The sequence below is a fragment of the Oncorhynchus tshawytscha genome, linkage group LG34, assembly GCF_018296145.1.
Source record: "Oncorhynchus tshawytscha isolate Ot180627B linkage group LG34, Otsh_v2.0, whole genome shotgun sequence".
In the NCBI taxonomy this organism is placed as follows: Eukaryota; Metazoa; Chordata; class Actinopteri; order Salmoniformes; family Salmonidae; genus Oncorhynchus; species Oncorhynchus tshawytscha.
The window spans coordinates 644,815-765,923 of NC_056462.1; the positions used below are offsets into that span (position 1 = coordinate 644,815).

Below are 121,109 nucleotides of genomic sequence, written 5' to 3' on the forward strand. Positions count from 1 at the left end.
AATGTTTTAGTAGACAAAATAGGAATGCAACACTTCCTCCAATGAAAACATTATATGGAAATGATATCGTTAACGTCAACTACTTATTTTACTGTACAGACTAAACATCATACAACTGACTACATTTTTTGTGTTGTTTTTCCCCTTGCATTGAAGTAAGCTGCCTTAATAAAAACACCCTTGTGAATAATTGGCACAAACATTATACAACTGCAGAAGACATGGCAGTATGTATCTAAATGTGCATATTGGGTAGTGTGATGATGATGATTATAATGGGACAAAGAGGAATTCTGCTTTCAGACATTGCAGTGCGGGTCATCATCTACTGCACTTCTACTGTGATGTTTGTTTATTTGTTTGAGGACACACAAGGTACAGGTTTTAATCTCCTCGCCAATGTTTCAGTACAAAGTAATGGACTTGTATCGAGTGACCCTATATAACGACATCAATATCGAACTTTGTAAAATACATTTCAATAAAACCTCCCACTACCGCGTATGGATTATTCATTCTCCGATCCAAAGTTATGCTTGCATTCAGTGCTTTGAATGCATTTTAGGGGCATATTCCCCACTGTTTCAACTGTGCAGCTATTGCTGCTCGAATTACAATAAAGAACAGGTGGGGTCCTGTGTCCAATGATTGGATAATGCTTGAAAAGTGTTTTGGTGCAGCCTGCTCTCATAGACTAGATGTTACATAGTAAACGGTAAATCCGAGACACTCAAATATGAAACAGTATGTTACATTTGGTAGGGTTACATAAGACAGAAGGGTACTTAAGGCAAATGAAAGGAGCGTGGTTGGCTGGGGTGCGAATGTCTAACATCCCAAAGGTTGAGTGATCGAATCTCATGATTGACAATTTTAGCTAATTAGCAATTTTGCAACTACTTTCCAACTACTTAGATTAAACGGTTAAGGTTAGGGAAGGGTTAGCTAAGATGTTAAGTCCTAACCTTAACCCTTTAACCTAACCCCTAGCCTAGCTAACGTTAGCTAGGTAGCTAACGTTAAATAGGTGGCTAACATTAGCCACAATAAATTGGAATTCATAACATATTGTCCGAATTGCAATTCGTAACATATCATACAAATTGTTATTCGTAACATATCATACGGAATGGATGATGGACATCCACAAATATACCATACAAAACATAACATGTCATTCTAAATATGAAATGCTCTGAGACCAGGTTTGTTGGTGGATAAAGCTGACATCTCCAACCTATGCAATTTATATAAAAAAACAACTCATGAAGTGGCAATCCTGATGGTTGACATAGCTTTGTTGGGATGACATGGTATTTGTGTTATGACCAGGGATGGGGTGAGTAATTGATTAATTAATTTTGAACTTGAAGATCTTGTCCCTGTCATTGACTTCCATAGTTTTTTGGTTAGCAGCAGCTAGTTAAAGAGATTGAACAGGATCTTAAAGATGCGTTATAAATGTTTTGTGTAATTTCAGCATGTAGTTTTGAAAGTTGCGTTGACGAGCGTAAGCGGGTCCACGAAAGGAGGGCACAATTATGTACAATGTTATCCACTTTGTATGATATGTTAAATCCTGCAACAACATGTTTGTATTACCAATTTTTAAGTGCTTAAATACATTTTACAGGATCTTAAGCATTTACAAATTCATAACATATTGCATGAATTGGAATTCGTAACATATACAAATTGCAGGATTTTTTTACAGCCCATACACTACTAACCATGAAAAAAAGCACCAGACCATTATTCCTCATCCACCAAACTTTACAGTTGGCACTATACATTGGGGCATGTAGCGTTCTCTTGGCATCCGCCAAACCCAGATTAGTCCGTTGGACAGCCAGATGGGGAGGCGTGATTAATCACTACAGAGACTGCTCTCGAGCTTTACACCACTCCAGCCGATGCTTGGCATTGCACATGGTGATCTTAGGCTTGTATGCGGCTGCCTAGCCATGAAAACCCATTTTATGAAGCTCCTTGACGAACAGTTATTGTGCTGACTTTGCTTCCAGAGGTAGTTTGGAACTCGGTAGTGAGTGTTGCAACTCACTACCGCTTCAGCACTCGCGGTCCCGTTCTGTGAACTTGTGTGGCCTACCACCTCGCGGCTGAGCCGTTGTTGCTCCTTAATCTTTCCACTTCACAATGACAGCACTTACAGTTGACCGGGGCAGCTCTAGCAGGGCAGAAATTTGACAAACTGACTTGTTGGAAAGGTGGCATCCATTGACGGTGCCACATTGAAAGTCGATGAGCTCTTCAGTAAGGCGTTTACTGACAATGTTTGACTATGGAGATTGAATGACTGTGTGCTCGATTTTATACACTTGTTAGCGACAGGTGTGGCTGAAATAGCCGAATCCACTAATTTTAAGGGGTGTCCACATACTTATATCTATATATAGTGTATGTTAAGAATTCCCATTCATAGAATATGTTACAAAAAATAGAGGTAAGTCCTAGAATAGTACAGATATGAAGTGAACATGTTTAACCTATTAATGTTGCATTTAGGTCCAACGATGTACGAGACCTATTGATGTTTCTTGTAATCTACACCTCGATTAGGCTTATAGAAATCATTATTTTGATAAATGATTTTCAATTTGAGCTTCATTATTTCTATATTGCCTACACTTTCTCGTTCTGAACTTCTAATGCAGGTGGGGCGAGTGTGGCTTTGTTATAATGATCACAAGAGCAGTTGCTCAACGATTTGACAGCTCCAACGCTTCTGACACCGCCAAAACATCAGCTGTGCGGGTGTCGGCTATCGTCGGTTAACGCTTGCACTTGATCTGTTTGAAGCTTGGCCTAATTAAAATGTTTACATTTGGAAACAGTGGCCAGGTAAATAAAACCAAAGCATGGGTTGCTGTCATACCTTGTCCATAGACTGCTGACAGCGTAAGGAAACTAATATGTAATTTGGGTGCACTATGCTTTAACAAGTCACAGAACATATTCTGACTGTGTCAGTTTCACGGGCAACTAGCCACAGTAAGTTTAGTGATTGTACTGAATATCAACTGGCACCATATTTGCTTAAAGGTGTTCACTTCCTAGCCGGAGCAAGTTGTAGGATTCTTTGGTCATCATTTTGAAGGGAAAGGTCACTGAAAAAAAAATGAAAAAAAAGTGTACTTTTTTTCCACACAAAGAAAATGATTTAAATGAATTTAGGAGTTGCCGCATTTCACATATCCAAGTGCTATATGGTTTCTTGTGCATTTTATTAGACGAGTGGCTCTTGAACACAATCATGAGCGTAGACTGTAAGGATGTTCACAATCTTTTTGTATTTTTCTCTTTATTTTCATCGCTTTTGTTAACTCCCAATGCACCAGACTCATACACACACATGCACTTACCTAGCTACCTCCACCACCTCTCTGACAGCAGAGCAAGACAGTGTGTCAACATCTAGGTGCTGTGTCTGGTATACAGTCATATATAAATATCTATTAAAATATCAGCCCCTACAAAGTTGACTAGTCAAATTCAAAATCAGTTCCCCTCAATTGCAGAAATTACCAGCACTTGATTTTAAGGAGTTTGCAACAATATACCATTTTTAAGACCTCTGCATGGCTATTCATCTAAGATGTTACTTGGCAACTTGGGGCAGAATCAAACCAAGGACTGTGGGAGACTTTCACTGCACAAAAAATGTTAATGTTTCGTAAAATATACTTTCATGTGATGCAGTAATGGCATCACTTTCTTGCAGCGCAGGTTTGTTGTAATTCCAGCCCTGGGGTAGTTTGCTGTAAAATTAAATGGTCACACAGCATTTGGACGGAATGCTGAAATATACAGATTGGTTAAGTAACCTTAATTTCCAGGCTTCCTCGCGTAATGAACGAGATTTGGGATGTATGGTAATGTGAGACTAGCCCGCAGTCTGCTAGGTAAAAAATATGTTGAGTAAGTTTTCCATCAAACTGACATTGAACATCAACAGATTTTTTGGTTGAATTCACAGAAAGTGGGCAACATACACAGTTTGTCTAATTTCAACCAGATTTCAACCACAAATCAACTATTTGGATTTCAAGGGTTGGTTAATTTCAAATTCGTTGACAACTCAATTAAATATCCACAAAAATATGATGTTGATTTGAGATTTTGTCAGGTTTTTCCCCCGAGGGGGAACATTTGGGATTTTAGCGCCGCATTAAACATTCCTAAATTATAACAGTACTGAACCATACTGTAAATGAGTGAAATTAGGGATTTTTTTTTGTAATGTCTACAATACTAGAAAAAAGTTCCTATTTGTGTAAAAATGTTGTTTATGTGTTGGTTATAGGTTTTGGTTATAGGTTTTAAATGGTGCTGTTGTTTTTAAAACACTATAAACATGGCCATCAGATTTGCACATTTTCTTGATATCTGCCTATACACAAAATGAATGTTAAGATCTGCCAACTTTTTGAAGAGTAAAGCAAGATATACAGTGGGTGTTGCAAGATCTTTCACATGTAAAACAATTATATTTGACATCTTTCATTTGGCAAATTATTACACTTAAATGACCACCTTTTAAATCACTTGTTTAGTGAGGTTTGGACTTGACAGGTGTGCTGCACACTCTTAAAAAATACCTAGTAGAAACTTTGGGTGTTTATGTGCTGGCTCTAAATAAATAAAAATACTAAGCATATAACTTTTGATATCCTGTGTGTGCTTTTCTCTGTGGATATATTCTTACATTGACCCTTTTGGAATTAGCACTGCAAACATCTACTTGGAACAATTTTTTTATAATCTTGGCTGCAAGGACCTTTTGTTTGAACTTGACAGGATGTTGACCAGAGGGGAGTATTTATCAAGGGTTTCATGGTGTTTAGGTTTTAGTTTAGTTTTTATTCATCTTACACATTTTCATCTAAAACCTGAATTGCAGGTTTTGGATGAAATAATTACACTAGTGGTGGAGTTTAATGATGGAGTTATGGTTAACCTTTTTTGCTTTGTAATTCATAGAAAGGTTTGTGTCCTATAATTCACCCGGGGTGTGTGAAATCATAAAATTGATTAAATCGTTTTTCCCCCTCATCAATCTACACACAATACCCCATAATGACAAAGCAAAAACAGTTTTGATTTTTTTTTGCACATTTATAAAAAAAAAAGAGAAGAAATTAAATATAATTCCATAAGTATTCAACTTTTACTCAGTACTTTGTTGAAGCACGTTTTGGCAGCGATTACAGCCTTAAGTCTTCTTGGGAATGACACAACAAGCTTGGCACACCTGTGTTTGGGGAGTTTCTTCCATTCCTTGCAGATCCTCTCATGTCTGTCAGGTTGGATGAGGATCGTCGCTGCACAGCTATTTTCAGGTCTCTCCAGAGATGTTCAATCTGGTTCAAGTCTGGGCTCTGGCTGGGCCACTCAAGGACATTCAGAGACTTGTCCTAAACCCACTCATGTGTTGTTTTGACTGTGTGCTTAGGGTCGTTGTCCTGTTGGAAGGTGAACCTTCGCCCCAGTCTGAGGTCCTGAGCGTTCTGTGCAGGTTTTCATCAAGGAGCTTTCTGTATTTTTCTCCGTTCATCTTTCCCTCGATCCTGGCTAGTCTCCCAGCCCTTGCCTCTGAAAAACATATCCACAGCATGATGCTGCCACCATGCTTCACTGTAGGGTTGGTGCAAGGTTTCCTCCAGACCTGACGCTTGGCATTCAGGCCGAAGAGTTCAATCTTGGTTTCATCAGACCAGATAATCTTGTTTCTCATGGTCTGAGAGTCTTTAGGTGCCTTTTGGCAAACTTCAAGCAGGCTGGCATGTGCCTTTTACTGGGGAGTGGCTTCTGTCTGGCCACTCTACCATAAAGGCCTGATTAGTGGAGTGCAGCAGAAATGATTGTCCTTCTGGAAGGTTCTCCCATGTCCACAGAGGAACTCTGGAGCACTGTCTGAGTGACCAATGGAGTGAGCACTGTCAGAGTGACCAGAAGGCCCTTCTCCCTCGATTGCTCAGTTTGGCCGGGCAGCCAGCTCTAGGAAGAGTCTTAGTGGTTCCAAACTTCTTCCATTTAAGAATTATGGAGGCCACTGTGTTCTTGGGGACCTTCAATGCTGCAGAAATGTTTTGGTACCCATCCACAGATCTGTGCCTCGACACAATCCTGTCTCGGAGCTCTACGGACAATTCCTTCGACCGCATGGCTTGGTTTTTGCTCTGACATGCAGTGTCAACTCTGTGACCTTATGTAGACAGGTGTGTGCCTTTCCAAATCATGTCCAATCAATTGAATTTACCACAGGTGGACTCCAAGTTGTAGAATCATCTCAAGGATGATCAATGGAAACAGGATGCACCTGAGCTCAATTTCGAGTCTCATAGCAAAGGGTCTGAATACTTATGTAAATAAGGTATTTCTGTTTTTTTCTTTTGTACATTTGCAAACATTTCATAAAAACCTGTTTTCAGTTTGTCATTATAGAGTATTCTGTGTAGATTAATGAGGGGAAAAAGTAATTTAATACATTTTAGAACAAGGCCGTAACGTAACAAAATGTGGAAAAAGTCAACAGGTCTGAATACTTTCCGAATGCACTGTATATTAATATATCGGTTCAATTCAATCAAGCTTACATGCAGTACATTATTTTACCCAAATACATAAACTGTACCTTTTTTATTACCCAAATAAAACAGCAGAATGATTTTGTGGTAATGTAATCAAATAGCAGACAGACTCCCTTCTCAAGTAAACCTTATGAAGGGCACGTTCCTCTGCCCATGTGTTGCTGATGCATTCCATATCTTGCAACACCTGGATAGGTCTTTTCGGTATCAGCTAACCACATCCATTATGTTATAGCAATTTGTCATTCGATGACCCTGTCAACGACGTGGCAAGCAACCATTGAGTGATGCCTGCAAGTTCTGAGCAGGGGAACGCGAATCATATGTTATAGCATGCCGCTTTTCAAACCAACTGGGAACTCAGAAAAATACAAGGTCAAATCATGACGTCAGTGATCTTCAGGTCGGAAAGTCAGAGCTCTAGAAAGAGGCCTGAGTTCCCGAGTTGGAATTCTGAGTTGCATGACCATTCAAATTTCCCAGCCGGAGCTGTTTTTTCCTGAGTTCCCAGTTGTTTTGAACACAGCAACTATCTGATGCCCGACTGCACAGTCAGTGACGTGGCACGCCTTTTGCACACATTGTATATAGACTCCCCCTTTGTTTTCTACTGTGTTATTGACTTGTTAATTGTTTATTCCATGTGTAACTCTGTGTTGTCTGCTCACACTGCTATGCTTTATCTTGGCCAGGTCGCAGTTGTAAATGAGAACTTGTTCTCAACTAGCCTACCTGGTTAAATAAAGGTGAAATAAAAAATTTTTTAAAACGCAGACATTGGTTGATATATGCAGCGTCTGAGCCGGGGAATGTGACCAATATCGGCCTCAGTCTCAAATCCAATCACCTTCCAGTACTACTATCTGGTGACTGAAGGAGCACGCTGCTTATCCCGCATTCAAAACAACTGGGAACTCAGAACTGGAAAATCTCAGACTTCCAAATTCAGTATGTTCAAGACAACTGGGAAAAACCTAGCTCCGACTGGTATTTTTTTATTTGAATGGTCATCCAACTCAGGCATCTTTCCAAAGCTCCGACCTGAAGATGACCGATGTCATGATTAGACCTTGTTTCCAGTTGTCTTGAAATCACCCTTACTGCATTAAGAGGTTAGTGATGTACCCGTACCATATTTTTTTATTTTAATTTTACCTTTATTTAACCAGGCAAGTCAGTTAAGAACACATTCTTATTTTCAATGACGGCCTGGGAACAGTGGGTTAAGGGGCAGAACGAGCTTGTCAGCTCAGGGGTTTGAACTCACAACCTTCCGGTTACTAGTCCAATGCTCTAACCACTAGGCTACCCTGCCGCCCCATATGACTAAACTAATATGAGGGCCTAGTCCCATTTCAGTCCCTTGCCCCTACCTGTTTTTTTTAAATACAGATGACAATTTTGATACTCATCACTGCATCTTGTAGGCTTATCAAAAGGTTGGCTGGACTTCACTAAAGACCCATAGATCACTTCATTACTCCATTTTTGTATACAAGGCCCTACTTCATAGACTTCCGTCTTATCTAATTTTGCTCTTGAAGTATAGATACCTGAGTTGCCGAACCCCTTCATAGGATTGGTTAACTCTTGATGTTCCTAGGGTCTCCACCGAGCTAGGTAAATATGCTTTTAGTTTTAATGCACCGTATTGCTGGAACAAAATTCTAAATACATTTCATCTTAATATTCTTGCGCTGTTCGGTATTGATTGGGTAATTATTAGTTTTTCGGAGTGATATGTGATGTTTTACTTGTGCGTCCCATGACTGTATTTTAATTCATGTATATGTTGTGTATCATGTAGGTATTTGTGTTGTATTGTGCAGGACACATTTGAAAAAGAGGCCTAGGTCTCAATATGTCTTATGATAAAATAAAGGTAAAATAAAAACAATATTTACATGGTCATTTACCAGATGAAGGGTGAAATAATTTTACAAACTCCAAAAAACTACTTTTATTTTCTGTAGACAGCAGGTGGTACTGACTAGACAAAATGTGAGGACATTAAATTATTAAGGATGGTACAGTTTCTATGACAATGGAGCAGAGTATTTTTTCATTGCACTCAATAGAACTAACAGTGTAAAATAGACATGACCAATGTTGCCTCTAAGCATGCCAGGCCTATATTATGACCAAATAGCCACAGTAGCCTACTTGACCACTGTTAAAACTAATTTAAAGCAGGTACAGTGTTCACAGTAAACGCACGCCGGACGTTGCACAGAATTTTCGCAACATTAAAGTTTGCGCTCAGCAGACCTGAAATTTGCTCAGTGATTTTAAAAAATGCAGGAACATTGGACATGATGTAATCATGTTGTACAGAGACAGCTTATGGACAAAGGTAATACATACATGTTTCTCTATGGACAACCATATCACCAAAGGACAGTATTAAAAAGTGATTAGCAAAAATCCATAACTCCATGCATTGAATTTGACAATGTAAATATGAGAAACGGTCCTACTTTAAAATTACAATATAATAATTGATTTACATGGTAGGCCTAATTACTTTGTAGGTACTGTCGGGTTCACCTAAGGGTCATGAAAAGGGTTGTACCAAGATGTTTGATGTATTGGAATAATTGATTATTCTCATGTTGTATTAATAGAAGGGGAGGGGCTATAAGACCTCTTTGCCTCATTAAAAAGAGGCTCCTCTGAGTAATGTGTGACTGTGAAGAAGAAGCTCTGCAGGGGAGTGGAGGAGATAAGACTAGTCAAACATTCCACAATAAATAAACTTTGGGGAGTGGACGTTTACTGCTAAGTTTTAGATAACACTAAAAGCCATTGTTTATGTAGCTTGGGAGGCAGGGTTTTGGTCTCAGGAGTAAAAAGCTAATGACGTAGGTAGTGACATCACCAGGCTAGACTGAGGATGTAACAAAACAACTTGAGACTTTTTGTTTGATGCAGAACTTACTCTGAAACATGCGTGCTATGTTCCTGATTGTCAACTTCTGTCTGCAATTGCATTAAAAGGTTTTGAATTATTTAATTAAATATATGGTCATAATGCATGCACCTACGTGTCATCTCCTCATTGGTTTTTAGGAGCATATACCCACGTGGGTGATTGAAAGATGAAGTGAGGTCCACACTCCAGTCCAGTTTGTAGTGGTAAAGCACCTTAAAGTTGGTTGCCAACCACTATTTAAAGTCCAAAGAAGAAGCCTGAAGTAGGAGAGAGTACTAGAAAAATAATGTTTTATCTGTGGAATAATTGTCAAGGTAGAGGACCTTGTGCATTTTAGGTAAAATAACAACCCAATGTTTATATCACAGGACAAATTAGCTAGCAACAGCAAGCTAGATAAATTGTCATAAATGTTTGCTTATCAACCTGTCCCGAAATTAATGTAATTGGTTCAGAATTTGTTTTGATATTTCAACCTGTGTGTCCTGATCGCATCTGGTGTGGATGGACAAAATCAACATACGTGTGATGGCGCACATCTGGTCAGCATGTAACTGTACGCGCAGCAAATACATGCCAATTTCCATATGCTTTTGGAAACTTGGGCAGAAAAGTTAACTTCGACCCACTGAGAAAAAAGAGACAATGTTGAAGTGTAATTCAAAATGGAGAGTTGAAAATTAAAAGAAGTGAGGACCAGAACAGTGGCCTAATGTTTGGGAAAGATGTTATGTGTGATGATTTTGAGACACTATACAAATTTGACAGTCACAAGATGGGGAACTGTACTGTTCAGATGGTTAATAAACTGTAAACTGCTATCACAATAAACTGGTCTCTGTAACAATGTGCCTAATCAGTGTAAAAAAAAAAAGAAGGGGGGGTTCAATGCAAATAGTCCGGGTAGCCATTTGATTAGCTGTTCAGCAGTCTTGGGGGTAGAAGCTGATCAGAAGCCTTTTGGAACTAGACTTGGCGCTCCGGGACCGCTTGCCGTGTGGCAGAAGAGAGAACAGTCTATGACTAGGGTGGCAATATTTAGGGCCTTCCTCTGACACCCACCGTCTGGTATATGGCAGGAAGCTTGGCCCCGTACCCACTACCCTCTGTAGCGTCTTGCTGTCAAAAGCCAAGCAGTTGCCATACCACGCAACCAGCTCTCGATGGTGCAGCTGTTGAACTTTTTGAGGATCTGATTACCCATGCCAAACATTTTCAGTCTCCTGAGGGGGACTGAAAAGATCATCGTCGTGCCCTCATCACAACTGTCTTGGTGTGTTTGGATCATGATATTTTGTTGGTGATGTGGACACCAAGGAACTTGAAGCTCTCACATTGAGGGAGACACTTCCAGGTCTCTGACGTCCTTCTTGTGGGCGGTCTCATCGTTGTTGGTGATCAGGCCTACCACCGTTGTGTCATTTGCAAATTTAATGGTGTTGGAGTCGTGCCTGGCCGTGCAGTCGTGAGTGAACAGGGAGTACTAAGCACATAACACTGGGGCCCCTCAGGGGTTGAGGATCAGTGTGGCAAATGTGTTGTCCAGTTTGAGGTGAATTATCACTGTTCTGATATCTAGAAGCTCGTTTCGGTCATAATAGATGGTGGCAGAAACATTAAGTACTAAGTTACAAATAACGCAAAAAAACACATACAAAATAGCACAATTGGTTAAGAGCCATCTCCTCTGGCACCATTATGATTATTTATAATATAATTAACTCCTACAGAATTAAGCAGTTCTTGCAGCCAAACTGAAATCTTATCAGAAACATGTTAGGTCATTTTCACAGCTTTAATTCTTGTCAAACTGATGTCACGTGTACATTTTGCACAGAAAATCTTATTGCATTTTCACTTTATCACATATAGTTGGGTGGTTGCAGATGGGTTATTAGCAATTGCGGGCGGGTGAATAAAACAGCTGACCCGCATCTCACTACCGGAGTGCACCTTTAAGCTTCTACAACTGGGCCTTTAATATATAGACAAAATGTCTCTGCCAAGTTAGAGAGGACACATCCTGTCTATCAGCATACACATCCTATCAACATACCACACATTTGTTACGCCAGGACAGGAGAAAATGTTTTTAACCTATAAACAGAGTAAGCATTTGGTCATGTTCAGGTCAGGAAGAGCTTTCAATTGACCCCCTTTGGAGCGGACTGAAAGAGACACTGATTTCATTAAAGAAGGCGGAAGGGCAAGCAAGCCTTATTTCTGCAGAATTAATTTAACAGGTTTCTTTTCACAGAATAACTATAATGAACCTACACAATATCCGCCAATTAAAAAAACATCAATTTAAACCCACACAAAAGACAAATGTAACATAATCCCTTCAGAAATGCACTTCGACTACTCATTCAAGTATCCAACAAAATGTGTGGTTCTAGACATTGTAAAAATAATAAAATAAAAAGTTTAAAGAAAAATGAGGGAGAAATGCTGGTGCTTGTAGATGAGTTGCACATCCACGATTTGATTACTACACACTACCCCTGCAATCTACTCCCAAAACATTACACACATCCTCCGTTAAACTTTACACACAAGGGATCATTCAGTAAGAAACAGGGTTGGGGTCAATTCAACTTTCAAATCAATCAGTGCATTTAGGAAGTTATTTAAATTTAACATTTACAATTAGGATTTCACACTTCCTCAGTTGATGGAATTAAAATGTGAACTGACCCCTACCCTGAAGAAGAGTCAACTTCTTGACATCAGGCTGAAAGCATGACAGAGGTTTCAACCTCCAACATAAAATGTGATACTTAAGCCTACAAGTTTAAACCAAGTCCAACTTGAGCTAGAGTGATTGAGCAGTGGTGTTAAAAATTCAGCTAATACAATCCACAACCAAAACAAACACACATCTATTGCCCTCACTCAGATAGAAGCTGGTACCAGGAGTGTGACCATAGGAGTGGCGAGACAGACCATAGCAGTTGGCGAGACAGCTAAAACAAATCTGGGACCAGGCAAATGAGGAGCTTCTTCAAACCTTTCTCCGTTCAGGATGTAAAGTACATCTCTTTGGTCAGCATTGATACAATGCAGGGGATCTGCTTCTTGGCATCGAAGCCGGGAGAGTTTGACGCAGACTCAAACTCTGTCGCCACCTTGTGGTTGACCCGGGTCAGGATGTGTTGGACCTCCAGCTCTTTGCTGTACTTGCCAATCATCTCACACAGAGATTGGATAAACCAGGAGCCAGTCTGAGTGTTTCTCCATGAGTAGTAGCCTGTGGGAAGACATGTGAGAGCACATAAGAGTCAAGGGCCTGGTTTGAATAATTCAGAAAATGCATCCATGCTCAGATAATAACAGATCTAAATTGGATGGATTGGTAAAGTAAGAGGGTGGTAGCCTTGCATTCACAGATCCAATTACTTATAGATCTGTGCACACCTCAAGGAAACCTGACTGGAGACTGCTTCTATGTGTGTGTGTGTGTGTGTGTGTGTGTGTGTGGCTTTGGAACATGTCTTGGACCTGGAGCTGTGGAGTAGGCATAGAGGAAGTCTGCTTCCACAGGAATCTTGGTTGAACTCCCATCTGAACTGCTGTCTGCCTCGATGCCCCCGTCCAGATCAGTACCTCTGCAAGCCTGCTTGTCACACACACGGGGGAACAGGAGACATGGATCAGTCACAGTCACACACGAACGCAAAGGCTACCTTTTGAACAATCCCTCCCTCACCTCTTCCTCTCATCCAGGACCTCTATACCAGGCAGTGTCAGAGGAAGGCCCTAAAAATTGTCAGACTCCAGCCACCCTAGCCATAGACTGTTCTCTCTGCTACTGCACGGCAAGCGGTATAAGAGTGCCAATTCTACGTCCAAGAGGCTTCTAAACAGCTTCTAGCCCCAAGCCATAAGACTCCTGAACATCAAATAAAATGGTTACCCAGACTATTTGCATTGCCCCCCCCCCAACCCCTATTTTACACTGCTGATACTCTCTATTATCGATGCAGTCACTTTAATAACTACCTACATGTACATATTACCTAAAATACCTTAACTAACCAGTGCCCCCGCACATCGACTGTGTACCGGTACCCCCTGTATATAGCCTCGCTATTCTTATTTTACTGCTACTTTTTAATTATTTGTTACTTTTATTTCTTAGTATTTTTTTCTTAACTGCTTTGTTGGTTAAGGGCTTATAAGTAAGCATTTCACTGTAAGGTTGTAATTCAGCGCATGTGTTGTATTCGGCGCATGTGGCAAATACATTTTTTATTTGATTTGACTGTGGACGAGACAAACCTGTTTTGTCAGTAGGGGATTCAATTAGCCTCTATCGTATACCTTCTTTTAACCTTAACTTCATATTGTTGTTCTAGTGCTTTGGAACTACAAAAATCTCTGAAACTGGAAACACTTATCTCCCTCACTAGCTTGTTTTACTAACTTGTTTTACTCCATGTGTAAACTCTGTGTTGTTGTATGTGTCGAACTGCTTTGGCCAGGTCGCAATTGTAAATGAGAACTTGTTCTCAACTTGCCTACCTGGTTAAATAAAGGTGAAATAAAAATAAATAAATAATAATGGCCACAGTACCTGGATGAAGAAGAGTTTGGGCTTGCCCACCAGCGAGTTGCAGCGGTCGCCCCGGAACAGGCTGGTGAGGCTCTTGAGCTCGATGGAGGCATCCGTCCCGAAGAACACGCCACAATCCCCGTGACTCAGCAGGACACACACGAACGAAGCGGAGCAGCTGTGGTCCTCCTTGGAGGCTGGAAACAGCATCACATTTTTGATTGGTCCTTCACAGAATTTAAAAGGCTCTATCTGCTGTTGCTACATATATTTTTTACTTATAAATGATTGATTATTGATGTACCCATTGATTCTTGAAGAACATAACATAAATTCCTCATGAGCTTAGTTAAACTGTCATACTCCATCAGAACCCAAAATATAAGCTTGCATTACTTCAATGTTTGTAAACAAAGTAAATGTAAACAGACACTGTACAGCATTTTAAAACATGGTTAAAACTATAATGTTGATATCATGGATGATTAGTCCTGGCATCCATAGCTCTGTCTATGAGTTGGGAATGGTTACATTTCTTCAGCCCCATCTCTCAACTTTTTACTGAAACATTTGTGGGGAAGGCGTTTTGTTATAGTTTCAACTGCGGATTGCCCCTTTAAAAAGGTAGACAAGAGCAGTATTGGGACAATTTCCAGAACAACAAGTGAGAAACGAGACGCTCATTTTCTTCACCAATGTTTTCACACAGCTATCACGTTGCAGGTGAGTGAATGAAGCGCAACAGACACAGAGCACATGTGCAGACACTGAGAGCGGATCGTTTTGCATCGTGCTCACCTGCAATGTTTTTGCTTAACCCTGTTGCTCGTGGAAACGTAATATTGTTGATTCTCAGTTTAAGTACAGGAGACCATGTACTTTCACTTGTTTTTATTGTGAATGGGCTGCTTTTAAAACTTAATTTACTGAATGTCTTCTGTGTATGATCTTTATACGAAGACAAACCCATCTTCGTGGTGGTTGTCAGTGGTGGTGCCGACTTTCAAACATGCTTACCTGTGGTTAAAACATGCTTGATCTGGTCCACTTTCTGGTCATTGTAAACCTTCACCTTATAACCCAGTTTCCCAAACACCTTCATCACGTTGCCTGCATCCACATCTGTGCCATTGCGTACATTCATACCTTTAAAAACAAAGTAAAGTTATTAGACTAATTCAATTTGCTTTCTGGATATGTAATGTGTGTCATCATTGTGTACATACAGCCTTTACACAGTAGTGGTAAATGTACCTCATTGTCATACTTGAGTAAAAGTACCTTAAAATGACAAGTAAAAGTGAGTCACCCAGTAAAATACTACTTGAGTAAGTCTAAAAGTTTTGGGTTTTAAATATAATTAAGTATCTAAAGTAAATGTAATTCCAAAAATATAGGGGCCTCCCGAGTGGCGAAGTGGTCTAAGGCACTGATTCGCAGTGCTAGCTGTGCCACTAGAGGCTCTGTTGCAGCCAGCCGCAACCGGGAGACCCATGGGGCGGCGCACAATTGGCCCAGCGTAGTCCGAGTAAGGGGAGGGCTTGGCCGGCGGGGATGTTCTTGTCCCATTGCTCACAAGCTCCTGTGGCAGGCCTGACACAGTCGCCAGGTGTATGGTGTTTCCTCCAACACATTGGTGTGGCTGGCTTCCGGGTTAAGCGGGCATTGTGTCAAGAAGCAGTGCGGCTTGGCTGAGTTGTGTTTCGGAGGATGCACGGCTCTTGACCTTCACCTCTCCTGAGTCTGTATGAGAGTTGCAGCAATGGGACAATACTGTAAACTATCAATTGTATACCATGAAAAAGGGGTAATATATATATATATATTTAAGTATTAAAAGGTAAAAACATAAATAATTGCAAATTCCTTATATAAAGCAAACCAGACAGAACCATTTTTATTTTATTTGGCTAGCCAGAGGCACACTCCAACACTCACATATAATTTACAAAACAAGCATGTGTGTTTAGTGAGTCCTCTAGGTCAGAGGCAGTAGGGATGACCAGGGATGTTCTCTTGATAAGTGTGAGAATTGGACCATTTTCCTGTTCTGCTAAGCATTCAAAATGTAACATACTTTTGGGTATCGGGGAAAATGTATGGAGTAAAAAGTACATTATTTTCTTTAGGAATGTAGTGAAGTAAAAGTTGTATAAAATCTGAATAGTAAAGTACAGATACTGAAAAAAAACTACTTAAATAGTACTTTAAAGTATTTTTACTTAAGTACTTTACATCACTGCCTTTACAAATATTCTTACAGTAGTAACCCAGCAGACAAAGCTGGGTGAGGTAATGTCATTACAACCATTTTACATAATCAGGTTATAATGATGTATTTTCAACTAGTTTCCCCCACTGAGAAGAAGCTGAACAACAAGCTTTATGCAAATACAAAACATAAGTATTATAGACATAGCCTAGACCCGGAGTCTACAAATGAACGAACACAATACCTGTTCTTCTGTCAAAGTTCTTGTTGTTAATGATGATACACTGGCCAATGCTGGGGTAGCTGAGGCTGTACCTAAAGCTATGGGACTGAGGCTTGGCATCCACCTGCATAGACCCAGAGCCACCACAGGGGCCCTCTGACCTAGGAAACAAATAGATGCCACTTAGCAGACGCTTTCATCCAAAGTCACTTACATTTTCGTGTGTCATGCACACTGAGAATCCCTCTGAGAATTGAACGTACGACTTTGTCATTGGTAGCTCTTACCAACTGAGAAACACAGGACCACTAGTTAGATTACCGCAATACGCCAAGCTGATACTCTGTGTAAGTCAGATCTCAGACTGGGTTGAGTAAGTATACACTTGAACCGTTGAAATACTTTTGAGCATCCTTCCCTCAAAGTAATAACTGATCAGACATGTGGATTGTGTGGAAGCTGTGAGGTGGTACCCTTACTTTTCATCTGTAGAATCAGTGATTACTTTAAGAAAGGGTGGAAGGATGCATTTCAAAAGCATTTCCCAGGCAGACCCTTAACCCAAAATTCTCCCAGGGGTGTTGCCATTGTGGCTGACCCTGTGCCTTCTCTCAGACTGTTAAGCAATATCTATGAATAAAAATATAATACTTTTTCAAAAGAGATACAATAGATCTATTGTAAAACGTCTCTTTTTAGTCGTATATATGGCTGTGTGTTCGTGTGTCAACTATAGGCGTGACACAATAACAATTTTGGCAATTTCCTGTATGTTGTCTAGCATGGACCAAATATAGGCATCAAACTCCATGGCCGCAACACGATCATCAAGTAACAATGTCGCCTAATGTCCTGATTTCATTACAAAAATGTATAATAACATGTGGTCGTCCGAATGACTGGTGAATATCGCAACTCAAAACAACTTTACCACGGTTTGCTAGGCTACTTCGTAAAATACATGCATTGAGATAACAAAGAATCTCACTCTTGTCCATCGCCCCGCCTAGCGTCAACGCAGTCCCCAGCACTCAAATCGTTTGCTGCTGACATGGTATTCTGCGAATCGATTTCAAACAAATGTCAGTGACTATATAAAAATGTTGGTAGTAAAAGTTTTGGTCAGACCGTGCAAATGGCCACCCTTATATCAAGCCAATATATTGTATGCACATGTCTTCCTATAGTTCTTTGTTACAAACAACAGTCCGCAACCATCCAATAGTAGCGTCCGGAGTAAACAATATTAGAATACGTCACAATCGAAACCAATGCAAGGGGGCGTTCGGTTTCCACACTTCCACACAACTCATATGATCCCATCTAAAAATAATATTGATAATAATAAACGTGTACATATAAATGGTGGCTCCATATTGGTGGGCTATATGCATTTGCAATATTTCATATCCATATTGCACGAATTCAGCATGTGCTCAATTAATTGGATAGTAAGGCACACTTCTAGCGCACTGGAACGCACCATACGTTCTTCCACGAAGTACGTAACATTTCGCTGAAAAACAACGTTTTCAACACGGGTTCCTGTAAGTAGATAGATTCAGTTCCTGCTTTAAGTCGAATTCTGTAACGTTAGCTAGCTAGCCAATTAGCTTAGTTTAGGAAACGTTAAGCAGGTTTGACATATTATTATACATTTTAGTGTTACTAGCATTAACAACATTACATATTAAACTCAACTCCGGCTAAACGTGCAGTGTGTATGGCTAGTCTGATTTAATCAGGCTGTATACACATTTAATTGGTACCAATTCATACACAATCGAATGCTTGCAAACAAATGTATGAATGTAGCTAAAACAATCTTGTCATTCTCACGGGCTGTCAGTCATTGCATCCAATGTGTCTGAATTTGAAAGTTGGCCCTAGCTAGCTACATTAATCCAGCCACATTCCATCCATTCTCTGCTAGGCCTAATAATGATGGGGCTTCACAATCACATTGCTGTGAATGAAAAATCAGAGATGGAGCCATAGGTCTATTGTAAATGCCTTCAGTATTGATCATTGCTATTAATAACACTAATCAAAAACTTGTTTTTATTTTATTTCTTACATGCAGAAATGACTGTGGTGGCAGCCAGCATCACATAGAAGATGAACAAGGGTGATTGGGAAAACAGATTGAAGAAGGTGGAAGAACTAGCTCAGTCCTTCCAGCAGTGTCCTTTGACCTCATGCTACAAACCTAGGCTGTCCCGGCCATGGCAGCCATCCTCCATATGGAAGCTCTTCCCTCGTCAATGTATGGCTATCAACTTTGCACAGAGTTGCAGAGAGGTATGCACCAGCATGTCTGGAGTAACGTGGTGCCAGATCCGTTTGTGCTGTCATGTTTGACATTGACCTTAGGATTTGACAAGACAGCACAAACAGATCTGTGAGCAGACCTTTTGTGTGATGTGTGTTTCATTGCACTTCCATTTTATATTACCTTTATTTAACTAGGCAAGTCAGTTAAGATCATATTCTTATTTTCAATGATGACCTAGGAACAGTGGGTTAACTGCCCTGTTCAGGGGCAGAATGACAGATTTGTACCTTGTTAGCTCGGGGATTCGACCATGCAACCTTTCGGTTACTAGTCCAACGCTCTAACCACTAGGCTACGCTGCCGCCCCAATGAGTCATAATAACAGAAAAAATGACATTGTTTTCAGCTAACTGTAGTTTTGACTGCCCTCTAATTCAAAGGACGTACACGTGTTTGCACTTGAGAAGGAACAGGCAAAGATGGGTCAGAGGATCTTCCTGGTCACCAGTTACAGTGAGCTATGGCATTACTACAGGTATGTTTAAGGTTACACCATTCACTTCAATACAACTTTATTTATACCTTCATTGGCAGTTAAGAAATAAGAAAGTCCTATTTGTCATAACTGAAGACTGTTAACCAATGGTACTACTGCACTTCAACCCTTTCAATTCCAACTGTAATTAGTACCTACAGGCAATCTCTGATGCATTGCTATGAGGTGATCCCAGAGGGGGCTGTTTGCAAGCTATATTTTGACTTGGAGTTCCACAGGCCCTCCAATAAGGGCTTTGATGGGAAGTGCATGGTGGCCTCCCTCATCCAGGTACGCAAACATTGAATGCTTCCTTCCCTCTCAAGTGCAAAATAGACTTGGGTCAAATATGTTGTTTATGGTGTTAGTTATGTCATTGTTATGACAATTTACTTTACACTGACATGCCACACACAATGTTTAGATCAGCCTATTGGCGAGGCAAACTAGCTAGCAAACTGGCTAATCAAATGAATGGTTTGTGGCATGACAGTGTAAAGTCAGTTGCCATAAGGTGAAGCCAGCTGCCAAGACTGTTTAGGACAAATGTTATTTAATTGTTATGACAGTGTTATGTAGCCCTTATGACTGATGGTCCAAATGAAGTGGAATCTGTAGAAAGTTGTTTTTTGTTGTACATTCTGAGGAATTAAATATTAATGTATCCACTCTCAAATTCATAGACAGAGCTATGGATGCAAAGACTCACTTGCATAATTTTAAATAATGTTTTGAGGCTATACAGTGTTTGTTTACAGCTACATTGTTTACAAACAATGGAGAAAAACTAGCTTATATTTTAGGTTCTGATGGTATGACAGTTCAGCATAAGTTATATTCTTCAAGAATCAATACCGTTCAAAAGTTTGGGGTCACTTAGAAATGTCCTTGTTTTCCATGAAAACATATATGAAATTAGTTGCAAAATGGAAATAGGAAATATAGTCAAGACAAGGTTATAAATAATGATTTTTAATTGAAATAATAATGGTGTCCTTCAAAATTTGCTTTCGTCAAAGAATCCTCCATTTGCAGCAATTACAGCCTTGCAGACCTTTGGCATTCTAGTTGTCAATTTGTTGAGGTAATCTGAAGAGATTTCACCCCATGCTTCCTGAAGCACCTCCCACAAGTTGGACTGGCTTGATGGGCACTTCTTACGTACCATACGGTCAAGCTGCTCCCACAACAGCTCAATAGGGCTGAGGTCCGGTGACTGTGCTGGCCACTCCATTATAGACAGAATACCAGCTGACTGCTTCTTCTCTAAATAGTTATTGCATAGTTTGGAGCTGTGCTTTGGGTTCCTGTTGTAGGAAAAAATTGGCTCCAATTATGCACATACAGGGTATGGCATGACGTTGCAAAATGGAGTGATAGCCTTCCTTCTTTAAGATCCCCTTTACCCTGTACAAATCTCCCACTTTGCCACCACCAAAGCACCCCATGACCATCACATTGCCTCCACCATGCTTGACAGATGGTGTCAACACTCCTCCAGCATCTTTTCATTTTTTCTGCATCTCACGAATGTTGTTCTTTGTGATCTGAACACCTCAAACTTAGATTTGTCTGTCCATAACACTTTTTTCCAATCTTCCTCTGTCCAGTGTCTGTGTTCTTTAGCCCATATTAATCTTTTCTTTTTATTGGCCACTGAGATATGGCTTTTTCTTTGCAACTCTGTCTAAATGCCCAGCATCCCGGAGTCGCCTCTTCACTGTTGACATTGCGGGTACTATTTAATGAAGCTACCATTTTAGGACTTGTGAGGCGTCTGTTTCTCAAACTAGTCACTATAATGTACTTGTCCTCTTGCTCAGTTGTGCACCGGGGCCTCCCACTCCTGTTTCTATTCTGGTTAGGGCCAGTTTGTGCTGTTCTGTGAAGGGAGTAGTACACAGCGTTGCACGAGATATTCAGTTTCTTGGCAATTTATCGCATGGAATAGCCTTCATTTCTCAGAACAAGAATAGACTGACGAGTTTCAGAAGAAAGTGCTTTGTTTCTAGCCATTTTGAGCCTGTAATCGAACCCACAGATGCTGATGCTCCACATACTCAACTAGTCTAAAGAAGGTCAGTTGTATTGCTTCTTTAATCAGGACAAAAGTTTTCAGCTGTGCTAACATAATTGCAAAAAAGTTTTCTAATGATCAATTAGCTAAAATGATAAACTTGGATTAGCTAACACAACTTGCCATTGGAACACAGGAGTGATGGTTGATGACAATGGGCCTCTGTACGCCTATTCCATAAAAAATCATACGTTTCCCGCTTCAAAAGTCTTTTACAACATTAACAATGTCCACCATATATTTCTGATCAATTTGATGTTATTTTAATCAACAAAAAATGTGGTTTCTTTCAAAAACAAGGACATTTCTAAGTGACCCCAAACTTTTGAATGGTAGTGTATATACTTAATTTAAAAGTCCAAAAATGGATGTAGCAATCACAGATTGAACCTTTAATGTTGATGGTACATACTTCAACATGTTTATTAATATTTATATTTGGTAACGCTGTTTTCTCCTGTGTGTTTACAGTATGTGTGTGAGAAGCTGGAGGAGGTGTATGGGATTGAGTGCTCTGGGAAAGATGTTCTGAACCTTGACTCCAGCACAGAGGAAAAATTCAGTCGCCATCTCATCTTCATTTTACCAAATGCAGCTTTTAAGGATAACCTACATGTCGGTACGTAATCTCCTACTGTCTCTGATGAAAAAAGTGGAAACGAGACCGTAGATAGAGATATACAGTTGAAGTCGGAAGTTTACATACACCTTAGCCAAATACATTTAATCCTCGTAAAAATTCCCTGTCTTAGGTCAGTTAGGATCACCACTTTATTTTAAGAATGTGAAATGTCAGAATAATAGTAGAGAGAATGATTTATTTCATATTCTATTTATTTCATCACATTCCCAGTGGGTCAGAAGTTTACGTACACTCAATTAGTATTTGGTAGCATTGCCTTTTAACTGTTGAACTTGGGTCAAACATTTCGGGTAGCCTTCCACAAGCTTCCCACAATAAGTTGGGGGAATTTTGGCCCATTCCTCCTGAGAGAGTTGGTGTAACTGAAACAGGTTTGTTGTCCTCCTTGCTCGCACACACTTTTTCAGTTCTGCCCACACATTTCTATAGGATTGTCCATTGTCCATTTGGAAGACCCATTTGCGACCAAGCTTTAACTTCCTGACTGATGTCTTGAGATGTTGCTTCAATATTTACATATAATTGTCCTCCCTCATGAGGCCATCTATTTTGTGAAGTGCACCAGTCCCTCCAGCAGCAAAGCACCCCCACAGCATGATGCTGCCACCCCGTGCTTCACAGTTGGGATGGGTTCTTCGGCTTGCAAGCCTCCCCCTTTTTCCTGCTCACATAATGATGGTCATTATGGCCAAACAGTTGAATTTTTTGTTTCATCAGACCAGAGGACATTTCTCCAAAAAGTACGATCTTTGTCCCCATGTGCAGTTGCAAACCGCAGTCTGGCTTTTTTTTTTATGGCGGTTTTGGAGCAGTGGCTTCTTCCTTGCTGAGCGGCCTTTCAGGTTATATCGTTTCCTCCAGCATCTTCACAAGGTCCTTTGCTTTTTGTTCTGGGATTGATTTGCACTTTTCGCACCAAAGCACGTTCATCTCTAGGAGGCAGAACGCGTCTCCTTGGTGAGCGCTATGACGGCTGCGTAGTCCCATGGTGTTTATTACTTGCGTACTATTGTCTGTACAGATGAGCGTGGCACCTTCAGACATTAGGAAATTGCTCCCAAGGATGAACCAGACTTGTGGAGATCTTGGCTGATTTCTTTTTATTTTCCCATGTTGTCAAGCAAAGAGGGACAGAGTTTGAAGGTAGGAATTTAAATACATTCACAGGTACACCTCCAATTGACTCAAATGATGTCAATTAGCCTATCAGAAACTTCTAAAGCCATGACATCATTTTCTGGAATTTTCCAAGCTGTTTAAAGGCACAGTTGACTTAGTTTATGTCAACTTCTGACCCACTGGAATTGTGATACAGTGAATTATAAGTGAAATGATCTGTCTGTAAACAATTGTTGGAAAAATTACTTTTGTCATGCACAAAGTAGATGTCCTAACCGACTTACCAAAACTATAGTTTCTTAACAATTCATTTCTGGAGAGTTTGAAAAACGAGTTTTAATGACACATGTAAACTTCCGACTTCAACTGTTATACACTGAACAACAATATAAACACAACATGTAAAGTGTTGGTCCCATGTTTCATGAGCTGAAATTAAAGATCCCAGAAATGCTCTGTTGGCATGCTGACTGCAGGAATGTCCACCTGAGCAGTTGCCAGATAATTTCATGTTAATTCCTCTACCATTAGCCGCCTCCAACGTCTTTTTAGAGAATTTGGCAGTATGTCCAACCAGCCTCACATCTGCAGACCACGTGTATGGCGTCGTATGGGCGAGCAGTTTGCTGTTGTGAACAGAGTGCCCCATTGTGGGGGTGGGGTTATGGCATGGGCAGGCATAAGCTATGGACGACAAACACAATTAGATTTTATCGATGGCAATTTGAATGCACAAAAATACAGTGATGATATCCTGAGGCCCATTTCTTTTGTGACCAACATATGCATATCTGTATTCCCAGTCATGTGATATTCATAGATTAGGGCCTAATTTATTTATTTCAATTGACTGATTTCCTCATATGAAATACTGTAACTCTGTAAAATCAATGAAATTGTTGCATGTTGCTTTTATATTCTTGTTCAGTATAGATATTAAACTCAACTTCACAATATTATTGCTTTATATTGGAGGTAGAAAATAAAATGAATTGTTTTCTCATCAATGTAGGCTTGTGCTGATTTAAAAAAATATTTCTCATCAGTAAATCAAGTATGCATTTTGTCTTTTTAAAGGGCAATTTATCCATTTGATTCTGCAACCAGTGCTGAGCGTGAATAGGAGGGGAAGTGAACTTGAGAATGACATGGGTGGAGTCACAGAGGACAGTGGAAAAAGGTCTGTCATTTGATGTTCTAAAACAAATTTTGGTAACACTTTATCTTATTATTCCAAGAGATTTAACACAATTGGTAACTAAGAAACTAATTGATAGATTCATTCAATACTACAACAAAATACTGTATAAAATAAATAATTCAAATACTGAGATATATTGCATGTTCCATATAATGGGGAAAGTATATTTTATACCAATACAATTGCTTAATGAAATATATTTTGTTTAAACAGTAATACAACAATTCTCAAATATAAGGGTCAAAATAATTGGCCCCTCTCTTTTCAGTACTCTAGCACCCTCCCCTTGTGAGGATAGCAAAACTGAGCCTCATTCTAAAATGTTTAATAAGATTGGATTGAAGAGGGCAATCCATAAGAGCAGACAAAGGATATCAAGAATCTTGAAAGACTCTGTAAGGAGTAATGGTCTAAGATCCTTCTCAACGTGTTCTCCAATCTCATTAAACATTTTCGTAAAAGGCTCAGTTTTGTTATACACCATACATTGAAAACGGGGGTGCCAATAATTTTTTTGGACCCCTATCTTTCTTATGAAACAAAATCTCTTTCCCTGTGCAGTTATATTAGTATAAAATAATATAATTTAAAAAAAAAATTTAATTAAATTGAGCATACCATATAGCTCAGTATTTGTATTATTTATCTTGTACAGTCTTTTTATGGTTCTTTATCAAGGGTACCAATAATTATGGACCTGACTGTAAATCCTATGTATTATTATTATTAGTGGGCTGATTGGAAGTCAACAGGCCAAGAGGCCCAGACAGGAAGAGAGGGACCTCAGCTTCCTGTTGGTGAAAAACAAGGACGGACAGGATGGGCTTTTTGTTGACCTCGGTAAGTGTCACCTGAAGCATCTTGAAAAGTCGATTTTACCTTTACTTTCAAATGAGGCTTAAATAGTAGATACACGCATTGACAACATTGTTCTGTTTTAGATGATTATCTCTTTTATTGCTGTTTGTCCATCAATTATTTATTTTTTACAACCAGTCTATAGTTGTATGGAATTTGATTTATCTTGTCAATGCATTGTAAATTGTGTCAGTAATACTAATTTCCACTTGTTTGTGCTAATTTATGTTACAATGGATGAAATGTAGGTGTGTACACCAAGAACAGAAACTTCCGTCTCTACAAGTCATCTAAGGTGGGGAAGAATGTAGCCTTCACTGTCGCAGAGGACAACAAGTTCATCACCAAGCCTAAAAGGAATGTCTCTGCAGAGGAGAGCTTGTTCCAGTCCTCCTTAATCAGCAACGTAAGGTACAGATGAAGTGAAGGGTAGAGTTGCCCCTAGATGCTGATCTTGGTTCAGTTTAGCATTTTCCCCAGTACTGGGCAGGTTGGCATGTATTAGGATGTCTCAGGGGATGGTGATCCTAGATCTGTACCTAGGGGAAACTTTACCCAGGAACTACAGGTGACTTGACTGTACTGACCTGGCAAAGCTGGTTGAAAAATTTAAAAAAAAAAATGCTATCACACATGCCCACTGAATGCTGGTTTCGTCATGCGACATTAAGTGGGAGGAAGGAAGGGCAGGGATGTGTGTTAAAGATTAACATTTAGATTGAGATGGAAGTGCTTGACTATTCAACATGCTTAATATTCTGACATTTCAAATAGAGGTCGACCGATTGTGATTTTTCAACGCTGATACCGATTATTGTTGTAATAATGACAATTACAACAATACTGAATTAACACTTATTTTAACTTAATATAATACATCAATAAAATCTATTTAGCCTCAAGTAAATAATGCAAAAACAATGTGTTGGAGAAGAAAGTAAAAGTGCAATATATGCTATGTAAGAAAACTAACGTTTCAGTTCCTTGCTCAGAACATGAGAACATATGAAAGCTGGTGGTTCCTTTTAACATGAGTCTTCAATATTCCCAGGTAAGAAGTTTTAGGTTGTAGTTATTATAGGAATTATAGGACTATTTCCCTTCCCTCTATACCATTTGTATTTCATTAACCTATGACTATTGGATGTTCTTATAGGCACTTTAGTATTGCTAGTGAAACAGTATAGCTTCCGTCCCTCTAGTTAGCGTGCGCTAACTAGCTAGCCATTTCACTTCGGTTACACCAGCCTCATCTCGGGAGTTGATAGGCTTGAAGTCATAAACAGCGCAATGCTTGACGCACAATGAAGAGCTGCTGGCAAAAAACGCACAAAAGTGCTGTTTGAATGTATGTTTACGCGCCTGCTTCTGCCTACCACCGCTCAGTCAGATACTTGTATGCTCAGTCAGATTATATGCAACGTAGGACACGCTAGATAATATATAGTAATATCATCAACCATGTGTAGTTAACTAGTGATTATGATTGATTGTTTTTTATAAGTTAAGTTTAATGCTAGCTAGCAACTTACCTTGGCTTACTGCATTCGTGTAACAGGCAGTCTCCTTGTGGAGTGCAACGAGAGAGAGGCAGGTCGTTATTGTGTTGGATTAGTTAACTGCAAGGTTGCAAGATTGGATCCCTGAGCTGACAAGGTGAAAATCTGTCGTTCTGCCCCTGAAAAAGGCAGTTAACCCACCGTTCCTAGGCCGTCATTGAAAATAAGAATGAGTTCTTAACTGACTTGCCTAGTTAAATAAAGGTATAAAAAAAAAACATTTTTTAAATCAGCAAATCCGATTGTTATGAAAACTTGAAATCGTCCCTAATTAATCGGTCAACCTCTAATTTCAATATTGGTCTGCAGTTTCACCGGTCAGATGATTCTGACATGGGACCTCCATGACGAGAGGGACGGGATATGCCCCAAGCCTCATGCTCAGCAGGGTTCGACTTCACACTGTGTTTCAGGTACTGACCCCAGAAGACAGAGCTGTGTGTGTGTTGTGTACGTGTGAGCAAAGTTGTTAATGACCTCACCCAAACCAGGTGAATCATTCTATAAAATACGAGATTATTTGTCACTGGTCTACACACAATACCCCATAATGTCATGGAATTATGTTTTTAGAAATGTTTACAATTGAAAAGCTGAAATGTCTTGAATCAATAGGTATTCAACCCCTTTGTTATGGCAAGCCTAAATCAGTTCATAACAATTTGCTTAACAACTCAGATAAAAAGTTACATGGACGCACTGTGTGCAATAATGGTGTTTAACACCATACTACCTCATCTCTGTACCCCACACATAATTGTATGACCCCTCAATCGAGCAATGAATTTCAAACACAGATTCAACCAGGGAGGTTTTCTAAACCCTCGCAAAATAGTGCACCTATTGGTAGAGAGGTCTTAATTCATTCATTTTTTTAATAAAGCAGACATTGAATATCCCTTTGAGCATAGTGAAGTTATTAATAAGGCTTTGGATGGTGTGTCAATACACCAAGTCACTACAAAGATAAAGGCATCCATCCCAACTCAGTGGCCAGATAGGAAGGAAACCACTCATGGATTTCACCATGAGGCCAATGATGACTTTAAAACAGTTAGAGTTTAATGGCTGTGACAGGAGAAGACTGAGGCTGGATCAACAAAACTGTAGTAACTCCACAATACTAACCTAAATGACAAAGTGAAAAGAAGGAAGCATGTACATAATAAAACAATTGGCAAAATCCTAGAGGAAAACCTCCTTCATTCTGCTTTACATCAGACACTGGGAGATTAATTCACCTTTCACCACGACAATAACCTAAAACACAAGGCCACATCTACACTGGAGGTGCTTACCAAGAAGACAGTGAATGTTCCTGAGTGAACAAGTTACATTTTTGACTTAAATCTACTTTAAAATCTTTGGCAAGACCTGAAAATAGTTGTCTAGCAATGATCAACAACCAGTTGAACAGAGCTGAAAGAATTTTGAAAAGAATGTGGAAATGTTACACAATCCAGATGTGGGAGGCTCTTAGACGTACCCAGTAAGACTCAGGGGTGTGAATACTTTTGTAAATTATTTCTGCATTTTATTTGAAATAAATGCGCCAAAAAAATTAAAACACATATTTTCACTTTGTTATTATGAAGTATTGTGTGTAGATGGGTGAGAGAAAAAATCTGTTTAATACATTTTTTTTCAGGCTGTAACACAACAAAATGTGAAATTAGTCAAGGGAATGAATACTCTGTGTGAAGTCAAATCAAATCAAATTTTATTTGTCACATACACATGGTTAGCAGATGTTAATGCGAGTTTAGCGAAATGCTTGTGCTTCTAGTTCCGACAATGCAGTAATAACCAACAAGTAATCTAACTAACAATTCCAAAACTACTGTCTTATACACAGTGTAAGGGGATAAAGAATATGTACATAAGGATATCTGAATGAGTGATGGTACAGAGCAGCATAGGCAAGATACAGTAGATGGTATCGAGTACAGTATATACATATGAGATGAGTATGTAAACAAAGTGGCATAGTTAAAGTGGCTAGTGATACATGTATTACATAAGGATGCAGTCGATGATATAGAGTACAGTATATACGTATGCATATGAGATGAATAATGTAGGGTATGTAAACATTATATAAGGTAGCATTGTTTAAAGTGGCTAGTGATATATTTACATCATTTCCCATCAATTCCCATTATTAAAGTGGCTGGAGTTGAGTCAGTATCAGTGTGTTAGCAGCAGCCACTCAATGTTAGTGGTGGCTGTTTAACAGTCTGATGGCCTTGAGATAGAAGCTGTTTTTCAGTCTCTCGGTCCCAGCTTTGATGCACCTGTACTGACCTCGCCTTCTGGATGATAGCGGGGTGCGGACGACACAACAGTGGTAGGCTTGATTACCAACAACGACGAGACGGCCTACAGGGAGGAGGTGAGGGCCCTCGGAGTGTGGTGTCAGGAAAATAACCTCACACTCAACGTCAACAAAACTAAGGAGATGATTGTGGACTTCAGGAAACAGCAGAGGGAACACCCCCCCATCCACATCGATGGAACAGTAGTGGAGAGGGTAGCAAGTTTTAAGTTCCTCGGCATACACATCACAGACAAACTGAATTGGTCCACTCACACAGACAGCATCGTGAGGAAGGCGCAGCAGCGCCTCTTCAACCTCAGGAGGCTGAAGAAATTCGGCTTGTCACCAAAAGCACTCACAAACTTCTACAGATGCACAATCGAGAGCATCCTGGCGGGCTGTATCACCGCCTGGTATGGCAACTGCACCGCCCTCAACCGTAAGGCTCTCCAGAGGGTAGTGAGGTCTGCACAACGCATCACCGGGGGCAAACTACCTGCCCTCCAGGACACCTACACCACCCGATGCTACAGGAAGGCCATAAAGATCATCAAGGACATCAACCACCCGAGCCACTGCCTGTTCACCCCGCTGTCATCCAGAAGGCGAGGTCAGTACAGGTGCATCAAAGCTGGGACCGAGAGACTGAAAAACAGCTTCTATCTCAAGGCCATCAGACTGTTAAACAGCCACCACTAACATTGAGTGGCTACTGCCAACACACTGTCAATGACACTGACTCTACTCCAGCCACTTTAATCATGGGAATTGATGGGAAATGATGTAAATATATCACTAGCCACTTTAAACAATGCTACCTTATATAATGTTACTTACCCTACATTATTCATCTCATATGCATACGTTGATACTGTACTCTATATCATCGACTGCATCCTTATGTAATACATGTATCACTAGCCACTTTAACTATGCCACTTGGTTTACATACTTATCTCATATGTATATACTGTACTCGATATCATCTACTGTATCTTGCCTATGCTGCTCTGTACCATCACTCATTCATATATCCTTATGTACATATTATTAATCCCCTTACACTGTGTATAAGACAGTAGTTTTTTTGGAATTGTTAGTTAGATTACTTGTTCGTTATTACTGCATTGTCGGAACTAGAAGCACAAGCATTTCGCAACACTCGCATTAACATCTGCTAACCATGTGTATGTGACAAATAAAATTTGATTTGATTTGATTTGAACAGGCAGTGGCTCGGGTGGTTGATGTCCTTGATGATCTTTATGGCCTTCCTGTAACATCGGGTGGTGTAGGTGTCCTGGAGGGCAGGTAGTTTGCCCCCGGTGATGCGTTGTGCAGACCTCACTACCCTCTGGAGAGCCTTACGGTTGAGGGCGGAGCAGTTGCCGTACCAGGCGGTGATACAGCCCGCCAGGATGCTCTCGATTGTGCATCTGTAGAAGTTTGTGAGTGCTTTTGGTGACAAGCCAAATTTCTTCAGCCTCCTGAGGTTGAAGAGGCGCTGCTGCGCCTTCTTCACGATGCTGTCTGTGTGAGTGGACCAATTCAGTTTGTCTGTGATGTGTATGCCGAGGAACTTAAAACTTGCTACCCTCTCCACTACTGTTCCATCGATGTGGATAGGGGGGTGTTCCCTCTGCTGTTTCCTGAAGTCCACAATCATCTCCTTAGTTTTGTTGACGTTGAGTGTGAGGTTATTTTCCTGACACCACACTCCGAGGGCCCTCATCTCCTCCCTGTAGGCCGTCTCGTCGTTGTTGGTAATCAAGCCTACCACTGTTGTGTCGTCCGCAAACTTGATGATTGAGTTGGAGGCGTGCGTGGCCACGCAGTCGTGGGTGAACAGGGAGTACAGGAGAGGGCTCAGAACGCACCCTTGTGGGGCCCCAGTGTTGAGGATCAGCGGGGAGGAGATGTTGTTGCCTACCCTCACCACCTGGGGGCGGCCCGTCAGGAAGTCCAGTACCCAGTTCCACAGGGCGGGGTTGAGACCCAGGGTCTTGAGCTTGATGACGAGCTTGGAGGGTACTATGGTGTTGAATGCCGAGCTGTAGTCGATGAACGGCATTCTCACATAGGTATTCCTCTTGTCCAGATGCGTTAGGGCAGTGTGGTTGAGATTGCATCGCCTGTGGACCTATTTGGGCGGTAAGCAAATTGGAGTGGGTCTAGGGTGTCAGGTAGGGTGGAGGTGATATGGTCCTTGACTAGTCTCTCAAAGCACTTCATGATGAAGGATGTGAGTGCTACGGGCGGTAGTCGTTTAGCTCAGTTACCTTAGCTTTCTTGGGAACAGGAACAATGGTGGCCCTCTTGAAGCATGTGGGAACAGCAGACTGGTATAGGGATTGATTGAATATGTCCGTAAACACACCGGCCAGCTGGTCTGCGCATGCTCTGAGGGCGCGGCTGGGGATGCCGTCTGGGCCTGCAGCCTTGCGAGGGTTAACACGTTTAAATGTCTTACTCACCTCGGCTGCAGTGAAGGAGAGACCGCATGTTTTCATTGCAGGCCGTGTCAGTGGCACTGTATTGTCCTCAAAGCGGGCAAAAAAGTTATTTAGTCTGCCTGGGAGCAAGACATCCTGGTCCGTGACTGGGCTGGATTTCTTCCTGTAGTCCGTGATTGACTGTAGACCCTGCCACATGCCTCTTGTGTCTGAGCCGTTGAATTGAGATTCTACTTTGTCTCTGTACTGACGCTTAGCTTGTTTAATAGCCTTGCGGAGGGAATAGCTGCACTGTTTGTATTCAGTCATGTCACCAGACACCTTGCCCTGATTAAAAGCAGTGGTTCGCGCTTTCAGTTTCACACGAATGCTGCCATCAATCCACGGTTTCTGGTTAGGGAATGTTTTAATCGTTGCTATGGGAACGACATCTTCAACACACGTTCTAATGAACTCGCACACCGAATCAGCGTATTCGTCAATGTTGTTGTCTGACGCAATACGAAACATCTCCCAGTCCACGTGATGGAAGTAGTCTTGGAGTGTGGAGTCAGCTTGGTCGGACCAGCGTTGGACAGACCTCAGCGTGGGAGCTTCTTGTTTTAGTTTCTGTCTGTAGGCAGGGATCAACAAAATGGAGTCGTGGTCAGCTTTTCCGAAAGGGGGCGGGGCAGGGCCTTATATGCGTCGCGGAAGTTAGAGTAACAATGATCCAAGGTCTTTCCACCCCTGGTTGCGCAATCGATATGCTGATAAAATTTAGGGAGTCTTGTTTTCAGATTAGCCTTGTTAAAATCCCCAGCTATAATGAATGCAGCCTCCGGATAAATCGTTTCCAGTTTGCAGAGAGTTAAATAAAGTTCGTTCAGAGCCATCGATGTGTCTGCTTGGGGGATATATACGGCTGTGATTATAATCGAAGAGAATTCTCTTGGTAGGTAATGCGGTCTGCATTTGATTGTGAGGAATTCTAAATCAGGTGAACAGAAGGATTTGAGTTCCTGTATGTTTCTTTCATCACACCATGTCACGTTAGTCATAAGGCATACGCCCCGCCCCTCTTCTTACCAGAAAGATGTTTGTCTCTGTCGGCGCGATGCGTGGAGAAACCCGTTGGCTGCACCACCTCGGATAGCGTCGTTCCAGTGAGCCATGTTTCCGTGAAGCATAGAACGTTACAGTCTCTGATGTCCCTCTGGAATGCTACCCTTGCTCGGATTTCATCAACCTTGTTGTCAAGAGACTGGACATTGGCAAGAAGAATGCTAGGGAGTGGTGCACGGTGTGCCCGTCTCTGGAGTCTGACCAGAAGACCGCCTCGTTTCCCTCTTTTTCGGAGTCGTTTTTTTGGGTCGCTGCATGGAATCCACTCCGTTGTCCTGTTTGTAAGGCAGAACACAGGATCCGCGTCGCGAAAAACATGTTCTTGGTCGTACTGATGGTGAGTTGACGCTGATCTTATATTCAGTAGTTCTTCTCGACTGTATGTAATGAAACCTAAGATGACCTGGGGTACTAATGTAAGAAATAACACGTAAAAAAACAAAAAACTGCATAGTTTCCTAGGAACGCGAAGCGAGGCGGCCATCTCTGTCGGCGCCGGAAGTACGCAAAGGCAAAGGTTGGCTACTTTGAAGAATCTCAAATATAAAATATATTTTGATTTGTTTAACACTTTTTTTGGTTACTACATGATTCCATATGTGTTATTTCATAGTTTTGATGTCTTCACTATTATTCTAGAAAAGAGTAAAAATAAAGACAAACCCGGGAATGAGTAGGTGTGTCCAAACTTTTGACTGGTACTGTGTATATATACAGACACAGATGAATACACTTTTGTATTTTGTATGCACTTTTGGGACTATTCCATTGCGACAGGCAGGCTATGTCAAGCTCACGTCTAGTAATTTAAGGAATATGACATATGTATTTGACCCAGGTCTGAAGATTTCATTGCTAATGTTAAACTTCTGGCTAATACTGGTTTTGACTGAAGAAAACAGGGGTTATTGAATTTAATAGCCTTTCTATGAAAGATATTGTTTTGTTTGTCATCCTTCAATTTAAGACTCTTTGGGAGGCTACCAGTCTTCTCCCCACAAAGAAGTGGACAACTTTGTTCTTTCTGTGGTGAAAAAGGATGGCATCCAAGGAAGTAAGTTTTAAAGCAGCTGTTAGATAAATACTGTATGTATTATTTTAGATGCATTGTATGTAATAGAGGTCGACCTATTATGAATTTTCAAAGCCGATACCGATTTATTGGAGGACCAAAAAAAGCAGATACCGATTAATCGGCCGATATTTTACAATTTATTTGTAATAATGACAATTGCAACAATACTGAACGAACACTTATTTTAACTCAATATAATACATCAATAAAATCGATTTAGCCTCAAATAAATAAGGAAACATGTTCAATTTGGTTTAAATAATGCAAAAACAAAGTGTTGGAGAAGAAAGTAAAAGTGCAATATGTGCCATGTAAGAAAGCTAACGTTTCAGTTCCTTGCTCAGAACAGGAGAGCATATGAAAGCTGGTGGTTCCTTTTAACATGAGTCTTCAATATTCCCAGGTAAGAAGTTTTAGGTTGTAGTTATTATGTGAATTATAGGACTATTTCTCTCTATACGATTTGTATTTCATATACCTTTGACTATAGGATATTCTTATAGGCACTTTAGTATTGCCAGTGTAATAGCTTCCGTCCCTCTCCTCGCTCCTACCTGGGCTCGAACCAGGAACACATCGACAACAGCCACCCTCGAAGCAGTGTTACCCATGCAGAGCAAGGGGAACAACTACTCCAAGTCTCAGAGCGAGTGACGTTTGAAACGCTATTAGCGCGCACCCCATTTTCCTTCAAGCGCGCACCCCGCTAACTAGCTAGCCATTTCACATTGGTTACACCAGTCTAATCTCGGGAGTTGATAGGCTTGAAGCATTGCGAAGAGCTGCTGGCAAAACGCACAAAAGCGCTGTTTGAATGAATGCTTACGAGCCCACCGCTCAGTCAGACTGCTCTATCAAATCATAGACTTAATTATAATATAATAACACACAGAAATACGAGTCTTAGGTAATTAATATGGTCGAATCCGGAAATTATCATCTCGAAAACAAAACATTTATTCTTTCAGTGAAATACGGAACTGGCATCCATAAGTCTAAATATTCCTGTTACATTGCACAACCTTCAATGTTATGTCATAATTATGTAAAATTCTGGCAAATTAGTTCGCAACGAGCCAGGCGGCCCAAACTGTTGCATATACCCTTACTCTGCGTGCAATGAACGCAAGAGAAGTGACACAATGTCACCTAAATATGCAGGTTTAAAAATATATACTTCTGTGTATTGATTTTAAGAAAGGCATTGATGTTTATGGTTAGGTACAGTCGTGCAACGATTGTGCTTTTTTTTTGCAAATGCACTTTTGTTAAATCATCCCCCATTTGGCAAAGTTGGCTGTCGTTGTTAGGAAGAAATAGTCTTCACACAGTTCGCAACGAGCCAGGCGGCCCAAACTGCTGCATATACCCTGACTCTGTTGCAAGAGAAGTGACACAATTTTCCTAGTTAAAAGAAATTCATGTTAGCAGGCAATATTAACTAAATATGCAGGTTTAAAAATCTATACTTGTGTATTGGCATTGATGTTTATGGTTAGGTACACGTTGGAGCAACGACAGTCCTTTTTCGCGAATGCACACCGCATCGATTATATGCAACGCAGGACACGCTAGATAACTAGTGATTATGATTGATTGTTTTTTATAAGATAAGTTTAATGCTAGCTAGCAACTTACCGTGGCTTCTTACTGCATTCACGTAACAGGCAGGCTCCTTGTGGAGTACAATGTAAGGCAGGTGGTTAGAGCGTTGGACTAGTTAACCGTAAGGTTGCAAGACTGAATCACCGAGCTGACAAGGTAAAAATCTGTCGTTCTGCCCCTGAACAAGGTAGTTCACCCACCGTTCCTAGGCCGTCATTGAAAATAAGAATGTTCTTAACTGCTTGATGCACCTGTTAGCAGGATCATTTTCGTCAACAACCGCTGAATTGCAGAGCGCCAAATTCAAATTAAATTACTAAAAATATTTAATTTTCATGAAATCACAAGTGCAATATAGCAAAACACAGCGTAGCTTGTTGTTAATCCACCTGGCATGTCAGATTTCAAAAAAGCTTTTATGTAAGGACATCTCTCTCAGTAGACAAAACATTACAAAAAGCTAGCAGCCAAGTAGATTGGTCACGAAAGTCAGAAAAACAATAAAATGAATCGCTTACCTTTGATGATCTTCGGATGTTTGCACTCACGAAACTCCCGGTTACACAATAAATGTTCCTTTTGTTCCATAAAGATTATTTTTATATCCAAAATACCTCCATTTGGTTGGCGTGTTATGTTCAGAAATCCATAAGCTCGAGCGGTCACGACTGGGCAGACAAAAATTCTGTAAAGTTCATAGAAGCATGTAAAACGTTTTTTTTAATAATCAATCCTCAGGTTGTTTTTACAATATAATCGATAATATTTCAACCGGACTGTACCTTCTTCAATAGGAGAGAAGGAGAAAATGTCTGCATTCCAAACGCTGCTGGCACCCAGCCATACAATGGTGCGATGTGATCTTTCTCGCTCATTTTTCAAAATAAAAGCCCGAAACTATGTCTAAGACTGTTCACAACATGTGGAAGCCATAGGAAAATGAATCTGGTTGATATCCCTTTAAATGGAGCGAAGGCAGGCAATGGAACAGAGAGCTTTCAGGAAAAACAGCACTTCCGGGTTGGATTTTCCTCAGGTTTTCACCTGCAATATCAGTTCTGTTTTACTCACAGACTATATTTTGACAGTTTGAAATTTAAGAGTTTTTTTCCTATCCTAATCTGACAATTATATGCATATTCTAGATACTGGCCTGAGAAATAGGCAGTTTAATTTGGGTATGTTTTTCATCCAAACATCAAAATACTACCCCCTACACTCAACAGGTTAACTGACTTGCCTAGTTAAATAAAGGTGTTTAAAAAAAGTTTTAAATCGGTGTCCAAAAATACAGATTTCGGATTGTTATGAAAACTTGAAATCGGCCCTAATTAATCGTCCATTCCAATTAATCGGTCGACCTCTAGTATATAATAAAACAATCTAACTGCTGCTGCATTAAAGATCTGTAGTGTATCAAATTAACCAAGTTGAAGTGTTGAAATATAAAAGTTTCCAATATTTTCCCTAACAGGCATACGACGGTGGAATTACTTTGTTTCAGAGCAGTTACTTGTCTACGACATCCTAAAGTACCGCTGGTGTCAGAATGTTCACCGGTGCCACAAAAGCAACAACATCATGTGAGTGTCTAGTTTGGAATTGAGGGGATCTGTCTCAGTAGTCCAAAGTGTCATCCTTCCTTCCTCTCCTTTTCTCCTTACTGGATTATGTATTGATCTAAAATAACTGGACGGGTGAAAGCAAATAGCCCTATAGGTGGCCACCATGTTCTTTCCACCTATCCTGTTCTTTTCAGATCAGTGCAGTTGAAGGAGAGGAAGCCATTTTAAATGCATCGTGATAAAAATGTATTGCTAATTTGCTACTTGAGGCTTATTTGATTGAATTGAAGTTTTGTAATGTTTAGGTTGTTACAAATGTACATAAACAGTGGATTCGAAGGTATTCAGATCCCTTCCCCTTTTCCACATTTGTTACGTTCTATTCTAAAATGTATGAAATTACCATTTTCATAAATCTACACACAATACCCCATAATGACAAATCGAAAACAGTTAAAAACATAAATACCTTAGTATTCAGAACCTTTGGTATGAGAGTCAAAATTGAGCTCAGGTGCATCCCATTTCCATTGATCATCCTTGTGATGTTTCTACAAATTGATTGGAGTCCACCTGTGGTCAATTCAATGTGCATGATTTGTAAAGGCACACACCTGTCTATATAAGGTCCCACAGTTAACAGAGCAAAAACCAAGCCATGAGGTCGAAGGAATTGTCCGTGGAGCTCCGTGACAGGATTGTGTCGAGGCACAGATCTGGGGAAGTGTCCGAAAAAATGTCAGCAGCATTGAAGGTCCCCAAGAAGACAGTGGCCTCCATCATTCTTAAATAGAAGAAGTTTGAAACCACCAAGACTCTTCCTAGAGCTGGCCGCCTGGCCAAACTGCGCAGTCGGGAGAAGGGCATTGGTCAGGGAGGTGACCAAGATCCCGATGGTCACTCTGACAGAGCTCCCGAGTTTCTCTGTGGAGATGGGAGAACAATCATCTCTCTAGCACTCCACCAATGATAGAGTGGCCAGATGGAAGCCACTCCTCAGTAAAAGGCACATGACACTCCTATTTGCCACATCTTCAATTTAAGCCTACTGGAGAGTGTGTGCCCTCAGGCCTGGGGGGAAGCTAAAGTCATTCTGTTACCCAAGAATAGTAAAGCCCCTTTAGTGGCTCAAATAGTAGATCAATCAGCCTATTACCAACCCTTAGTAAACTTCTGGAAAGAAATTGTGCTTGACCAGATACAATGGCAGCATTGTATCTGGCATTTCAGCATGCTTATAAGGAAGGACATTCAACAAGCACAGCACTTACACAAATGACTGATTGGCTGAGAGAAATTGACGGTAAAATGATTGTGGGGGCTGTCTTGTTAGACTTCAGTGCCACTTTTGACATTATCGATCATAGACTGCTGCTGGAAAAAACATCCCCTGCTATAATGTGGAGAAAGAGTTACTTGTCTAACAAAACACACAGGGAGTTCTTTAATGGAGGCCTCTCAAATATTTTTATTTCACCTTTATTTAACCAGGTAGGCAAGTTGAGAACAAGTTCTCATTTACAATTGCGTAAATTCCTTCCTAACAACACTATCAACGAGGCAGGTCCTACAGGCCCTAGTTTTGTTGCACCTTGACTACTGTTCAGTCGTGTGGTCAGGTGCCACAAAAAAAGGTCTTAGGAAAATTGCAATTGGCTCAGAACAGGGCAGCATGGCTGATTTAAAAAAACACCTTATGGAACAGCGGGGACTGTGAAGCAACACAAACATTGGTACAGACACACACACACGATAACATACGCACTATACATAAACATGGATTTAGTACTGTAGATATGTGGTAGTGGTGGAGTAGGGGCCTGAGGGCACACTGTGTGTTGTGAATGTATTGTAATGTTTTTTTTTATTGTATAAACTGCCTCAATTTTGCTGGACCCCAAGAAGATTAGCTGCTGCTTTGGCATCTGTAATAAATACAAATACAGCCCGCTTGAACTTTGCAAAAAAGGCACCTAAAGGACTCTCAGACCATAAGAAACAAGATTCTCTGAACTCTTTGGCCTGAATTCCAAGTTTCACATCTGGAGAAAACCTGACACCATCCCTATGGTGAATTATGGTGGTGGAGATGTATTTCAGTGGCAGGGACTAGTCAGGATTGAGGGAAAGATGAACAGAGCAAATTACAGAGAGATCCTTGATGAAAACCTGTTCAAGACCTCAGATTGGGGCGAAGGCTCACCTTCCAACAGGACAATGGCCATGAGCACACATCCAAGATAACACAGGAATATCCTTGAGTGGCCCAGCCAGAGCCCGGACTTGAACCCGAGCCAACATCTGGAGAGACCTGAAAATAGCTGTGCAGCGACATTCCCCATCCAACCAGACAGAGCTTGAGAGGATCTGCAGATTAGAATGGTAGATACTCCCCAAATACAGGTGTGCCAAACTTGTAGCGTCATACCCAAGAAGACTCGAGGCTGTAATCGCTGCCAAAGGTGCTTCAGGACTGGCTACCCTTCATAGCCTGGTTCCTCTCTAGGTTTCTTCCTAAATTCCGGCCTTTCTAGGGATTTTCATAGCGACCGTGCTTCTACACCTGCATTGCTTGCTGTTTGGGGTTTTAGGCTAGGTTTCTATACCGCACTTTGACATCAGCTGATGTAAGGAGGGCTTTATAAATACATTTGATTGATTGATTCAACAAAGTACTGAGTAAAGGGTCTGAATACTTATGTGAATGTAATAGTTCAGTTCAGTTTTTCAACATTTCAAAAAATCTGTTTTTGCTTTGTCATTATGGGGTATTGTGTGTAGATTGAGAAAAAAGAATAAGGCTGTAAAGAAATGTCAAAATTCAAGGGGTCTGAATACTTTCCGAATGCACTGTAAGTGGACACATGGCATCCCTGCAACTGAGATTTTTTTTATATACACTGCTCAAAAAAATAAAAGGAACACTAAAATAACACATCCTAGATCTGAATGAATGAAATATTCTTATTAAATACTTTTTTCTTTACATAGTTGAATGTGCTGACAACAAATTCACACAAATTATCAATGGAAATCAAATTTATCAACCCATAAAGGTCTGGATTTGGAGTCACACTCAAAATTAAAGTGGATTACCACACTACAGGCTGATCCAACTTTGATGTAATGTCCTTAAAACAAGTCAAAATGAGGCTCAGTAGTGTGTGTGGCCTCCACGTGCCTGTATGACCTCCCTACAACTCCTGGACAGTCTGTGGTGTAACGTGGCGTTGGTGGATGGAGCGAGACATGATGTCCCAGATGTGCTCAATTGGATTCAGGTCTGGGGAACGGGCGGGCCAGTCCATAGCATCAATGCCTTCCTCTTGCAGGAACTGCTGACACACTCCAGCCACATGAGGTCTAGCATTGTTTTGCATTAGGAGGAACCCAGGGCCAACCGCACCAGCATATGGTCTCACAAGGGGTCTGAGGATCTCATCTCGGTACCTAATGGCAGTCAGGCAACCTCTGGCGAACACATGGAGGGCTGTACCCCAAAGAAATGCCACCCCACACCATGACTGACCCACCGCCAAACCGGTCATGCTGGAGGATGTTGCAGGCAGCAGAACATTCTCCACGGCATCTGTCACATGTGCTCAGTGTGAACCTGCTTTAATCTGTGAAGAGCACAGGGCGCCAGTGGCGAATTTGCCAATCTTGGTGTTCTCTGGCAAATGCCAAACGTTCTGCACGGTGTTGGGCTGTAAGCACAACCGCCACCTGTGGACGTCTGGCCCTCATACCACCCTCATGGAGTCTGTTTCTGACCGTTTGAGCAGACACATGTACATTTGTGGCCTGCTGGAGGTCATTTTGCAGGGCTCTGGCTCCTGCTCCTCATTGCACAAAGGCGGAGGTAGCGGTCCTGCTGCTGGGTTGTTGCCCTCCTACGGCCTCCTCAATGTCTCCCGATGTACTGGCCTGTCTCCTGGTAGCACCTCCATGCTCTGGACACTACGCTGACAGACACAGCAAACCGTCTTGCCACAGCTCGCATTGATGTCCCATCCTGGATAAGCTGCACTACCTGAGCCACTTGTGTGGGTTGTAGACTCCGTCTCATGCTACCACTAGAGTGAAAGCACCGCCAGCATTCAAAAGTGACCAAAACATCAGCCAGGAAGCATAGGAACTGAAAAGTGGTCTGTGGTCACCACCTGCAGAACCACTCCTTTATTGGGGGTATCTTGTTAATTGCCTAATTTCCACCTGTTGTCTATTCCATTTGCACAACAGCATGTGAAATTTGTCAATCAGTGTTGCTTCCTAAGTGGACAGTTTGATTTCACAGAAGTGTGATTGACTTGGAGTTACATTGTGTTGTTTAAGTGTTCCCTTTATTTTTTTGAGCAGTGTATATATATTAAAGTTGTGCCTGTTGTTCACATGCAAATCTGCCCTCTCATTGGCTAGAATGTTCCCACCTGCTCCAATCGTTAGAGCACTCAATCCCATCTCTTGTCAGTATATTGATACTCTTTGGTGAATCTCTAACGTTTTCTTGATTCCTTGATTCCTCCCCTAGGACCTTCTCTTGTCTCCTCTTCACAACAAGGAATTTACTTTTGTCCCCCTGACTGTTCTCTCTCTTTTTCCCCCAAAGGATTCTGGTGGATCTTAAACAGGAGGTCTGGTACCAGAAGTGTCATGACCCTGCTTGCAAGAGCTTCAGATCTTCTAGTATGCGCTGGTTAACATTGAAATATTATTGAAGTAAAAATAGTGCTGACTTTGATTAAATAGATCTAATACTATTGACACACGTAGTCTTATCACCACAATCAAGAGCCTGTGTTTTAGGTGATTGGTGTACCAGTATGTCATGAATTCAAATGACTGGAACAGCAGGAAATCTTACAGATTGTGCCTTTTAAACCAGTCATTACTCTTCCAGGTTACCCATTACCACAGGACATCTGCATCAGCTACCTCATAACAATGGTGAGTTCTGCACCTGTTCCCCTCACTGCTACAAAAGTCTGATTCGCCTCAGTCACACTTGTGGCCATTTTAATAGAAAATTACATCACCACAAGAAACAGAAAGAGACTGTTGGGTACCTGACTTCCTCTGGCTACATGAATGAGTCTCAAAAAAGAATCCCAAAAGTAAAAAAATAAAGCTATTAAGCTGTGTGTTTGTCTATTTGGTGGCAGGATGAGGAGGACCAGGCATATCTGATGGATGACGTGGGGAACATCGAGCTCAGCCAGACACTCCCAGTGGAGAAGTACCTGGGGGGCTCGGCAGCAACACTTCCCCAGGGAGAAGACCGCGATCCCTGGGGGGATGACCAGGCTTACCTGGAGGCCCTGGAGGATGTTGAGAGAAGCACAGGCGATTTGGCAGAGGATGATGTCCCAGATGAGCTTCTGCTCCAAACCATGACCGAGTTTGAGTCCCTCAAAGATTTGTGCTTGTCAGCCACTAAGTGCTAAGTACATTTTCCTTCAATTCTGTTCATGGAGAGACAGGGTGACCAGGCTTTTGCTCCAGCTCAGGGGGAACCCACCCCATTCAACTATTCAAGGGCTTGATGGTGTGTTGAGGTGCTGGGCTGGAACAAAAGCCTGCCAGCCTGTGAGTCTACAGGAGCAGAATGGAAGAAGACTGCATTAGAGGGAGGTTATACTTGCCCAACAGTTCATTTCTCATTTGTAATACAGGCTCCTGAGTGACGCAGTGGTCTAAGGCACTACATCTTCGTGCTAAAGGAGTCACTACAGACCCTGGTTCGATTCCAGGCTGCATCACAACCGGCCGCACAATTTGCCCATTGTTGTCCGGGTTAGGGTTTGTCAGGGGTAGGCAGTCATTGTAAATAAGAATTTGTTCTTAACTGACTTGCCTGGTTAAATAAAGGCTAAATAAAAACATTGAAATTCAGTACAATCCTCAATTTCAATTACTGGCTGTTAATGCACTTTATAAAATTGGGTTTTTCCCAATTACCTAGGCCTATAGCAGGGGTCTCCAACAGGTCATAAACAAATCTCACCAGTATCAGACACTGCAAGCTCTCAGCTACTATCTAGTCAATGCCGCATTGACATTATCAAACCCCTGGTCAGCCACTATTGGATTAAAAACCCAAAAACGAACTGCCATATTAATTTGCATTTGTCTATCACTCTGTGTAGCCAGAAATACTTTCCCAAAACCTTTATTTGCAAACTTTGCCATGAAATGAGCAGCAGCAGTACACATTCCACATAGATATGCAATTAAAGGTTAATTGAAATTCAGTACAATCCTCAATTTCAATTACATGGATTTTTTTTTCTTCCTCCAGATTCAAGCATTGTTATGGACTCAGAATTATGTTTCTATATGAACAATTGTATTTGAGAGCTAAAATGCAACAAAATCCAAAAACATTTTTAAAAATTTAAGTAGCTCTCATGGTAGAAAATGTTGGACGCGTTATAGTGTGACAATTACCACAAATGTCTGGGAATATGCCATTAAAAAGAGCATCGTCAGCTGTGTAGTGAGCTGCACAATAACGCACCTTGCATTGAATGTCGGCCCTACTGGTTCTGATAGCGTAGAATTGTATATAGGATGTTTCTGATAACAGGTAAGGAGTTGGTAAATGTTCAGTTTTCTGGTCCTTGTTTGTTCTGGATTATTTTCTGGGTGATATGACTGCGAACCATTTCTGCAAATTGAGTCACCAAGCATGGAAGGAAGCTAAAGTAATTCCACTGCCTAAAAATAGTAAAGCACACTTTGCTGGCTCTAACAGCCATCCAATCAGTTTGCAGCCTGTTCTTAGTAAACTGATAGAGAAAATTGTGTTTGACCAAATACATTTTACATTTAGCAGACGCTCTTATCCAGAGCGACTTACAGTAGTGAGTGGATACATTTATTTGTACTGGTCACCCGTGCAAATCGTACCGACAATCCAGGCGTTGCAAGTGCCATGCTCTACCAACTGAGCCACACAAGGTAATTCTTCAGGCACTCAACTAGTACTGCATTGACTAAGATGAAAGATTGGTTAAAATGAAATGGATAATAAGATGATAGTTGGAGCTGTATTGTTAGATTTCAGTGTAGCCTTTGTTTGATCTTAAATTGTTAAAGAAACTCACTTGCTAAGACTTTACGTCACCTGCAATCACATGGTTGGATAGTTATTTAGCCAATTGAACCCAGTGGCAAATGGATGTTTAACATCAGATATGTAAAGTGCAGTGTCCCTCAGGGCAAGTGCCTTGGTCCGTTAAGCCTCTATTTTTAGAAATGATTTGCCACAGGTTGTACACGAAGCTAAAATGACTATGTGGATGATTCCACACTTAACATGTCAGCACCCAAAAGCCAGTAAGCTCACTGAAATTCTAAATAAAGATTTAGTATCAGAATGGGTGGTTAATAATAAACTAGTCTTAAATACATGAAACTAAAAGCATTTTATTTGCTTCAAAACAGTAAGACCTAAACCTCAACTGGAGTTGTGCATAAAGGGTGTGACTACTGAGTAGGTTGAGGAAGCGAACTCCTAGGTATAACATTGGAGGGTCAATTATCAAGTCATGAAGATGGGGAAATGGTGTATGTATTTAAAAAAATGTTTATACAATCAACTGTACAAGTTGTTAAGGCTTGTCCCACCTTGATTACTGTCCATCTGGTAATATGGTAAAGTGCAGCAAAGAAAGACCTAGCCAAGCTGCAGCTGGCTCAAAACACAGCAGCCCATACATAAGATGCACACCAGTCTATCCTGGGTGAGGGTTCATGATAGATGAACTGATCCTCTTCTAGTTTGAGAAATATTACTGCAAATGAAAATTCCAGGATTGTATGCATTATCAAATAGCATTTAGTTTAGACACCTATACATATCCCACAAGACATGCCACCAGGGGTCTCTTCACAGTCCCGAAGTCCAAAACGAATTCACAGCAATGCACATTATTGTATGGAACTCCCAGTTACAATTACTCAAGCAAATATCAGAATTACATTTTGGAAGCGGATTAAACATCTCATGGAGCAGAGGGAACTATGAGGCAACAAACATTTTTTAAATGCATTGTTTGTATATTGTATTTTTTTAATTTTGTGACTGTCCTTGTCTATCAGTGTTTTGTTACTTGTCATGTTCTGTGTTTTTTGTGGACCCCAGGAAGAGTAGCAGATGCTTCTGAAAACGCTAATGGGAATCTAAATAAACAAATAATGAATAGTGTTTAACGTTTGTGATGACTGAAATCAGTTTCATCATATTGTGTACATCTCAAATAATGTCTGTATACAACAAAAAAGTACAATGAAGCAGAGAGGGCTACAGTAGGACAAACAGGTTTATTTGGTACAGTGGAGTAAATGAAAGGTATGAATTTTACTCCTGTACAAAAACACATTGAAACCGAACACTGTCGATTTAAGGAGAGCTCAAGTTCCTAGTATTGGCCGTCTGTGATGGTGTCTCGAAACATGATCAAGCAGATAAACCCAATCATGTACAGAACAATGTTAACAAACAGGTCAATGTGCATCATGAGCACTTAATTCATTGTTAAATAACCTGAATTCATAAAGGACCCTTTTTTTCTTTGTTAGATCTCAAAGGAGACTGAAATGTCTATAATGTGGTTCCTTATAGAGGTAAATGATGGTTAGGCCTAACAAAGTCACTATTTTTGTCCCAAAAAAAAAAAAACTCAAGGGGCAAGCGAGCCATGGCTTGATACTGGCCAGCTTAACCTGATCATTCTCCAGGGTCTTTCATCAGGCATCAAATGGGAGAAAACATCTTCATAACGGATGGCGAGTGTGCATTCCAAATGGACAAAAGTCAGTTCCACCACCTCCGTTTGAAGCATGGGCTATCTAGAAATACCTTGCACCATTTTACACCCAATTATTAATTTTACATCCACGAGGGGGGAACAAGTGCACATTTCGGTGAGAGAATTGGAATTGGGCTGCTAGGCTCCTGATTGTTGCCTGCTGAATATGACCCAGGTATCCCTTGGCCGGCAGGACTGTTTTCTATGGATAGAACAGGTCCCAGCGTGTGCATTTTGGCACATTGAGGCCACTGTAGTTTTAAAAGGACACTTACGGAATAAATGTTTCTGTGTGAGAGCAGAGACATTGGTGGCACTTTAGGTTGTGTGTTTTTGTTCTGGTATTGCACATGCAGTCTTTTATCCCTGCTGTGTGGGAGGCTTATTTCCTTTGCGGCCATTCACAAGATCATAACACCTTTCTGAATGGACATCTTCCTACTTGTCTTGTGCTAAAATAGTTACGGAAGGTTCAGAAAGGTTTAGACAAGGCCTTCTGACAGTACAACGTTGAAAAACAAGGGAATGCAGAAAAAAAAAGAAAGAAAACATGCACTTCTACTGTATCAACCGTGACCCATTGAAATCCTCGTGACTTTTCTACAGATACACTATTTACAGTAACATTCATCAATGATATTAAATATCAACTTAAATTAAAAGAAACAAACATTAGACTGCTATAAATAGCTACTGTATTTCTCAAGTTGAACAAGACAGTACTAATATGTTGCGTATGGTGATTTGTCTCAGTCCTTCAACAACTGAAATGTCTGCATGGATGTGGTCTTGAAACATAAAAAAGCAGATATACAAACAAAAGAGAATAAAACTAAAGTTTGTCAGAACTTAGAGATGATTAGTAAAAACGGGTTAATTGAAACTGACAATGAGGGATTACCGACTGAGATAGTCGAGAAACTCCTAACAGGTGACTCGATCGGCACTTGTAATGGCTGACAGGAATGGTTGACAGAGAGTCACATGGAAAATAAGGCATGAATCTCTCCCCCTTTCACGATGGCCTAAATATAAACAAATGTAGATAAACAACCTGTGCACTGCAATCTACTCCTAAAAGTGATTGCGCTGACATGCGCTGCGTTTATGGCGAACGTGATCTCTGGGAAATCACCTTTAAAAAAAGTCTAATCACAGTGCATGGGTCTACCTACTTTTGTTTGAATCCCGGTTTCTAACATAAGTCACTCTCTCACACACGCCATCTCTTCTACAGCACAAGGGGACCAAAGACACTGTCACAGTAGACAAGAGAGGGCCACAACAGTCACCTCCGATGAGCATTTTACAGTCAAGGGGAGCGGGCTATGGTTTCCAGATTGTCACCCTCTGCTTCCCTTTCCCCTCTACCTGGGATTCACATCTTGATCTTGGCATAGAGCAGGTCAATCTGCTCTCGGAAGTGACTGCGGAGGTCGGTCCGCTTGGCCTTTAGCGTGGGTGTCAGGAGGCCGTTCTGGACGGAGAACATCTCCGTGTGCAGCGAGATATCTCTCACCTGCACGAGACAGCATGTTATTCATTATTCAGCTTATTATGTGTTTAGCATCCCAGTGAGATGCAAATGTTGTTTCGTTTTTTTCCCCTCCAAGAGTACTCTGGGCTAGAGGCAGCATTATAATCATGCACAATTTGGAACCAACATCACTTGTGAGTGTTAGTGTCTAAATGGTCCCTAAGGAATGTGTGGATCGTTAGGAAGGATTCCTCACCTGCTCAAAAGACTTCAGCCCCCCTTCTTTCCCCAGCCTCAGAATGTCCTCCAGGATGGCATTTTTCATCTCCTGGAAATATAGGCACTTCAGACAAGGCAGTGTAGACAATACATCTTAATGGCTGTACTTAAAAAGTTCACTCAAACTATCTTTCAGTATTTTGTTCATTAGTCTATAATTAATACAATCCCACCCAAAATGTGCATGTCAGAAGTCACATTTTCTATATGGAGCACTTTCAGTACAAACAAAAACTGTGATGTGTTTGAGATGAGATTGGTTCTGTTCCGATATCCACACTAGCATGCACAAAAATGGTAACCGTGTAAGCCTTCATTCTAAGGCTTTACACGCAAATCTTATTTGTCACCTGCGCCAAACACAACAGGTGCAGACCTTACTGTGAAATGCTTACACACAAGCTCTTAACCAACAACAGTTCAATAAATAGAGTTAAGAAAATATTTACTACATAAACTGAATAAAATAAAAACAATAACAAGGCTATATACAGGGGGTACCGGTACCGCGTCAATGTGCGGGGGTACATGTTAGTCAAGGTAATTTGTACATGTCGGCAGGGGTAAAGTGACTATGCATAGATAATAAGAGTAACAGCAGTGTAAAAACAAGAGGGGGGGGGGGCATTTGATTAATTGTTCAGCAGACTTATGGCTTGGGGGTAGAAGCTGTTAAGGAGCCTTTTGGACCTTGACTTGGCGCTTCGGTACTGCTTACTGAAGTCGAGACAACAGTCTATAAAATAATTTTTTGGGGCGTTCCTCTAACACCGTCTAGTATATAGAGTAGGTCCTGGATGGCAGGAAACTTGGCCCCAGTGATGTACTGGTGCATACGCACGCCCCTCTGTAGGGGGTATGGCATCACCATACCACGTAGTGATGCAACCGGTCAGAATGCTCTCAATGGTGCAGCTGTAGAACTTTCAGGATCTGGGGACCCATGCCATATTTTTCCAGTCTCCTGAGGGGGAAAAGGCGTTGTCGTGCCCTCTTCGCGACTGTCTTGTTGTGTTTGGACCATGAGTTACTGTAGAGGCTCTGCAAGATCCAGTGACATTTTGCTGAGGACAACACTTGAAGTGTAAGAGGTATGCTAGTATGGACTGTGGAAATCAGCCACTGAATACACTGTCAGGTAAATCTGCCATACCATTGAAGCTAGCTAACCTTGCTTGCACACATCTCCAAATAAGAACCCTCGATGCCCTTCTTCTTTGCCCATCCTGGTAAGAAGTCTGGATCAGGCACCACAATGCCCACCAGGCATGCCTGTGTCAAACAAGACATTTTAAAATATTTAGCTTTTTAGAATTCCATAAACATTTATACTAATTTACAAATGTATCAACATTTACAAGCAGTGGCTTATATGAAAATCATAAGTGTCACCCAAACAAGTTTCAATTAGATAGTGCACACATCCACAACCAACATTATGCATGTACATACCCAACCAAAAACAAAGTGTTTCAATAGCACAGCAGAAGACTTGGCACACAGGATTTGGTTTGTCACAAACCTGCAAGCTATCGCCATGGACAAAGATCTGGGCCACCGGGTCGCTCCGGATGTAGATGTTCTCGACCTTCTCCGGGGCAATGTACTCTCCTTGAGCCAGCTTGAAGATGTGCTTCTTCCTGTCCACGATCTTCAGAATACCATTCTGAAAGTAGAGTAAACAAACTTAATCAGTACTTAGTTAACTACATCAGATTTCGCCCCATTACTACTTTCCCACTCTTAGTCAGTCATAGATTGAGGCATAATGTCTGCTGATCTCTTTTGCCTGGTACTTATTTCATCATCATCATCATCATCATCATCATCAGCTAAGCAGGGTAGGTCCTGGGTCAACAGCTAAGCAGGGTCGGTCCCGGTCGCTCCCTGGATGGGACAACAGATGCTGCTGGCAGTGGTGTTGGAGGGCTAAGGAGATCCCAATGCCCCAGGGCAGTGAAGGGAACATTGCCCTGCGTAGTGTGCCATCTTTTGGATGGTACAATAAACGGGTGTCCTGACCCTCTGTGGTCATTAAAAATCCCATTGCAATTATCATAAGAGTAGGGGTGTTAGCCCCATTGTCATGACTAAACTCCCAATCTGGCCCCATTTCATCATGGCCATCCCCCTTATTCCAAACTGGCATATTTCACTCCTCACCTCTCCACCCGATGTGTGGTGAGTATTCTTGGGCATTCTGTGGCGGCAGGTAGCCTTGTGGTTAGAGTGTTGGACTAGTAACCGAAAGGTTGCATGATCGAATCCTCGAGCTGCCAAGGTAAAAAAAAAAAATTGGGTCGTTCTGCCCCTGAACAGGCAGTTAACCCACGGTTCCTAGGCCATCATTGAAAATACGAATTTGTTCTTAACTGACTTGCCTAGTTAAATAAAAAGATACAAAAATTCTGGCACAAAAATGGTAACCGTGCAAGCCCCACCGGAGGACAATTTCCCATCCCCGCCTTATAGGCTAGCTCAATGTTTCCCAATCTTGGTCCTGGGGACCCAAAGGGGTACACATTTTGGTTTTTGCCATAGCACTAACAGTTGATTCAACTAATCAAGTCATCATGCCTAAAGATTGGGTCTCCAGGATCAGAATTGGGAAACAGAGCTAGCTGCTTTAAAAAAAAACATTTAAAAAAAAAAAACACTAGCATAGCCTAGTGTAGAGTTGAATGTAGAGTTGACAGTACTTACAGGCAGCCACTTCCCAATGTCTCCGGTGTGGAGCCAGCCATCCTGATCCAAGGCCTCCTTTGTCTTCTCCGGGTCATTCAGGTAGCCCTTGAATACGTTTGGTCCTTTCACACACACCTGCGAAGAAGCAGAATTATATATACACATCAAATACAAACATGGGACCAGGATACACACCCATCTCCTCAATTGTGAAGTATCAAAGCAAGCTGGGAACACCCCCACCCCAGTATTCCAGTCGGTCCCAATACACACGGTAAAGAGATCAATGGAAGGGAGACCAAGGACACAGTCATTGACGCTTTTTTGAATGGGCGCATCTAACAACGTGGATATTAATCAAATCCGTTCTAGCAGGCCCATAATGTGGTTACTAAAATCTGATTTGGCTGTTTTCGCTGCATAATGTTTAGAAGTTGTTCTTTAGGGTTTAGAAAATCCACTACGTGACCAAAAGTATATGGACACATGCTGGTCAAACATCTCATTCCAAAATCATGTGCATTAATATGGAGTTGATCCCCCTTTGCTGCTATAAAAGCTTTCTCTTCTGGGAAGGCTTTCCACTAGATGTTGGAACATTGCTGCGGAGATTGCTTTCATTCAGCCACAAGAGCATTCGTGAGGTCGGGCACTGATGTTGAGCGATTAGGCCTGGTTACAGTCGGCCTTTCAATTCATCCCAAACGTGTTTGATGAGGTTGAGGTCAGGGCTCTGTGCAGGCCAGTTAAGTTCTTCCACACCAATCACGATAAACCATTTGTGTGGACATCGCTTTGTGCACAGGGGCATTGTCATGCTGAAACAGGTAAAGGCCTTCCCCAAACTGTTGATACAAAGTTGGAAGCACAGCATCGTCTAGAATGTCATTGTATGCTGTAGCATTAAGATCTCCCTTCACTGTAACTAAGGGGCTTAGCACAAACCATAAAAAACAGCCCCATTATTCCTCCTCCACCAAATGCATTGGGGCAGGTAGCGTTCTCCTGGCATCCACCAAACCCAGACACATCAGTCTGACTGCTAGATGGTGAATCGTGATTCATCACTCCAGAGAATGAGTTTCCACTGCTCCACAGTCTAATGGCAGTGAGCTTTACACTACTCCAGCCGACACTTGGCATTGAGCACGGTGACCTTAGGTCATGTGTGCGGCTGCTCGGCCATAGGGAAACCCATTTCACAAAGCTCCCGACAAACAGTCTTGTGCCGATGTTGCTTCTGGAGGCATCTTGGAACGCAGTGAGTGTTGCAACCAACAGACAATTTTACGCACTACATGCTTCGGCACTCCCGTTACGTGAGCTTGTGTGGCCTACCACTTCGTGGCTGAGCCGTTGCTGCTCCTAGACGTTTCCATTTCACAATAACAGCACTTAGTTGACTGGGGCAGCTTTAGCAGAGCAGAAGTTTTACGAACTGACTTGTTGGAAAGGTGGCATCCTATGACGGTGCCATGTTGAATGCCATGGAGCCCTTCAGTAAGGCCATTCTACTGCCAATGTTTGGCTGTGGAGATTGCATGGCTGTGTGCTCGATTTTATACACCCATCAGCAACAGGTGACTAAATAGCTGAATCCACTCATTTGAAGGCATGTCCACATACTTTTGTATATATAGTGTCTGTCTGCTAAATGCTAACTCCTGTTCAGATAAGCTGGTAGCATAGCTAGCCATATAGAGAGCGATGGTGGTATATGAAGTCGTTTTTTAAGTGTAATGCAGTTGATTGGTGACAATGACATGAACATGTATTGGAGTTGACAGGCGTTAATGAGGAGATTCTGATCTATCAACAACACGGGGGCCCCATGTGTGGAATTTCCATGGTGTTTACATTGTTTTAAGTTTGTTTGGAGTTTGACAAAACAAACTTAAAACCCTACCACTGGGCTTAGCCCTTATTCTTCAGTGTTTGCAGATCAGTATGGTGGCAGCTTTACCACTGTAGTGCTTATACCTATCCAGACCCTTCAGATGTGCTAACATCGACTAGTTAGGGCCAAGGGGGAGGGACAGGGAGCAATTTGAGACTTCCATTGGTCTTAAACACCTCACCTCTCCTTCCCCATTGGCAGCAAAGTAGTTCATCTCAGTCACATCCACCAGCTTTACATAGTTGCAGGGCAGTGGAGCCCCCACATGACCTGGGCAAAAAGAGATGAGTTGTCACATTCCAGTAACACTTAATTTGGCTGTTCTTTCATAATACCAACATGGTCTCATAAGGTTTCATGAAGGTTCCAGTGAGCCACACAAGACACTGAAGTAAAACTGTTGTTGTTCATTGTAGAATCAGAGTAGAGACATTTGTGTGACTTGTTTGTTGGATTAAACATGTGGTGGTATGCATTGTGCGATGTGGTAGCAATTGAATGCTTCAGTAACGCTTGAATATGTGTATTACCTGCTGTCCAATCCCCAGGCATGGACATGGTGCACCCGGCTGTGCACTCAGTCTGACCATAGCCTTCGTAAAACTGTCAAGTAGAGGCAGCAGATATTTATTTGAAAGCATTGTAATTAAGTAACTTGTGTTTCTCATGCTAGTGTCATCTATCTTTCTGCACCACAGCAGCCTGAGTGCCGAAAGGTTGATTCCCAAGCATGACGTGATTGTTTTGACTGATAGAAAGAACATTATTGCCAATCTTTCTAAGGCGAATCCTGTTGAACAAACAGGAAAGTTCAAAGAGGGACCTGCCTCTCTAGGGTATGAGACGGGCTAGATTCCAATTCTCTACTTGTAAACTCCCCTGAAGGATTTAAAAGGTGTGATGAATATGGAGGAAACTCCTTCCAGCCATGCTTGCACCAATCCAAACAATGCTTTTAAAAAGGCATGAGAATTAGGTTAGAGAATTGGAACGCAACCAGGCTCCGCATCCAAATTCCTGAGAAAGGTTGCATTTGTGCACTCTTCCCCATGTATTTATAAACATTGGATTGGTGGAAGCATGGATTAGAGGGAGTTTATCCTTTCTTGCACCTGTCATTTAATTTGTAAATCCATGAAGGGAAGTCTCACCTGGCAGCCAAGAGCGGCCCGAATGAAGGTCAGGACGGTTGGAGACACTGGGGCCGCTCCTGTGATCATCAGCCTCACACGACCCCCAAGACTGTTCTGGAGAACACAAAGGAGGAAAGACGTTGACATCCATGGTTGTACCTCACACAATAGAACAGCAATCCTCAAATTTGGGTCGCACATGTCTGAGTAATTATATATATTTTTTTTGGGGGGGGTAAAAAAAACAAAAGAGAACAAAATGCCAGTCATGTAGAAATGATAATGAATTTACAATTTTAAATAATTTAATAGAGCTATTAGCAGTGCCATTTTTGGTTGATTTTCTAGTCTCAAACCAGTGAGTTTGTTAACCTTCAACGACAGTGACGACCAGTTTTGAAGCCTACCAGTTATTTTATTGTTGCCTGTATTAAATGTTATTTTGGCATTAATATGTGTCAGCATTACTTCCATGCTCGCAATGAGGCAAGTAACAGTGAAACATGCAGCCGATGTAAGACTTTTAAACAGGTCAACATTCACAAGGCCAGACGGATTACCAGAACGTGTAGTCAGAGCATGCGCTGACCAACTGGCAAGTGCTTTCACTGACATTTTCAACCAGTCCCTGACTGAGTCTGTAATAACATGTTTCAACCAGACCACCATAGTCATTGTGCCAAAGAACACTAAGGTAACCTGCCTAAATGACTACCGACCTGTAGCACTCACATATGTAGCATGAAATGCTTTAAAATGCTGGTCATGGCTCACAGCAACACCATTATCCCAGAAATCATCCTTAGTTTTGACAAGATAAAAATCTGTCGTTCTGCCCCTGAACAAGGCAGTTAACCCACTGTTCCCCAGTAGGCTGTCATTGTAAATAAGAATTTGTTCAGTGTTAAAAAAAAAAAGTTTTTAAAAGTTTAATACATCTACCAAATATTAATTTCCAAAGTTTTCTGCTTCAGTGTCTTTAGATATTTGTCAGATGTTACTATGTAATACTGAAGTATAATTACAAGCATTTCATAAGTGTCAAAGGCTTTTATTGACAATTACATGAAGTCGATGCAAACAGTCAATAGTTGCTGTTTTGACCCTTCTTTTTCAAGACCTCTGCAATCCGCACTGGCATGCTGTCAATTAACTTCTGGGCCACATCCTGACTGATGGCAGCCCATTCTTGCATAATGCTTGGAGTTTGTCAGAATTTGTGAGTTTTTGGTTGTCCACCCGCCTCTTGAGGATTGACCAGTTCAATGGGATTAAGGTCTGGGGAGTTTCCTGGCCATGGACCCAAAATATAGATGTTTTGCTCCCCGAGGCACTTAGTTATCACCTTCGCCTTATGGCAAGGTGCTCCATCATGCTGGAAAAGGCACGGTTCATCACCAAACTGTTCCTGGATGGTTGGGAGAAGTTGCTCTCGGAGGATGTGTTGTTACCATTCTTTATTCATGGCTGTGTTCTTAGGCAAAATTGTGAGTGAGCCTACTCCCTTGGCAGAGAAGCAACCCCACACATGAATGGTCTCAGGATGCTTTACTGTTGGCATCACGCAGGACTGATGGTAGCACTCACCTTGTCTTCTCTGGACAAGCTTTTGTCCGGATGCCCCAAACAATCGGAAAGGGGATTCAGAGAAAATGACTTTACCCCAGTCTTCAGCAGTCCAATCCCTGTACCTTTTGCAGAATATCAATCTTTCCCTGATGTTTTTCCTGGAGAGAAGTGGCTTCTTTGCTGCCCTTCTTGACACCAGGCCATCCTCCAAAAGTCTTCGCCTCACTGTGCGTGCAGATGCACTCACACCTGCCTGCTGCCATTCTTGAGCAAGCTCTGTACTGGCGGTGCCTTGATCCCGCAGCTAAAAATCGACTTTAGGAGACGGTCCTGGTGCTTGCTGGACTTTCTTGGGCGCCCTGAAGCCCTCTTCACAACTATTGAATTGCTCTCCTTGAAGATCCGATAAATGGTTAATTTAGGTGCAATCTTACTGGCAGCAATATCCTTGCCTGTGAAGCCCTTTTTGTGCAAAGCAATGATGACGGCACGTGTTTCCTTGCAGGTAACCATGTTTGACAGAGAAAGAACAATGATTCCAAGCACCACCCTCCTTTTGAAGCTTCCAGTCTGTTATTCAAACTCAATCAGCATGACAGATTGATCTCCAGCCTTGTCCTCGTCAACACTCACACCTGTGTTAACGAGAGAATCACTGACATTATGTCAGCTGGTACTGTTGTGGCAGGGCTGAAATGCAGTGGAAATGTTTTGGGGCGATTCAGTACATTTGCATGGCAAAGAGGGACTTTGCAATTAATCTGATCATTCTTCATAACATTCTGGAGTATATGCAAATTGCCATCATACAAACTGAGGCAGACTGAAAATTAATATTTGTACTGTACACATTACCTCAATTAACCGGTGCCCCCGCACACTGACTCCATACCGGTACCCCCTGTATATAGGGGGTACCGGTATAGCCTCGCTATTGTACTGCTGAGCATTAATTATTTGTTACTTTTATATTAATATCTTATTTTTTTATTTAGGTATTTTTCTTAACTGCATTGATGGTTAAGGGCTTGTAAGTAAGCATTTCACTGTAAAGTCTACCTGTTGTATTCGGCACATGTGACAAATAACATTTCATATCTGCCAGCAAATAACAAAAAAATAAATATATATTTAAATATAATCATTGAGTTAATAAAGGCGCATAGAAACACTCTTTTTTGCTATCTGTGGTGGTGGGGCAGCCAGCAGAAAATACTGAGCGTAGGGGTTGGTAATGTTCTCTAGTTGCCACGTGATTGACTTAGTGTTCTGTCACTCATAGGGACACTACATCACCGCAAAATCTAAGGTAGGTGCTAGAAAATTCAAGCCCCTTGGGTGCTGCCATAGTTATATTACAAGTGCCCATCCAAGAAGGCAAAAGGTCATTAGCCACAGATAAATTTACATCAAATAACATATCTACCGTAACTATGATTGGACTGATCATCATGAAGGAATCAAGTCGACAATCTACTGGCAAATCCTTTTCAATCTTTGTCATATGAAGAGAAATTATCGATAAAGCGAATTGGTGCTCATCGGCCATAAACATTACACAAGTTGAAAATCGCAAATTCAACAATGAGGGGTTTGGAAGGAATCTGCTAAACAGTCACTAGCCTGCTATTCAGGGGAGTTGGTGTGTGGGCCAAGTCTGGGATTAAGAGTCTCTTTTCCAAGCTTCAAAGGATAAACATTCAACATTGGCCATGCTGTCAATCCAGCACGACTTCTGCTGCATTCAAAACAACTGGAAACTTGGACATTTCAGACTTCAGTGAGTTCAAGAGAACCTTACCACTGCTACTACACCCGACTTTGGGACTGCTGTTGCGACAGCTTTGTGTAGGCCCTAACATTGTGGGCACTTTCACCATTATAGTCCAATTAATGTATTGTTTAATGCGGTGTTATGTAGCGGCTTTGCTGCCAAGCATTCAAAAAAATTGTGGGGAGTCTGCCCCACCAAGATTTATATGCTAAAATCGTCACTGATCAAGAATATGGGCAAAAAGTAATTACTAACAATGAAAGTGTTGGGAATGTTGTTCCCATGATATTAAATGTAGACATTTAATGAAAATACAGCATTTAAAAGACAGTAAAAAATATAAAAACGTAACATGTAAAGTGTTGGTCCCATGTTTCATGAGCCGAAAAAAAGAACCCAGAAATGTTCCATATACACATTAAGCTTCTCTCTCAAGTTGTGTGCGCATCCCTGTTAGTGAGCATTTCCCCTTTGCAAAGTTAATCCATCCACCTGACAGGTGTGGCTATCAAGAAGCTCATTAAAATAGCATGATCATTACACAGGTCCACCTTGTGCTGAGAACAATAAAAAGGCCACTAAAATATGCAGTTGAGGGTGCATGCAATTGGCATGCTGACTGCAGAAATGTTCAATTAATGTTACTTCTCTACCATAAGCCGCATCCAACATTGTTTTAGACTATTCGGCAGCATGTCCAACCAGACTCACAACCGCAGACCACATGTAACACCAGCCCAGGACCGCCACAGACTTCTTCACCTGCGGGTTCGTCTGAGTGGGTGTGTCTATAATAAAGCCCTTTTGTAGAGAAAAACGAATTCTGATTGGCTGGGCCTATGCCTTATCTGGCCAAACCATGGCTGTGCCCTTGCCCAGTGATGTAAAATCCATAGATTAGGGCATTTATTTCAATTGACCGATTTCTTTATCTGAGCTGTAACTCAGTAGAATCAATGACATTTTTGCATCTATATTTTTGTTCAGTATAGTTTTACAGATTGCATTTCGAGCAATTTTTTGCAATGCAAATACTGGGTCGCGACAGACAACCTGGTTAAATATGGGTCCAGAGGCAAAACCATTTGAGAACCACTGCAATAGACAACCTTGAGATAAGTATTTTTTGATATTGGGGTCTGTGGGGGTATTCAATCGGGGACGATGTTGGAAACAACATATTATCCTCTGGATTCTACTCAGTGCATTTTCCCCCCAATCAAACTCCTTCGGGATCGGTGTGCCTTCCACGGGAAGGTTGAGCTAACATAGGCTAATTCCATTAGCATGAAGTTGTAAGTAACCAGAAATTCTCAGGACAGACATATCTGGACATAGACATATCTGATCTTGGCAGACAGATTCAATTCTTGTTATCCAACTGCACTGTCCAATTTATAGTAGCTATTTCAGTGAAAGAATATCATACTATTGTTTGAGGAGAGTGCACAATTTTGAACATGAAAAGTTATTAAGAAACCAATTAGGCACATTTGGGCAGTCTTGAAACAATTTAACAGAAATGCAATGGTTCATTGGATAAGGCTAAAACTTGACATACACATAGTGGCCAAAATCTAAATTGCACCTGGGCTGGAATAACATGGCCTTTCAAAGATGACACTCACACATATATTATTTTTTTCTTTGTATTATATTTTACCAGATCTATTGTGTTATATTCTCCTACATTCCCTTCACATTTCCATAAACTTCAAAGTGTTTCCTTTCAAATGGTACCAAAACATGCATATCCTTGCTTCAGGGCCTGAGCTACAGGCAGTTAGATTTGGGTATGTCATCTCAGGCAAATGTTTATTTTTTTTTTTAAAGGGGGCTAATCCTTTTAAGTATTGCATTATAATGCTTCATACAAATTTGCCATGATGAAAAATACTAATGTGTGGCACTTTCTTACCACCAATTATTTTTACCATTAACCCTCATCTTTACAATACCCACAATCCTAAAAAACATTTTTATTTAACATATTTTTACCTTTACCTTGCTCGGGGATTCGATCTAGCAACCTTTTGGCTCATGGCCCAACACTAACCACTAGGCTACCTGCCGTTCCTAACCTTAACCCTCACCCAGAACCCGAAACCAAAATTTGGCTCATATAAGTTGCAACATTAAAGTCAACATTGTCCTTTCTAGCACGACCATCAGGTTCCTATCCATGGGTACCTGGACTTTTTGGAAGATGAGCTTGTCCCACAAGCTGTCCTTCCTGACTATGCCATTCATCATCTCCGCATGCTTCCTCCTGGAGGCGAAAACCAGCAGCCATCTTTTCAGTGGCGTGTTGGCCTGTCCGAAGATCTTTGAAGGAGAGAGGAAAATAAATCGTATTTATTTATCTTGCAAAGTATATTGGTCTTATGCCCAGCTCCCAACCTTGTGCCTTCATCAAGGGCAAAACTGGAGTGGATGGATAGCAACAATCTGGAAAGCAGCAGACCATTGGTTGACAGTTCAGTTTGCTCTTTTATAGCCCAGCCCAGGATTTGAACCAGTGCCTGTCCAGCTACTGGTCCACCTGTCTGACCTCTGGGCTACCTACCACCCCTTCTCCAAAGAAAAGAGAGTATTCAACAATATATCAAACCCCAAAGCAATCTAGGCCACTGAGCTATTTGAAACATTTGTGGTCAAATTCAGTTCAACCCACCTTTGCAATGTTTATGAAGCGTCTTGGTTTTCATACCATTGCCCACACCTACCCATGCTTTAAGTGAGGTTTCAATACACATGTACAACTATTCCAAGACATTTTTGTATTCATCTTATGCATATCCCTTTAAAATAAATCCAGCTACTGGTACTAAATGATACGGTCATATTATTGTTGAAAACATCCTTCAGGGTCTACAGTATATCTGACCTTGTCAAACATGCGGTTGAGCAGGCGGGGGACGACAGGGAAGACTGTTGGCTGCAGGGTCTTCAGATCGTCCATCAGGAGCCGAATGTCCCCCTGGAAGTAGCCAATCCGTGCACCGTGCACCAGGATCACTCCCTGGAGAAGGGTGGAGGTGTGAGAAGGAGGCAGATGAAAAAGGAAGTGTCCGTTAACTGTCAAGTACACGTGTCAAATATGTTCCAATACATTTTAGGTGATCTAGCTTTGAGTTTGCACTTTTGTGGTAGTGGGCAAACTAAATCAAGCTAAGCTCAATTATTTGACATTAAGTGTATTTAAAAAAAGGGGGCAATCTGCAATTGCTATAACCATTTTTGGCCTTTTAAAATAATTATATTTATCCACACACAGAGATACTTGAAGAATGTAACCTATGCCTGATGAGCTTCGTCCAACTGTCATACCCCATCAGAATCCAAAATAAGCTTATTTCACTCTAAAAATGTAAACAAAAACACTATATAGCCACAAAACAAGGTTAAAACTCAAATTCTGATATCATGGATGGTCAATCCTTGCAGTCTCAGTTTTAACAAGAGTAAAATGAAACAAGGGGTTCCTGCTTCTCGTCATTCTATCAGTTTCAGTACGTACCTCCACTACCCTCTCAAACATGTGTGCTAGAGGTAGGTAGGACATGTGAATGTCGTGGAGGTTCAGCATGCAGTGCACCTGTGGAAGACACACCCACCCGCGTCAGGCATTGCATTACCTCAAAAACCCTCTCAAACATGTGGGCCAATGGAAGGAAGGAGATGAGCACATCCTTAGTGCTGGGCTTGAGTATGCTCTGAGTAGACAGAGCGGAAAAAGATATGGAAGGGAAAGGATAGGAGAGGACAGACAGGAAAGTCAGTCAACATGAAGATTGAGGAACAAGAGCGAGAAAAAAAAATAACTGACTGGATTTTAAAGGGCATTTAGCAGGGGGGTAGGTAAGGAAGTGCAAAGAAGGCTTGGTAAATAGCAGCTTTCCACACATTGTGGAATACAACAGTACATATTAACATGACACTAAGCATAATAAGTGCCCATTTTGTTTTACTTGCCCATCTAAGCAGAGGAAAATGTTAAGATAAAAATAGCTGTTTAAGCCAGGTTTGTTATTGCAAATAAGAACTTGTTTTCTATTGTTACCAGGTTGAATAAATTATACTTACTGTTATAAGAAAACACTTAGTTTCACGATACCTATATTTATTTTGATATTCACAATGCTTACACTTCCTTTGATAAGCCATTCAAGGAACAAATTAATCAAAAGGGTGGTTAGTTTACCTCTGTTATCTTGATGAAAGCAGCGCAATTGGCAATAACATTGCCATGTGTAAGCATTCCACCCTTTGGGTTTCCTGGGAGTAAAAGAAAACAAGTGACCATTTATTAAATCTTGAAGGTTAGATGCTTCATGTTTTCAGTACACAATATCACTAATAAAAATAGTCAGTAATTCAAGTGTGTGGGAGAGTCTCCATTCATGGAAACTGATTAGTACAGTTTATCAACTGGATCATTCTTGTCACGAGGGTCCAAGTGTAACACACATCCTCCTGATCATGCATGTGCGCAGTATGTCAGTGAGTGTTTCTTCACACTTGACGATCATACTATTTGTATTACATTATACATGTCAGTGTCCTGGCCTATTTTTCTACTGTGTTGCTTTTGAAATAAGACTGTTCATACTTTTAAAATGTCTACTCTCTCTACTTTGAATCCCTGACTATGAAAAGCCTGACCTTAAGAGTCTTGAAGTGTTTGAACCCTCTATAGCCATTATGGTTATTCTCCGACCCTGCTGGTCCCCTATGAACATCTTGGCAAAACAAAATCGGGACTTAAATGGTACTCTTAAATCTCTACCCGGTACAGCGAGAAGAGGACTGGTCACCCCTCTAGGTTTCTTCCTTTTCCAATGAGTTTTTCCTGGCCACAGTGCTTCTACCTCTGCATTGCTTATTCTATGGGGTTTTAGGATGGGCATCTCAAATCAATTCATATTTTATTTGTCAGATGCGCCGAATACAACAGGTGTAGGTAGACCTTACCGTGAAATGCTTACTTACAAGTCCTTAACCAACAATGCAGTTCAAAAAATAGAATTAAGAAAATATTTACTAAAATCAAATAAAAAGTAATAACGAGGCTATATACAGGGGTACCGGTAACAAGTCAATGGGCAGGGGTACAGGTTAGTTGAGGTAATTTGCAGTGGTGTAGTATTTTTAATTGGTATCTGTACTTCACTATTTATATTTGGGACAACTTTTACTTCACTATATTCCTAAACAAAATGTACTTTTTACTTCTTACATTTTCCCTGACATTTTGAATGCTTAGCTGGACATAAATGGTTCAATTCACAATCTTATAATTTATTTGTAAATTATGTCTAAGCGTTGGAGTGTGCCCCTGGCTATCTGTAAATTTAAAAAAATGTAAATAACCACATGGTCTGTCTGGTTTGCTTAATATAAGGAATTTGAAATGATTAACACTCTTGACACTTAAGTATATTTGATCAATTACATGTATTTTTGCTACTTAAGTATATTGAAAACCAAATACTTCTACACTTTTACTCAAGTAGGATTGGGTCATTTGCACATGTAGGTAGGGTTAAAGTGACTATGCATTGATAATAAACAGCGAGTAGCAGCAGTGTAAAACAAAGGGGGGGCAATGCAAATAGTCCGGGTGGCCATTTAATTAATTTCTTCAGCAGTCTTATGCCTTGGGAGTAGAAGCTGTAAAGCTATTTGTGACAACTACCGATGTAAAATAAATAAAAAGCTTTATAAAATACATTTGATTGTTTTAATGTGGGATATGCAAATTCTGAAATACCGAGTAATGACATGAAGGCAGAATTAATGCACACACACACACACACACACACACCTGTGGTTCCACTAGTGAAGCAGATGAGTGCCAGGTCCTCTGGTGTTGGGGGCTATAGCAGACCACAAAGAGATTTAAGAGCGAACTAGTAGCATGTTATTTTAACAGTACAGACATACCAGATATTCACAAACAAATAACATAGTAAAGACAGTAATAACCTACTACTTATATTATTTGTTTCTTTGGGATTCATTAAATCACCACTGTTTGAATGAACAGCAATATGGATTTGAACAGTCCTACTCACCAATGGCTGGTGGTGGTGGGCCTTGCCAACAGCCTGAGGGTGACAAAGGAACAGTAAAGAAAACATGACACAATTCAGTTACATTTTTTTCCCACATTGAAACATCAGCTCTAACATAAGAAAACATATCTGGGATATGCATAACCAAACAAAACTAGAGAAAAGATCAAAATGAGGACCCTGCTCGAACAAGCTGGTTCTCTCAATGAGCCTCTGGATAAGAGCCTTGGCTAAACGGGAATACTGTAAACATAGAAGTAAATTACATTTTAGAGCTTACCTCCACATCCTTCAGGCTAAGGATCTCGATGCTGCTCTGCTGCCCGCGGGCCATCAGCTCCTCGTCAAAGGCCTCCATGAGCACGATGGTCTTCAATGTGTGCTCCTTGCCGCTCACGCAGTCCAGGATGAGCCGCGCTTTCGCCGCCAAGTCGCAGATCACCGTAGAGATGGCGGCTGAAAACATGGGATGGCACTGGGTTATTTATTGTCAACGTATTTTTTTATGTTCCGTGACGGTCGAGGTATAGTCCTGTCTTTTGTCCTGAGAAATTAATTTAGTTACACATTAATTGAACGTTCTTGTATAATGCCTACAGTAGTGACAAAACCATGACTTGTCGTCATCTAATGACATGTAATCTGCATAAAACTTTTATGTTTTCAGTGTTATTGTGAGATTTCAGTGTATCATAATGCTCCATAAGTTTATATGACAATCTAAAGTAATGTTTGAAATAATAACTTCTATATCATAAACAAATATTTGAGGGTTTATACCAGCAGACACGGCTTGTGAGGAAGCCAAGACAGACACATTTGCCAGTGTGGAATGTAGCTACTGTAGCCCCTTCGCACATGTAGATCTGTAATATAGAATATTGTGTGTGTGGTACCCATGAGTAAAATTGACAGACTAAGGGGCTTTTCCTGTTCTAGTTATTCTATTTCTAAGGAAAAGTCTAGGGGTCGATTTTGGATATCAGCCCACACTTTTGTGGCCTTGTTCCAAATGGTGTGTGTGGTTGCCCTGTGACATACCTTGGTTGATGATGTATTCAATGGCCTCAAGGCCTAGCGTGTCATACAGTGGTACACACACCAGGGAGTATGTGTAACAGGCCAGCTCTGAAATGGTCCACTGAGAGGAGAGGACATGGATAACATCAGTACAGGGGTAAAATTTTATCAAGGTTTGACGCAGAGGTCCGAAATCGTTCCTGCTAAAAGCATATACTAAAATCAGCAAAAAAAGAAACCTCACTGTCAACTGCATTTATTTTCAGCAAACTTAACATGTCTAAGTATTTGTATGAACATAAGATTCAACAAACGAACTACACAACTTCCACAGACATGTGACTGGTGGCCACACCAGATACTAAGTACTGCAGTGCATCTCCTCATGGACTGCACCAGATTTGCCAGTTCTTGCTGTGAGATGTTAACTCACTCTTCCACAAAGGCACCTGCAAGTTGCCTTCCCTGTAACGCACAGCGTTGATTGCCAGCAATGACAACAAGCTCAGTCCGATGATACTGTGACACCTCCCCAGACCATGACGGACCCTCCACCTCGATCCCGCTCCAGAGTACAGGTCTCTGTGTAAAGCTCATTCCTTGACAATAAACGCGACTCGTCAGTGAAGAGCACTTTTTGCCAGTCCGGTCTGGTCCAGCGACGGTGGGTTTGTGCCCATAGGCGACGTTGTTGCTGGCGTTGTCTAGTGAGGACCGGCCTTAAAACAGGCCTATATGTAAAAGGGGATGTGCGCACAAGTAAAAGCAAGAGTGTGCAAGAAAGAGGGAGAGAGAATTGTTGCTGCTCATTCCTCTTACCTCTGGCCTGTTCTGGGAAAAGATGCCGATATGCTTGTCTCCAGTCTGGGAGTGCCCCCTGTGGAGGAGAGCCGAGCCAATGCACTCGGCTTTGTCTGCAACCTTCACAAAACAAATAGCAAAGACGCTCTTACATTTCCCCATTTGAACAATCATATGACCCATACCGGTTTGAGGGAATTCATCGTTATGAATTACAAAGATAAAAAAGTAAAACATCTATATAAAGATGGGCACTATGCAAATCTCTCGTTTGTTAATGGCGTATATATCCTATTCAGTTCATTGTTAAAAAAAACTGACTGAAGAACAAACTAATTAACCAAATTAGCTATAAAATGTCTAAAGTCCGTTGCTCAAAGAGAAGCCAACTGGAACTACCTTTTCCATCTAAAAAAAAAATGTCAGTATAGCTCACCTCTCGGTATGACAGCCACTCGTAAGGCTGGTTGGGTTTTCGTGATCCTAGACAGGGCCCATCATCTGGAAAGTAAAAGACAGTGCCCTTGTGACGACAACACTGCGGTTCTCTAAATGCTTACTGATGGAAAACCATGGTCCTTATACAATATTCTTCTCACAACTTAATACAATAGTTGTAGAATTTTGTTTACATTGTTCATTATTACTCCAGTGTTGGCCCTCGGGAACAAACATTTTGCTGCACCTGCGATAATGTGCAAATCTGTGTACGCGACCAATACAAGTTGATTTTATAATAAGCCACAAGTCAGTTAGAACCAGACCAGGGTTAAAATACTATTCAAACTCATTTTTGTCGGTGCTTAATTGAGCTTGCCTGGCACAATGGAACCAATAGAACGCACACGTACAAATCCTTCCAAAGATTTCAAATAGTATTTGAACCTAGGTCTGGTTACAACCATAGGTCGGCAGGATTGCACCAATCTTGCAGAGAATAATGCACACATCCCAATAGTGTGCTGCTGAAAATAATAGCATGATGCAGACAGTTTTAGTAGAACAACATTAATGAAAAAAGTTAAGAAACCCTAAATTCCTAGAGGTAGAGTTTCAGATGATGATAACTGTATAATATTGCATGTGGTGATTTCAATTGAATTAGTCACATTACCATCAAATCATTGTGTTGTGGTTTACCTTGCCATGTTTTTGCAATATATACAGACTATTTATCAGCATAACATACATCTCCCTCAACTGTATATTACTCAAATTAACTATCAAAATATTGATTTACTAACAAGGTTGCTTACTATTAAGACTGACTTGTCTGTGGCTGCATGCCTGTTGTCCTTAGAGTCTACACATCAACTAAATAAAGAAAAGATTCAAAAATCCCCCCCCAATAAAAAAGAAACCATTGTGTTTGAAGAGTACTCACTGGACACCCGCAGGCCTCGGAGGAATACTTCGTACATGGTCCGCGCGTCACTGTAGTAGTGTGTCATGTGCTCATCGTCGTTATTCAGAATAGACCGCCTGACATAACCGTCACCCTGTGAGGAGAGAGACATAGTTAAGTTGGGTCTTAAGAACATTTTGAAATAGAGGTCGACCGATTAATTAGGGCCGATTCCAAGTTTCCATAACAATCGGAAATCTGAAATTCTGAAATTTTTGGACACCGATTTGGCCATTTTTTTTCTTTATTTAACTAGGCAAGTCAGTTAAAAACACATACTTATTTAAAATGACGGCCTAGGAACGGTGGGTCAACTGCCTTGTTCAGGGGCAGAACGACAGATTTTTACCTTGTCAGCTCAGGGATTCAATCTTGCAACCTTACAGTTAACTAGTCCAACGCTCTAACCACCTGCCTCTCATTGCACTCCACGAGGAGCCTGCCTATTATGTGAATGCAGTAAGAAGCCAAGGTAAGTTGCTAGCTAGCATTAAACTTCTCATAAAATAACTACACATGGTTGATTACTACTTTATCTAGCGTGTCATGCGTTGCATATAATCGATGAGGTGCGCATTCGTGAAAAAGGACTGTCGTTGGGTCCAACGTGTACCTAACCATAAACATCAATGCCTTTCTTAAAATCAACACAAGTATATATTTTTAAACCTGCATTTTTAGTTAATATTGCATGCCAACTAGGAAAATTGTGTCACTTCTCTTGCAACAGAGTCAGGGTATATGCAGCAGTTTGGGCCGCCTGGCTCGTTGCGAACTGTGTGAAGACTATTTCTTTCTAACACCGACATCCAACTTTGCCAAACGGGATGATTTAACAAAAGCACATTTGCAAAAAAAAAAAAAAATCAATCGTTGCACGACTGTACCTAACCATAAACATCAATGCATTTCTTAAAATCAATACACAGAAGTTTATATTTTTAAACCTGCATATTCTGCTAAAAGAAATCCAGATTAGCAGGCAATATGGGGTGGACAGGGCAGTCTTACCCTATGAGGGCTGGTGTGTGTACAGAATTCTGTTCTAGCCAAGCAGCAACACACCTAATTCAAATAACCAAATTCTTAATTGAAGATTATGGTTAGGTGATTATTAGAATAGTAACTGCTTGGCTGGAACAAAGGCATGCATCCACACAAGTCCTTGCAGGGGGAAGATTTATTGCCCATCACTCAATTAGAGCAGTTTTATTCAATCTTGGTCCTGGGGCCCACAGGATGTGCTGGCTTTTGTTCAACACCGTATGAACACACCTGATTCAATGAATCAAGGGCTGGATCGATTGAAATGAAAGTGTTACTGCTAGGCAGGAAGAAAATGCTTGAAACTGTGTGTGTGTGTGTGTGTGTGTGTGTGTGTGTGTGTGTGTGTGTGTGTCCCAAAAACCATGGTTATAAAAATTAAAATATGTTAGTCTGGAAAAAAAAAAGGTAGAAAGAAATATTTTTAAAGATTTTGAATACACATTTCATAATTCCACACTTAACCTCCTGCATTCAAACCAACCATGAACAAATGTCTCATGTCTTAACTAAAATAGAGAGTAAATGGTGTCATGCTCTCTGTGTAACCCTTGTGTTAACATGTTGCAAGTGGCCTAGCTGCTGCACTCAGGAATTGCTGTTATGTAGCTTTAAGAAATAAGCCAAACATCCAAAGGCACTCCCCAGATCCTATTTCGGTCACAATGAAACCATTCAGGCTGACTTGACAGACAGAGACACACAGAAACTTGATCATCGTGGTTGTGTGTCATATTTATAATGGCAGTTCGGTCACACACACACACACACACTTTCTTATGGATACGTAAAAAGTATTCTATGGAGCAAAAGATTCAGCACAGATTTCAGGTTATTTACTTGGCTACAGCTGTAGCATGGTTTAGTGCAAAACAACATGTATGTTAGGACCCATATTAGCATGCTCCAAATAGCATGGGTTCACATTATTAGTCATATGTATGGGAAACCTGTGTTATACATCTAACGAAATGCTTACTTGCATGTTCCTTCAACAAGTAAACAATAAAAGATAAGAATATGAACAGAAAGTATAATACAGGAAGGCACAATTTAGTACAATATTTACATGTGTATTGGAGAAGGATGTGCAAGTATATAAATTGAGCAGTATAAATAGAGCCTGGTAGCAGTATTTGTGATGTGAGTGTAGCATGAATATAAACTGCATGAATGGAGCACACAAAAACATTAACACCTGCTCTTTCCATGACAGACTGACCAGGTGAATGCTATGATCCCTTAATAAATTCACTTCAATCAGTGTAGATGAAGTGGAGGAGACAGGTTAAAGAAGGATTTTTAAGCCTTGAGACAACGGAGACATGGATTGGGCATGTGTGCCATTTAGAGGTTGAATTGCCAGGACAAAATATTTAAGTGCTTTGAACAGGGTATGGTAGGTGCCAGGCGTATCGATTTGTGTCAAGAACTGCAATGCTGCTGGGTTTTTCCACACTCAACAGTTTCCCGTGTGTATCAAGAATGGTCCTCCACCCAAAGGACATACAGCCAACTTGAGACAACTGTGGGAAGCATTGGCGTCAACATGGGCCAGCATCCCTGTGGAACGCTTTCCACACCTTGTAGAGTCCCTGCCCCAACTAACTGAGGCTGTTCTGAGGGCAAAAGGGTTGGGGTGGGGGGGGACTCGTGTGTGTGTGTGTGTGTTTGGACATGAGTGAGCGCATGTGTGATATGTTGCGTATAAATCAGAGCAGGTAGTCAGTCCAGTTCAAGTGTTCAGCAGTCCGATGGCTTTTTGAGCTTCTGAGCCTGTTGGGACCAGACCTCATGCTTCGATACTGTCGGGGAGACTGTAAGGGAAAGAACAGCTTGTGGCTGGGGTTGTGGGAGTCCTTGATGCGAGTGCCTTCCTCATTCACCGTTTTGAGTAGATGTCCTGGATGTGTGGGAGCACGGTCCCAGTGATGTACTGGGCCGTCTTCACCACCCACTGGAGGGCCTTGCACTCGTGGACGGAGCAATTCCTGTACCAGGCCATGGTGCAACCTGTCAGTATGTTAAAATGGTGTTGTGGTAGTATTTGGAGAGGACCCAGGGCGGCATGCCAAATTTCTTCAGCTACCTTAGGAAGGAGAGACGCTGTTGAGCCCTCTTGCATAGAGTGATGGTGTTATTGGTCCATGGCATGTTCTCGGTGATGTGGACACTGAGAAACTTAAACATATGACTCTACTGCAGTCCCGTTGATGTGGATTGGGGCATGTTTCCTCTTCCTGAAGTCAAGAATCAACTCCTTTGTTTTGCTGACGTTGAGGGAGAGTTTGGTGTAATGACACCGCCAGCTCACCTCCTCCCTATAGGCGGATTTGTTGTTGGTTCAGGTCTACAACCATGGTGTCGTCAGCAAACTTGATGGAATTGGTGTCGTGCAAACCCACGCAGTTGTGGGTGAACACTGAGAACACACCCCTGGTGGGCCGCTGCTTCAAGAGTCCGTGTGTAGGGGATATTGTTGCTGATCCTCACAGCTTGTGGTCTACCTGCCGGTCAGGAAGTCCAGGATCCAGTTGTAGAGGGTGGTGTCCAGACCCAGGATTCTGAGCTTGGTGGGAACAATAGTGTTGAATGCTGAACTGTAGTCAATGAACAGCATTCTCACACAGGAGTTAATCTTGTCCAGATGTGTTATTGTCATGTAAATAGCAATGAAAAAGCCATCTTCTGTGGATCTGTTGGAGCGGTAGGCAAATTGGAGTGTGCCTGGCATTCTGGCCTTGATGTGGGCCATGACCAGCCACTCGAAGCACTTAATGACGGAGGTGAGTGCAATGGGGCGAGAGTCTTGGGCATGTCACCTAGTTTTTCTTTGGGCACCGGGACAATGGTTGCCTCCTTAAAGTTGGTGGGCACTAAAGCCTGGGACAGGTTGAAAATGTCAGAGAAGACACCCACCAGCTGGTCAGCACACACTGGCCAGGGAAGCCATCATGACAGGCGACTGAGTATTTATTCATTCATTCAAGAGTTTCTCACGTCAGCCTCGGTGAACAAAAGCATCTGGACATCCGGAGCAGCGAGAGTCTTCCAGGATGGCTCGGTATTTTCTGCCTCAAATTGACCATAGACCGTGTTAAGCTTGTCTGAGAGGGAGGTTTCTATGGGAACTGCACAGATGGATTTGCTTTTGTAGTCTGTAGTCCTTACCACATGCAACAAGAGTTAGCTGTCGAACATATATGTGTTGTCTTTTTGCGGCCCTAATAGATTTACAGAGCTCTTAACTTGCTTGCCTTGTACGAGTCACGTGCCACCGAGTCATTGGGGTTCGTTCTGCTGACATTGACCCCTGCAGAACAAGCTCTCAGCATTGTACAGATGCCTTAATTTATTCAGGGATTTTGGTTGGGCTAGGATGTCCGGATTGTTATTGTGAGTATAAGCAACACATTTCCTAATGAAGGCTGTGACTTACAATGCATATTCCACAATGTTGATGGATAAGTCCTGGGTGGATGAATCTTTGAACATACATTATACAGTGCATTCGGAAAGTATTCAGACCCCTTGACTTGTCACATTCTTACACCTTATTTTTTTTTTAAATCAAATAAAAATTCATTCCCCCCGAAATCTACACACCCATAATGACAAAGCAAAAAAGTGTACATTTATAACAAATATAAAAAAAATTGAAATATTACTATTCAGACCCTTTTCGCAGTACTTTGTTGAAGCACCTTTGGCAGCAACTACAGCCTCAAGTCTTCTTGGATATGACACTACAAGCTTGGTACACCTGTATTTGGGAAGTTTCTCCCATTCTTTTCTGAAGAGCCTCAAGCTCTGTCAGGTTGGATGGGGAGCGTCGCTGCACAGCTATTTTCAGGTCTCACAGAGGGGTTCAAGACCAGGCTCTGGCTGGGCCAATCAAGGGCATTGAGAATAGTCCCAAAGCCACTCCTGCGTTGTCTTGGCTGTGTGCTTAGGGTCGTTGTCTGTTGGAAGGTGAACCTTCGCCCCAGTCTGAGGTCCTGAGCAGGTTTTCATCAAGGATCTCTGTACTTTGCTCTGTTCAGCTGTCCCTTGATCCCGACTAGTCTCCCAGTCCCTGAAAAACATCCCCACAGCATGCTGCCACCATGCTTTACCGTAGGAATGGTGCCAGGTTTCCTCCAGACGTGACGCTTAGCATTCAGGCCAAAGAGTTGAATCTTGGTTTCATCAGAACAGAACATTTTGTTTCTCATGGTCTGAAAGTCTTTAGGTGCCTTTTGAAGACCTCCAAGTGGGCTGTCATGTGCTTTTTATTGAGGAGTGGCTTCCGTCTGGCCACTCTACCATAAAGGCCTGATTGGTGGAGAGCTGCAGACGAACTCTAGTGCTCTGTCAGAGTGACCTCCCTGACCAAGGCCCTTCACCCCCGATTGCTCAGTTTGGCTGGGTGGCCAGCTCTAGGAAGAGTCTTGGTGGTTGCAAACTTCTTCCATTTAAGTATGAGGCCACTGTGTTCTTGGGACATTCAATGCTGCAGACATTTTTTGGTACCCATCCCCAGATCTGTGTCTTGACACAACCCTGTCTCGTAGCTCTATGGACAATTCCTTCGATCACATGGCTTGGTTTTTGCGCTGACATGCACTGTCAACTGTGTGACCTTATGTAGACAGGTGTGTGCCTTTCCAAATCATGTCCAATCAATTGAATTTACCACAGGTGGACTCCAATCAAGTTGTAGAAACATCTCAAGCATGATCAATGGAAACAGGATCCACCGGATATCAAATTTGAAGTCCCATAGAAAAGGGTCTGAATACTTAAGTAAATATGGATTTTTTTTGTAATTAATTAGCAACAATTTCTAAAAACCTATTCTCAAGTTGTCATTATGAGGTAGTGTGTAGATTGCTGAGGGTTTTTTATAATCCATATTGAAATAAGGCTGTAACGAAAACTAGATGTGAAAAGTCAAGGGGTCTGAATATTTTCGGAAGGCACTATACACACACAAATACGTATGTGGATACCCCTTCAAATGAGTAGATTTGGCCATTTCAGCAACACCCATTGCTGAGAAGTGTATCAAAATCACACACACAGCGATGCAATATCCATAGCCAAAAATTGGCAGTACAATGGCCTTACTGAAGAGCTCAGTGACTTTCAACGTGGCACTGTCCTAGGGTGCCACCTTTCCAACAAGTCATTTATGTTAATGTCCTACTAGAGCTGGCCCAGCCAACAGTAAGTGCTCTTATTCTCAAGTGGAAATGTCTAGGAGCAACAGCGGCTCAGCCGCGAAGTGGAAGGACACACAAGCTCGCAGAACGGGACCGGCGAATGCTGAAGCGGGAAAAAAATTGTCTGTCCTCGGTTGCAACACTAACTACCAAGGTCCAAACTGCTTCTGGAAGCAACACCAGCACAATAACTGTTCGTTGGTAGCTTCATGAAATGGGTTTCCATGGCCGAGCAGTCGCACACAAGCCTAAGATCACCATGCGCAATGCCAAGCGTTGGCTGGAGTGGTGTGAAGCTCACCGCCATTTGACTCTGGAGCAGTGGAAACACGTTCTCTGGGGTGATGAATCACTCTTCATCATCTGGCAGTCAGACAGATCTGGGTTCTGCGTATGCCAGGAGAACGCTACTTGCCCGAATGCATAGTGCCAACTGTAAAGTTTGGTGGAGGAGGAATAATGGTTTGGGCCTGGCCCCTTAGTTCCAGTGAAGGGAAATATTAATGCTACAGCATACAATGACATTCTAGAGAATTCTGTGCTTCCAACTTTGTGGCAACAGTTTGGGAAAGACCCTTCCCTGTTTTAGCATGACAATGCCCCAGCGCACAAAGCGAGGTCCATACAGAAATGGTTTGTCAAGATCGGTGTGGAAGAACTTAACTGGCCTGCACAGAGCCCTGACCTCAACCCCATCAAACACCTTCGAGATGAATTGGAATGCCGCAGCAATGTTCCAAGATCTAGTGGAAAGCCTCCCCAGAAGAATGGAGACTAAGGGGGAACCAACTCCATATTAATGCCCGTGATTTTGCAATGAGATGTTCAACAATGTGTCCACATACTTTTGGTTACATAGCGCATTTCAAAAATCGGTATACTCATTTATTTTTTTATTCTTTAAATGTTTTATTTAGTTAAATAAAGAAGTTAAGGAACACAATTATTTGTTTTGAGTATTAAGGGTGGGGCAACTGTATAGTGTGTACCTCAAACTCCTTCCCTCTCCTCTCTATCAATACCTACTCCTCAATCATTTCCCTCCAAGAACCCCAAATTTGACCAGATACTTTGGCCCATTTTTCTCTTCTTCTTTGGGCCCCCATTATTAACCAAATTAGCATAAAATTCTATGCAAAACATATTTACAAATATCCACAGGTTTAAGATGGACCAGTCCATCTGGCATTTGTCTTAACTGCCCTATGGCCAATCCGTTTCTGCAGCCGTCAACCACAGAGCAAAACAAAAAAAACTACTCAAAACTGCTATGTGCTCTGTGTTGGGCACAGCTGCACTAGACAAAACACCAAGCCTGCTTTTCATTGCAGAAAGTTGTTTCCTACCCTCCTGCCCTAGCTCACTCCCCCTTTAAGGATCTGAAATGACTAAATAAATCTAGGGTAAAGCTAGCTAGGCTACCTGGGGTGGCTGAGGTTAGAGAAACTGGTCACCTTCCACTCACAGTGAATGAGTGCGAGTGAAGGGGGGCAGAGAAGAGGCAAGTTGTAGCTGGGTGAAGTGGAGTGAACAAGGACAGAGGGGGTGAGTGAAGAGTGGTGGCTATTTCTCTGGAATAGAACACAGCCTAGATGGTTGTCATGGTGACAAAGGGGCCCATGCTGCTGTCAGCAGTCCAGTTACATTGTGGTCTCTCCCTGATTCTCTGCTCTGGGTGAAGTTTCCTCAAGGTACAGATCTAGGATCAGCTTCCTCTCACCCAATCCTAACCTTAAACATTTCTAGGGAAAATGCTAAACTGACCCAAGATCAGTGTCTAGAGTGTAATTCCACCCTACTCTCTGGTCCTCCTGGGACCAGCTTTGAGAACTGTATATATCATTAGGGTTTGTGTATGTGTGTTCAAACCACTGCTACATCTTCTCAAACAAGACAGACTTTTTACCTTTTCAAACTTCATAGAAAAACAGGCAGCAGATGCTAGAAGAGAAGACTGCCCCCACCCCAGTATTTACCATTAGTAATGAATCATGATATGAGTATCGGCCTGCATAATGACTTTGTATTGTACGTTGAATAGAGGTCTGGCTGAAAGAACGAAGACACTAGTGTTTTTCATTACACCACACAACACATTTCTATTACACATTTTCATTGTCGTCGACACACACAATAACAGATGAGGACTGTAGGAATGCAGTGCTGGCACAGTAAAGAACTTCTTGTGTTTACGTAGGTCAGAGCAGGAACAGATTTCTCAAGTCTTCCCACTGCCAACACCGGGGTGTGTGCACTCACACACACCCATTAATCTCACTTCTTAAGCAAGATAAATACAGGGACTTACTTGGTATCCAATTGAATCGGGGGAGTCCCGTTAAATGCTTCAATCTGTACTAGTACACACAATCAGTGACTCACGCAAAAATCTAAATAGTCTTGGACTACATGCTCAGACAAGCACACTTGTTGTCTGGCCTACTCTGTTACTGGGATATAATATTTTGAAAGTAGAAAGAGAAAAATCTCATCCAACACTTCAAAGTGTTGTTAATAAAATTAACCTGTATATTAACCTGTGCAGACACAAACCAACGGCTACAGTACTAAAAATACATGACACATTGTCCAAAGCACCCATATTAACGGTCTGAACTTTTGAACCGCCTTAAACCAAGTTAACATTACAACGCTCTTTAGAAAATGTACACAAGAATAACTTACTGCGGACAAGTACAATGCCATACAGTAATGAAGACTGATGCATCTATAGACAGTTGTCTTTTGTCACGTGTAGCCTTTTTTTGATGACAAATCCAGCCATTATTTCCTCATCACTTCCTCCTATGCTGTTAGACAAGTTGTCTCAGAAACAAAGGAAACCTGTGTTCTTTGGACTTGTGCTGGAACATAAAAAATAAAAAAAAGGGGCACACTGGGATTTGAACATAAAGAAATAGAAGTAACGAAAACGTTCCCTTACCGCCATGGCCACTGACTGCATGTTGAGGTCGCAGGGCGGCTTGAGGGCCTTGGGCCGTGTGGCGTACCAGTAGGTGGTGAGGGCGGCAAGGGCGCCCACACCCATCAGCATGTTGGTGGGCAGGCTGTGCATGTACTGGCGCACATCCTCAAACTCTGGGATCCGCAGCCGTCTCAGGAGCTCCTGGGCCTGCATCTTCTCTCTGTTGTAGAGAGAGAGAGGGAGAGAGAGAATAAACATTGTGTAACACATCTGTAGTATTTGAAAAGTTAAATTTCCATCTCCCCTAGCACCTAACTACCTCCTCAATATGTAAAGACATGAAAGAACTGCATAGGGGAAATCAATAAAATCGCCAGAGGCCTCGTGCCCGGTTCCAATCGCCTACCCTGCACACTGAGGACTGAGCACATTTGGGGTGACATGTTTTACTTCAAGGAGCTTTGGTTGAGGGTGGAGCTACATTTATTACCAACATAGTTTGTACCCATCTTATCCCCTTGGTTCTAGAAACATTATAGTAGACACTACTGAAATTGGTTGGTCCCATTACTCTCAAATGGCTTCCTTTCCTTTGTCTGCACTCACCTATAATAAGTAGATTGCTAAAAATCGACTTCCTTGATCGCATACAATCTTAGACCACCAGTGCAGCTGACGGAAATGAGGAAATCACTTCAGAACATTGAGACAGAGCTACACATTTCATGAAAAACATAAACAAGATGGGAGAGAAAGGGTTTAGCACAACACCTCAAACTGAATTCAAGTGAGGAAAATAGTTCCTTTTTAATTTTACCCCTTTTTCATGGTAGCCAATCGGTAGTTACAATCTTGTCCCGTCGCTGAAACTCCCGTACGGACTCGGGAGAGGTGAAGGTCGAGAGCAGTGGGTCCTCCGGAATACAGCCCAGCCAAGCCGCACTGCTTCTTGACACAATGCCCACTTACTTATTAATCCGGAAGCCAGCCACACCAATGTGTTGGAAACACCGTACACCTGGCGACAATGTCAGCGTGCATTGCACCCGGTCCGCCACAGGAGTCGCTAGTGGGCAACGGGACAAGGACTTCCCTGCCGGCCAAACCCTCCCCTAACCCGGATGACGCAGGGCCAAATTGTGCACCACACCATGGTTCTCCCGGTCGCAGCAGGCTGTGACAGAGCCTGGACTTGAAGCAGGATCTCTAGTGGCACAGCTACAGTAGCACTGCAGTGTCTTAGACCACGTCGCCACCCGGGAGGCCTCATAGCTCCTTGTATTATATTCTATTATTTTCCCCATCACCATACACTTGACGTGCAAACATAATGAATGCCTTGGGGGAGGCAAACTGACACTCAAAACATTCCACAAACCAATCCTGAACACAGGTTTCCATCATGATATCAGGACACCCGCACATGGCACATCTCATTTTCTGTGGGGAAGTAAGACGTGGTGACATTTCCTGTTTGGAGTGCTTTGATAGTGAGCTCACTGGAATCCCCTCTTCCCTGTACACAAGGCCAGAGCCCTGTATAAACACTTCCTTGAAGTCAGCATTAAATCTCATGATCCAGCACAGTTTAATTGATCCAAGCAAAGGGGGTGGATTGATAGTCCAAGGTTTAAGGCAAAATGTGACAACTGTGTGGGTACTTTCTACAGCAGGGATTGTCAACACTAATCAGCAGCGGGCCGATTGTTTCTTGAGCGGCTGGTCGGGGTGCTGGAGCATAAAAATAAAATAATTTTTATACTGCAAATTGACCACAAGAAGCCCAAACAGATATAATATATTTCACTAAAACATTTCAAACATCTATAACGCATGGGAATACTTGGGAACATATTTCCTAAATAAAAATTGATTTCCTGGTGTTGTCTTATGTCCAACGATGAAAATACAAAGAAATATATAATTTTTTGAATAGTGACCATGACCAACCCTGTTTAGCTTCAGAAGCAAGCCATTTTGAGTCAATACAACACCATGAACCAACACCTTTTAGCATTAAAACCGTGAAGGGTCTTTAAAAACTAAAGAGGACTACACTTCTACTCTCATTTCCCTTCAATTGTGACAGAATAGTTTTTGGATGATCCCGTTTGTTCTTAAAAAGCACTTCTTTGCAGGGCAGAGGTTTGTTACCATTGGAAACTGCCCAGCAGTCTCAAAGGTGCTTCATCCTGTCTTGGCACAATTACAGAGATCAGAGTGAGAGGTAGAGAGAAACAGGAAAGAGTGAATATTCACCCTATGCCCTTTGCCCCTAGACTGCCTGCCACTATTGATGACTGAATGTTTAGACAGGGAGATGGCTCAATTTTGACTTCCAAGAACAGTGGCAGTCACATTTTAGCCTAAGAAAATATTCAAAAATAAAATGATATTCACATTGTGACAATCTTTGAAAAATAGCCACAAGAAAAAAAAGGAGAGACTAACTGCTCTGTATCAGTAGAGGTACCTTTACCTTGTATACCTGAAGTAGTAGCAATTGCTCCCAGAGGGGACTGAGCTACAGTAGACCTCTTAGTTGTGAAAACTATGAACAGGGCGACGCTCACTTTCAAAACAGCAGGCGCATGAGGCGCTGACCCTCTTCTGAGCCACTCATTGGAGCTCCGCTCAAGGAGGCAGTCCTTGAAAAGCGTGTGCCGGTCTGGGTTAGGACCACAAATAGGGCTGTGACTGTCATGGACGTTTTGAAGTGACCATCGTTATAAAAAATATATTTATTAAATTAAATACATTGTCCTCTCCTTCAATCTTGACTGCATGTGCTGCTGCTTCAGGGGTGGGGTATTGTTTAAGCAACCAAAGACTCAAATCAGAGACTGTTCTGTGTTTACTTACTGGCAGCCCCCGCACCTCTCTGATACAGAGGGGTTGGGTTAAATGCAGAAGGAACAATTCAGTTGAATGCATTTAGTTGTACAACTGACTAGGTATCCCCTTTCCTAAACTGACAGCTAGCCTAACTTGCTGATATCTCGGTGAAGTGACAGTGTGCCCTGTTTGTGGTAAGCCATCGGGTGCATGTATTTGCTGATAGTTGTTTGCTACAACACCTTGCTAAAACAAGCAGCAAAGTTTCATCATGTTGTAAAGAATACATGTTACCACAAAATGGACTAACCCACACGTCTCTCGTCTATTTTAATGCCTGGCCTTCTTCAGTCAGTGGTTCGTTCCACAACACCAAATTCATAAAAACAGGCTATTTTTTCCTTAACTGGACTTGCCTAGTTAAAAAAAGGTCAAATACATTTTTTTTCAGTTGTCGACTTTAACATAAAGTACAATTTATATATACACATACACAGTTGAAGTCAGAAGTCTACATACACTTAGGTTGGAGATATTAAAACTTGTTTTTCAAACATTCCAAATGAATTGTTAACAAACTATAGCTTTGGCAAGTCAGTTAGGACATCTACTTTGTGCATGACAACAATTGTTTAGACAGATTATTTCACTGTATCACAATTCCAGTGGGTCAGAAGTATACATACACTAAGGTAACGGTGCCTTTAAACAGCTTGGAAAATTCCAGAAAATGGTGTTATGGCTTTAGAAGCTTCTGATGGGCTAATTGACATCATTGGACTCAATTGGAGGAGTACCTGTGGATGCATTTCAAGGCCTACCTTCAAACTCCGTACCTCTGCTTGACAACATGGGAAAATCAAAAGAAATCAGCCAAGACCTCAGAAAAAATTAATTGTAGACCTCCACAAGTCTGGTTCATCCTTGGGAGCAATTTCCAAACACCTGAAGGTACCACGTTCATCTGTACAAACAGTACGTACGTATAAACACCATGTCACCACGCAGCCATCATACCGCTCAGGAAGGAGACATGTTCTGTCTCCTACAGATAAACGTGCTTTGGTGCGAAAAGTGCAAATCAATCCCAGAACCGCAGCAAAAGACCTTGTGAATATGCTGGAGGAAACGGGTACAAAAGTATCTATATCCACAGTAAAAACGAGTCCTATAGCGACATAACCTGAAAGGTTGCTCAGTAAGGAAGAAGCCACTGCTGCAAAACCGCCATAAAAAAGCCAGACCACAGTTTGCAACTACACATGGGGACAAAGATTGTACTTTTTGGAGAAATGTCCTCTGGTCTGATTAAACAAAAATAGAACCGTTTGGCCATAATGACCATCGTTGTGTGGAGGAAAAAGCCCCGATCTCAATCCTATAAAAAATTTGTGGGCATAACTGAAAAAGCATGTGCGAGCAAGGAGCCCTACAAACCTGACTTCGTTACACCAGCTCTGTCAGGAGGAACGGGCCAAAATTCACCCAACTTATTGTGGGAAGCTTGTGGAAGGCTACCTGAAACATTTGACCCAAGTTAAACAATTTAAAGGCAATGCTATCAAATACTAATTGAATGCATTTAAACTTCTGACCCATAGGGAATGTGATGAAAGAAATAAAAGCTGAAATAAATCACCAAAAAAAAATTTAATCACTCTTTTCTTTGTTTCCATTCCAACCATTCTTAAAATAAAAGTGGTGATCCTAACTGACCTAAGACAGGGAATTTTTACAAGTATTAAATGTCAGGAATGGTGAAAAACTGAGTTGAAATGTAGTTGGCTAAGGTCTAAGTAAACTTCGACTAATATAAATTCTAAAATGAATATATTAAAACATTTATTTTCATGATGTCTTAATCCATTATGGTCGGTTACACGATTATAGAATTACCGTGCCAGCCCGAACCACAAAAGCCCGAATAGATCCCCATCATAGTGATTGAAGATTTAGTCCAGGATGCTAATGTTGCTAATGGCAGAACCATCACATCTGAAACATGTTAATGAAGAAGAATCTAATCTCACTTAAACAGGCCTCGGGTAGACCATTCACAGGAATAGCCCATAGACCATTCACTGGTAGCATGACGCACACACACTGCCAGGGAAATTAGAGATTATAACAAAGAGGTAGAGGGTAAATGTTGCTGTTTTTCCTGAACAACCTCTAGATATGGAAAACTGCTTAGGTCAAACAAAATGGTGGAATTATTAAGACTAGGGTAACTACCACAGCCGAATGCTCGCTATACTTAAAACCATTGTCATTTCCCTCTCAGCCCCACTCTTATGTTTCCATACCAACCTGCCCACTCTCCTAAGTGTGTGGTATGCGCATACAAGCGTCTGTATGCATGTATAACCCACACACATAAGGCGCATATGTGCGCGCCTCAGTCAGCTGGGGGTGGGGGGGACATGCCACAGGCATCACATGGCTTGGCTGGGACTCGTTTCCAGGCTAAAGGTAACCCTCCGTTGCTTCTCCCCCTCCAGCCAGCCCCTCCATAATTGGCCTGCGAGGATGATGGGCCAATGGCAGCACTCGCCCACCAGTCACCCCACTCAGCCAGAAAACTGAAGACATTGGAAAAAACTGAGGGGGGTTCACAATCCAGCTGGTCTGTTTGACCGCAGAACACACAGAATACAGCGCTGTTGACAGCTAAAAAGAAAAAGTGGTATGAGGTTCAGTCATTTCAGGGCAAGTCAAGTGCATGAGTCAGACGATCTTGGTTTATACAGAAACATTCTCGCAGATCCCCGGGATATGGCGTGTGATGTTAATAAAATATGGAGTGTAACTAGCGTACTAGTGTACTAGCTACTTTTACTTACTAACATAGAAGAGCGGTTAACCTGAGCCATGTTCAAAATATAAAATTGTAAAATTCAGGTTGCTAAAATGGTAGGTTACTTGTTGGTGCCCTGCACAAGTTGAATACGCTGCAACAAAGTATTCACATACAGAATAACTGTAAGGGATTGACAAGAGAAGGATCAACTATACTGAACAAAAATATAAAAACGCAACATGTAAAAGGTGTTAGTCCCATGTTTCATGAGCTGAATTAAAAGATCACAGAATTGTCCCATGTACAAAGCTTTTATTTTTCTCGAATTTTGCACACAAATTTACATCACTATTACTGAGCATCCTTTGCCAAGATAATCCATCCATCTCGCAGGTGCGGCATATCAAGATGCTGATTAAACAGCATAATCATTACACAGCACCTTGTGCTGGGGACAATAAGATGTGAAGTTGTCACAACACAATGCCACAGATGTCTCAAATTGAGGGAATGTGCAATTGGCATGCTGACTGCAGGAATGTCCACCAGAGCTGTTGCCAGAGAATTCAATGTTAATTTCTCTACCATAAGCCGCCTCCGTAATTGTTTTACCCCCTTTTTCGTCATAGCCAATTGGTAGTTAATCTTGGCCATATGGGAGTTGCAGCGATGGCACTCGGGAAAGGTGAAGGTCGAGAGTTGTGTGTTCTCTGAAACATAACCCCGCCAAGCTGCACTGTTTCTTGATGCTTAACCCGGAAGCCAGCCGCACCAATGTGTCGGAGGAAATACTGTACACCTTGCAACCGTGTCATCGTGCATGCGCCGGGCCTCCTACAGGAGTCACAACCATTGAAGGAGTGGGACAACATTCCACAGGCCACAAGAAACAGCCTGATCAACTCTATGCGAAGGAGAGGTGTCACACTGCATGAGGCAAATGGTAGTCAACCAGTCAGTATCTGGAGTTTCTGATCCACACTTTTAAGTTCTGTGACAAACAGATGCATATCTGTACTCCTAGTGATGTGAAATCCATAGATCAGGGACTAATGGATTTATTTCAATTGACTGATTTCCTGATACAAACTTTAAACTCTAAAATCTCTGAAACGGTTGCATTTATATTTTTGTTCAGTGTAGCTTAGTTTGGCTGTAGACAATGGCTTCCCCTTGTTATGGGGGGGAAAGCTATGAGTTTGCTATAACGTACACAATTCAGAGAAAGCTCTTCCTAGAAAAACACGGGGCAGTGAAGCCAGATGACGTCACCAGTCCAGGTGTAAGATCAATATGTATATATTTTTTCTTTAAAGAAAAAAGAAAGCGTGACTTCCCATATCTGAAAAGGAGATTTAAGACTTGAAATGGTAACATTTCCCATTTATTTTATTGTTTTATTTCACCTTTATTTAACCAGGTAGGCTAGTTGAGAACAAGTTCTCATTTGCAACTGCGACCTGGCAAACATACAGCGTAGCAATTCGACACATACAGAGTTACACATGGAATAAACAAAACAGTCAATAATACAGTAGGAAAAAAAACAAAGTCTATATACAGTGAGTGCAAATGATGTAAGATAAGGGAGTTAAGGCAATAAATAGGCCATGGTGGCAAAGTAATTACAATATAGCAATTAAAACACTGGAAGATAGCTAGAGCGGCAGAAGATGAATGTGCAAGTAGAAATACTGGGGTGCAAAGGAGCAAAATAAATAACAGTATGGGGATGAGGTAGGTAGATAGGCTATGTACAGGTGCAGTGATCTTTGAGCTGCTCTGACAGCTGGTGCTTAAAGCTAGTGAGGGAGATGTGAGTCTCCAGCTTCAGAGATTGTTGCAATTTGTTCCAGTCATGGGCAGCAGAGAACTGGAAGGAAAGACGACCAAAGGAGGAAATTGGGTTTGGGGGTGACCACTGAGATATACCTGCTGGAGCGTGTGCTACGAGAGGGTGCTGCTGTGGTGACCAGTGAGCAGAAATAAGGCGGGGCTTTACTGAGGAGAGACTTGTAGATAACCTGTAGCCAGTGGGTTTGGCGACGAGTATGAAGCAAGGGCCAACCAACGAGAGCGTACAGGTCACAATTGTGGGTAGTGTATGGGGCTTTGGTGACAAAACAGATGGCACTGTGATAGACTGCATCCAGTTTGTTGAGTAGAGTGGTGGAGGCTATTTTATAGATGACATCACCAAAGGCGAGGATCAGTAGGATGGTCAGTTTTACGAGGGTATGTCTGGCAGCATGAGTGAAGGATTCTGTTGCGCTATAGGAAGCCGATTCTAGATGTAATTATTGATTGAAGATGCTTAATGTGAGTCTGGAAGGAGAGTTTACAGTCTGACCAGACACCCAGGTATTTGTAGTTGTCCACGTATTCTAAGTCAAAGCCGTCCAGAGTAGTGATGCTGGATGGGCAAGCAGGTGCAGGCAGATTGAATAGCATGCATTTAGTTTTGCTTGTGTTTAAGAGCAATTGGAGGCCAACGGAAGGAGAGTTATGGCATTGAAGCTTGTCTGGAGGTTAGTTAACAGTGTCCAAAGAGGGGCCAGAAGTATACAGAATGGTGTCGTCTGCGTGTGTGTTATTATATTTAAGTCTATGATTTGATAGAGCAGTGACAGCGGTGGTAGGCACCTGCAGGCTCGTAAGCATTCATTCAAACAGCACATTTGTGAGTTTTGCCAGCAGCTCTTCGCAATGCTTCAAGCATTGCGCTGTTTATGACTTCAAGCCTATCAACTCCCAAGATTTGGTTGGTGTAACTGATGTGAAATGGCTAGCTAGTTAGCAGGGTGCGCGCTAATAGCGTTTCAAACTCTCGCTCTTGGAGTAGTTGTTCCCCTTGCTCTGCATGGGTAACGCTGCTTCAAGGGTGGCTGTTGTCGATGTTTTCCTTGTTTGATGCCAGGGAGGATCGAGGAGAGGGACGGAAGCTATACTGTTACTGGCAATACTAAAGTGCCTATAAGAATATCCAATAGTCAAAGGTTAATGAAATACAAAATGGTATAGAGAGAAAGAGTCCTATAATAACTACAACCTAAAACTTCTTACCTGGGAACATTGAAGACTCATGTTAAAAGGAACCACCAGCTTTCATATGTTCTCCTGTTCCGAGCAAGGAACTGAAACGTTAGCTTTCTTACATGGCACATATTGCACTTTTACTTTCTTCTCCAACACTTTGTTTTTGCATTATTTAAACCAAATTGAACATGTTTCATTATTTATGAGGCTAAATTGATTTTATTGATGTATTAAGTTAAGTGTTCATTCAGTATTGTAATTGTCATTATTACAAATAAATAAAAATAAGTGGATTAATCGGATTCAGCTTTTTTGGTCCTCCAATAAAATCGGTATCGGCGTTGAAAAATCATAATCGGTCAACCTCTATTTGAAACCCAGGTCTGAAAAGGCACGCAAACAATAGACTCTCCAGTCTACTCAGGTTAAGAGTGTTAGACTTCAAGGAAGTGAAAGCCCCAGAGATTGTCAGCTTGCCGACTGGGATCTGTATTAAGCACACTATCCCAAGTCCTGAAGCCAGGCTTTTAAACCTTTCCCACTCCTAGGCTTGTTCCAGATACAACCCCTAGCCCCTACCCACTCATTGGCCTGGTCCAGAAACATATCCTCTAAAGCTAAAATTAAGGGAATTCTTTAGAAGACTAGGGATTTAAACTGCTATAAGTGTATGAAAGCAGCGTGCTAGCTCAGTTTCAATTGTTTACAGTTAGAAATGACCAGAGGGCTTACACTGTCACAATACCAGCAACTCTACTTCTAGATGTAGTGTATTCAGAAAGTCTCACTTCACTGAACCTGGCAATTGACAAATCTAATTCAAATAGAGCTCACTTTGAGATAGAACATTCAGGAAGATGCAATTCTGTAACGTTGCACCCTCCTGAAAAGCCCCTCTTGAATCCACCTTGAATTCTCAGGACCAAAACCAACAGGCTTCCAGTCTCAGTGATGTGAAAATTCCCATAAATTGGAGGAAATCAGCAGCACCATCCCTGTAGCATATGTATTCTCTCCTGAATTAGCACAGCATGGATACTCTAGCCTAGTGCAACAACCTTTGGCATACAGAAAAAAAACTCAAAACTGCCATGCACTATTCAGTTATTGAATAGGCTGTGTGTGTGTGTGTGCTGTGATTTGTTAAGCGCTGATGCCTCATTGATAATTCAACAGCATTAGCTACAAATAGCTCTGGATGATGTTGTAGTAAAGGGGCAGGGGGATCGTCATTCTATACATACAAAGTTAATGTACGAGACACACACGCGTTGGGGGAAGCATAATAGATGTATTTTACTGCAAGGATAGCAGGGAGGTCAATCCAGACTAGTGTGACTGAGGTGGCTAGTTGTGGACTGAGTGTAGGGGGTGGGGAGGTGGAGGTAACTGCAAAGCGATCCATCCTTCTATAATTAGCCCCGCACGGACACAGCCTCATCTTTCACCCTCAATCCCCACTCCGCTTTGGACACAAAGGTGACTTTGGTGGGGAGAGAGGTATTCATGAGGACAGCAGGTGACCCAAGAGGAAATCAAATGTGCTGGGTCACAAACACTGTACAGGGTCATAGAGAGATGGGACATTGGAGGGGTGAATGTGAGGGAAGGTTGTCTGCACTGCAGGCATGGCTCAGTGACTGCAGCCTCCCGGTCAACAGGACCGAAAGACAGTCTGCTAAAATGGCTTCAAAACTAGCTATAGCCCGGTCCCAAATCTGTTTGTGCCATCTTGCCAACTCCTATGGTCATTCTCATGCCTAACTGTAGCCATATAGCACAAACAGATGTGGGACCAGGCTTTCCTAACCTGCCAAGTTTCCATGAGGCTCCCACCAACACACTGCAGAGTGTAGAATCCCTTTATTTGCCAAAACCCATCACTCCCATTTACAAATAAAACCAGGGTCAGCACTTTTATTTGGAAATGACATTTACAGATTGCACCTAAGTATCCGAGTCTGGGCTATGAATCCTAAAAACATGGTAGGGGACAATTTCAAAGTCATACTTGATAAAATCAGACCCAATTTTCACCTAGTTTAATTTCAAACTGCATGTGCGTTTGTCAAAAAGCCATTCATAACCATGATCAAAAAAAGAGCTCTGTACGCATCTCTACATGCAGCATCAAACAAAGCGTCAAACCTGCAGTCTTACCATTAAAATAAAATGCAGGAGTGCAAAGGTTTCCTAAATCCATGCGTCATGGTTCGGTTCATACCTCAGCTCAAAAAGACTTAGTGTCACAGGATAAATTGTCAGCCAGTGGTGAAGAACCATTAGGCCTAAACCCCAAATGTTATAACGCACATTCATACATATAAAAATATCAACAGTTCGTTACAGCACTCTGATCCCACTGTGGCTATACATTATCATCATCATCATCATCATCTTTTTTTTTTTTAGGGACTATTGATTTTCTTCGCAAACAATTTAAAATCACCACGCCTTCACACCAAAATGCTACAAAACAATTTGGACTAATATCCATTTAGCATCTAACTATCAATGGAAAGCATGAAATACCCTTAATCTCATCAGCTTTAGCTCATTTAGCCATTTACAGAGACAGAGGTAAGCTCTAACTTTCCACTCAACGGAATGGGGCTCTTGCCAATGACGCGCTAATACCTTACAGCTCGACCCTGCCCGAGTGCCGATTTCCTGTTTGACCAGGCCATGATCAGAGCCTTGGTAGAAGTGTTGTGTAAATAAAGGCTCACTGACTTGCTGTGGCCTGAGGTCTTTGGCAGTTAGTAACCCCCGCCAAAAGATGAGCGGAGCAGGCGGGTCGCGGTGGAGAGGCAGTGCACCCTTGGCCCTGTTCCACAGAGTGGTGTGAGAAGGGAGGGAGGAAGAAAGAACAGGAGAGCTCCATAATCTGAAGTGGAAAATGCTAGATTCTCATGTGAGAGACGCCGAACATTCTAGACGAAAGAGAGAGAGAGAGAGAGAGGACCAAGAGTTTCCACACCACATGCCTCCATTTCTAGATTCCCTTGAATGGTTTGGGATGAATGCGGTCATTGTACTTCAAAGCTGACAGGACAAGAATCCTCCGCATGATAATCACAAGTTTGTAAACTAGAGCAATTGGTCTGTGTGCACCGCAGCAAATTAAATCAAATGTTATTTGTCACATGCGCCGAATACAACAGGTGTAGACCTTATAGTGAAAGGCTTACTTACAAGCCCTTACCCAACAAGGCAGTTCTAGAAAATACCTAAAAAAAAAGACATAAGAATAACAAATTATTAAAGAGCAGCAGTAAATAACAATAGCGGGGCTATATACAGGGGGAACCGGTACAGAGTCAATGTGCGGGGGGCACCGGTGTCAAGGTAATATGTGCATGTAGGTAGGGATGGGCAATCTGGCCAAAATCTCATATCACGATATAGGTCATTTCATATCCCGATAACGATACATATCACGATATTGCACATTCTGTAATATCAATGAATAAATAGTTTATATAAAATGACCACATGTAAAGGCCTACTTCTAATTACCTTTGAATTATACTCAACATATAAAAAGGTACTTACTCATATTTGATTCTTTCTCCTTTTATTTAGAACCTTGGTGCAAATTTTAAATTAAGCATATAACAGAATATGAATGTATAAAAATCTGAAAATATAGGTCTAAAAATATCCTTGTGTAATATATATACACACACACACACACACACACACACACACACAGTGGGGGAAAAACGTATTTAGTGAGCCACCAATTGTGCAAGTTCTCCAAACTTAAAAAGATGAGAGGCCTGTAATTTTCATCATAGGTACACTTCAACTATGACAGACTAAATGAGAAGGAAAAAAATCCAGAAAAATCACAGGATTTTTAATGATTTTATTAGCATATTGTGGAAAATAGGTATTTGGTCACCTACAAACAAACCTGTAACACAGACCTGTAAGAGGCTCCTCTGTCCTCCACTCGTTACCTGTATTAATGGCACCTGTTTGAACTTGTTATCAGTATAAAAGACACCTGTCCACAACCTCAAACAGTCACACTCCAAACTCCACTATGGCCAAGACCAAAGAGCTGTCAAAGGACACCAGAAACTAAATTGTAGACCTGCACCAGGCTGGGAAGACTGAATCTGCAATAGGTAAGCAGCTTGTTTTGAAGAAATCAACTGTGGGAGCAATTATTAGGAAATGGAAGACATACAAGACCACTGATAATCTCCCTTGATCTGGGGCTCCACGCAAGATCTCACCCCGTGGGGTCAAAATGATCACAAGAACAGTGAGCAAAAATCCCAGAACCACACGGGGGGACCGAGTGAATGACCTGCAGAGAGCTGGGACCAAAGTAACAAAGCCTACCATCAGTAACACACTACGCCGCCAGGGACTCAAATCCTGTAGTGCCAGACGTGTCCCCCTGCTTAAGCCAGTACATGTCCAGGCCCGTCTGAAGTTTGCTAGAGAGCATTTGGATGATCCAGAAGAAGACTGGGAGAATGTCATATGGTCAGATGAAACCAAAATAGACATTTTTGGTAAAAACTCAACTCGTCGTGTTTGGAGGACAAAGAATGCTGAGTTGCATCCAAAGAACACCATACCTACTGTGAAGCATGGGGGTGGAAACATTATGCGTTGGGGCTGTTTTTCTGCAAAGGGACCAGGACGACTGATCCGTGTAAAGGAAAGAATGGGGCCATGTATCGTAAGATTTCAGAAAGGGCATTGAAGATGAAACGTGGCTGGGTCTTTCAGCATGACAATGATACCAAACACACCGCCTGGGCATCGAAGGAGTGCCTTCGTAAGAATCATTTCAAGGTCCTGGAGTGGCCTAGCCAGTCTCCAGATCTCAACCCCATAGAAAAATCTTTGGAGAGAGTTGAAAGTCCGTGTTGCCCAGCAACAGCCCCAAAACATCACTGCTCTAGAGGAGATCTGCATGGAGGAATGGGCCAAAATACCCAGCAAGTGTGTGAAAACCTTGTGAAGACTTACAGAAAACGTTTGACCTCTGTCATTGCCAACAAAGGGTATATAACAAAGTATTGAGAAACTTTTGTTATTGACCGAATACTTATTTTCCACCATATTTTGAAAATAAATTCATGAAAAATCCTACAATGTGATTTTCTGGATTTTTTCCCCTCATTTTGTCTGTCAAAGTGTACCTATGATGAAAACTACTATCTCCACTGAGCCTTCAAACCACTGATGCAGACCGTAGGAACATCTATATTTTAAAAAGTCTAATATCCATTTAATATAGCCTACATCACAATAAATCCATTATTTATTTTAGACAGGTCTAAAGAAAATGTAGCCCATTTCAGAAGAACAAAATATTCTGAGTTTACCTTACGTTAAGCCCTGATCTGGCTATTCCATATGGCTGTGGGCTACACTAGTTAATTTAGCAGACAAGGTTTGCTTAGAATTATGTGGTATTATTTTAGAGTATGTGGAATACAAATAAACATAGCTGAATAAAACCGATATTTTCTCCAAACGATTTCCAAACGAGTGCGCACATGCGGCTATTCTGTGTTGAGCAATTAACAAAGAAACAGGTCCTCCTATATGCTTCATTTAGAGTTATTTATGACACTTCAGTTGTGATACAAGCATTAGTATATACTTTTAGATTTGTAATACTTTCTAAAGCCTGCATTATGCGACTAAGGATGATTTGAAGAAAAAAAGTCATGAGCTCTGCTTCTTGCGCAGGCTACACACTTCAGTCTCTCATTTACAATTTGACAAGCACTTGATAATTCTCACCCCTTAATTTAATCTAGTCTTTACATAGAGCCTATGGATGGAACCATTTATTTAGAATGGCCTACAAAAACAAACAAAAAAAGGTAATCCATAGCCTGTACTCAAATAGCGAATGAGGTTGTTATTAATATGCAAGCATAGGCAGTGCAGCCATAATAAGGCTAGGGGAAGCTTTTCCTAAAGTAAATTGAATTAAAATTATATAGCCTACTCTCGTCTATACAAAATTAAAATAGGCTACTAAAGCATGATTTGGCCACAGAAAATCATTTGATTGTAAATCGTATTGCATAGTCAGAAGGAAATGCAGCAGACATAATTGGGGAAGGTTATTGTTAAATTGCGACTGTCTGAAAAGTAGGAGGCGCCAAGCCAGGCATATGGCAATATTTCAAAATACAAATTTCAGGAAAACATAGTTTGGAAAGTAAGTGCTGTAAAGAGAAGATAGAGACAACTCATCTGTCTTTTAGTTATCAAAACTCTCAATTTAACTGAGCGAACAACAGTATAGCCCATCTTATTGGCACCAGCGGAGAGCATCGGCAATATCCCAGGTGAGTGCGCACATTCACTATCATCATTGTTGGGTCAGTTGTACTTATTTTAATTTTTTTCCCCTCCTCCAATTTAGATGGACATCATATACTTTGGCTCTCCCTTTCTTGTAGGCCTATGGACAATGTAGTTTTTATTGAGCCATGTCAGTTTCAGCAGAGTAGGCTACCCTGTAATTTGTAATTTAAAAAAAAGATTCTGCTAGTGTCTCCAGTCATATAAAGTGTAGTAGAATTGCATGAAATGTCTTTTTATAAAAAGCCATATTTTTCCCGATACAAAGAAATAAGCCATGCAAAAAAAGCCAGGCATTTTGGCATCTTTTAGCTGTCATTGTAATGGCTCAGTTTTCACATGTGTTTGTGCAATGACTGGGTTTATAAGAAGATGTTTCACTAGGCTGTGTTCTCTAACAGTGTTCCAGGGAACCTAGGACTATAGGCTACATTTGGAGTTATTTGGCCTGTTTAGTTAGATACCAACCTTATCAAAACATATAGGCCTATGGGCTAGGCTACATGTGTGTGCCTATGATTTGAAAAAGTTGCCTTACTGCACATGCTGGGCATCATTCACAAGTGATAAGAATAGAAACGTGATAATAAAAAGAAAAGTCCCTTTTCGGGACCCTGTCTTTCAAATAATTCGTAAAAATCCAAATAACTTCACAGATCTCCCATGTAAAGGTGTAAAGGGTTTAAACACTGAACATGCATGGGAAACAATGAACCATAAACAATTAATGAACATGCAGCTATGGGAACGGTCTTTAAAGACACTAACTACTTACAGACGGTAGGTGATTAAGGTCACAGTGATGAAAACTTAGGACACTAGAGGCCTTCATACTGACTATGAAAAACAAAACAAAAGAGATATGCACAGGGTCCCTGCTCATCTGCAGGAACATGCATTAGACATGAAGACTGCAGATGTGGCTAGGGCAATAAATTGCCATGTAAGTACTGTGAAACGCCTAAGACTGCGCTACAGGGAGACAGGACGATCAGCTGTCCGTCCTCGAAGTGGCAGACCACGTGTAACACCTGCAGAGGATCAGTACATCCGAACATCACACCTACGGGACAGGTACAGAATGGCAACAACTGCCCGAGTTACACCAGGAATGCACAATCCCTCCATCAGTGCTCAGACTGTCTGAAATTGGCTGAGAGAGGGTGGACTGAGGGCTTGTAGGCCTGTTGTCTGGTGAGGACCTGCCTTACATCACCGGCAACAACGTCGCCTATGGGCACAAACCCACCGTCGCTGGACCAGAAAGGACTGGCAAAAAGTGCTCTTCACTGACGAGTTGCGGTTTTGTCTCACCAGGGGTGATGGTCGGATTCATGTTTATCGTCGAAGGAATGAGCGTTACACCAAGGCCTGTACTCTGGAGCGGGATCGATTTGGAGGTGGAGGGTCCATCATGTTCTGGGGCGTTGTGTCACAGCATCATCGGACTGAGCTTGTCGTCATTACAGGCAATCTCAACGCTGTGCGTTACAGGGAAGACATCCTCCTCCCTCATGTGGTACCCTTCCTGCAGGCTCATCCTGACAGGACCCTCCAGCATGACAATGCCACCAACTTTTCTGCTCGTTCTGTGCGTGATTTTCTGCAAGACAGGAATGTCGGTGTTCTGCAATGGCCAGCGAAGAGCCCGGTCTCAATCCCATTTAGCACATCTGGGACCTGTTGGAACAGAGGGAGAGTGCTAGGGCCATTCCCCCCCAGAAATGTCCAGGAACTTGCAGGTGCCTTGGTGGAAGAGTGGGGTAACATCTCACAGCAAGAACTAGCAAATCTGGTGCAGCCCATGAGTAGGAGATGCACTGCAGTACTTAATGGAGCTGGTGGCCACACCAGATACTGACTGTTACTTTTGATTTTGACCCCCCTCTTTGTTCAGGGACACATTACTCCATTTCTGTTTGTCACACATCTGTGGAAATTGTTCAGTTTGTGTCTCAGTTGTTGAATCTTGTTATGATCATACAAATATTTACACTTGTTAACTTTTCTGAAAACAAACAGTTGACAATGAGGACATTTCTATTTTGCTGAGTTTATCCATCTCAATTTAAGTCCACAAAGGGATGTAGCAATTGTAGATTTAAAGTGTGTCATGTCTAACTTTAGACAGCTAACTGCAGTTAGATTCAAGATTAAGCAACAACTAGGCCTAAACTTCCTGAGGATTTCCACCTTTGATTAATAAAAAAAAATAGACTACAAGATGGACCACAATGTGTCTCTCCTACTTCAGGCATACAGTCATAATTTTAAAAAATACACTGCTCAAAAAAAATAAAAAGGGAACACTAAAATTACACATCCTAGATCTGAATGAAATATTCTTAAATACTTTTTTCTTTACATAGCTGAATGTGCTGACAACAAAATGACACAAATTATCAATGGAAATCAAATTTATCAACCCATGGAGGTCTGGATTTGGAGTCACACTCAAAATTAAAGTGGAAAACCACACTACAGGCTGATCCAACTTTGATGTAATGTCCTTAAAACTAGTCAAAATGAGGCTCAGTAGTGTGTGTGGCCTCCACGTGCCTGTATGACCTCCCTACAACTCCTGGACAGTCTGTGGTGCAACGTGGCATTGGTGGATGGAGCGAGACATGATGTTCCAGATGTGCTCAATTGGATTCAGGTCTGGGGAACGGGCGGGCCAGTCCATAGCATCAATGCCTTCCTCTTGCAGGAACTGCTGACACACTCCAGCCACATGAGGTCTAGCATTGTCTTGCAGTAGGAGGAACCCAGGGCCAACAACACCAGCATATGGTCTCACAAGGGGTCTGAGGATCTCATCTCGGTACCTAATGGCAGTCAGGCTACCTCTGGCGAGCACATGGAGGGCTGTGGGGCCCCACCAAAGAAATGCCACTCCACACCATGACTGACCCAACGCCAAACCGGTCATGCTGGAGGATGTTGCAGGCAGCAGAACGTTCTCCATGGCATCTCCAGACTGTCACATGTGCTCAGTGTGAACCTGCTTTCATCTGTGAAGAGCACAGGGAACCAGTGGCGAATTTGCCAATCTTGGTGTTCTCTGGCAAATGCCAAACGTCCTGCACGGTGTTGGGCTGTAAGCACAACCCCCACCTGTGGACGTCGGACCCTCATACCACCCTCATGGAGTCTGTTTCTGACCGTTTGAGCAGACACATGTACATTTGTGGCCTGCTGGAGGTCATTTTGCAGGGCTCTGGCAGTGCTCCTCCTTGCACAAAGGCGGAGGTAGCGGTCCTGCTGCTGGGTTGTTGCCCTCCTACGGCCTCTTCCACGTCTCCTGATGTACTGGCCTGTCTCCTGGTAGCGCCTCCGTGCTCTGGACACTACGCTGACAGACACAGCAAACCGTCTTGCCACATCTCGCATTGATGTGCCATCCTGGATGAGCTGCACTACCTGAGCCACTTGTGTGGGTTGTAGACTCCGTCTCATGCTACCACTAGAGTGAAAGCACCGCCAGCATTCAAAAGTGACCAAAACATCAGCCAGGAAGCATAGGAACTGAGAAGTGGTCTGTGGTCCCCACCTGCAGAACCACTCCTTTATTGGGAGTGTCTTGCTAAATGCCTATAATTTCCACCTGTTGTCTATTCCATTTGCACAACAGCATGTGACATTTATTGTCAATCAGTTTTGCTTCCTAAGTGGACAGTTTGATTTCACAGAAGTGTGATTGACTTGGAGTTATATTGTGTTGTTTAAGTGTTCCCTTTATTTTTTTGAGCAGTGTATATGTTTCCAGATCTATTTTGTGGCACATTTGGAGATATAACATCTGTAACATACAAATACGAACCAAACATCGTAGCAGAATCCCTTTGTAATATATCGTAAAAGGCGTGAGAAGATCTTCTGTAGAAGTTACCACATGGTTGTCAGTCAACACATCACTTCATATCTGAATTCAAAGAGGCATGAATGCATGCTACTACTGACAACTTTTTTTTTTTTTTTTTTTAATTATGCAGACTACTCCAGATTTCCAGGAACACACTGTCCCTGGGGGTTGTAGTCAACTCTCAATAGGAGACTTTCACCTTTCACCTAAAGAAAGGAACAGCGGTACTGGAATACTGACAAAATACTATCCCCTTTGTAGTATATGAACAATGCTATGCCAGATAACCACATGGCAGACCAATCCAGTGGAGAAAAAAAAAAGGGTTTGCATCTCAAGAATATTGTCAACAGGAGAGCCGGTTAAAAGCAGCGCACTCAGACAGTGAATCAAGGCAACATTCCACACAATTCCTCTAATGTGGTTGTCTGCTGTACCACAACGAGCCAGGTATTGGCCAAGCTTATGACGTCAAATGTTCAGGTGTTCTACCAAACCAAGTTTCAATGGCACCTGTCAATATTTGAAATTGGGCCTAATAAGTAGGCTACAACCATTGGTAGCAAGTGTATGCCTTTGAAATTGCTGTGAACTTGAAGCCACCCTGGACTGGCCTAGGCAGGGCAGGGTTAAGAAAGTGCGCAATACAGCTTTCTGGCAAAGAACATTGAGGACTTAGTAACACCAACAGGTCTAAATCTTGCCACCTGTACTAAGCTTAATAATGCTTAGGAATGAACTGTTTAGAGAAAGAAAAAAATAAACCTTCATTTGAAAAGGTCACTAAGACTGAAACCCTGAGTAGGCTAATGCAGCATTAATAGGCTTTGAGCTACTCTTTGAAAATAAATTGCGACATTGCAATTGCAACAGAACCTTGCACGATCACTTAAATGGGTATCCCAATTTCCCTTAAAAATTAAACATGATAAAGAAAGTTACTGTTAATTTCAAAATTAAAAAGTATTTCAATTGTTTTCTCTATGCATCGGAGTAGCCTATCGCTTTTGCTTTACTAGTGGAAATATTGTATTTTATGTTGCTTGTTTAAATAAATGGTTTTTAAAAGTAAATCAATTGACCTATGAATATTTTTCGAATTTCACTTATAGTAACTCAGCACTGTCGAAGCAAATGACAAGGCGGGGATGCCACAACACGAGTTTGACAATGGATACATTGTCTCCTTTTAAACTTCTATTACAATATTAGCGAATTAACTAACAATGGCGTCATTCGGGCTCCTTTCACAAGTTCTAAAAGCGCGCATCACGATAATAAACGTTTCTAAACAAAGTTGAGTGTCTCACAAACGTAGTATCTCCTTTCAGTTCACAACTCATACGACCTTTTTACTCAATCTCTTCCACTAGACTGCCTTGAAAATTTCGTCTTTAGTTTGCGGTCGCAAGAAGTTGATATATAGTTTAGAGGAAGAAAAAGTTATACAGCAGATATCTATTTTTATGACTACGTGTTGATTCACCGAGCATGCTACGAAATAGGAAACGCCTGTGAAATATAAATATTGTTTTTGTATAGGCCTACGTCTTAAAATGCGTTGTCTATCCAGCCAGCGATGTGCACGTAATCTGTATTGACAATTTGATGGATATTATCTACATTTAAAACGAATTAATCCACCATCAGACATCTAACGTTACGCCTTTTGAAAACTGAGCGACTGTTGTTTTTTTAATGACCCAGTTATTGCGCAAACAAACACACAATGCATTTCTTATTTTTTACATAGTTATTGAGCACAAACTTGGAATATTATAATTGAACAGGCAAAGCATAAAATTAAACATCCAACAAACCTGTGTCAGGCAGCCTCCTAGGCGTGAACCATTCACAATCTTTAAAGAGGATGTAGCGCTCAACAGTGGATCTCACTTGTAAAGCAGCTGCTTGGCCAATCAGTGATGCTGTCTAATATTTTCCCCATACAATTTTCAAAGGCGTGTTTTCATTGGACAATTTTTATTGAACGTTACGTACGCGTCCATCTTTTTGCACATTCCATCACACTTTATTTATGTCACATTATTCAAATTTGCTCAAACAACTTGTATTTGTTTTTTAAAGATGCTTCGGATGCAAGTTTGTTCAGACAAGTTAAATTTTGTTCCAAATTCAATTTCAATACAATCTTTATCAGAACAATTCATGTAGCCTACGATTTTATTACATTTTTTGTTGTTTTTGACAACACAGTTTTGCCACATTATCAGACATCCATTAATTAGGCCTACCCTTTTTCTCATATGGACAAACGATGATATTCCACCAGGCTAAAGGACATTATAGCCTACAGTATGTAAAGGACATTGTATGGCGCCAACTGCTCAATTGCTTATGCTGTCTAGCCTAACTTAACTTCATCCAACCAACTAATATTAAGATTGTCAGTCAACAGTCAAGTTACTCACACACTGTATTCTGTGATCTGATGGTGACAACTAACATTTACAGGATGAATTTATGCTTTAATGTCGCTTTAAAATCAGTTTAAAAAAAATCCCTTTAGCCTTGTGCCCTAAACCTGTGCTTCTATTGTGCCAAAAAGCTCCCTGAAAAGAATTGAAAGTTTGATCACATATTGACAAACCAACATATACATCATCAAACACATTCAATCCCATTTGATAAATGGCAAAAAGGAACACAAACTTGTTCTTGTTCTTGACCGGCCATCAGTGTCCAGATCTCCAATTCAATAGAGCAATTGTGGTGTGTCGACTCATGGAAGCAAGCATTCAACAAAAGAGCACAGAGAAATCTGAGGGAGTTGGTGACATTCCCTAGGATTGGTCAACAACATCCCGAGCAGGTGCCTCAACCAAGCCAGTGGCTGATCCCAATGATGGGGAATGAATGTAAAGTTAAAAAATTTACTATTGTCCAAATACGTACATTTAAAAAATGTGTGTACAATCTGTGTACAACACTGTTTGTCTGAGAAAAGGATGTTCCATGTCCACCTGTTTTATGAAATAATATAATAATACCAACTACCAGCTGCAGAGGACTGAACGTAAAGGACAGTACATAAATAGCAAATAAAAGTTTTGAGAAAGAATACGTGTATGTGTGTAGATGTGTAGTAATAGTGTAGACGAAGACAGTTTTTGGTGTTTTATCCTTTACTGAAAGAAACAGGTGCCAATATGGCATCTAGTGCAAACTTGGGTAAATCTGGCCAATAGTTCTGTGCAGAGCCCCGTCTGCAGCCACAACCGCAAAGTCATAAAGCAACCCACCACTACATCCCATCTCTCACTTTTTCCCACTTGGGAAAAACAGTAGGTTGAATGGACTTTCCATAGAGCAGTTCAGGTTAATGTTACAAGGGGAAAAAATGGGCTGATGTGGGGGCCATCCCTGACAGTAGGTCTACATGTTCTACCCCTTTAAGCTGATGACAAACAATAATTATGAACATAATGGATTGGATTTCTATAGTGCTTTTCCACGAGGTGCTCAATGCACTTAGAGTTGAATGGGTGTCAACTCAACTCATCCAACACAAAGGTCTGTCATCAAATCAAATCAAATCAACTTTTATTAGTCACATACACATGGTTAGTAGATGTTATTGTGAGTGTAGCGAAATGCTTGTGCTTCTAGTTCCGACTGTACAGTAATATCTAACGAGTAATCGAACAATTTCACAACAACTACCTTATACACACAAGTGTAAAGGGATGAATAAGAATATGTACATATAAATATATTGATGAGCGATGGCCGTGTGGCATCGGCAAGATGCAGTAGATGGTATAGAGTACAGTATATACATATGAGATGAGTAATGTAGGGTATGTAAACATTATATAAAGTGGCATTGTTTAAAGTGACTAGGGATACATTTACATCCAATTTTTTATTTTTAAAGTGGCTAGAGATTTGAGTCAGTATGTTGGCAGCAGACACTCAATGTTAGTAATGGCTGTTTAACAGTCTGATGACCTTGAGATAGAAGCTGTTTTTCAGTCTCTCGGTCCCAGCTTTGATGCACCTGTACTGACCTCGTCTTCTGGGTGATAGCGGGGTGAACAGGCAGTGGCTCGGGTGGTTGTTGTCCTTCATGATCTTTTTGGCCTTTCTGTGACATCAGGTGGTGTAGGTGTCCTGGGGGGCAGATAGTTTCCCCCCGGCGATGCGTTGTGCAGACCTCACTACCCTCTGGAGAGCCTTACGGTTGTGGGCGGAGCAGTTGCCATACCAGGTGGTGATACAGCCCGACAGGATGCTCTCGATTGTGCATCTGTAAAAGTTTGTGTGTGTTTTCGGTGAGTATGAGGTTATTTTCCTGACACCACACTCCGAGGGCCCTCACCTCCTCCCTGTAGGCCGTCTCATCGTTGTTGGTAATCAAGCCTACCACTGTAGTGTCGCCTGCAAACTTGATGATTGAGTTGGAGGCGTGCATGGCCACACAGATGACTGACGAGTTTAATGTCTACAATGTATGTTTGCTTCCTATTGTGGTCATAACTGGTCATAACATGATCTGTTCATACTGTAATAACAATATTTCATATTCATATACAGGTACATCATCAATAGTACAAAGTGTTTTATCAATCAACTTTTTTACGTTCAATTACAGGCTTTTAATTTTACATCATTGGAAAGCTTTGCCTTTCTTTCGAACCATAAATGTTTGATTATCGAAAACTGTTATTTGATCAAATGATGAACCCCATTATTTGTTTTGCTCATTATTTTATGTGACCAGACCAATGGCGCACTCTAGAGTAGGACCCATCAAAGTGAGACTCAGCAAATCATTGATGTCAGACTATCAGTTATGTTTATTCAATGAAATGTCAAAGACAAAAGGTTCTAATCTAAAGCTTAAACTAAAGAGGATAATTTAATCATTATTTCATTGTCAATTTGAAGAGTATCTATTTGAATGGCTGACTACGTATTACTTTATTCGGTATTGCAATAAAATGCATAACATTCATAAACATCTGAATGCTAGAATTGTTTTAAACCATAGACCCCTAGGTACGGTAATGCAAACTTCACTTCTAATTGCCCCCTTTTGGCGATTCTAAATATTCAATATTCATTCAAATCCCCCTGCAGCAGGATTGTTTTCCTCCTGCGACAAAATGGGTCATATTAAGATCTGACATCTGTAGGCTACAAAATAGGCATTTTTTTCTGATAAAAAATGATCAACACTTCAATTATAGGTAGCGTTACAGTTTTTACAATCACTTTGGTGCAAGTATGTTGTACATTTTAACTCTAAGCAAAAAAATCAAAGTAGATTCTCAAAATGGCTTATGTTTCAAAACTATAAGCACATTTTGACTGAGTAAAACAAATACATTTACAAAGTCACTTGTTCATTGCAGAAAATCACTCTTTCAATTTGGAAAGTCTACATATTCAATCAAAGTATGTGCTTTTCTCAAAATGCAATATTCACTTTACTTTTAATATTATTTTCTTGTCATTTTTTAACAATACTATTATCACCTAATCAAACTGCTCAAAATGGATAACTACTGAACTCAAATTATATAGTGCTTAGTTAACGTATAGTTTGCTAACTGCTGAACACTGTACATTTCTATATGTTGACCTCATATCAATTTGACATGAGTATATGGATGTGGCTGTAAGTACTACATCATTATTCTCCATCCACCAGTGTGCTCCAATAGGACAAAGTGGAAAGATTCACTCTACACTTTAAAAAGAAAAGGTTCCTGGAGTATCCTTTAGGGGTTCTTCAAATTGAAACTGTGGGGGAACCCCTATATGTTATTCAAAGAACCCTTTAAATGGATCCTCGAAAAACATTTTGAAGAACCTTTTGGGGTTCGTTTTTGAACAATCCTTCTGCCCTATTATTATTATTATTATTAATATGCATAGCAGTAACACAATATTTTAGTTGTCAGTGTTAATAATGATTTTAGTGACATGTTAATGTGTTGATGTTCTCCATATCCATAGCCAGAATGAGTGAGTTTGCATTGTATGGTGATCGAACAAGTTTCCTGTTGTATTGTCACGCGCTGAGTGTTTTAGGTCAGGGTGTGACTAGGGGGGTTTCTAGGTATTATATTTCTATGTTGGTGTGTGTGTGTGTATGGTTCCCAATTGGAGGCAGCTGATGATCGTTACCTCTAATTGGGGATCATACTTAGTGTGTCCTTTTTCCCCACCTGCGATGTGGGATATTGTTTTGTATGACCTACATATGCCGCGATCGTTATAGCGGTGTTGTTTAGGAAATGTCACTATCAATAAAATGTGAAACGCTGGTCCAATTATTCATACGACGGTCGTGACATACATTCATCAGAGGTGTGTGGAGGGTGAAGTCAATGAATCCCCAAAAAATAGTACAGATGCTTAATTTTAAAACATGCACACGACAGAACATGCACTCGATACCTTGGTTTTTGTAGTGAATGAAAAAAACTGTTTTGATAATGGTTTTCGTGCACATACCTTGTCCGTAATGGCCTATTGGATTTTCATTGAAGAGGTAAGGGAGAAGGATGGTACATACCAATACCAATTGACATACCTTTGTATGCCTCCTCTATATACCTACAGACTCAAAAGTGAGCAGTTCAGTCACCTCTACCCAATACAGCTAGCCTTCAACATATTCTTATAGTATACATATTCTTACCTTTGTTGACTGATATCCATTGACATTTGTCCATTTTTTGTTTTACAAAGATTTGCACAAATATGAAAGATGGTATCATCATAAAACAATATCAATTTAGATCATATAAGGGACAAACCTTAACTTAAATTGAGATCTTTACATTTTTCAGATAAGTGTCTGGGCCTGGTCTCCTTTCATATTCAAATCCAAATGTTTCAGTTGGGCAGTTGGGTCCTGCAAAAAAAAAAACACCAACTAAGGAGGTTCCTCAATGAACCCCACCTATGGGGTTCTTGAAGAACCTTTTGGGGGTAATTTTCAGTGCCAAGAACCCTAAGGTTTCTCAAACTTTACTGATCTTAGAAGAACCCTTGTAGAACACCACGTTTTTTAGAGTGTTGTTGCTACCATTATGAATTATAGTGTTGTGTATGCACAATGCACTTCTGAAATACCTGGGTTGTATTTAAGAATATATTCCACTCATTATCTAAATGTCAATGATACACTGTGAGCTGATTCATTTCAAGTAGGGGATACAGCATCTGTTTACAAGTCATGTGGAAAAGGTGATTTAGTACAATGTTGCATGCGGCAGAAATGGAATACATAATTGTCCTACGTTTTCACAGTAGCCAATACCCCTATTTATGATGATTTGTCTTAGGTATGTACTGTATAAGGATAATGAAACTGTAAGACTCACATTTCTCAACTTGCTCACAACCTGCCATTACAATCAATCAAATCAATTATAAAGCACTTCTTACATAAGCTGGTGTCAGAAAGTGCTGTACAGAAACCCAGCCTAAAACCCCAAACAGCGAGCAATGCAGGTGTAGAATCACGGTGGCTAGGAAAAACTCCATAGAAAGGACAGAACTTAGGAAGAAACCTAGAGAGGACCAGGCTATGAGGGTTGGCCAGTCCTCTTCTGGCTGTGCCGGGTGGAGACTATAACAGAACATGGCCAAGATGTCAAAATGTTCATAGATGATCAGCAGGTTCAAATAATAATAATCACAGTGGTTGTCGAGGGTGCAACAGGTCAGCACTTCAGGGGTAAATGTTAGCTGGCTTTTCATAGCCAATCATTCAGAGTATCTCTACCACTCCTGCTGTCTCTAGAGAGTTGAAAACAGCAGGTCTGGGACAGGTAGTACATCCGGTGAACAGGTCAGGGTTCCATAGCCACAGGCAGAACAGTTGAAACTGGAGCAGCAGCATGGCCAGGTGGACTGGGGACAGCAAGGAGTCATCAGGCCAGGTAGTCGTGAGGCATGGTCCTAGGGCTCAGGTCCTCAGAGAGAGAGAGTGAAAGAAAGAAAGTAAGAAAGAGAGAAAAAGAAAGAAAGAAAGAAAGAGAGAGAGAGAATTAGAGAGAACATACTTAAATTCACACAGGACACCGGATAATACAGGAGAAATACTCCAGATATAACAGACTGCCCCTAGCCCCCCGACACATAAACTACTGCAGCATAAATACTGGAGGCTGAGACAGGAGGGGTCGGGAGACACTGTGGTCCCGTCCGACAATATCCCCAGACAGGGCCAAACAGGCAGGATATAACCCCACCCACTTTGCCAAGCAAAACCCCCACACCACTAGAGGGATATCTTCAACCACCAACTTACCATCCTGAGACAAGGCCGAGTATAGCCCCCAAAGGTCTCTGCCACGTCACAACCCAAGGGGGGTTACAGGCAGCAGTAGCCTCGTTGTTAGAACATTGTGCCAGTAACTGAAAAGTTGCTGGTTTGAATACCGGAGGCGACAATGTGAAAAATCTGTCGAACATCTGTCGATGTTTCAAAACTATAAGCACATTTTGATTATGATGATAACTATTAGGATTTTACTTCACAGTAAGTAAAATATTTATATATATTTACATATCAGAGATGTAGTCTACTGTATAGTATGTAACAAATGCATCTCCTATACCAAGGGGTACTCAACGACTATTTGAGAAGATACCTTTGCCACAAATTTCCTAGGTGGCAAAGGTATGGATATTGTAAATTATCGGTTTAGTTACCAAGCCCCACCTTGCGACCCACCCATGCAACCCCAAACTGCATTAAATTGAAAGCCCGACTGAGTTCCTAAAAAATAAAAACAATTGTTAAAGTCGGGAAACACGCAGTCCGCATTGACCCCATTCTGGGTTCGGATCTGGACCGCGGTCTGCCTGTAGAATATGGCTACCCTAAAAATAAAACAAACCCTCCAGTGTTGCTAATCCTCAAAAGAGGCTTGTCAGGCTTTAATTTGTTTCATTTGATTACAGTACACCTATGTTGTCATTATATTTGAGCAATACATTTATTTTGTTGCATCCCTGATTGTGAATGATGTCTTCACCTTTGACCACCCGTGGCATAGAAATGATGGAAATTTGATTTTCAGGAAATGTTTATGGGTAGTGGAATGTGTAATTTGAAAACAGTGTAATGTACTGTAATTTACAGTACTGTAGCATATTATACTCAAAGGGCAATTTTTAAACACACATTTTTTGCTATTGGATTAAATGGTTGTTAAAAGGACTCAATTGAGAAGATATCATTATGTTGTGTTTTGGTGATTAACTCAATGTTCTCATGGTATTCCACAGTAAACGTATATAATCCTTTGGATCAAAGGTTGTGTGGTGAAAGATGTCTCCAAACAATATGAATACACAATAACATATTTACGAGGCTTGCTGTTTTACAAGGGTTACCAGTTTGGAGTTTTGAAAATTCCCCACATAGGCATACTTCTGAAAATAGCACCAAAGCCATTGGAAATAACTGTAAATTGTAGCCTAGTTAAAATGACTAAATGGTCAGCCTATCATTCATTATCTGATGAATTGGTGACTAAACTACATGTTCTCATGGTATTTCACAGAATTAACTTGATTTTGCATGAATGACTCAGGGAAAAAACTATGAAAAACACAAAGAATGCGCAATCAAAAGATAGGGCATTACAACTGTTATCAATTTAGAGTTTTGTACTTCGTTTTTTTAATATAGTACCGCATACATCTAAAAAATGTGCCAAAGTGATTGCAAAAAAAAACGGTAATATGATAACATTGATGATTTACATTCTCAACCATCATTATTTTCACCATGTATTATTTCTGTTTGTATTCCTTATTTATTTGATTTTCACACACAATGGTGAGCGTGTGAACTGAGGCAGATCAGACTCAGGGTGGCGCGAGAAGCTAAAGGATTGGTGTCTGGGACTCACGATAGGTCATTGCGGGTCACAGCGCAGCGCATGACAACGCAGCGTCCAGTGGTTGACACTTCATTACCATAAGGACTGGATTTTTTTTTTTTTGTCAGAATCATTCTTATACCTACAACTAATAATTTCAGAAATAGGTTAAAAACATTGACTACCTCATATGCCTACGCAGTTCTTCGAATTAGGTTTTTAACCTATATATGAGTAGAATATTATTGTAATGAAAGAAAATAAAAATAGCATGGTTTAGTACATTCGTTTGATGAGTATGTTAAATTGTACTTAGGCAGAAACATTGGTTGATTCTCATTTTACGTGATGGTACTTGCTGGAATATTCAATAATAACATTATGCAGGGGGATTATGATACAGTGCCTTAAACATTTTTGAAAAATAAAACACAAATCTTCATTAGATAAGTATTCAACGCCCTGAGTCAATACATGTTAGAATCACCTTGGGCAGCTGTTACAGGTGTGAGTCTTTCTGGGTAAATCTCTAAGCACTATTCACAACTGAATTGTGCAACATTTGCCCATTATTCTTTTCAAAATTCTTCAAGCTCTGTCAAATTGGTTGTTGATCATTGCTAGACAACCATTTTCAGGTCTTGCCATAACTTTTCAATCAGATTTAAGTCAAAACTGTAACTCTGCTGCTTAGGAATATTCACTGTTCTTAGTAAGCAACTTCAGTGTGTATTTGGCCTTGTGTTTTAGGTTATTGTCCTGCTGAAAAGTGAATTCATCTCCCAGTGTCTGCTGGAAAGCAGACTGAACCAGGTTTTCCTCTAGGATTTTGCCTGTGCTTGAAGCCATTCCATTTCTTCAGTCCATAACGATTACATTTATGAAAAATATGCTTGAGAATATGGAGCGTGGTAATCAGTAATGTGTTGCATTGGATTTGCCCAAAACATAACACTGTATTCAGGAAAAAAATGATTGCTTTATCACATTTTGTGAAGTATTACTTTAGTGCCTTGTTGCAAACAGGATGCATGTTTTGGAATATTTGTATTATGTACAGACTTAATCCTTTTTACTCTTTCAATTAGGTTAGTATTGTGGATAAACTACAATGTTGTTGAGCCATCCTCAGTTTTCTTCTATCACAGCTATTAAACTCTGCAACTGTTTGCCGGAGAGGAAGGAAATCCCTGAGCGGTTAACTTCTTCTCTGGCAACTGAGTTAGGAAGGACGCCTGTATCTTTGTAGTGACTCAGTGTATTGATTAACTTTACCATGGTTAAAGGGATATTTAATATATATTTTTTCCTTCTTTTTTTTTTACCCATTTACCAATAGGTACCCTTCTTTGTGACACATTGGAACACCTCCCCTGGTCCTTGTGGTTGTATCTGTGTTTGGAAATCATTGCTCAACTGAAGGACCTTAAAGATAATTGTATGTGTGGGGTACAGAGATGAGGTACTCATTAAAAAATCATGTTAAACACTTGTTATTGCAGACAGAATGAGTCTATGCAACTTATTATGGGATATATGGGATTTTTTTTCACCCAACTTTTAACCTAAATCCAATGACAGGATGACATTTTTTGCTGAATTCACATTAGTTAACAACAACCAAATTTAAATCAAAACTGGACGTTGAACTGACATCTGTGCCCAGTGGGATGCAACCGCTGCCAATATGATTTTGTTTTACATGGATTCAGGCTGTTAGGTAGCCTAGACCTTTTCTTCCTTTCACCCACTTTAACCTGCCATTGCACCTAAACTGTTTACGCTTGGATCAACCCTACTCATGTTAACTTTCAGTGAACATTTGGATAACCATGATAGCTTTGCCCTCATTGTGGTGCTAGCAAGTATACTTGGTAGTGTTAGGTATCAACAGTTAATCCAGTAGGGGTTTAACCTAACGTAGCAGGCGTAAGAGAAACGCCTGAGCAGAGTTTCTACATGTGGTTTTCAGAGGAAAAGGAAGCTAGGTTTAAAATTGCAACTCCACTCAGTCTAGTAGGGGCTGGAAGCTATAGTGAGCTTTGATTGGTCAATAGCACAACTATGTCTCTGATTATTTGCATTATTTGCATTGACAATTAATATGACTCAACTCCTAATGTATAACTGTGCATTTTCTTAAGAAAATACTATGTGTTTGCTCTTGGTGGTATTATGTTGCTCAGATAATAATCTATTGGCATATTTTACCAGCCTGGTCTCACAGACTAGACGTAACATAGTAAACGTAAATCTGGGACACTCAAATTAGTATGATATGTTACGTTTTGAATGGTTACATAAAACAGATGGTTACTTAACGCAAAAACGAAAGTAGGATGGTTGGTCAGGGTGAATGGGTGAGCATGTATAGTGAACATCAAGCAACCCAAAGGTTGTGAGTTCGAATCTCATCGTGGTCAACTTTAGCATGTTAGCAACATTTTGACTACTTACTACTTTTAGCTACTTTCAAACTACTTAGCATGTTAGCTACCCCTTCCCCTAACCTTAACCCTTTTAGCTAACCCTTCCCCTAACTAGGGTTAGCTAACACTTCCCCTAACCCTAACCATAACCCTTTTAGCTAACCCTTCCCTTAACCCTTTAACCAAACTCCTAAACTAACCCTAACCTTAACCCTAACCCTAACCCCTAGCCTAGCTAACATTATTGTTAGCCACTTAACCAAATTTGAAACATATTGTACGTTTTGCAAATTCTTAACATATACATTTTTCAAATTTGTAACATATAATATGAATTGTAATTCATAACATATCATGGACATTCCAAAATGAATACATCCCATACAAAATGTAACATATCATACTAAATGGTGCGTCTCTGATTTACATACAGAATAAAATGAAATGCTCTGAGACCAGGTAGATTTTACATGACCTATACAAGGCATTTGGTGCTTATTTTATTTATTGCAAAATATTAGAGTTTGTCATGGACTTGATCTGCTCTTATGCACTTATTATTTTTGTTTAATGCAGAACCTAATATACAATCTGAGCTCCCCTTAAGTTATTGTATTTTATGGTATTAATAAATAATTAGGCTTCATACATCAGATGACTGAATATGATATTTGTTTTATTGTGGTTAGAATACTGAACAAATAACGCCATATGAAAAGATATTTATCATTATTTTAAACATCCCACGTGATCTGAACATTTAAAATGTGTATAGTACGGAGCATTATGGTATATGGAGTATACAGCATGGAGACGCAGTAGTCCTAGTGCCCAAACATCCACCAGTGCACCATGCCTGTTTTACATCTATGTAAATCGTACAAATGACAATAACAAATCATTAAGCAAACTCATAACTCGATTTTTACCACAGTGATTAGAAAACATGTAATTTAACGTTTGAAAAAATAAAATGTAGTTATAAAACGTGTCACACGGTAAGAAAACTCTAGGACGCATCGTCTTTAACCAACGTGTATAGTTCCTAAAGTCTCGTGTTAGACTTTCGACAGAAAATAGTCATACTATAAAACTGAATAAAAAGTCTTAAAAACGTTGTTGTTCTTATTTCAAAGACCACATGTATAAAGACGTGTTAAAAAATCCACAATATAAGTAATGGGATTTAATGCCCCAGTCCTGTTCAACGGCGCCTTTCTCTAGTGGTGCTATAAAAGTCTCCAACACTTTAGAAGTCCTGGGATCCTTTATATTTTATTTAATCTCCATTTCTTTTATTTCTTTTTTTCTCTCCAAAGTTGCACACAGGATCAATTATATGAAACACGGCGAAACTTTCAAGATTAAAACGTCCTGATGAAAAAAAGCAGACGAGCAAACGGTTTTGGCGCATGAGACCCAAGGCTGAATCTGTGAGACGGAGCGTACACAATAAACCTGTTGTTAAACTTGCTGTGAAAATATGTTTGAAGAAAATAGACAATTGTTGTACGAAATGTATTCAAGTATAAAATAATGCCCTTTGTTGGGGAAAACTTGAGCAATGTGAGGGTACAAAAGTCCCCTGTGGTATTTACTAGGCTCCTTTGTGAAGTTTGCGCTTTGGCGTCTCCACTTGGCGCATTACCCAGGCCCCTTTAAACGCGATTGTTTCTTTCTTTCTAATGACGTTTACCGGATCAAAACATGCTCTTAATTCGATCAGAAAGCTTCACCCTTCACAACAATACCAGAATAATTTCTCCCAAAGTTTGTTAAGTTGACCGAAATTAGGCAAATGAATAGGGGTCTCCAGGCTACCCCTGACGCAGGTGACGGGGATAATGCACGTTCACACCAGCTGCATTCTTCTTTATTTCTCCCTTTTCTTTCACAGCATTATTAAAATTTAGGCCAATGAAACTATTCACTCGACTCAATAGACATTTTCTTATAGGATAATAGGATACAAATTGAGCCTCTCCAAAGAGTCCTCAGTGGTGGGTAACCCTCGTGTGCCAAAGACTGCTGGAGACGCCGGCCGGTACGCAGGCGACGCTCGTGTGCCAGGCCCATCACACACCTGCCTAGGACTCACACGAAAAAAATAATGTAAACAAAAAGCTTGCCATCTCTAATAAAAGATGGACGTGTCACCAAGTCGTGTGAGAAACGAGGAGAACAAACGGGGGACTCCGTCTCCAAAAGATCTCCCTTGAACTTGGCGGAACAGCCTATTAAAGGCTTACTTAATTACTCTAATGGCACTGGACAGGCCTTAAAACTCAGACAGGGCTTGGGTGGAAGTTAAGTTCGCTTGCTGGGATTTGTAAACAGGCGATCGTGTGAGAAACGGGAGTTGGAAAAAAGAGGGGTCTTTTTTCGGCGGCTTTGTTTTCAGTGCGCGCACTGCGCCTGGTCGGATCAGGCGAACCCAACGCTCAATTCACATTTCCCGCCTGGGTTGTTACTATGCAAATAATATTCTAAAAGCAATCACGTGCATGTCTTTTGAACAGCCACGTGGATGAACAAAGCAAGTCTGCCCCCCTGCTAGCCGATGGCTTCAGACTTTTTACTTGTTCTTTAACTGATCCTAAATGCACACATTTACTAGAAGCTTGCTCTTTAATCCTACGGAATAATTTAGACCATGAATGCTGGAGTCCCTCGGATGATCGCTTTATAAGGGGCAGCTTCTCAGCTCACCTCTCAGTCTACCTAGTCTACAAGCTAAGGAACACATCCAAACTGCCTCACCGCATTACTATTTTGAGTTAGAACTTTATCGGCACTTTGCTAAAGGATGGCATCCAAGATGAAGGATCGCAAGGTAGGCGCTCCCCTTCTGCGCACTGGGATGGAAACCTACTCGGAAACCGTGGCCTTTTCTAGTCGTTATTTGAATATTTATTACAATATTTTACTTTGGTACTCATAATGTACCATCATTATGTATATGTGTAGTCAAAGGCGAAATTTGGTTCCATGGAAATTGATCGGATAGCCTACTATGCTTTTGCGCACTTTAGCGTAACCAATATAGTACACATTTGAGTTAGCAAAAACGACAAAAAATGTAAATAATTATTTTAAAGAAGAAAAGTGGCTGAAGTTGTCACTGCAATAGTATAATTGACGGTTCGAAGCACATTAGTGCCATACTCCATGGTTGTGTTTGAGCTTTGGCACCTGCCTTGGCCCATGTGATGCTCAGTAGCGCTGTTGCGCTCTAGTGCACCAAAGCGCACCAAGTTGGCTAGGCAAGGCAAGGCAAGGCAACGTCTCTTTGCCGTTTGGTTTCCAAGTAGTTTCGTCTTCATTCTAGTTTCAATCAGCTTTTTGTTCTAGGTTTCCAGAGCTATACACTTTAGACATGGCCTACTGTTGATTATGTTTCTTTGTCTAATCATTTGCGTTGTTATTTTTCAACAGAGAACTCCCATCTCCCATAAAGTAATAGAAAAAAGAAGACGAGATCGCATCAACCGCTGCCTAAACGAACTAGGGAAAACCGTGCCAATGGCGCGCGCGAAACAGGTAGCATGCAGTTGTACAATTAAATAATCTTGTTCACAATTCATAAACAATCGCCTATATTATCTTATTCACCGTTTTATATTGGCTAAATATATGTCTTATTATTGCATTATTAAATCATTGCTATGCGTGACAAATAGCGTAGCCTACATAATGTCTGCCATCTGTTTGATTTTGTGTATTTAAACGACGTAATATTATTTTTCTAATATATTTTTTTTCTGATGATAGAACTCTGGAAAGCTGGAGAAGGCCGAGATTCTGGAGATGACAGTTCAGTATCTGCGAGCGCTCCACTCTGCAGACTTCCCCCGAGGCAGAGAAAAGGGTGCGTTTTCCTGTCCGCTCCAAAGCGCACAGACCCGGGGCTCTCACCCAGAGCGCATCCGTATCCTGTTCCACCTTCCTTGACTCCATTCCGGCTGTCTCGTTGACATATTTATCGTCGTAATATCAATCATCATCACTGTAGTCTATATCGTAAATATATGCTCACATTTGAATGTAATAGCTTAAAGAATATTGGAGTTTCTGTGTGTTTTCTAATCGTCACCTTCTTCGGATTCCTTTTAGGTGAGCTACTGGGGGAGTTCGCCAACTACTTCCACTACGGCTACCACGAGTGCATGAAGAACCTGGTGCACTACCTGACCACGGAGGAGAGGGTTGAGACCAAAGACATCAAGTACGCAAGGATCTTGGCCTTTCTTCAGTCCAAGTCCCGGGTCGCCACCGAGCCGGTGTTCGGCTCACTGGGAGCGTTTCCAGACCAGGCAGATTATCTGTGCCAGTTGCACTCCTCCCCGGAGTCACTCCAGAGTCACAGCCCCAACGACTCCGTGTTTCAGCAGAGCCCACCCGGACACTTCTCTTGGCACAGCACGGCGCGCAGCCCGACCATCTCGTACCCAACGGTGCCGCTTTCCGCACCGACGCAACAGCACCATGGTGGCTACCTGTCACCAGTGCAAGGACTTGACCATCACTACTTCAACTTTTTCAACGGCCACCCGCACGCAAATGCGTTCAGTTTGCACAGTACGCAACATGCGTTGTAAATAGAATCCGGTTACCATTTTGTGTTGTCTTTATTTATATATGTGTTCATAATAAATACTTAAAGATTGTGGATATTGTATTCTGTACAATACATCTTTCTTTTTTAAAGAAAAGTATATGTTTATTTCCCACAGTTTGTTGTTTTCTTGTGGTGTTATAACGTACATTGTTAATCAATTGGTGAAAACCTCCCTAAAAACCTGATGGTATAATAGCGTTGGTCTATTGATTATGAATAGGCCTAATTGTTCATTCTTCTAAATAATTTATTACAGAAGAGCTCTGCACATTTCTACACAAATATATATTTTTATTTCTTAAAGGGATAGGCTAGTTAACTTTTTTTCACAGCTTATTTTCAACCAACCAAGGGTGTGGTGCTTTTATTCAAACCGTTTTTAATCAAATTAAATCACATTTTATTGGTCACATGCACACATTTAGAAGGTGTTTATTGCGGGTGTAGCGAAATGCTTGTGTTACAAGCTACAACAGTGCAGTAGCATATAATACTTCACAACAATACATCAACATCTAAAAGTAAAATAATGGAATTAAGAAATATATATAACGTCCTCAACAGGTTATTTAGCAAGTTCCAGAATATCCTAGCATTTTTGGAGCGTATAGCAATGTTAGTGGACATGGATTGTGGCCTATTTAAATGCCAGTAAGATGCTTGTTGACAAGCAACCGTGGTCCACTTATCTTTAACCTCTATAGGCAGGTGTCATGTATCGATAGGACCTTAGGACACTTACAATTAAATAAACACTGAACTAACTCACTAAACGGGGACTTCTCTTCTTCTGTGAAGGATGAACTCTTGTTAACTCAAATATGAATTATATGTTGAGGTTGACAGTTAGGCTACTCTCCTCTTCCTCATCAGACAGTTTCTTTCCTCTTCCTCATCAGTTACTCCTCTTACTTATTAAAGCATATGTACCAGCATAAACATGCTGGAGGTTGCTTTTCTATGAATTTAAGATTTTTAATGGCGATTGAAAGTTGAAAAAAGAAAGAAAGTCACACTCCCAAATACATATTATTCATTATAACTCATTGCTGAACTAATGTTTTGGCACCCTTCTGGGTGAAGTACAGATGTTAGACCTAAAACTGACCACCCTGTTTCAGGATTACAAAAACTTGTAGTGTATGTGAGATTTAAAAACACTGCTGAGTTTGTAATTTTCACTTTTAAATTACAGGCTTGATTTTTCCTTACAAAAATCTATCACCCCTACCAACATTTCCATGAATTATAATCCACATAATAATTCACATTTCCTGTTGCTGCAGTATTATTTTCCAGCTGTAGTGTACTGGCTCAAATTAAGATCCTACATATTTATCAATGCTTTTACTAAGTTATTTAAAGGCAGTGCTTCAGTGCAACCAATGGCTATAGTGAGAGGTGTTGTCTTGTTAAGTGATGGGATAATATATATATATATATATATATTAAAATCATTGAGTAAAATAATAGCACATTATGAAATATGATTATGAAAATATTGATGACAACATATTAGGTCATACACAAGCTCCATCATATACTTCTGCCAGATTTGGGCTACACATTTTTTAAGATGGGGTCAATAAGGTATTGTGCACTTCTTCTTGGTTAATCACAAATTAACAAGCTGATCATATTATCCATCAGAATAGGTGATTGGAATAAGTGTAATTTTATGCAATGGTCTGTTGAACTCCAACACCATGATTGACATTAAGCTTCTTTCCTGGGTGATCCATTAATAACAGTGCATATTCACAGTGCACCATCCATCCATCCCTAGTTTTCTCCACCTGTATTTAAATAAAATGCAAATAACAAAATATAGCTGCAAGCAGCAATGCTGGGGTTCAAGCTGTGGGCCCAATGTGCCACCATCAGGACAAATTTGACACACCACCCTAAAATGAGCTAAATCTGTGCTCCTTATCACGCTTGCCAAATATCCAAACTCCAAATTAAACAGATCATGCAATATGCACATTTTGGACTATTTTTAATGATGTTGACTCCTTTAAAAGTCTTTTTCTCCAGAACCACTACACCAGTCAGCACCACATTTGGTATGTACAGTGCCTTCAAAAAGTATTCACACCCCTTTCTTTTTTCCACATTTTGTTGTGTTACAAAGTGGTATTAAAATTGATTTAATTGTATTTTTGGTCAATGATCTACACAAAATACTTTGTAATGTAAAGTGGAAGAAAAATTCTAACTTTTTTTTTAATGAATGGAAAATAAAACACTAATATATTTTGATTAGATAAGTATTCAACCGCCTAAATCATTGCATGTTAGAATCATTTTTGCAGTGATTACAGCTGTGAGTCTTTCTGGGTAAGTCTTTTGCAAACCTGGATAGTACAATATTTTCCCATTATTATTTTTTTTAAAGTCGTCATAGATTGCCATAGATTTTCAAGACAATTCAAGTCAAAACTGTAACTCAGCCACAGGAACATTCAATGTTGTCTTGGTAAATAACTCCAGTGTGCATTTGGGCTTGTGTTTTAGGTTATTGTACTGCTGAAAAGTGGATTTGTCTCCCAGTTTCTGCTGGAAAGCAGACTCAACCAGGTTTTCCTCTAGGACTTTGCCTGTGCTTAGCTCTATTCCTTTTCTTTTTATGCTTAGTCCTTGCCAACGACAAGCATACCCATAACATGACACAGCGTCAACAATGCTTATAAATATGAAGAGTGGTACTCAGTGATGTGTTGTGTTGGATTTGCCCCAAACATAATGTTTTGTGTTCAGGACAAAAAGTTAATTACTTTGCCACATTTTTTTGCAGTATTTAGTGACTTATTGCAAACAGGATGCATGTTTTGGAATATTTGTATTATGTGCAGGCTTTCGTCTTTTCGCTCTGTAATTTAGGTTAGTATTGTGGAGTAACTACAGTGTTCTTTATCCATCCTCAGTTTTCTCCTATCACAGGCATTTAACTCTGTAACTGGTTTAAAATCACCATTGGCCCCATGGTGAAATCCCTGAGTGGTTTCATTCCTCTCCGAGTTAGGAAGGACTCTTGTATCGACTCTTGTAGTGAATAATTGTTGACTCAAGACATTTCAGTTTTTAATTTGACTAAAAACATAATTCCATTTGATATGTGGTATTGTGTGTAGATCATTGGCATAAAAAAACTATTTGAAAGTCAGGCTGTAACACAACAAAATGTGGAAAAAGTCCAGGGGTGTGAATACTTTCTGAAGGATCTGCTGCTATCTATGGATGCACATCTTCAAACACAACATTTTACAACACTCTTGCTTAAACAATATGGCAGCAATAAGCCAATGAATCTGCATGAATGTTTTTAAACAATATGGCAGCAATAAGCCAATGAATCTGCATGAATGTTTTTCCCTGTCCAATAATGTCACAATGCAGCCAAACTGAGCCATACTTTAATTGACAAATTAGCTAGACTCATATCCCTTAGGATGTGTGCTATATAATATTGCCTTGAGAGAGCTTGGTCCATAGATGCTACAGACAAAGTTTCATCTACAAATCCATCATGGTGGACATTATGGGTCCTTGAGGTGTCATGTTGGTCGTATAGAGGAGACCAAGGCGCAGCGTGATGAGAATACATAATTCTTTTTAATAAATGAAGAACACTTAACAAATGTGCCGCTATATAAACTAAGTGCTGACACAGGCAACTACACATAGACAATAACCCACAGATAAACCAAGGAATATGGCTACCTAAATATGGTTCCCAATCAGAGACAACAATAAACAGCTGCCGCTAATTGAGAACCAATCTAGGCAACCATAGACATACATTTACCTAGACAAACCAAAACCCCATAGATGTACAAAAACCCCTAGACAAGATAAAACTAAACAAACCACCCTTGTCACACCCTGACCAAACCAAAATAATAAAGAAAACAAAGAATACTAAGGTCAGGGTGTGACATGAGGCAAATTTGTTGACTGTGAGGAGAGGGAAATGAGTACCAAATTTCAGGACTATGTCACACAGATGGGGTGAGGTGCATGACCTTTCAAAGTTTGCATTTTAAATAAATTGTTATAGCTCCACCAAGTGGCCAATTTGCATGGCATTGTAGGACATGGTGAGACCCTTGGCCTTTTACCATCATGCAAGGTTGCACTCTCCCTAGTTTTCTCCACCTATATTTAAATAGATTGCTTATAACAAATACGAATATGCGACACTCTCTCTCACACACAGAGAGGGTTGAGGGCTAAAGGAAAGGATTAATTTCCTTGTTTCAACATAGAGAGAAGCAATGGTTTCTAGGGGCACTTCCAGCTATATTTAAATATAATTCAAATGACAAACACGATTTGTCGACATTCTCTCTCAAAGAGGAGGTTCTTCTAGGGAAGGGTTCATCTCTGTCCTTTAACATCATGAGAAACAGGGGTTTCTGGGAAGGGGGGCAACTCCATGCTTTAAGCCCCTAACTTAAACAAGCTTGCATGTTAGGTCCCATTCACCCCTCGCTCCCTCAGCCAAGCTAAAGTTTATCAATGAGCTTTCAATTACCAACAACAGTCTTTTGTCACAAATATCAATCCATGTCTGTATCTACACTGTTATTCATGGTTATAATGGGTGAACTATTGTTAGTAGGGAAAAGATCAGTTCTTCATGCCAATAAGAAATAAAGAGGTCTCTTGATGTATTCTGACAATGAAGTGAAAATGTTCCACAACACCAGTAATGCAAATGTTTTTTAAGATTATGATTTGGGGATTCTTCATGATGGGATTTTCAAGGATTACAGATGAAATATGAGAGTTCTCACACACTTTCGGCATAGGCAAGTTGCATAATTTCCATTTATTTAGGCAAATTAGGGTAGACTATTCATCATTGTGGGTCGGATTAAGGTTTGCAGTTCCGAGAACAAGATGAGGGCCACCTTGGTTTAAAAGTTGCCCTTCATTTGCATACAATTGTCAGTGAGCCATGGTGTGCATTGTTGATCCAACATTGGAGGAGGACAGTGCTCTAGCCCAACCATTTTATCAGCAGAGAGATAAAATCAACCTTGGATTTGCAAGCCAACTAAAAAAGTGCTCTTGCCTCGACCATGGTCCATGTCTTATGCCATCATGAAAATATATGTATATTTCAACCCTTCCATGAAAATTTTGTACATTTTCAGCCCTATTGCCATTCTTTAAAAAATCTTCGAACCTTCAATTTAAATTTAGACCATTTCAGCCTTCTTTCCCTCCTTTAAAAATATTTGGACCCATTTCAATTTGTATTTTTTTTTAGCTAGACTCTGAGAACTCAATTGTGGCAAGGCCTCTGACTTTCCCTCACATAGAAAATAAAATGTCTTCAGACCAGTAGGGAGCTGATTTTGTCCAGCTTGTGCCTTAAATGCTCTTCCCTTGTCTCTCAATAACTCAACTAATCTCCTCCCCAACCCCTGTCCCTTCACTCTTTCTTTAAGTAAGTTGTATGGCATTGCTTTCCAAAAGAGCGGTGAGAAAAGAGAGGTAAAAAAGAAAGTGAGAAACTCATAGTGGTTTTTGCTAGGGTTGCCCCATTGTGGTGGGCCTGAATGGGAGGACAATCTCTGGTTCCTTGGGCTTCATCCTTGAGTGATTCGGAAGAAAAATAATCACCCCCATGAAATCAAAGTGTTCTCTGTAGAAGGGAAGGACTAAAGCTGCTTGCTGGGCACCCCAGGCCCCTCTCCCCCAGGCCCTCTCCCCTCTTCTGCCCAGGTCAGGGAGCCCTGCTACCATTCTCCTCTCCTGCTTCCACCAACAAGTACACTTTCACACACACACACACACACACACACACACACACACACACACACACACACACACACACACACACACACACACACACACACACTAATTAGCCAGAGTGTCCCATGGGTGCGAGTTAAAGCAAAGAGAGTGAGGAGTCTGCAGGTGTCCTTGTGTGGACTAGAGGATGGATAAATGGACAATGTTCATCGCCTCGCCAGCTACTGACCAAAAGGGGAAGAAAGGCAAAGTGCCCACGCAGATGGAAAAGTGATAATAAGATAAAAGAGGAGGGCTTTTGAAAGAATACTTGGTCCCAACACCCCCAATATTGGTTTAAATCCGTGCTCTAAAAACAGAGTTTAGTGGAGAAAAAAAGACTCCCTTTTCAGCCAGATGAGTAAGATTTAGCAACAGCACTAACCATGAATAATAATAAATTGAACACAGAAACAAAGGATCCCCCCCAAAAACATTTATTGTTATGTAAACTGATTCTCAATGGGTGAGCTTTGCATGTGTCACTGGTTAGAGAATGTTCATCTTTTGTATTAATATCACACACTGAAATTTCACAATCCACTCTTTCAGAGTTACCTCTTTACAGGAATGTTGAAACTGAAGCACATGGAGTGTTTGTTACATATGAGCACCAAAAGCATTGGGACAGTGACATATTATTTGTTGTTTTGGCTCTGTACTCCAGCACTTTGGATTTGAAATTATACAAAGACAGTCAGCTTTAATTTGAGAGTGTTTTCTTCATCCATATCAGGTTAACTGTTTAGAAATTATAGCACATTATGTACATAGTCCCCCCATTTTAGGGGACCAAAAGTATTGGGGCAAATTCATTTCCATGTGTATTAAAGTAGTCAAATGTTTCATATTTGGTACCACAAACAATTGCTGTATTTGTTGGTTGTGTTTCAGATGAATACTAATGAATAGTAAATAATGTATTATGTCATTTTGGAGTCACTTTTATCATGAACAAGAATTGAATATGTTTCTAAACACTTCTAGACCATGATTACAGATAGTCCTGAATGAATCGTGAATAATGATGAGTGAGAAAGCTACAGATGCAGAAATATCATACCCCCAAGACATGCTAACCTCTCACCATTACAATAACAGAGAAGGTTAGCATTGTTGGGGGGGTGGGGGGATATTTGATATCTTTCTCACTCACATGTACAGTACCAGTCAAAAGTTTGGACACACCTACTCAGTCAAGGGTCTTTCTTTAGTTTTACTATTTTCTACATTGTAGAATAATAGTAAAGACATCAAAACTATGAAATAACAGATACAGAATTATATAATAACCAAAAAAGTGTTAAACAAATCAATATATATTTTAGATTTTAGATTCTTCAAAGTAGCCACTCTTTGCCTTGATGACAGCTTTGCACACTCTTGGCATTCTCTCAACAAGTTTTGATGTCTTCACTATTATTCCACAATGTAGAAAATAGTCAAAATAAAGAAAAACCCTTGAATGAGTAGGTGTGTACAAACTTTTGACTGGTACTGTATTATCTACCAGATCTCACAGTCTCAATCGTTAAAATTATTTTTATTTAACCTTTATTTAAGTTAGTTAGGAACAAATTCTTATTTACAATGACGGCCTACCCCGGACAAACCCTCCCCTAACCCGGACAGCGCTAAGCCAATTGTGCGCCACCCTATGGGACTCCCGATCATGGCCGGTTGTGATCTGTAGTGATGCCTCTAGCACTGAGACAGCTCCTTAGACTGCTGCACCACTCGGGAGACAAGTAAGAGTTTAGGTTTGGGATAGGCTTAAAACAAAAATATAAAAAATGAATTTCTATCGCTGGATTCAAACTTGCAACCTTCGGAATCAGAGGCAGATTCTTGCATGGGAGGTTGGCATTTTTTTGGTCTAACTTTCTCACTCATATATGTAGCTTCTAGCTCTCACAGTCTCACATCAGAATTAGAAGTTCATTCATGTTTCTCAAACGTCAAATTTCAAAGTTGTTCCAAAACGTCAAATTTCAAAGTGTATAAGAATAAGTTAAGGCATTAACTCTAAAATGTTAAGGTTAGTGTTAAGTTCAGGCATTAACTCTGAATGGTTAAGGTAAGAGTTAAGGTTTGCGATAGTCTTAAAACAAAAAATATGAAAAACAACTTTCTATTACTGGATTCAAACTTGCAATCTTTGGAATCAGAGGCAGATACAACGCCATAACTAAATCGAAACCTACTTGAAGATAACACTGTTGCCCCTTGTGGCTGGTTTCCACGTCATCTCCCAATTGTCCTCAGACATGGATGGATGTCAAATACTGACTTGTATCACGGGTGATCCGGCTGAAATATATACACTCCCCTCCTCATTTATTTGAACAGTGAAGCAATTAATTTTTTTTTTTTTTACATTTGGCTCTTTCCTCAAGCATTTTGAATTTGAGATCAAATGTTTCATATGAGGGTATTTTCATACATATCTGTTTAACCGCTGAAAATGAAAACACTATGTATCTAGTGCCCTCATTTGAAGAATTATTTGCATTTGGAAAAATTCACTAATAGTGTATTAAAGTAGTCAAAAGTTAAGTATATGGTCCCATATTCCTAGCACGCAATGACTACATCAAACGATTGACTCTACAAACTTGTTGGATCCATTTGAAGTTTGTTTTAATTGTGGTTTGGATAATGTTTTTCCCAATAGGAACTGAATGGTGAATAATGTATTGTGTCATTTTGGCGTCACTTTTATTGTAAATAAGAATAGAAGATGTTTCTGAACACTCATGAACAAATTATGAATATGGGACCAAATACTAAGCTTTTGACTACTTTAATAGACTTTAAGTGAATTTGTCCAAATACTTCTGACTGGGGGGAGTAGATAGATATTGTTTTTTCATTTTTAAACAGTGAAACAGATGCAATGGGTATCGTAAGTCTTTTTTCACATTGTTGCGTTACAAAGTGGGATTGATATAGATTGAATTTAGATTTTTTTTGTGTCATTGATCTACACACTCTGTGTGAAATAATAGAGGTTGAAATTATTTTTTAAGGACTACCGCTTCCTCTGTCACCCATACATACAACATCTATCTGTAAGGTCCCTCAGTCAAATATTGAACTTGAAGCACAGTTTCAACTACAAAGACCAGGGAAAAGCCTCATAAAGAGGGTCAGTGATTGGTAGATGGGTAAAAATAATAAATCAGACATTGAATATCTCTTTAAAAATGGTCAAAATAATAGTTATGCTATTGATGATGTATTAAACCACACAAACACATGAGATACATTTGTCCTTATGAACTGAGATGCAGGACAGGAAGGAAACTCAGGGATGTCACCATGAGGGCAATGTTGATTTTAAAACAGCTACAGAGTTCAATGACTGTGATGGGAGAAAACTGTGGACAGATCAACAACATTGTAGTGACTCCACAATAATGACCTCAAAGACAGAGTAAAACAAATAATACAAATATACAGAATAAAAGTATTCCAAAACATGCATCCTGCATGTTCAATACTGCAAAATACTGCAAAAAAATACACGTTTTGGCCTAAATGCAAAGTCTTATGTTTGGGAAAATCCAACACAACACATCACTGAGGAACTGCCTCCTTATTTTCAAGCATGGTGGTGGCTGCATCATGAAATGGTTATGCTTGACAACTGCAAAGACTGGGGAGTTTTTCAGGATAAAAATTAATGGGATAGAGCTAAGCTCAGGCAAAATTCTAAAGGAAACCTTTATCAGTCTGCTTTACACCAGACACTGGGAGAGGAATTCATATTTCTGCAGGACAATAACCTACAACACAAGGTGAAATCTACACTATAGTTGCTTACCATGAAGACAATGAATATTCCTGAGCGGCCAACTTACAGTTTTGACTTAAATCTGCTTGAAAATATATGGCAAGACTTTAAAGTGGCTGTTCAGCCATGATGCCAAACTCCTTGACAGAGCTTGAATATTTTTATTTTAATAATGGACAATCCAGGTGTACAAAGCTGTTAGAGACTTATCCATGAAGACTCATACCTCTAATGACTGCCAAAAGTGTTTCTAACATGTATTTACTCAGTGGGGTGAATACTTATCTAATCAAGGTGTTTTATTTTGTATTAATCTTTAAAATGTAAAAAGGTACTTGCACATCTGAGCTATCCTTGTTGCAGGTGCATTTCAACAACTGAATAACATCCCTTGATAAAGATCAACTGCCATGTCTAAAAACATGTTTTTAGAAATGTTTGGAAATGTATTGAAAATGTAATACAGAAATATCTAATTTACATAATTATTCACACCCCTAAGTCAATACATGTTAGAATCACCTTTGGCAGTGATTACAGCTGTGAGTCTTTCTAGGTAAGTCTCTAAGTGCTTTGCAAACACGGATTGTACAATATTTGCTCATTTGCACAAAAATTCTTCAAGCTCTGTCAAGTTGGTTGTTGATGATTGCTAGACAGCCATTTTGAAGTCTTG

At 40.9% G+C, this 121,109-nt stretch overlaps 4 protein-coding genes across 7 annotated transcripts; 2 read left to right on the forward strand and 2 right to left on the reverse strand.

The window, feature by feature from the left end:
- Positions 1-11,324: 11,324 nt before the first annotated feature.
- On the reverse strand, positions 11,325-17,785 carry casp3a (caspase 3, apoptosis-related cysteine peptidase a). Its single transcript, XM_024398368.2, has 6 exons — positions 17,522-17,785; positions 16,555-16,694; positions 15,116-15,244; positions 14,120-14,295; positions 13,045-13,159; positions 11,325-12,793 (listed from the first exon to the last, which is right to left on the reverse strand). The coding sequence occupies exons 1-6, from the start codon at positions 17,584-17,586 to the stop codon at positions 12,564-12,566; spliced, it is 855 nt and encodes a 284-aa protein (XP_024254136.1). The 5' UTR covers positions 17,587-17,785; the 3' UTR covers positions 11,325-12,563.
- Positions 17,786-17,890: 105 nt separating this feature from the next.
- On the forward strand, positions 17,891-45,133 carry primpol (primase and polymerase (DNA-directed)). Of its 3 annotated transcripts, none has more exons than XM_024398365.2 (14): positions 17,893-18,080; positions 18,617-18,834; positions 19,249-19,343; positions 19,496-19,634; positions 21,892-22,039; positions 24,260-24,362; positions 25,114-25,223; positions 25,490-25,652; positions 27,110-27,213; positions 33,642-33,728; positions 36,829-36,937; positions 41,529-41,605; positions 41,820-41,866; positions 42,082-45,133. In XM_024398365.2, exons 2-14 carry the CDS (start codon positions 18,652-18,654, stop codon positions 42,361-42,363), a joined length of 1,647 nt encoding a protein of 548 aa, XP_024254133.1. In that variant the 5' UTR covers positions 17,893-18,080; positions 18,617-18,651; the 3' UTR covers positions 42,364-45,133. The 3 variants fall into 3 exon arrangements, with proteins under 3 accessions (XP_024254135.1, XP_024254133.1, XP_024254134.1); XM_024398366.2 differs by having other exon boundaries at positions 18,068-18,170; XM_024398367.2 differs by lacking the exons at positions 19,249-19,343; positions 19,496-19,634 and having other exon boundaries at positions 17,891-18,080.
- Positions 45,134-45,225: 92 nt separating this feature from the next.
- acsl1a (acyl-CoA synthetase long chain family member 1a) lies at positions 45,226-95,829 on the reverse strand. Of its 2 annotated transcripts, none has more exons than XM_024398369.2 (21): positions 95,731-95,829; positions 75,042-75,243; positions 65,829-65,943; positions 64,881-64,945; positions 64,463-64,564; positions 63,665-63,764; positions 62,904-63,079; positions 62,624-62,656; positions 62,374-62,425; positions 60,751-60,824; positions 60,067-60,144; positions 59,434-59,568; positions 58,737-58,871; positions 53,222-53,317; positions 52,601-52,673; positions 52,252-52,340; positions 50,192-50,308; positions 49,011-49,154; positions 48,659-48,760; positions 47,466-47,537; positions 45,226-47,251 (listed from the first exon to the last, which is right to left on the reverse strand). In XM_024398369.2, exons 2-21 carry the CDS (start codon positions 75,234-75,236, stop codon positions 47,111-47,113), a joined length of 2,094 nt encoding a protein of 697 aa, XP_024254137.1. In that variant the 5' UTR covers positions 75,237-75,243; positions 95,731-95,829; the 3' UTR covers positions 45,226-47,110. The 2 variants fall into 2 exon arrangements, with proteins under 2 accessions (XP_024254137.1, XP_024254138.1); XM_024398370.2 differs by lacking the exon at positions 60,067-60,144 and adding an exon at positions 60,185-60,262.
- A 13,002-nt stretch (positions 95,830-108,831) lies between these two features.
- On the forward strand, positions 108,832-110,824 carry helt (helt bHLH transcription factor). Its single transcript, XM_024398249.2, has 4 exons — positions 108,832-109,047; positions 109,650-109,754; positions 109,986-110,082; positions 110,328-110,824. Exons 1-4 carry the CDS (start codon positions 109,021-109,023, stop codon positions 110,810-110,812), a joined length of 714 nt encoding a protein of 237 aa, XP_024254017.1. The 5' UTR covers positions 108,832-109,020; the 3' UTR covers positions 110,813-110,824.
- The last annotated feature ends 10,285 nt before the right edge of the window (positions 110,825-121,109 follow it).

What these genes read in the sequence shown, in the direction of transcription:
- casp3a (XM_024398368.2), bottom strand. Translation starts at nt 17,586, where the DNA reads ATGTCAGCAGCAAACGATTTGAGTGCTGGGGACTGCGTTGACGCTAGG. An exon ending in AGGCGGGGCGATGGACAAGA is followed by an intron (nt 16,695 to 17,521) that starts GTGAGATTCTTT and finishes TTTGTTTCCTAG; the next exon opens with GTCAGAGGGCCCCTGTGGTG. An exon ending in GAACTTTGACAGAAGAACAG is followed by an intron (nt 15,245 to 16,554) that starts GTATTGTGTTCG and finishes TTGTTTTTAAAG; the next exon opens with GTATGAATGTACGCAATGGC.
- primpol (XM_024398365.2), top strand. Translation starts at nt 18,652, where the DNA reads ATGAACAAGGGTGATTGGGAAAACAGATTGAAGAAGGTGGAAGAACTA. An exon ending in TAAGGATAACCTACATGTCG is followed by an intron (nt 22,040 to 24,259) that starts GTACGTAATCTC and finishes GTCTTTTTAAAG; the next exon opens with GGCAATTTATCCATTTGATT. An exon ending in CACAAAAGCAACAACATCAT is followed by an intron (nt 36,938 to 41,528) that starts GTGAGTGTCTAG and finishes TTTCCCCCAAAG; the next exon opens with GATTCTGGTGGATCTTAAAC.
- acsl1a (XM_024398369.2), bottom strand. Translation starts at nt 75,236, where the DNA reads ATGCAGGCCCAGGAGCTCCTGAGACGGCTGCGGATCCCAGAGTTTGAG. An exon ending in CTTTCATCAAGATAACAGAG is followed by an intron (nt 60,145 to 60,750) that starts GTAAACTAACCA and finishes TGTCTTCCACAG; the next exon opens with GTGCACTGCATGCTGAACCT. An exon ending in ACATTGGGAAGTGGCTGCCT is followed by an intron (nt 49,155 to 50,191) that starts GTAAGTACTGTC and finishes CTCTACTTTCAG; the next exon opens with AATGGTATTCTGAAGATCGT.
- helt (XM_024398249.2), top strand. Translation starts at nt 109,021, where the DNA reads ATGGCATCCAAGATGAAGGATCGCAAG. An exon ending in CCAAGATGAAGGATCGCAAG is followed by an intron (nt 109,048 to 109,649) that starts GTAGGCGCTCCC and finishes ATTTTTCAACAG; the next exon opens with AGAACTCCCATCTCCCATAA. An exon ending in CCCCCGAGGCAGAGAAAAGG is followed by an intron (nt 110,083 to 110,327) that starts GTGCGTTTTCCT and finishes GATTCCTTTTAG; the next exon opens with GTGAGCTACTGGGGGAGTTC.